General features: G+C 31.7%; 11 protein-coding genes across 27 annotated transcripts; 9 read left to right on the forward strand and 2 right to left on the reverse strand.

Annotated features, from left to right (window-relative positions):
- Positions 1–4,780: 4,780 nt before the first annotated feature.
- Positions 4,781–10,725, forward strand: LOC11442384 (casein kinase 1-like protein 3). Of its 3 annotated transcripts, XR_003013176.2 has the most exons (18): positions 4,781–5,034; positions 5,144–5,184; positions 5,849–5,918; positions 6,446–6,594; positions 6,762–6,857; positions 6,983–7,053; positions 7,243–7,304; positions 7,390–7,453; positions 7,567–7,651; positions 7,734–7,860; positions 8,335–8,417; positions 8,502–8,559; positions 8,646–8,761; positions 8,923–9,111; positions 9,216–9,325; positions 9,813–9,893; positions 10,156–10,244; positions 10,338–10,725. XR_003013176.2 is itself a non-coding variant. In XM_024786056.2 (15 exons), exons 1-14 carry the CDS (start codon positions 4,959–4,961, stop codon positions 9,097–9,099), a joined length of 1,275 nt encoding a protein of 424 aa, XP_024641824.1. In that variant the 5' UTR covers positions 4,781–4,958; the 3' UTR covers positions 9,100–9,111; positions 9,216–9,656. The 3 variants fall into 3 exon arrangements, 1 of the variants encoding a protein (XP_024641824.1); XR_003013178.2 differs by lacking the exon at positions 9,813–9,893 and having other exon boundaries at positions 10,338–10,711; XM_024786056.2 differs by lacking the exons at positions 9,813–9,893; positions 10,156–10,244; positions 10,338–10,725 and having other exon boundaries at positions 9,216–9,656.
- Positions 10,726–18,845: 8,120 nt separating this feature from the next.
- LOC112422870 (protein FAR1-RELATED SEQUENCE 1-like) lies at positions 18,846–19,466 on the forward strand. The gene has a single exon (XM_024786599.1). It carries the CDS (start codon positions 18,846–18,848, stop codon positions 19,464–19,466), a length of 621 nt encoding a protein of 206 aa, XP_024642367.1.
- Positions 19,467–29,495: 10,029 nt separating this feature from the next.
- On the reverse strand, positions 29,496–34,530 carry LOC11435581 (probable lactoylglutathione lyase, chloroplastic). The gene is made up of 9 exons (XM_003620525.4): positions 34,333–34,530; positions 33,152–33,350; positions 32,925–33,049; positions 32,732–32,796; positions 32,027–32,239; positions 31,890–31,937; positions 30,906–31,013; positions 30,343–30,483; positions 29,496–29,903 (listed from the first exon to the last, which is right to left on the reverse strand). Exons 1-9 carry the CDS (start codon positions 34,436–34,438, stop codon positions 29,862–29,864), a joined length of 1,047 nt encoding a protein of 348 aa, XP_003620573.2. The 5' UTR covers positions 34,439–34,530; the 3' UTR covers positions 29,496–29,861.
- Positions 34,531–36,768: 2,238 nt separating this feature from the next.
- Positions 36,769–40,480, forward strand: LOC11427493 (ninja-family protein mc410). Of its 14 annotated transcripts, none has more exons than XM_024785563.2 (4): positions 36,769–36,921; positions 37,163–37,276; positions 38,143–39,463; positions 39,765–40,249. In XM_024785563.2, exons 3-4 carry the CDS (start codon positions 38,485–38,487, stop codon positions 40,247–40,249), a joined length of 1,464 nt encoding a protein of 487 aa, XP_024641331.1. In that variant the 5' UTR covers positions 36,769–36,921; positions 37,163–37,276; positions 38,143–38,484. The 14 variants fall into 14 exon arrangements, with proteins under 14 accessions (XP_024641331.1, XP_024641332.1, XP_024641335.1 ...); XM_024785564.2 differs by having other exon boundaries at positions 38,227–39,463; XM_024785567.2 differs by having other exon boundaries at positions 38,380–39,463.
- A 3,381-nt stretch (positions 40,481–43,861) lies between these two features.
- LOC11439998 (E3 ubiquitin-protein ligase ATL42) lies at positions 43,862–45,579 on the forward strand. The gene has a single exon (XM_003620529.4). It carries the CDS (start codon positions 43,996–43,998, stop codon positions 45,124–45,126), a length of 1,131 nt encoding a protein of 376 aa, XP_003620577.2. The 5' UTR covers positions 43,862–43,995; the 3' UTR covers positions 45,127–45,579.
- Positions 45,580–60,285: 14,706 nt separating this feature from the next.
- Positions 60,286–69,268, reverse strand: LOC11439995 (protein phosphatase 2C and cyclic nucleotide-binding/kinase domain-containing protein). 2 transcript variants are annotated; one of them, XM_024785534.2, is made up of 15 exons: positions 67,682–69,268; positions 66,524–66,655; positions 66,180–66,410; positions 65,683–65,808; positions 65,442–65,504; positions 64,631–64,713; positions 63,881–64,112; positions 63,492–63,805; positions 63,147–63,222; positions 63,003–63,069; positions 62,406–62,686; positions 62,235–62,300; positions 61,837–61,958; positions 61,445–61,601; positions 60,286–61,098 (listed from the first exon to the last, which is right to left on the reverse strand). In XM_024785534.2, the coding sequence occupies exons 1-15, from the start codon at positions 68,705–68,707 to the stop codon at positions 60,853–60,855; spliced, it is 3,222 nt and encodes a 1,073-aa protein (XP_024641302.1). In that variant the 5' UTR covers positions 68,708–69,268; the 3' UTR covers positions 60,286–60,852. The 2 variants fall into 2 exon arrangements, with proteins under 2 accessions (XP_024641302.1, XP_003620565.2); XM_003620517.4 differs by having other exon boundaries at positions 60,303–61,098; positions 62,406–62,683.
- An 18,839-nt stretch (positions 69,269–88,107) lies between these two features.
- On the forward strand, positions 88,108–91,145 carry LOC25496940 (sugar transport protein 14). The gene is made up of 4 exons (XM_013597689.3): positions 88,108–88,480; positions 88,907–89,229; positions 89,329–89,958; positions 90,565–91,145. The coding sequence occupies exons 1-4, from the start codon at positions 88,339–88,341 to the stop codon at positions 91,000–91,002; spliced, it is 1,533 nt and encodes a 510-aa protein (XP_013453143.1). The 5' UTR covers positions 88,108–88,338; the 3' UTR covers positions 91,003–91,145.
- A 4,411-nt stretch (positions 91,146–95,556) lies between these two features.
- Positions 95,557–98,071, forward strand: LOC11439996 (sugar transport protein 14). The gene is made up of 4 exons (XM_003620519.4): positions 95,557–95,698; positions 96,124–96,446; positions 96,546–97,175; positions 97,634–98,071. The coding sequence occupies exons 1-4, from the start codon at positions 95,557–95,559 to the stop codon at positions 98,069–98,071; spliced, it is 1,533 nt and encodes a 510-aa protein (XP_003620567.1).
- An 8,921-nt stretch (positions 98,072–106,992) lies between these two features.
- On the forward strand, positions 106,993–108,210 carry LOC25496941 (F-box/kelch-repeat protein At3g23880). Its single transcript, XM_013597690.1, has 2 exons — positions 106,993–107,123; positions 107,373–108,210. Exons 1-2 carry the CDS (start codon positions 106,993–106,995, stop codon positions 108,208–108,210), a joined length of 969 nt encoding a protein of 322 aa, XP_013453144.1.
- Positions 108,211–120,692: 12,482 nt separating this feature from the next.
- Positions 120,693–121,538, forward strand: LOC25496942 (dehydration-responsive element-binding protein 3). The gene has a single exon (XM_013597691.3). It carries the CDS (start codon positions 120,800–120,802, stop codon positions 121,457–121,459), a length of 660 nt encoding a protein of 219 aa, XP_013453145.1. The 5' UTR covers positions 120,693–120,799; the 3' UTR covers positions 121,460–121,538.
- Positions 121,539–133,609: 12,071 nt separating this feature from the next.
- Positions 133,610–134,906, forward strand: LOC25496944 (ethylene-responsive transcription factor TINY). Its single transcript, XM_013597693.3, has one exon. The coding sequence runs from the start codon at positions 133,903–133,905 to the stop codon at positions 134,608–134,610; it is 708 nt and encodes a 235-aa protein (XP_013453147.1). The 5' UTR covers positions 133,610–133,902; the 3' UTR covers positions 134,611–134,906.
- The last annotated feature ends 9,273 nt before the right edge of the window (positions 134,907–144,179 follow it).

The raw sequence follows: 144,179 nt of genomic DNA on the forward strand, positions 1-144,179 counted from the left end.
GTTGGGGACATTGTACTCAACTCTCCTTTGTGTGTATGCTAAAATGACACACACTCTTCAATTTTGCAAATATATATTAGTGGTAAGTGTATGAAAGAAGATCAGTGTCTTCCAAAAAAACAAATAAAGATGTATGTGTCATCTAAGACATATCACACCAAAAGTGAGTCAAATTTTCCCCCAAAAAATATATCAGATTCTCTATTCTACGGGCTTTTGTGAAATAAGTTTCCAATTGATATAAAGAAATCTGGAAACATCTGAGTTTAGTTATATTTTAATTTAGTTGCTATGAAGCAGAACACTCCTCCTATTAGCCGTGTACCGCAACACAGACATATATAATTACATTGAATTAAGTTATTTTTTCAAATTATTAGCGGTGTGCGCGTCAGTGTCCGTGCCCGATTGCTTCATAGTTTAGTTGAGAACAGGCAAAAGAGTTTGACCACGACATAAAAAAAAGCAGACAGACGCATATGCAAGGATAGTGTATATAATATAAAAAAAAAAATGTCAATATATGTGAAGTGCATGAATCATAAAAACAACTACTAACCAGTCCTATGACCTCCTTGTTGTTCATCATCATTGATTGGAATTGAAAGTGTGATACGATAATGCTTCATGTAGTTGTTGAATCCCAAAATCAAATGATTATGCCTTTTAAGTACCTTATTCATCCTTTCTTTGAATTTTTTAACTGGAAGTCTGGTGATTCGATGATTATTATCCATCCAGGTCTTAAAAGCATGTATGTCTTTTATAAACTCTTCATACTTTTCTCTCTTACCATGAAACACAGTTTTTACTTCATGGAGAAACCCTATTTCAGATTTTAGAACTGGAAGTGTGATTCCATGTTCGTTTTCCATGGAGGTTGCTTAGCTGATCGATTTGATGAATTAAACAAGAAGAAGAAACCGATCCTAAATTGAAGAAACCGACTAATCCAAATTTCTGATGAGTTGAGTAAAACGATATCATAACCCTAATTTTCTTTTATAATAAATGTTAACCCTACTTTTTTTATTGAAAATTGCTCTTCTCCCAACATAAATTGCTCACTCTCAACCGAACTTCCCTAAATGCCCTACGTTATTTAACTCACGTAGGCGTCTAATATACGACTTAAGTCACGTTGGAATACAATCTACGTGACTCAAGTTACGTTCAGTACATCCAGCGTGCATGACGAAGCAAGGAATTTAAACTTAGGGGGATCGAGTATATGAAACTTTTTTTCAGCGAACAAGTAACATAGATTGATTAAAAATTAAATTTTTAAATGCAAAAGATATATAAGAAACCGTAAAGGCCTAAACTAATATTTTCTTATTTTTTAAAGAAACTTCTAACTATATTGAGTACGAGAGACATTAATAGGTAAGTATAGTTTTTTTTTTGACAAGATAATAGGTAAGTATAGTTATCATAAAAGTATCGACTTGATAATAGAAAGAAAGAAAAAAAACATTTAGTCGGAAAAGAAAACAAAAACACCTTCTATAAAAATAGAAAAATTATAGTGCATAAGTTTTTGAATTTCGTCCCTTAAAATTTTTCGTTTTTGGATTTGGTCCCTATAACCTTGCCACTAGATATCTGGAACTACACATAAGTCTCACTTGCCATGTCGCCACGTCTGCCGTTTGACGCATAAGCATTTTTGTAACAAATGACGACGACAGAGACCAAAAGCAAAACGTTTTATAACTTACAGGGTCTGTTTTAAAACAAGAAAAGATACAGGAACGAAAATAAAAAACACACGAACTTACAGGGACAATTCACATATTTAAACCAAAATAATATAATAAAACATCCCCAAGAAGCTCATGGAACATGACAAGATAGGCCAAAGAAACAATAAAGACAAAATTAGACAGAAATATAACCAATGCAAGCCAAAGGATTATATAACCACGAATATAAATCGGCATAAAAAAAGGCTTCGTGCGTCTTCAACCATCATCATGAATGAAATTTGATGTGATCAAGTAACAATTTCAGCGTAAGCTCACTATTACAAAAAATCCAAGCATTACACTCCTTACCAATTACCCAGATACATGCCATCCAGACTCCCTGAAGAAAAAAAAGGAGAATCCTTGATGAACCCATTCACACCACCAAATTGTTTTGCATGCTCACAAATTCAGCTAGTTTTACAATGGAAATATCCAACCATCGAAGAACAAGATGCCAAATACTGCCAATGAAGGAATGAATGATCAATTGTCTCAACTTTTCCGCATCCACCTAAACATAACAATAAATCTGAAACACCACCCAACAAGAATTAAATTATCCGTTGTTGGAATTATTTTCTTAAAAATTCTCCAAGTAAATTAAGACACTTTCATGAGGACCACCTTGTGTCCATATTAAATTTGAATGAATATCAATACTAGGTTCCTCAATTAGAAAGAGAATGTTATAAGCACCTTTGACCGAGTAACCATTGTCTGAGTTATGAGACTAAACTCATTTGTCAACAACATCGTCGTACAAATTAATGTTGGCTAACAAAGAAACACAATGAATCAATTGCGGCTCCTCCCATACAAAAAGTTGTCTTCGCCATCGCCACCCTTGCCTAACAACACCCCATCTTTGCCTCCTTATTTCCGTTATAATAACACTACTATCAATACATAATTTAACATGACAGCGAAATCTATACCACAAATGTAACGTCCGAGACTGAAGAGGGTTGATAGTGGTCGCCGTTGAACAAATAATGACATTGAGTGGTTTCTGACAGCTTCTAGACGAATCGAATTCATATCAGAATGAGTGGGACCCTAAGATCATGTTGGTAAGAGACTTCATGGTTAAAGGAAGACTTATTAGATTACTTGGTATTACCTATACTAACAAGATGCATATTCTTTTTTGTAGTTCATTACATAAGAATTCCACAGTTATGCGTGTTTGACTTTGAAATTTTTTGGGATGGGTGTCGTCCTAGAAGTTTCATGAAAAACATGTGAATGATGACTAAGCTCGTTGAAAAGACTCATGTTAATGTGTGTGGGGTTTATCGACAATACTTAAAGTCTTTTTTAATATTACACTAAAAAATAAAAAATAAAACTATTTTGTCACATGATGAATTGGTGGTCTATTTTAGGTGTTTAAGGGCTCAGTTGTAAGTCTTATAAAAAAAATCATTGGATACTCTCTAATTTAGAGATTAGTTTTTACAGATTATTTAAAATAGCTGGAGTTGGTTTTTGTTTACTAGAATAAAAAAACAAATACCACCTGCAATTCATACACACAAATTTCACAATTTGAGTTCTAACCTAAAATATCATGAATATTCATCTTCACAGTTTTGTTGTGTGTTGGTTAATATAGGACAAACGAATCCAAATAGTGTATCTTTCATTGAATGTTAGAGCATATCCCTTTAAATTCTAAAAAAATATGCGATTTTCTATAGGTGTATATTATTTTTATAAAATAAGACTTTTTGTATATAGAAAATATATTACCAATATATTGAAACTAATATCCACCATATTAAAATGTCGTCGGTTAAACTTTTAATCTTACTAATGTGACGGATTTCATGGCTAATTTACTATTAAATAATAAGAAAAAAAAACTAATTTCACGGATTTCACGGCTAATTTACTATTAAATAATAAGAAAAAAAAGAATGTATTCTGACGTAAATATAGAAAAATATTTTTTTCCTCTTCTCTCATACAACAAATATAACAAAACAATATATTCTCAATTACTATTTTTTTAATCTCATTAATTTACATATAAAATAAAAAAATATATTTATCAGTAAAATTCATCAATGTTGATATTTTGAAAATAATCAAAATTTTATTATGTCGATAAATAAAAATTTGTATTCACAGATATAAAGACATAAAATTCACAAATATAAGTTACTCAAAGTTAGATATTATCCGCATAGTGATTATCTTAGCGCTTCTCTGAGACATAATCTAAGTTATGCCAGTAGAAGTTTATGGAATGCTAAGGAAGTGATTAATACAAGGGAAACTATCTCTCTACGGAACCAACCTTTGTTACAAGACACTATTCGCCTTCAACCTCTCACGGACGTGCAAATCATGTGGGATTCTCTCACGATTGCCCACCTGTTTGTTTAAGCCAAACACGAAAAGCTCGAATGAGAATCTCATCTGGTATGTTTTGACGCAAACAAATCAAATTTTAAATACATCGTTCTTGCCTTCTGTTCGAGTGGACAAATTTTATATAATTAAGTGTTAAAAATGTTTTTGTTCCATATAAATATGTCTATTTTAGTTTCACTCAAAAATTTCTCAGATTTTAGTCTCTTAAAGTTTTTCATTTGAACTTTTGGTCACTCCTTAAAGTAAACTAATACATTTTTTTTTTGAAGGATAAAGTAAACTAATACATAGAATTCATATTTTTTGAAAATTTATTATATTATAAAAATCTCTACAAAAAAATTAATTTTTTTTAGCTAAACATAAATTAACGACGATTGAAAATTTTATATGAATTAAAAGTTGAAGGAATTTTTATTATGATTAAAACGAAAAGTTAATATATTTAGATAGATAAAAACATGTTTAACATGTAATTAACACAATGTTAAATGAGTACTCCCTCCCGCCACTATTATAAGTAAAAACATATTTTTTAAATTCATTAAATGAGTGATGTATGTGATCATTAATATAGATCAAATACATTATTTATCCAATAAATAAATAAAGGAGCATTGTTCGATTATAATAATGATCGGAGAGTATAAGCAAGAGGAAGTAGGATGTAAGAAGAGATTGATGATAAAAAGACAAAAGTATCCGTCCATCCGTCCGCGTGTTGAATTCATTTCATAGTTTTCCATTGCGGTGGCTACTCTCTTCTTCTTCTTCTTCTTCTTCTTTGTGTTGCTTCTTCACGCTAAGCGCGAGTGATATCTCAGATTCATGGATCGAATCATCGGTGATAAATTCAAGTTAGGACGCAAGATCGGAAGTGGATCCTTCGGTGAAATCTATCTCGGTCTCTTCCTTCCTTCAATCAAATTATCTTTTTTTTTTTTTTTTTTTTTTTTTATTATTATTGGTTTTGATTTTGATTTTGATTTTGATTCAATTTTATGATTTTGCAGCTACTCATATTGATACCTTCGAGATCGTTGCTGTCAAGATCGTATGTTTCATCCAATTCTTTATTTTCATTTTTATTTTGTAATTTAATTTGAATTTGTGTAAATTGAATTGAACTGGATAGTGTATGTTTGGTATCACTTTAGATTTGTCAGAATCACAGTGTACCGCAAGATACTATGATTCTGTCATGTCCGCTGTTATACCAAACTGTTAAGCTTTGTTATTGACATGTTTAGTATCACGGTAGATTTTCCAAAATCACAGTGTGAATCATGAGATACTGTGGTTCTGGCATATCCACGGTGATACCAAACATACTGTCAGTAAATTGGCTAAATTAAATTGAATTGTTTAGCTATGTTATTGGCATATTTTGTATCAATATGAGTAAAATTGATTTTGGCGTGTTTGTTGTTCTCGAGTAGAATTGATTTTTTCTACAAAAGCTAGGATGTGATTTTTACTCTGAAATTTATTGTTTTAACTCATTTTTCATTCAACTTACTTTTAACTATAATTAATCCATTCAAAATCAATTTTTTTTACTGCTGTGCATGTTTGGTCTCGGAATGATTTGTCAGAATCACGGTGAACTACAGTGATTTTTATGGTTTATTATGATTTTGACATATTCACTGTGATAGCAAACATACTTTTGGTTTTAGCTTAGTTTTTAATTTTTTTGATTTTGTGTTGTGTTGCAGGAGACTGGTAAAACGAAGCATCCACAATTGCTTTATGAAGCCAAGCTCTATAATATTCTTCAAGGAGGAAGTACGTTTCTTTCTTTTTCCTTTCATTATTTTCATTGTTGTGGGCACAACTTGAGATTAAACGTGGAGTTTATTCGATCGTTGAGAAATGAAATATGTCAATTTGGATCCTCCAACATCTCAATTGTCAGTAAAAATACAATTTTTAGGGATATTTTAATTTCTGTCAAGGACAATTTTGTCCGATATTTGACATTTTAGATGATTGAATCAGCATTTTTCATTTCTTAAGGATCAAACAGGTGTTCTTGTATTTACTCTGGTGTTGTCAAGTATCTGCTATAGCGGTGCTATAGCGCTGGAGCGTAGTAACAAATTGCTATTGTTCTGCAATACAATGTTTAGTACAAAATGTTTGTCAAATAACAATTTGAAAAGAAAAAATAGAACACTTTTTCCCAATCTACGATTAACAACATTGATTTACTCTAATAACAATAACACATTTAAGCAATAAGTTCATTTGCGTTCTTGCTATTGTTGCTGGGATTTAATTGAAAATGTTGGATTTTTGTTTAATTAATGCAGGTGGTATCCCAAGCATAAGATGGAGTGGTGTAGACGGGGAAGACAATGTGCTTGTTATGGATTTGTTGGGCCCTAGTCTTGAGGATCTTTTTGTTTACTGTGGAAGAAAATTCTCCCTCAAAACTGTCTTGATGTTGGCTGATCAAATGGTAATCCCCATCCTTTTTAGTTCCGGCTTTCGTAGCCTTATGATGTTTTTTAGTCAGTCCCAGAGTATATGTCATTTGTGCCACTGTCTTGTCATGTGGTTATGATGCCAAGCGGGAAGTGTGCATTTATAAAGGTATTAACATGTTTTTTTTTTATTTGGGTGCAGATGACCAGAATAGAGTATGTGCATTCTAAAGGGTTCCTCCATAGGGATATAAAACCGGATAACTTTCTCATGGGACTTGGTCGGAAGGCAAACCTGGTGAGTGAATATACAGTTTATAATTGTTTCCCTACATTTAGAATTGACCGATCCTGTCATTCCTTGAGCTAGTTGTTTCATCGAATTGATGTGCTGTATATGTGTGCTTGTTTTGTACATGTCAGGTATATGTAATTGATTTTGGGCTTGCAAAACGATATCGGGACTCCACAACCAATCGCCACATCCCATACAGGTTTTGAACTTTCTACCATTGTAATCCATAGTTAATTCATTCAATTTATTTCCCCCTCATTTTTTACCGGGTTTGATATTAATGTTGAAAATTTCTTCTGATTTGTGTGTAGACTTCTTTCCTTTACCTCTGCTCTTCTCATCCCTTAGAAATACCCAAAATTAATACTTAATGAATTTTACAACGCAGGGAGAACAAAAACTTAACAGGGACTGCGCGTTATGCAAGCTGCAATACTCATCTTGGGATTGGTAAGTCAGAAGAAATTATTTAAGCCCTTCACATCAAACAAATTGCAATTATTTTCTTTATGTTAATTGTCTATTTTATTTGTAGAACAAAGCCGCCGGGATGATTTGGAGTCTCTTGGATATGTGCTTTTGTACTTCCTCAGAGGAAGGTATGGCATTCTTATCTAGTTATTTGGCTTCTAGAAGCAATTTTTGCATTTACCTATTGAGAGCAACATAAGTATATGTTCTGATTTTTACGCCACTAAATATTTGTGTTTAGCCTTCCTTGGCAAAACCTAAAGGCTGCGACAAAGAAGCAGAAGTATGATAAAATATGTGAAAAGAAAGTATCAACTCCTATTGAGGTAAGCATCTGCCCATATAACTATTCCAAATGCTTTTTTCTTCGTTATCATCACAATCTTGTTTGTCTGTTGTTTTGTGTAGGTTTTATGCAAATCTCATCCTGTAGAGTTTGCTTCATACTTCCATTACTGCCATTCTTTGACCTTTGATCAGCGACCTGATTATGGATTCTTGAGGCGCCTATTTCGGGAGTTATTTGCTCGAGAAGGTGATTGAACATGTTCATCAAGTCATCTTTATATTCTTCACATTTACATGTTTAGTGTTGTGCAACACTCGCCATGTTCAAAGCCTAAATTACAAGCCAACGAATGTTGGTTCAGTTGGTATGGATTCAACTCATATTCTATTCCACAAAGATTTGGATTCGAATGCCTTGGCCGATTTGAGGACTCTGATAGTGGGTAATATGTAGGTGCCTCTATAAGCGCTTATTGAGCCTTGAGGCTTTTTCCATAACCCATATTGAGCCTGCGGGACTCAATCCACCTAAACTTCATTCGTAAAAAAAAAAACAAATCATAAAAAAATTGATGTTAAATGGGCAGTTTGTTTTTATCAACTTACGTGTTCCTCCATACACATAATTCATATTCTGTTGTGGTAAAGTTCGCTGAATTTGTCATTGTTTTCATATCTACGCTGAAATGTAACATCCCCACTCATTTCTGGTTTATGACAGGTTACAAATTTGATTATGTATTTGATTGGACAATTTTGAAGTACCAGCAGTCACAAAAGAGTAGAGCCCAGCCTCACATATCCGTAAGTATATTTGTGTGTGTGTGTGTGTAGATTGAGGTTGAGTCTTCCAATGCATCTGAAAATATTAATTTTGTCACATTGCAGCCGGTTCCTGTAGCGAGCAACAATCGGGCAATGCCCATGGATATTGATAACCAACAAGGTTGGTGCTTGAACCATATTTTTTCTTCTGCCTAATAAAATGTCTTGTTCATTAATACTAATTGACAATGATTGATGCTTATACAGGGAATGTCTCAGCGGAGCAAATTAGATCAGACAATGCCACTTCTTCTGGTGTTAAGTTCCAGTTTAAATCATCAGGCGGTAAAAATTTGGCTTCTGAGAATCCTCTTGGCAAGAATGTAAGTCGTCTTACATGGAGTAATAAGGTTTCATTCCTTGCTACTGAATCTGCGCAACACTGAGTCACAATTCTTTAGTTGCACACCTTTATGTTTCAAACTTGTGAAATAGACTGTTGTTTGATGACCAAATTTTAATCTGTTGTTTATTATTTTTGTAGATTTTTGGTGAAGCAACTATCCCTTCTACTTCACACTCTTTCGAAGCATCAAGAAGGAACTCCTTGAAGCCTTCCGCATCCACTGAAGCTGCGAACCATAGACATGGGCAAGGGAGCAGTAAAATTGGTCCTTCAAGTAGTCGGATGAATGTTCTGCACATAAGTTCTGCTAAATAAATGCTGAACATGGTAATTTTCTGGTTTATACGGCGTGTGTGCTGCATTGAGTACTATTGTCTATATATGGCCCACTCATATCATTGACCACTGCTTATATTGTGCTATGTTTCTAGGTGTGAATCTGATCAAGAAGATTCCCTGCATGCATACAAACATGGAGCTGCATATTATGGGGTATTGCTTGCAAGTGATCTGCCCGTGGAGACTACAAATGTGCTACAAGGTTGATAAATTTCTTAGCTCATCTTTTGAGGCCAGTTTATGTTGCTCATTTCCCCCCTAAGGTGACTGCAAATGATTGTTTGGTATAAAATACAGACTGCACAGGCTTGGCTTCTTCGTTGTAGATAATTTTCGAATGTGGCACACAACAATCTTGTGTATCTATGTTTTAATGTAAAATTAATGTGTGATGTGGCACCATTTGCCCCCTCTTGCCACTTGTGATTTGTGCCGTATAATAAGTGGTGACATAGTTTGGTTTAAATTGATTGATAATATTACAAATTGCAGGTTTGTTTTCAGTTGCTTTTATTAAGATGCATTTGAGTTCAGTTTTTCGTTTTGTTGCTTATTTAATTTTATCTCGTTGTTATATTTTGACTGCCTGCATAAGATACAGTGCACTTGTAATTATGTTGTCTGTATATCATGTTTTGAATCATCAATCCATGAAATGGTAAGCAGCTTGTCGGTGACCTTGTTTTCAGAATGTATGACCACAATGAATCAGATGCAAAAGTTTCGGCAAGATGACTCCCAAAATAATGGTTTCTTCACAATCATCAAAGGTAGTTTCGGTGGTATATTTTCAACGATTGTGTGGTTTAACGTTAGTCTGAGGTCACTATGTGCACCTCTTAATATTTAAACTTCAGGTTTAAATCTTGTTATCAAAGGAACATTTTCAATGTTCTACCAAATTCTAATTTTATGGAATTACGTATAATTAGAACAATAAAATAAATGTAAATTGTTGAATCAACTTCTGTTCATGTTTTGTTAATTTTTTTTTACGTTGAACATGATGCTCAAACATTTCTTGATTTGTAGGTTTCAAATTTGACAGTCAGCCAGATTAATTTGTATTGTCATTCTTGGGCTGAGTGAATTCAATCTGGTTTTATTTCAATGTGACCAAGGTGTGAACAAACTGCAATATATTTGATGTTTCCATGTAAAACTAATTGCAGTCGTGTGATACTATTTTCAGTTTGCATTTGTTTCTTTTGCAGGTCTCTCCTTTAATCTATATATGGAAAAGGATGAAATATGCAAGACAATTGGCATTTATCTGGATGCCATCTATATTTTTTCTTTTTGTAGGATTTCTTTTTTTAACCTATATGGATTAAAGAATGAAATATTTAGACTAAATGACATGTTGGTGGTGGTCAGAACCAAATCATACCCATTGTTAATCCTCTCATGTTACATGAGGGTACATTGAAATCTCCACCATCCATTGAAAGAATTTGGAAAAAAGTGAGTATTAACGGTGGAAATCATGGAAACATGAGGGAAAAATATTTGAGAGAATCCATTCCCCTCTTCTTACACATGATCCTCATACCTTGAGGATCGAAATAAGAATTGTTTTTTTATGATAGTGTTTGTTGGCTACTACTATCTTTTGAAGACATATATATGAAATTGAGATTTTAGTTTCCTGTCAATGCGGATAATACTAGATCACCGAGTCTTGTGCTAGTGCTTGCATCATGAAAAATAATGTCGTTCCTACCATGTTAAAGTGTATTTTTCTTTTTACCAAAAAAGATTTAAATTTTCTTAAATCTCACAAAATCACTTATTGAAAAAATTTCTGACCGAACATAGAAGATATTTTTTGGGTCTCCAAAACCTCAATGTTAATCTTTGCTAGAACTTGTGCTTGAACTCGAGCATTAGTAAAAATGTAAGTTGGGGTTGATAGCTTTAGAAAAGGTGAGTTTTCATGTCCACATAACAAAAATAAGGAGGGGAATTGAATTTGAACCTGATGTCTTATATCTCTTAACCCGTAATCTGCTTCAACAATATCATCAAACGACCTTATTTATAATTGAAGTTATATAGATAGATATACAGTCTTATATACAATTATATCTAGAGTTCTTTAACTTAATTTAAAGCTTTAAACAAAGTTTTTTATTTTATTTTTTTATCTTCTGACAAATTAGTCTTTTGTATTTAAAAGTGTTTACATTGTAAAACCAATTTTCATTCTTAATTTATGGTCAGTTGTAAATTTGTGTACACGTTCACTTCATAATTTAATGATCTACTATAAAGAATGTTTCACAACTCAGTACTATAATTAGACTCTTGTTGACAACAATAGAGTGGCAATTTTGGAGAAAATTTGAAAAGATCATATTCTCATTTCGATAGATTTAATATTGTAACAATCATTATGATATAATTTAGATGTTATCTCGATTAAATGTTGATGAAATTTATATTCTTAAATGGTCAAGAGCGAATTGGTAATAATAATATGCATAGATGAAAAATGGAAGTTGATACATATAGTTGATGCCATTTAATTTGGGAAAGGAGAGTTATTTCCCACCATGGGAAAGTTGATCATGTCCATTAGATTAAATGAGGAACATATTTCTATCATACTCTCTCAACCACTAGATTATTTTTTTTATACTATCTTTCACACTCTCTATTTCATGTCCCCACACACCCATACCACCACCACTAAATCACAAATTCAACAACCACTTTGACCACCACTGCACCACCACACACCACCATGGTTGCTGTCGGAAAGAACTCTCCTTTCCCAAATTAAATGGCACCATCATTTTAATCAAAACTCAAGGGTACCTGCAAATTTTCATATAAAGAATCTAAATTAACCTAACGATGCAATATTATATTTTTTTAGAGGGATGCAATATTATTTTGTTCATAGTTTATTTTAGAGGGATGCATAATTATCTTGTTGTTCGAATTCCAACCACCATTGCATAAACTATACCTGTTTGTGATCGTGTTTTTTTTTATCCAATTAATCCGTTTCTCTCTAGGTAAAATGATTGTATTATATAATTTTGAATTCTATTATTTTTCTTCTGTTTTTTTTTTTTTTTTATTTTATAAAAAAACAAATGGGTTCCTGGAAGCATAAAAAAGAAAAGAAAAGAAAAAATGTTAAAAAAGTAAGGTTTAAATGCATTTTTGGTCTTTCTATTTAAAAAGAAAATGATGTTTTGGTCTTTCTATTTTAAAAATCGTAAGCTAACAAGTTTTCGGCAGCAACCATGGTGGTGTGTGGTGGTGGAGTGGTGGTGTGTGGTGGTCAAAGTGGTTGTTGAATTTGTGATTTAGTGGTGGTGGTATGGGTGTGTGGGAACATGAAAGAGAGAGTGTGAAAGATAGTATAAAAAAATAATCTAGTGGTTGAGAGAGTATGATAGGAATATGTTCCTCATTTAATCTAATGGACATGATCAACTTTCCCATGGTGGGAAAGAACTCTCCTTTCCCAAATTAAATGGCACCATAGTTGATACATATAATTTGACACCAAAAAAGAAGAAAATAAAGGATCTGTCTAAAACTTAAAGTTGATACATAGTAAGGAAAGTTTGTTTAAGGACATAAATCGAATTCTGGAGTTGACGAATTAATACTCTTCATAACACTGATTTTCATAACAAATGGTAATAGCTATCTTCTCTCCCATCATGGCTCTTCTCCGAAGATGACGTTGACACTCGTCGTACTCTCTTGACAATTTGTGTTTCTGAATGAAGCTGAGACTCAGGAAACCTCTGTGAAGAGTGAAGACTGGAATGGTTAAACTTTCATCTTCATTATCTTTAATTGCTGCTTTATCATATTCATCATGTCATGTGGACTTTTTAGGGAATGTCAAATTGAACGTTTTAGTATATTTGAGGATTACCATTTGAAGGGTCCAACATAATTGCTGCACACTTTGTTTTAGGTACAAGTTGAGTTTGGAATTAAAATGGCTGTTATATATACACTTGTTTAAACAACAACAATCAGACTAACAACGTTACGAGACTGTAATCAATGTTTTAAATAATGCTTGAGGTTGCTTCGTCGTTTTTGACAGTGCCATGGAGAAAAACCTGATGTCGCGGTCCAACTTGTAATGTTTCCTTTATTTAGATCCTTGATTGTAATGTTGCCTCAATGGAAATGCAATTTGATGTGTTATTAAAGGTGAAACTTTTTAGCTAATGTTTTCTATCATTTGGAATACTGCGTAATTTTCTTGATATGCAATAATTTTTCAATGCTCATGTTATTTTTGGATTTCACTTTATGTGGCTCTCTACTTCATCTCACTTTGTTATGAATTCCTTTATTCAAGTTCCTAGTTTTGTGTCTTGCTGCTATAAGTAAGTTCTTGCCATTTTGTTGTGAATTCTTTACTCAAGTTACTAATATGTTCTACCCTAATACTAGTTTGGCATTTTCAAAAGGATGAAATTCATATTTTTTCCCCCTTCTAAAAGCAATATCAGATCATAGGATGAAATAAAGAATTAAGTAAACAAGTTGTTTATCATTGTCTTTTCTGTAAATAAGCTAGAACTTGCTGTTTAATTTTACAAAGGTCGGTTAGATCGATGCACCCACACCAAATATCCCAGCATACAAATCAATGCATTTCAACATTATTGACATATTAAAACTTTTACCCGTGCTACCGCCCAGGTCATAAACAATGGAGAAGTTAACATGTTGCAATATGACGCTCGTTTGTTTTGGAATTTCTTGAAAAAAAAACTATTTTTTAAACTAAAAAATCACTTTATTTTTATTTTTATAGTGTTTGTTTTTTATTTTTAAAAAATCCTTCTTACTAAAGATCAATATATATGATTCTTCGCTGTCGGTGTAATTTACCACGATTTAGGTTTTTTTTTTTTTAGAGAAACACGGTTTAGGGTTTGTTATATATAGCCGAGGTTGCATGAAAATTAGGGTAGCCAAGTTTGAATGGAAATTAGGGTAGCCGAGTTTGAATGAAAATTAGGGTATTCTGGTTGTAAACGTATTAAATAAGTGTACAACAACTTGTAAAAAAAAAAAAAGTCGACATAAACAATAAATATATACAAACGATGACACAACATGATAAGAATGAAAAGCTCATATGTGAGGAGAAATATTCGGGATTGCTGCATTTTAGAGAGAATTTAATAAGTTAAATTGGTGCGCTGTACTTTAGATGAAATTTGTTTGGTTAAATTGCTGATAATCTAATACAACATTTTAGAGAAAAAATATTAGGTTAAGTTACTGCAGACGTAATAAAATTAATAAATAAAGATTAACAACACATAATTATAATAAAAAAAAGAAAAAAAGTTTAGATAAGGTTTAGAAGAAGTATAATAGAATATTTAAAAAATATATATATAATAGACATCCTCCCAAATAAATAAAAAAATAAAAGGAAAAAGCTGATTCCAAAACAAAACTTAATTACGATATTTATATATTTTAATTGAAATTGTTGTTACAATTCTCTTTTTACAAATAGGACTTACAAAATTTGTCAATCTTTTTTCTATTCTTCATGTCATATACATTCTATCTGAATGGTCGTCTAAAAAGGTGTAAAAAAAGCCTCCTCTTGATGGTAACTAATTATGACTCAAAATATTAAAAATGTGATATGAAATGTCAATTAGGAATCCATATATCAAAGAAAAGTCCAAAATTTGCATTAATTTGGCAAACTGAATAGAACGAACAACGTAAATGAAATTGCGTTTGAAATAAATGCCTTGACGACAGAGCAAATCGACGGAATTTGGATTTTGAAGATCAAGTTCAACCTTAAAATCAAATATTTCAGGTAAATTATCGTACCATCGGTTTAAGTAAGACATGTTTGTGGCGGCGAACGTTGTTGCAATGATTTATTTTGAAGCCTAGTAGTACTGCCGCCCTATTTGACGGTGGCCATAAGCGGCACGTATATTAGTACTATATATATATATGTGTAAAATACATGGTTTTGAGATTACTTTTTCAATTCTGATCATACCCTTCAACAAATTTGCTTATAAAATGTTATATGGTTGGTGTCAGTAAAAAAAAAAGAATTTATTTATATTATCATATTGTTGGTGTCATTTAAAAGTATATGTATATTTCATTACTATATATGAAAATAATATATATGGGGCTGTTAATTTACACCCACCTAAAAACACTAAGGTATAAATTAGACAACTACACCCACTTATATTTTACTAAAACACCATTTTGTTTCTATGAATAAAGAAACAAAAAAGACAATGACAGGCTTAATATACAAAACATGTAATAGAGACAAACTTTCAAGGAAACAATATTTGGAATGATGAAAGTGGGTGTAAATTAGTGAGGTGGGTGTAAACAATTTGATAAAATTTATAAAATTTAGTGTATATAATGAAGTGGGGTAGGTTGCTAACTTACACCTTAGGTGGTGTAAATTAGCAGCCCATATATATATATATATATATATATATATATATATATATATGGGTTAATAGGTCTTTACCACCCTGTAATATAGGACACTTTTGGTTTTGCCCTCTGTAAAAAAAAAAATTTGATTCCGTCCTTGTAAAATGAAGATTATTCACAATTGCCACCTAAGCCCATTGACTCAGCAGAATCTCTTAGGTGGCACTTACGTGGCTTTTTATTTTTATTTTTCATTTTTTTTTGCTTGCCACGCGTACAAAATAGTTTACACATCATTTATATTTAAAAAAATTAAAAAATAAAATAAAATAAAAAAAACGAAAATACTTTTTCTAAAAAAAAAATTCTGGAAAATATTTAATTTTTAAAAATCTGGATATAAATGTTTTTAAATTCCAATTAAATAATCTGAAAAAAAATCTATTTTATTTAAATTTTTAAAATCTTAACTTCAGATTTTTATTGAAAATTTCAAATTTAGAAAAAATTCATATTTTTTAATAATATTTTGAAATATTTTTCCAGAATTTAAATCAAAATCAACATCTTAATTTCTGTTTTTTTTCAAAAAATTTAAATTTAGAAATGAATTCAGATTTTTTTCTGAATTTTTATGAAATATTTTTCGAAAATAAAAAAAATCAAATTGTTTTCGGAATTAGCAATATTAAAAAAAATATTATGGAAATTAATTTTCAAAATAAAAAAATTAGACAATATTATATTTTTCGAAGTTTTTATTTTAATTTATATTTGGATATTTTAGAATCTTTTACATAATTATTTTATAATTTTTTGAAATATATTAAATTTGAGATTTTTTAACAATTTTTTTCTAAACTAAAAGAATTATTTTTTTCCTAATTAATTCATTTTTTGTAATTTTTCATAATTATCTTGAAATATTGTTCCAGAATTTAAATCAAAATCAAAATCATAATCTTAGTTTTTTTTCAAAAAATTTAATATTCTGGAAAATATTATATATATTTTTCTGAAAAAAAAAATAAAAATCTGGAAAAAAAATTATTTGAAAAAGGTTGTGAAGACTTTTTATTCCATAATTTTTATATTAAAAAGAAATCTGAACTTTTTTAATTTCAAATATATTTTCTATTTTTTTACTTAGAAAATTAAGTTCCAGTTTTTTTTTATTTTTTGTGAAAAAAAATCTGAACTTTTTATTTTGAATTTTTTTTTTCGATTTTTTAAAATTTTCGGAAATTAATTTTCAGATTTTTTTAATTATAATTTAATTTTTTAGGTTTTTTTTATTCTTTTAATTAAATATGATGTGTTAAATGAATTATACATGTGGCCAATGAAAAATAAAAAGAAATATCCACATCAGCGCCACGTAAGAGATTCTGCTGAGTCAGGGGGCAATCCTGAAGAATCTTTATTTTACAAGGACGGAATTTTAAAAAAAAAATTTACAGGGGGCAAAACCAAAAGTACCCTATATTACAGGGGGGTAAAGCTCTGTTAACCCTATATATATATATAGAGGATGACTCAGATGAGAGGACCATTTATAATGAGAGATGAGAGGGTGAAATAATGGCCCTTGGATTAAATCAAATAGTTGTAATTTAATTCTCACTTTAAAACTCACGTGACCCACTTTTCTAAACTTAACAAACATAACACGCGCTTCTTTTTCCACACAGTCTACTGAAACGTTCCCACTTCCTCTTCTTCACTCTGTTACTAACAACCAATTTTTCTCTCTTCCCACTGAAATTCCTTTTTCTCCTTTCAATGGACAAAAACTCAAGCTTGAATTTGCAGGAAAACTCTTTGCTTGGAGCCAATCAGTTATTGGTAATTTCACAAATTCTATTATTCAAATTGTAATTTATATTATTCATGCATATACGAAAAAACTCTTTGCTTAGAAATACTTTGTTTGCTCGAAAGAAGGTTATTTACCGGATAAGAAAAAAGATGAAGTGCTTGATGCAGTTGCTGTCAAATCTAGAAGAAGGAGTCTTACAAGAGAAGGATGCAATGCAAATGCCGTTTTCAAATGGGTTGAAGGAGGTAAGTATGAGCTTGCTCGATTTAATGAAAGTCATACACATGCACTTGCTTCACCCTCGAAGAGGCCATTTCTAAGATCAGCAAGAAAGGTGAATCCAATGCACAAGAGCTTATTACATGCATATGGTAGAGCAAATATTGGGCCTTCAAAATCATTCCACTTAATGAAAGAACAATTTGGGGGTTATGAAAATGTTGGATGCACGCAAAAGGATCTTCAAAATTATAAAAGAGATTTACAGATTTTGCTCAAATATTCTGATGCAAATGTTTTTATTGATAACTTTAGAAGGAAGCAAGAACTTAATCCATCATTTTTTTTATGCATACGAGGTAGATGAAGAAGGCCGACTAAGGTATGTTTTTTGGGCAGATGATATTTGTAGGAAAAATTATTCATTATTCGGGGATGTGGTTTCATTCGATACTACATATCGAACAAATAAGTATTCTATGATTTTTGCACCTTTCACTGGTGTAAACCACCATAGACAATCTATTACTTTCGGAGCAGGATTTTTGGCAAATGAGAAAATTGATTCATTCACATGATTGTTTGAAAAGTTTTTGGAAGTGATGGGAGGACGTCAGCCAACTCTTATAATAACTGATCAAGATCCTGCAATGAAAGTGGCTGTAAAGCAGACTTTTCCTACTTGTTTTCATAGATTGTGCATGTGGCATATAATGAAAAAAGTTTCCGAAAAAATAGGTGCTTCCTTGAATGATGATGAAGAGTTCAACTAATCTTTCAAATCATGTGTTTGGGGATCAGAGACACCAGGTGAGTTTGAAGAAACATGGGACAATATCATTTTCGACTTTGAGTTAGAAGAGAATGAGTGGCTGTCATATATGTTTGAAATTCGAAGCATGTGGATTCCAGCATACTTTAAAGACGTTTTGTTGGCTGGGATAATGAGAACAACATCAAGATCAGAAAGTGAGAATTCGTTTTATGGAAATTTCTTGAATCCTAATGTCAACTTGGTTGAATTTTGGATGAGGTTTGATTCAGCAATCGAAGCACAATGACATAAGGAGTTACTTGCCGATAACAGTTCAATTCATTCCATACCAAAACTAATGTTGGATCGTGACATAGAGCGGCATGCAAGAGATGTGTATACTCGCGAGAACTTTTATATATTTCAGAAGGAATTATGGATGGCTTGTGTTGATTGTGGAATTGAAAATAAGAAAGAGGAAGATGGAATATAATGGAAATATTTCTGGTGCATGATAATAGTAAGGTCAATCGTAATCTTCGAGAAGTAGTGTACAATTTGTCTGATCACAATGCAAACTGCTCCTGCAAAATGTTCCAGGCTGAAGGAATACCTTGTAGACACATACTTTGTGTTGTAAAGGGAAAAAATTTGAATGAAAAACCAAGTAAGTACATATTGAATAGGTGGACTAAGTTTGCAAATAAAAAACTTGTGTTTGACATAGGTGATATTGTCTATGAAAAGGCTGGGCAAGGTGGACTCGTTTCAAATGTCTGGGATAAGTTATTTAGGTGTGTGGAGAAGGCTGGGCAAGATAAAGAAAAGCTGCTTATTGTGTTAAATGGGGCTGTTATAATGGAAAAAGAGTTGGATGAGTTTGAAGGGAGTTCTAAGCAAACCAAGACAAATGATTTGGAAACTTACATCAGAACAAATATTCCTGAGAAAGTAGAAATTCTTCCACCACAGTTTGCAAAGACTAAAGGCAGTGGTAAAAGAATCAAAAGTGGCAAAGAGAAGGTTGTCGAACAACAACAAAAAAGAACGAGACTTTGCAAGGCATGTGGTGAATATGCGCATCATGACAGCCGCAATTGTCCTAACAAATAATCTCCATAGTTTTGGTAAGAACTAGTTTATTTATTTTGATATTATTATGTTCATGTCTGTGAGTTAAAATCAAATCTTAGTTTATTTTCCTGGTTTTTAGGTTTTGAAGAATTCCATAGATGGAAGATTGAGAGATTTAGACAATATGAATGACATAGAAGAGACACTACAAAGATGAAGAGACTTTGACAAGATGAATGGCATAGAAGGAAGATGGAAACTATTTCTGTATTCATGTTTCTTTTTGAAGAACCTGTGTTTATGTTTCTATTATCTGGGTTTTTATTTGTTGAAGAACCTTAGTTTCTACTCCCTCCGTCCCTAATTATAAGACCTTTTTGAGAATTTTTTGTCTCTTTTTATAAGACCCCTTTGTTATTTTCAACTACATTAATTATTTCTTTACATATATGCCCCTATTTATTATACATCTTTTTCTTCAATCAACAATAAATAATATGTTGAAAACATAAACTAACCTTCTTTCTTAAAGGATAAAATTGTAAAAACAATAGTGATTACAAACAACTTTAATACAAATATCCACTATCTTAATTCCCGTGATTTTGACAAAAAGGTCTTATATATAGGGACGGAGGGAGTATTTTTTGAAAAACCTTTGTTTTGAGCGAAAGCCATTGGGTCTTTTTTATCTGGTGTATGAATGAATTAAGTTATTTGGCTACCAAATATCACTCCTATTATTATGCTTGATTTCAGTTACCAAATATCACTCCTATTATTATGCTTGATTTCCTTATTATAAGCAATAAAAGATGTGTTCCTTGATTTGGAATAAAAAAAAAAATCATATGTATCTTGTATGCAGCTTACAACAAAATACCTATTTTTTTGCCAAACTTAACTAGAAGACAATATATTTGCAAAGTAGTAACAAAGTAGGTATGCTGTCATGTACATAATAACTTCAAGTCATCATGGTAACAAACCAATGTATATATAACTTGCCAATATCAAATGATGTCACAATACAAAATCCAATCTCAATGACTACAAAATTTTGGACTCAGAATTTCACCTCATTTGATATAAAATAAGAATTTGATTACATTACATTACACTGTTGTGAATCTCATTATAAACTTAAAATAGAAATTACATAAATTGAAAAACAAAATTTAAATCAAGTACAATGGGCAGTGGAAGTAAAGCTATATTGTTGTACATAAATTTGTACTTGATCAGAATATAATACATCTAACACTACAAAGTTGGATGGTATCATTTCAAGTAGTATTGCCATGCAAAAGAAAGTCCTGCAACCATTAATACTTTAAGAATCAATTTTGGATTAATGAAGGATGATGATTATGACTGTTGTTGTGGTGGAGTGGACTTTCATACACGCTTCAAAATCATTCAACAATAACCAGAATCACATTCAAAATCCATAAAATCTCATAATAAAGATGAAGAAAACCCATGAGATCCTCTCATCAGATGAAATAATTACAGATCTCCGGTAACTATAATTGTTACAGAAACGCATGAGAAAAGATTCAGAAAGGGGGAGATGAAGTGAGTGGCTGAACGGCAGACATCGGAGAGTCATGGTGAAGGGAGGACGATGGAAGCAGAAGCGTTTAAGGAATGCTTGTTTCAGTAGACTGTGTGGAAAAAGAAGCGTGTGTTATGTTTGTTAAGTTTAGAAAAGTGGGTCACGTGAGTTTTAAAGTGAGAATTAAATTACAACCATTTGATTTAATCCAAGGGCCATTATTTCACCCTCTCATCTCTCATTATAAATGGTCCTCTCATCTGAGTCATCCTATATATATATATATATATATATATAGACAATAGACTGTATTAGACTGACTTTTTATCCTTCCAATTATACCATTAAGCAAATCTGAGTATAAGAAAGCTATTTTATTGATGTTATTAGAATTTATATTATATTTGTTATATTTTTTAAAAGATATTATATTTGTTACGTTGTTGGAATCATTGGAAAATATAAGTATAGTTTGTTACAATATGAAAGTGCAAAATATCTATTATCTATACTTATAATAATAAAAGCCAAATTAGTTTTAATCAAAATTTCATGAAAATATAGTTTGTAATTTATACGCATTAACGCAGTAAGAAGAGTGGATAAACGGCCACTCCGTGCCCGTCTAAACACTAGTAACTATAATTTTATTTAAATTAAAATTTATAATTAAAACTATTATTCGTAATTTATACGCATTAGCGCAATAAAAAGAAGATTGGTGCTAGTCACACAAAAAAAAAAAACAAGTTACACCCAAATTTATTTAAAATTTTACAATAATACCAAAATTGCCCTCTTCATGTAAATTTTTAAAAACTCATCTTTTATGATCATTCTGAACCCTTACCCCCTTTCATCCACAAATCACCATAGATGTGCAACCAATATCTGAATCAACATCTTTGTTATTGATCTATACTATATTCATAAAGGTTAGTGAATTTCATGAATTTCATTTTCGATGAGTTTCTATTTGTTTATTGTTTGTTTTGGTATGAGATATGCATGCCAATTTGATTTTAAGTGAGAGGTTAGTGTAAATTAAGTTTACGTGTATGTATATAAAAGGGGTTAGTGTAGTTTACGTATGTAGGTTAATGTAAATTCAAGTTTACGTATGTTCAATTTAGGTTAGTGTAAATTCAGGTTACTTACGTTCAATCTAGGTTAATGTAAATTAAGTTTACTTATGTTCAATCTATGTTAATGTAAATTCAGTTTACTTACGTTCAATCTAAGTTAATGTAAATTAAGTTTACTTATGTTCAATTTAGGTTAATGTAAATTAAGTTTACTTATGTTCAATTTACGTTAATGTAAATTTAGTTAATTTGAAATTTTTATTTTAGTTAAAGGGTATATTAGTCATTCTGGAGTGTAACTTTTTTTTTTTTTTTTTGGGTGTGACTAGCACCAGTCTAAAAAGAAAGGAAAAACATACACGGGGTGCTCGTCTGAACGTTAGTTATATATAAATGGAATAAGGGATTTTGGGTTGACTTTTTCACTATCTTAATTATACCTTTAAAATAGTTTTTCTATAATAATATTTATTGTTGACATGATTAAAAAGGATAACAATTTATATTATATTTGATATATTAACGGTGTGATTGAAATAAATAAACATGGTTTCTTCAGTTTGTTATAAATTGAAAATCACAAATATTTATATTTATATTTTTAATCAAAATTAAAATTTCATTAAAGAAAAATATCGTTCATTATTTACAAATGATTGCACAAATAAAAAGATCGGAAAAACGATTGTAAATACTCGCGCTTTCTTAATGGTTTCTTTCATTTTTACACGTATGTGCAAAAAGAAGATGCAAACCAAAAAATGGGAAATAGAAAAAATAGATCAAGTGAAATAAGAGACCCAAAAGAAATTTTGATTATCAACAATGTTTCCTGTCTAAGTTTAAAGAGGAAAATGCTAGAATTTATGATTTGTCAAAAATTATATGGATGTTATAATATTTTATGTGGTTATTTAGAAGAGAAAGTCAATTACTTGATAGATAATTTTTTTCTTTGACAAAATATTTGATAGATAATTGATATATGTATAAATGAATTTGGATTATAATTTAATTAATTTGTAATTTTAACAATATACAATGTCCATTTTCACCAGAAATGTATGGCAATAAAAGTCATATTCAATCCATGAAAAGAAGGAAATAGTTGATTCTCATGACACATATGAAATCAAAGTGGTTGTAAATATAATCTTTAACATATGTATGAAGAATAAATTAGAAAGTCATATAAAATACACACAATTATTTTATCTAGTATTGAAATTTTACTTTAAAAATTAACTTAATTAATGATGGATTAAATTGTTTTTGTTATTATTTCTTTATTTAAAATTCGTAACACTTAAATTTTCAAATTCAAGCAAAACTCTTAATTTTAGTTAAATTCAAAATGAAATTCTTAGTTAGCAGTACATGCAAACACATTTAAAAAGTAGAAATAAATAACATTTTGAAAAAGATTTAATTTAAAAAGAATACTCATATAAAAGGATTTAAGGTACAGGATGTACCAAAAAAGAGAGTTAAAGAATCAAACCGAGAAGAAAATTAAGTTTTTAAAGAAGTTGCATTAGAAATAAGAAAGAGAATGCAAAATAAAAAATAAGAAAGAAGAGGGAACTAGAAAAGGAAGGTAGAGATGAATGATTATACTTAAGAGAAATGATATTCGTGCGACCACTCTATGATAACTTTTGTATAACTTTTTCTCTAATATTCACATTATTTTCTTTTTCTCTCTCTATAGTTTTTGACCAATAAGAAGAGAGAGAAATAAGGTTGTAATCAAAGTTGTCTTCAAATGGATGTACATATATCACCACTCTATTAGTTGGTCCCAAAAAAATTGCTACATGATGATAGTTTTTTCTTTCTTTGTTTTTAATTTTTTCTTCTCCAGTTGTACAAAAAAAAAAAAACACTCTATTAGTTGGTTCTTATCTCTTATATAATATAATTTTTAATTAGATAGATAGATAATCAATCAAAATTGATAATCAATAAGATAAGATTTTTTTAGATAATCGGTCAAAATAGTCCATGTAAAAAAGTTTCACTTTCTAAAATCTTTATCAAATTTGTCATTGTATATGTGGAAGCTGATTTGAAACTCCTCGTCACAGGTTAACGTCATATGTCAGACGATTAACAATTAGATTTGAAAGAGTGATTAAATTGATTAAACATTTTAACATTGAACAACATTCAAAGAAAATAGAGAAATTACACCAAGAAAACTTAAAAATTCTAAAGTCTCATTCAATATGCTAAATTTGGCCGGATGTTACTTCCCAACTCAACTTTGGAATACTAGAGTCACTTGCAATACATAGAAATTACACCAATTATATATAGAAGAAAACTTAAAATTCGTAAGTCTCAATAAACTTGATTAATACCTGATCAAACTTTACTAATGTTTTAGCCGAACTTTGGATTACTAGAGTCCCCTTTATTTCGAAATTGGATTATGAGATAAGACCAAAAAAATAAACTAGATTAATAGTCACTAATAGACTTTAAAACCCTAAGAATTCTTACTACTTCAGTCAACACAATTGCTGGTTCAGTAGTGTCAACTCCAACCATTGCAGCCAAAAGTTCAATTTTCTTCTTTGTTTTCCCATCAAGAAGCAACTCATTCAAACTCACTTCATCATCTTCTTCTTCTTCATCCAATGCATTATTACCCGACTCGATGTATGAATCTTTACTTTGTGTGAAGGAAACTGAACTTTCACTTTCAGCTTCAGCCTTTGCATTGTTTAGCTCATTGCATTCCGTGGTAGAAAACATGTGGCATTGTTTGCTTAAAGAAGAGCAGGAAAAACTTGATGAAGTGCTTTGTTCTTGATGTACCTTTGAGTTTTCTTTGCTATCCATTGCTTTGATGCTTTGGAACATTTAGAAACAACAAACAAAAGTGTAGATATATAAGTAAAGGAAGGAAAACTAAAGAGTAAAAGTAATATAGTAAATAATCGTTTTGGTTGTCGAAATTGCAAAGGTCTTGCAATTTAGTATCTCAAATTTATGAAATATAAAATTAATCCCATAAATTAAATAACGTTAGTCAATTTAGTCCTCTCATGTATCATCAATATATCTCTTTAGTAAACATTTTATAAAAAAAAATCAAATAAAGACTTATATATATATCGACTTGAATAATTTTTTTATGCACCTAAACCAACATAGAACTTTTAAAATTGTGGTGCTAAATTTAAAAAACGACATTGCTAGTTATCTCGAAAGCTTTTGTCCCGATTTTATCTCGACAGTTGTAATTGTAACAGTAACAAGATTTTTATCATTTTCATCAATCGATGTATTCTAAAAAAAAATAAAAAAATCCAACGTCTATCTTTTATCCGCGGTGTCTTCGTGATGGATTTCCTCGGAAAAAATAGTGTTACTCTTTAAAAAAAAACTAAATTGACTAACATTGTTCAATTTAAAAAATTAAATTGCTGTTTCACAAATTTAAAAGACCAAATTGACCACCATTTACAATTTCATCTACTAAAATGCTGATTAACTCAACTAATTGGTGATTATGTTATGTACCAAAGTAAGAAACAAGGTAATTATGGCCATAATTCAACTGGGTCCTGATATTTGAAATTTTGGTTAGGTCTAACCCTTTTTAAGTAATTATGGCCCATCTTTGTAGAAACACACTGCTGTTTTTTCTATATTTGACTTCTGTAGATTTGGAAAATATATTAAATGTTTTCCTTTTGTTATTCTATATACTATATGAACATTAATGAGGTCCCATAAACTTCCCTACTCCACTCTCTTATTTACACTCACACACATTTAAATGCAGACACAATTTAGTACATACAAGAATGATGATGAACCTTAGATTCTACAACCGTGTATAGGTTCAAAGATAAAGGTCATTGTTAGGTGATTTTTTCCTTTATGTAATGATTGATTAATTTTTTTAGAATAAAAACAGTAACATACTTATTTCCAAGATGTCTACCACACTATTGGATATAAGTTTGGAATTTTGCACATATTGAGAGTTTTGATAATTATTATACGGCGTTAATTTTAAGGGTGCATATTTTTTTATGGTGGCCAGAGTTTGAGCTTCGAACCTTACATATATTATACATTGTCCTTATATACTAAGTTAAACTGACAATGACATTTTAACGTGCATCTAATCAAATCAAGTCGTTTATTAGATTAATTACTTTTTTTTTTAATTAAACCAATTGAGCTAACCAACCCATTTAGATTAGTTTCTAATTCATCATTACAAATATTAAAAAAAATTATGTAAAGTGGCTAATTCAAATCATATACATTATAAGTGTAAAAAGCTTTTATATCACCAATCAATCATAACCATCAAATTATTAAAAATATTCAACTTTTATTATAGCTATAGTTGTTAAGAGTCCCACATCGGATAGGAGATGGCTTGAAAATATGTTTATAAGTGGGGGCAATCCTCACCTCACAAGCCGGTTTTGTGGGGTTGTGTTAGGCCCAACCACCATTTCTAAGATGGTATCAGAACCTCTTCGAGATCCATTGGGTCACCTGCTATCAGGTTTCCACTATCGGGCCACCCACCGTTTATGTTCACGAACCAAGCCCAATAGTGCTGGTCGTGAGTTGGTGTGTTAAGAGTCCCACATCGGATAGGAGATGGTCTGACAATATATTTATAAGTGGGGATTATTCCTCACCTCACAAGCCGGTTTTATGGGGTTGTGTTACAATAACTCCCTTTGGAGGAGTAAAAACTAAAATTTTGTAGTCAAATTGAAACCAAAGGGGACTTTTTTTTTTTTTTTGACAAATAAACCAAAGGGGACATGAATACATGATAAGTCAGGACCAGGTGAACATATGCATATTAATTATAAAAGACAGAAAGGAATAATAATAATTACTTGCCATGAATGGGAATCAAACATATCTTTTTCTATTTTTTATTTTTTTTTAAATTTTTTTCCTTTTCTATTGTCTACCCTATAAATGATGTTTATATAGCAACTAGTAGCATGGTAAAAAATGATTTGGGATTAGATTGAATTGAATATAATTGCTTCCTGTGCCATTCACACGAGCCACTAGATCTCCTAATGAATGGAAATCCTACAAAAAATTAAGTCAACTCCTCATTGGCCACTAGTCATATTCATTACTACTTCACTGTGTTAATTTTGCAAGCACTACACAATAATATGGGCATATGCTAAAACAATATCTTATTAGATGTGTGGTAAGATTATAGGAGATGAAACTAGAAAGGAGGACATTAAATATATAGTTGAGATAGCACCTATAGTAAAAAAAAATGTGGAAATTCGACTCAAGTGGTTTGGAATTGAAGAGAGAAAATATGTAAGTTTTATAGTAAAGAAAGTAGATCAAATGAAAAATAGTCAAATCAATAGAGGCATATAAAGATCTAAAAAAAATACTATAAGAAAAACTAATAAATAAGATCTAAAGATTAAAGTTAGATTAAAATATAATATAACATTATAATACATCCAAAAGTTACTTTAGTTTTGAATGTACTGACGGAACACATCCAAGATTTAGCATCGAGATGTATGCTTTTTGCATATGATGTAGTCTTGCTTGGTGAGTTGAGGGAGGAATTGAACAGGAGGCTAGAGACTTGGAGTCAAACCTTAAAAGCGTATGGTTTCCGCCTGAGTAGAAGCAAGACAGAGTATATGGAATGTAACTTCATCAAAAGGAGAAGTAGGTCTACCTTGGAGGTGAAAGTTGAAGATCATATCATACCCTAGTTACACATCTTGGGTCCATAGTACAAAATAACGGAGAAATAGAAGCATATGTAACTCATCATATTCAAGCTGGATGGTTGAAATGGAGAAGAGTCTCAGATGTTTTGTGTGATAAGAAAGTACCACTTAAGTTTAAAGGACAACAGTCAGACCTGCAATGTTGTATGGTACAGAGTGTTGGACGGTTAAAAACCAACATGAGAATCAAGTAAGTGTAACGGAGATGATGATGTTGCATTGGATGAATGGTAAGATTAAATAGGATAAGATTAGAAATGACACCATTACAGAGATAGTAGGGGTAGCACCCATGGTTTATTAAAATTCACACCTGCAATCCTTAAAAACCGTATCATGAACCCCCTGATTATATAATGTTGCACCTCTGCATCCAATGAAACACTGCCAGCACTGAACTTGCATCTTTTCACTCTCATTGTATGTGCAGTGCTACTGCTAAAACTACACAATACGTGTAGTGCTATTGCTACAAGCCTATAACCACATTATGACCCTTCATTCACCTTTTCCAAGTCTATTTTATATACTTTCTTTTATCTTTTGTCATTTCCTTTAATTTAAAATTATTTCAGAAGCACTTTCTTTAGATGAGTGTTTTTTTGATTTGATGTAGAAGATATATAATTGATTTTTACATATAAATTTATAATTGATTTTAAAGATAGAGAATTGGTTTTTATGTTTGGATATTGTCGAATGAAATTGTTTCTGTCTTAAAAATTTATTCTACTTAAAATTAGAGTTTGTAGTTTTCGATTATAGAATTTATTTTTACATACAAATTTATAATTCAACTTACTTTAACAAAAATGTAGCCAAACGCAAATCACTTCTAATCAGAATTACTTATTTATAGCATAATAATTTAGAAAAATTTAGCTTATAATCAATTTGTGAAAGATGAATAGGTATGTATGTAAACTTTTGAGTGCAATATTTTTTTTTTAAAATTATATTATTATAATTATTAATTAAAGTTTAAAAGTCTTAATCCCCGAACCCCGGCCATAAAAAAAAAGTCTGAACCCCCTGCTCCAGGTTCCTGGCAACGCCACTGGTAGCACCTATGGTAGAAAAGTTAGTAGAAAAATAGGCTTAGATGGTTTGGACATGTAGAGAGAAGACCGTAAACGCTGTCGTAAGAAGAGAAGATCAAATGAAGGAGTCAAGTTAAAAGAGGTAGAGGGAGATCTAGAAAAACTATTAGAGAAACCTTTAGAAAGGATTTAAAGGTCAATGAGTTGGATCCAAATATGATTTATGATATAACACTATAGCGTAATTTGATCCATATAACCAACCCTAATTAGTGAAAAGTCTCGATGTAGTTGTTGTATAACATTATAATACAGTTTGATTAATAATAATAAGTTAGACTAAAATATAATATAACATTATAATACAGTTCGATCCATGTAGTTGTTCTCACTCAGTGGAATAATAAAGTTTATTTTGTTATATATCTCAATCAAAAACACAAAATGGTATTCAAATGTAATTTTTTTTTTTTTTTTGCATATGCATTAAGTCACATTTTATTATATAAATATTTGCTGCGATATTTTAAGAATTATTCATGTTATATCCTTAATAGGTACATGAACTAAGTTCCATAGAATATACATGAAGTCGATTTGTGTATGTTGAATGCTGATGTGAACTCAATTCAAATATATTCATGAATTGGGTGAAACGTACATGAATTGAGTTTATGGGAACATAAGCAAACTGAGTTTGCGCAACTGAGTTCACGCGTGCATTGACATCACTTCGACGCAGAAAAAAAAAAATACAATGAACCAAAAACTGAGACGAAGCTCAAAAGAAAATGAAAGGAAATGGTGCAAGGATGAGGGCAAAACTTATGTCCATTCAAATGTATAAACAAGGGTCAACTGGTGTAGCCATTATTATTCTATCATCTACAAAAAATTGGATGTGAGTATGAACATTCCCTGACGCAAACAGCTTCTACAAAGAATTTCTTCACAAGACAGTCGCGGTGAACCATATAAAATTACTCAAGCTCTTTATGGAAATCATGATTATCTACAAAAACCTGCACACATCAGATAAGTGGAGAGAACAAGTTAGTCACGATACGCGCTGAAATGTGAGATATTATGCATCATTTTAGTGCTTTAAAAATCAAACCGAACGGCTCAGCCACAAATTGGCCTTTGCAGCGGTTCAATTATTTTGGTGGTTTGATTATGGTTTGTCTCAATTTGAGCTGTTTATGGTGGTTGAACCTTGACTCAGAGGTCGGCGGTTGAACCTTGACCAAGACGTAGGGCTGGTTCGATATTTGATTTTTAAAACATGTCATCATATTAGAAATAAAATGGGTGGCCCAGAGCACGAGGCTCCCAGCAGGTTGTTTCCAGGATTTGAATCTGCGACCTCCAAGTTACAAGGCAGCAACCTCACCTTTGCGCCAATGCTCACTCTCAAACAACATATTGGAAGTAATCTTGAAAATGACTATCGAGGCGTACCGTTTTCCAACCATCGGGATCCACACATGATGTGATTTTTGTTCTGTAACCAGGTACTGGTCCAGCTTCACGAGTAATCTTTCCTCCAGCAAGTTTAATTGCTTCTGCAGTTTTGTACACATCATCTGTGCCTATTGCAATCTGTGAGAAGGAAGAACAAACAAGATAAACATGTTAATTGAGCAATTATTCTATAACAAAAAATCAAATCAAGTCAATCTGTTTTCACAAGTTATCCTGAAAAACTTATGGAAATAAGCTGAAAATAACCTATAGACATGTCATAAGTTGTTTTCATAAGCTCTACCAAAAAGTCTCAGAAGTGTTTTTACCGGTTGATAACCTCAAATAAGTCAATCTAAACAGACCCTAAATAAAAGAAATGATGTTAACTAAAAACACAAGTTAAGAAGCATTTCAACCAAATACTCATATGAAACTCAGCCAGCTCTTTAATACAGAAAACAAAATCATAATCTTAATATCATAACTTTAGACAGGATCAAAGAAACCACTTCAGCATATTCAAAGTAGACAAATAAAAAAGGAGAACTTTTGTCAACCTGAGCATATGCATCTCCTTTATCATATTTTGTGATTCCATAGTTGTAAGTCAATTCCAGAACAGTAGTTTTTTCTTCTGGACCATAACCCATTATTGCAACAGTACACTGCCAAAAAAGAAGGGAAGCAATTACAAGATTGCAGGTTATGTGATGGAGATCAAATGCCTAAATCAATTTTCAGCCAACAAAGAAAGCAAGGTTGAAACTAAGAATTGTAAAGATGGAAGTTCTCAATATATATAATTCAAAATCAAAAGAATCTATCAGCACAACACAGTTGAAGATCTGAACAAAAATGAGAATAAATTGAAAGAAGTGTGACTGGGCTACATGCTCATCAGAGGTTGACATAGATAGTTTAATCTTCATCATAAAACAACACTTTCGCTACCGATCCATACGAAACAGTTGAAACATAATGTTTTGGTAATTGAGAAGGTGAGGATCAATGCCTTATGAAATACAAGAACATTCAGCGGTAAGTAAGTTAAAACATAACCCATTTGGGGTTGGCCTGGTGGTTGGCTTGGGATCTTGGAGTTTGCTCCTCTCAAGGTCTCAGGTTCAGATTCCCTCTGGTGTCAATTTCGGTGGGCTAGTCCATACAAATCTTTGCTTTGGCTTTAAATGGGCCCTCCACAAGTGGGCGGTGGGATTGGTCCCCTCGGATTAGTCAGTTGATGGACCGGATACCGAGTTTTAAAAAAAAAAAGTAAGTTAAAACATGAGACAATTTTTTTTATAGGAAAATGTTGGTGGTTAATTTGTTAAAGGCGTTGGGGGAGAGGGGGTTTGATTACCCTAAGCTTAATTTATCCATTCAGATTAAATTTTATAAGAAAGTTTAGGCATCAAGAGTCCCTCCCATGATTAGATATAAACAATAAATCCTAATCATCTTAATTGCTGAATTCAAGGTATATGAGTTACAAAAAAGGCATCAGAGCCAGGATATATAACACAAAAATGATGCCCAGGTACCTTGGATTCTGGATCATCTTGTTTACGAAGCAACTCCATACCAACAACCTATACAACAAGCAATCGCATAAACAAATTAATGTTTTGTATAGGAAATGAGAAGACTATAATCCAACATAAAGTGCATTGGTTCTCACCTTCTCGTAAAATTTTATGGATCGATCAAGATCACCAACCCGAAGCATTACTTTGCACAGGGGTTCGGGAGAGGGAGCCCTTTCCAAAAGTTCAAATTTATAACCATCAGGGTCTTCAATAACTGCAACAGTTGAGTCGCCTCCCTTGACCGGACCAGGCTCTCTAGTTATTATGCCACCCTTAGCTCTCACAATGTCCACGACTCTTGAAATCTAGTAAATGGTTACAAGGACAAAGAAATTTCATTGATGCATTGGTCAAAAGATCAATAGAGGAAATTCAAAGAAATAACCAAGTCCAAAACTACAACTATGTTTGGGAGAAGGGTTTCTTATCTACTAGCATACACACTCGTGAGACTGTTTGAGGGAGCTTATGAAAACAATTTATGACATGTGCATAAGTTGTTTTTCGACTTATTTCCATAAGTTCTACATGATAGCTTGCGGAAACAGCTTATAACTTATATTGAAACAGTTTGATTTTACTTTATCTTTTGTTATAGAAATAGCTTATACATAAACAGAGACACTATTATGATAAGCACTTAATTAAGCTGTTTATCCAAACAGGGCGTAGTTCAAACGCAAAAATACACGTCAACGGGAAATAACATAATTTTAGAGGGGAGTTTTTTCTATACAATGATGAGAGTAGTAGGCATAGAAGATAGACAAGTAGTCATAAAAGCTTGAGAAACTAACATCATCCATAGCAATACCATAATGGCCAAATCCGGTTCCAATGTCATAGGTCTCAATCCCATAATCTGAAACATCATCAAGAGAAAAACAGTTTTAACATAAGAATTTCCATTGCTCGGGGATGTTAAAGTAACTACAAAGAATGCAAAGTTCTGTAATTATGAGGAAAGTCAACAAGTTAGTCGATTCTCACTGTATGTTAGTTCAATCGCAAAGTGTGCATCCTCAGGGCCGTATCCAAGAAAGGCATTAGTATATTTCTCCTCTGTCATGTCACGTTTTCTGAGCACCTTCATTCCAAGGCACTCTGTATAAAATCTGAAATCACCAACAAGTTTTTGTTTTTACCATGAGAATGTTCACAGTAACAAATAAATAAGTTTGCAACTAAATTACTAATTCGTATCAAATATAACATACTTTATGCTCTTGTCGAAGTCACCAACACGATATACGACATGAAGCATTCTTCTCTTGTCCCACTTCACCCAATCTAATGCATTTTCCTGTGTAACAGATTGAGACATGCTCCTTGATGCCATCACTCTCATACTTCCACTATCATGTCTCAACAACCTAGATGCTTTAAGACCAAAATTTTGGGGCAGTAGTCTAACACCTGAATTACAACCCAAAAGCAATCACAGTTCATTAACCTATAATACATACCTATGAATTACTAAATTTTATTTTTTTTATAAGCATTGAGATAGGTTAGGCATCAGGGAGAGACATAAACATCCCAACTAGGTTGGCATGAAACTGAAACTCCCATCCTCTACTGCCTGCTCAATATATATTATTAAAAAAAGGAAAAAATAAACGCATGAGAGGTGACTAGACCAAAACCCTCAAAAAGCGTAAAGAACAGTAATGAGCCACAAAACCAACATTGTTCCCCATAACGCCCAGAGATTAGGCAATAAAGCGTCCCTATGAAGATGCTACATTAGGTACACACTTTCAATATGCAACAGAAATAATATCAATCACTCCCAAAAACACATGCCATATGTCAAATTGTCAATATAATGCCAAATGCAATCAATTTTCCCAAATTATTACAGGTGTGAACGTGTTAGTGTTGTGTCTGTGTTGGTGTCAATGAAGCACCAACACAAACATGTGACATGTGTTGGACATCGGACTCTTCAATATGAAGTGTACGTCTTGGGTAGATAGACATGTGATACATTCAATTATTCAATTTTCTCAAACTATTACTGATATCAACGTGTCAGTGTTATGTCTAGTGTCCGGGTCTGTTTGAGTGTTTCATTATCATTAGCATCTACATATGCAGGACACCAGACATGTCTCTAATATGAAGTGTCAATCCCACCTAGATACACATCCTCAACATGCAACAACAACACTAATACAAAATCTTTGTCAAAAACACATTCCATTATGTCAAATTATCAATACAACAGCAAATGCAATCTAATCGCAAACTAACATAACTTCCCCATGCAAAAATAAATCAAAAAAACAAAAACCCATTTTTAAATTTTCCATAAAAATTAAAATTTACGAAAGAATGATTGAAAAAGACAAAAACTTTGAGGAGTATTTGCCAAAGGGTCAACGAATAAACTTACCATTACGAAGATGAAAAAGAGAGAATCTCTGAGAGAGGTTGCGTGAAGAGAAAGAGGGTAATTTGTTGAGTGAAGAGAGTGATGGACGAATTGAAGAAGAAGCCATGGAAAAGGACTGTACAGAGTGATGTGATGATGAATGTGGAAGATGAATTTTGAAGGAAAAATGTGGAAGATGATGAATATAGAAATATGAAACTGAATTTGCAATATTATAGGGTTTAATTCGTTTTTATTAGTGTGAAAAAAGGAATAAATGATTTAACTAATAGTAGTAAACAAATGATTCGTTTAATTAAGTGTTTTTTGGGAAATATGTTTTTTAAAAAAATTATTTTTAGAGGAGAGAGAAGATAAATGACAGAGGAAAGTTAATTTTGTAGCAAAAATTTCTTTTATTATTTTAACATATTTAATTATGAACTTATAATTTTTATTCGAGTTCATCACCTTTCAAATAATTTATAATTGATTTCTTTATGAATTTATAATTGATGCAAGGACCTCCTTAAAAAATAATTGATGCAAGGATCTAATAATAAATTATTTAAAATTTTAAAACCTAAATTATTTATTTTTTAAGTACAAAAGAGAGATGAAGTTTAAAGTAAAACTATGAAATTAAACAAACATTTTTAAACATGTAAATTCTGAAAACATTATCCAAGAAGTTCATTAGGAGGAGTCCACATAATAGTATAATTTAAAGAATTTAAAGAAAAGTTAAGGTTGGTCGGCCAATCAACACAGTAGTTTTCCTCTCTCCAAAGTGTGGTGATGTTGGCTATGTCGATCCAAAATAAAAGATTGTGAATGTGCCAAACCAAAGTGAGAATCCTCCCATTAAACATGTAGTCATTTATAATCATTTTAGTTAGAATTTTGAAGTCACTTTCCTATATGAGATGAGAAACGGTTCCTTCCACACAAGATCCAAGTGGTGATAGATATACATCTCAACATAAAGGACATCATAAGCTCCAATCTTCTTTATGTAACCTCCTATCCATCTCCAGTTAGAATTGTGAACAACACCACACCCTAAAGTATCACCAAGTCCTCTGGAGACCCCATCACTATTAGGCGTTGTACCGCCATCAAGAGACTTTTTCCTATCAATATAAATCGTCTCCTTAACATTAACATTTGGTTGAAGCGGCTGAAAAGTAAATATCTAAATCTCCATAAAAAAAATTGTATTTGTTAATATTATAATGTGAGTGAGGATCAAATTATTGATCTACTTATATTGTTTAACTTCTTAACACTTTCACTTTAACCACTAAGTCAATCTTATATCTGATCAATTCTTTAAGAAAAAGAACAATACATAACGTTCTCTCCTAAGTTTTCCTCTATTGGATTGAATTCTATTCGAGACACTAAATATAACCAACGAAGTCTTATTAGATCACAATCATTTGAATACATTATTTATACATGTAACAAAATACCTTTTTTTAAAAGAAAAATATATATCATATAATTATTTTAATATTTAATTTTATCACTTTTTGCATTTTCTCAAATGCATGACAAAAAACAAAAATGTTCAACTCTAATGGTGTGTTTGTTTGAAGAGAGTTACAAGAGAGAGAAGATGGGAAGAGAGAGATAGAAGAGAAGTGTCCAACTTCTCTTGTTTGGTGGAGCAGAGAGTTTAAAGAGAGAGATTAATTTTGTGGGCCCTTGCCACCTTTTCTTTTCTTCACAGTCATGAGAAGAAATGCAGAGAGACAAACATTTTTTCCCATTTTTCCATTATTACCCTTTTAATTTGATACATATTGTCCATGTGCTAGGTAGTTCTTCAATAGGGTACACAATGAGTTTTTTTATTTTTATTTTTTATTTTTTTATGGATACATGTACAATGACTATGACGAACTTAGTAAATAATTTGTTTATAGCAACTAGTTTTTGTAAACAACATTAAAAATTTATTTTCATTGAAATTTATAACATAAAATTGTGCATTGTTTTTTTTTTTTATGTAAGAGGATAGTTTTGTCATTTCAAAAATTAAACATACTTCTTTCTTTTCTTTCTCTCTTCTCTTTCTCTTATATCAAACAACACATCAAATCCACTATATTTATCATCTATTTCTCTCTTCACAACTTCTTTCTCACCTATTTCTCTTTTCACAACTTCTCTCTCAAACCAAACACACCCTAAATAATGTGTCTAAATTCATGCGACCAACTAAATATTTTTCGATATCGACCCAATTCCCTCTCGATTAGGATTTCGACCTGGTTGGTTAGACTATAACTTCTTTTACTATATTAAACTCCAATGGTTACTTTGTTTTTTCTTTTTTAATAAAATTTTAAATTTAAAAAGTAATTTTTTTTTATGACATGGTACGGTCATATTCATAGCAGCTTCACTAAACCATGAGAATCACATTGGCAAATAAACATTGACAATTTTATTTTTATAATTTTAAAATATTTTTTTACCAAAAAAATATATTATCCTTATAACCAAAATTTTCCCTATATTTTTGCTTCCACTATCAATTTCCACTGATCTCTGCATAATGAAAACCTCAATTAGGGTTTGATCAATCCTCTCCCAAATCAGGTATTTTCAATTTCCCCTTTTACCCTCTTTCTCTTCTGCACTCTCCAATAATTTGCATATAAACCCTAATTTCAGTTTTTCACAATTTTTTCTTAATATTTTCCCCAATTATCTATCTCTCAAATTAAGCTTTTATACTCCGATCGGATCCTGAACCATTTTTTCTTACCATTCAAGGAACGAATTGATACTATAAAGGTTTGATTTTGATGAACAGAAGTGGTTGATCATATAGCTATAGATTTGGTGTATTCTAGGGTTTTGAGCTGCTTCTGATTGGAGTTGGAAGCAACAAATAGTTGAAATCAGTTGAAAAAGAGTTGGTGAGATAGGGAGGATTTAGATCAGGATTGAGGTGAGGTTTTTATCTGATTCATATATACTCGCTTTTGATGCTTCTAAATTTGGATGTTTTTTTAGTTGAATTTGGTTACTTGTTTGTTGTTTTTATTTGAAAAGTAGATAGTTTTGTGTTTTGATTTTGTGGATTGTTAATGGAATCTGATCTGTCATTGAGTATAGAAATAGCAATGAGTTGTTTACTGTTAATTTTGTGTTTGAGTATATGAAAACTATGATTGTGATAAATGTTGAATTTTGATACGTGGTCAATGTAAAATGTTTTACTTCGTCAACGGATCACAACTATTCATGTGTGACTTCAAGAGTAAGGGTTTGTTTGTTACGGATTATAAAAAAAAGTGATTTTGATACTCAATAATTTAGAGATTAATATTTAGAGTTTTATAGAAAAAGCAGAAGCTGTATTGTATTTGTTTACTAGAATGAAAATCACAGTTTATTTTTTTTTTAAAAATAAATCAGTTATAAAAAAATGATTTTCTGATAAGCTACTAAAAACAGCTTCTCATTTGAGGAAGTTTTTAGATTTTTTTTCCTTCGGATTCTCATTTTTTTGAAATTCTGTAACAAACGAATGAAAATTTATAAAAGTGATTCAGTTGTCACAAACGATCTCTAAATAGAAATTCTGTAACAAACGAATGAAAATTTATAAAAGTGATTCAGTTGTCACAAACGATCTCTAAATACGATTTAAGTCAAACGTTTGTAATGTCTCAACTATTCCAGTTGATTACCAATGTAAATCATTTTTCATTGTATATAATAAATTAAAACCGTGTGTTAATATTTTAGTTATTTGAGTGTGTGACATGCAACTGACATGGCTTACCTTGTTTAAAATCAAACTGAATGCAGATATTTGAGGATGGTTAAATTGATGCGAGTATAGTATGGAAGATATGATGATTTAGCTATTTGATCTGTTTTGAATTTTGATAGGTTTGGAGATATTGCAATATGGAGGACGATAGCGGGCTTTAGCTCAGTTTGGCTATAGCTGCTAGTTTACAAAACTGTTAATATTTTAGTTATTTGAGTGTGTAACATGCAACTAATAATGGTTTGCCTTGTTTAAAATCAAACTTAATGCAGATATTTGAGGACGGTTAAAAGTTGATGCATGGGTTTAGTGAGGAAGATATGATGATTTAGCTATTTGATCTGTTTTGGATTTTATAGGTTTAGAGATATTGCAATATGGAGGACGATAGCGGGCTTGAGCTCAGTTTGGGTTTATCTTTTGGTGGTTCATCAGCCAAAGCAAAGAGTAAGAATGGAAGCTCCTCCGATACTAGGGGAGAAGAAAACGGTAGAGGTGGCAAGATGGTTGATGATTTTAAGAGCATGTTTAATACCGATCCTCAGAAGCCTGAATCAAGCGGTGGGAGCCGAAGGGCTGATTCCTCAAAGCCCGAGGAGAATTTCTTTAGTGACCTTTCAAAGGTCAATGACGATAATGCTTCTTTGAATTTAAATGGAAGAGGATTTCTGGTTGGAAACAACAATAATAAACCAATTGAAATTGAGGAAAATAAACGGTCAGAGGCAGTAAATAAGCGAAGGATGTCTTTTGATGACATACGGAATCTAAAGAGGCATGACAGCGACATTCATCATGGTGATTTACATGACAGGGCAAGAGCATCTCACATTTCTTTAACAGAAGATGGTTCAACTGCAGAAAATGAAGACGTGGCTGATTCTGAAGCTGAGAACTCTACCTCCAGGCCTCTCTCCAACCATAGTGATGGTTCTAAAGGATTCATTAGGGTCGGTGCTTCTTCTGATGCTTCGAAAGAGGTTCGTGGAGTCGCTGACTCAAGCGCCAATGGGCAGAAGAGATTTACCGGATCCACAGAAAAAGATTTCAAGCATGCAAACATGACTTATGGTGCTCCCTTTTCTGCTCAACAAGTGAATATGATGAGTGGACCTTACACTTCGGCAAAAGAGTCAAACTCTGTTGGGGCACCAAACCCTCAAATACCTGGAGTGATGCATATGATGCCAACTACAACCGGTGAACGTGCAGGAGCTCAATCTGTGAGTAATGGAAGCTTGCCGATGATGTTTGGACATCCATATGTTCAGCTTCCCATGTTGGATAAGGATAGCTCATGGGGACGTCCCCAACAGTTTCATCCTTCCTTTGCTGGGAGAGGTCCAGCTAACTCAGGTAATTGTGATTTGAATGGACATTATTTCTAATTAATCAAATATACCTGACTCAGAACTTCAAAGATCTAAGTCAAATTGATAAATTGTTGGTTAAAATGTTTTGTAAACTGAACCAAATATTCTAAAATTGGTTGGAAGACTTGCATATTGAATTGGGTTGGATCTGATTTATATATGAAAAGTTAACGATTGTTATAGACATTTGTTTTTCTTTTTCATGCGCAAGCTCTATTGTTGTAGCTTGATACTTACCGAGTTTTTATTGGAAATTACATTATGTCATTATTGTGTCGATGCAGCTGCGTTACACCTAAACAATATATCCGAGGCCATGCCATATGAAGGCAGGCCGCTAGAACGAACCAAAGGTGATGGAAAACAGCGTGTCACTGAAGAAGGCTCCTCTTCACAGCCTGAAGACGTGAAAGGAAGCAGCACAAACCTCAGGGGCAAAGATGCACCAGAACAGCCGAAAGGTGAAGGTTCCACCATTGATTTTTCAAATATTAAGCCAGGGCTTACCGCGGATGTGAAATTCGGAGGAAGTGGTTCCTACCCAAATCTGCCTTGGGTATCCACCACAAGCTCAAATGGAAGGACAATATCAGGTGTTACTTACAGGTACAACACTAACCAAATCAGAATCGTTTGTGCATGTCATGGTTCTCACATGACTCCTGAGGATTTTGTTCGTCATGCAAATGACGAACAAGCCAATTCAGATAGCAATTCGGTTTTGGGAAGCTTACCAAATGGTAATCTTGGTTCCTCTTCTCACAGTTAGATTACTATCATCTACCCTCCAGGTTGTACTCTATATATTGTAGTTCTCAACAAGAGAATCTGGAATTTCCATAATTTTTGTGGAGATGAATGAGTTTATTACCATTTTTTTTCTATTTGTCTATTTCACTTTATTTACTTGCAGCAGCTGCAATCAAAATTGTAGTTGTATTTAATAATGGCTGAGCTTTATAGCATCATCTATTATATTAAATAGTAATTAAGCATGTAATTTTGTCGTGTAAGTTTTTTTTTTTTTATGAATTATTATACTTTGATGGTATACAGTTATTTTACACATCATCCGATGATGCCTTGCCACGTCAATTTTTTGACCCATGAGTCGTCATATTCATTCATTGACACGACAAAACATAATTGGATGTATGTGTAAAATAATTGTACAATGAGAGAGTATACTAATTAAACTCTTTTTACTCAATTTAAATTTTAACTTTTCCCTTGACATTAGAGGATTTAGAAAAGAGAAAAAAATGGCTTGAAAATATTTGAAATGGATTGGTTTTTAGAGCCTTACTAGCTATACCTAGAAAATATAATACGATAGATTAAAAAGGGTTATGACAAACTTCTAGATTCAAAGAATGGTATCATCATCTATATAAGAGATTCTCACGCTGACAATGAGAGTTGAACCTACACCCTTGCAGAGATGAGTCAACTTACCAATTCCTTCAAAAAAAAAAAATACCAATTGAAGATAATTTTTTACTCTCACTTCGAAAGTATATTTTTGAGAAAAAAAATGTAGTTTTTTGATTTTATACCGCCAACACATGTAATTTTTTTGAACACAGGTCGGGAAAAGAAACTCCCAAAATAATTATTTTTACTTTTATTTTGCAAGGTTAAATATCTCACCAAGGATTAACACAAGTGATTGGTGTGCATGGTTTGTGAATGTTGTGAGTTTTAGAATACGAGAAATCTTAACGAGACACTCTTTAAAAATCTTAAATGATATGATTTTATAAGATTTTGTAGATTCAAATGAATTGAAAATGGAATCATTTGACCTTTTAAAAAAATGATTTTATTAATTTAAAATCCTTAAAATATTTAGATCTCTCTTTTCTCAAATGGAATTAAAAATCCTATCCAACAACCATTTTCCTTTGTTTTCTCCACGTACTAACGGAGCCTCATTTATTGCAAGAGATAATAATAATATAGAAAGAGATGAAGGCTTGTGCCAACTTTTATTCTTGTTTTATTTTTGGACTAATTATCAAAACAACTTTTTAATATGTCTACAAGCTTTTCTCTAAGTTATTTCTATAAGCTCTTCTTAATATAGCTTATCGACACAAGTTATATATAATCTCTTATGTAATAAGTGATTATTTAATGAAAATTTAAATTCAGAAGTAATCTCACTTGTCATGACTTAATCCCAATATATAAAGATATAGTATATCAAGCAATGTTATATCACACTATCACGTATCAATAGCATTATCCCTTTCTTCTATTTCAAGCAGTGTATAATAATCATCAATAACTTTGTTAATTTTTGGGTTACTTAGTTTAATTTTTATTTGACAAGATGCCAGAGAAAAGAACAATTGTTCAAGCATAACTATTTCGTGTGTTTCACGTATCATTAGCATTATCTCTTCTTATGTTGTCACTTGTCACCATAAAAACAATGGGATTTTTTTTAATTGTTTTGACCAAAGGTGTTACTCCATCCGTCTCAAAATAATGATCATTTTAATATTTTTTCTCTATATCAAAATAATTGTTATAACTGTTACTTTAAAATACCAATGCAACTTTTTATTTTTATTTTTTATTATTATACCCTTATTTAATAAATTTCATCCAACTTAACTACTCAATTAATTACAATTAATAAAAATATTTTAGTAAATATACTAATTTTATCATAAAATCAACACATTTATTCGTTTTTATAAAAATTACACTCAAAATTTAAACGATTATTATTTTGAAACGGAGTAAGTAGATCTTTGTTACTAAGTCTTAGAAACATTACAGCTTGAATTAGGTAACATTATTAATTAGGTAGTAACAGCAAGACATGCATGTCCTTTTTTGATTAGTGTTTTATAATATTCACAAAATCAACTTGGATTTGTTTTTTATCGACATGATTTTTCAACAGTTTCTTATGCTAGGTCAACGAAACTAATACGGTTAACTTAGTCTCTATTGTAAAGTTTTAAAACTCTAAAAAAATATAACAAAGTTGTAAGGAAGGAGAGTGAAAAATGCATCAATTTCAATGCAATTTGTCATTTTTTGGCTGATGATTAGAATTTAAACTCCTATTTGTGGAATGTGATGGGGTAACAACTTTTGTCATTTTCATTATTTTTCAAACGGATGTTGTATGAATCTGTTCGATTGGTCGGTTTAGTCTGTGTTTGATAACTATGTTCTATATTCAGAAAACACTGTTCCCAAAATTATTGAATTTGTCAATATACCGTAAAAGATCCGTATATATTATCATTTTTTTTTTGTTATTAAGGTAATAATATTTCTACATGGATTTAAATTTCATACACTAAAAAAATTTGTGTAGAACAAACCTAGATAATATGATCTATGGATTCACTCAGATTTAAAGTTCGGTAAATCAAAAACAAATTTAAAGTTGAAATCAACTGATTAAAATCTGAAAGTCTCATTTTTCCTATATGGATTTCCTTATCCATATCTACGTACACCCTTTTGTGTTAATTTTGTTTTTTTATCAAATGATAAGATTAGACTTTTCTCATAAAAAAATTCTATATTCTTTAAAGCTAAAACCTAAATCCTTCATGGAAGTGTCGATTACCTACACACTTCCCTTTGTGAGTTTATGTACTTTACTACCTTTGACATTAGATGCTTTGCAAACTATAATAAAAAGATGTGATATTTAAATTTCTTTGATATATAGAACAAAGTGATAAACATCATCTGAAACTTATTTAATTAATTAGAGATCTCGTAAGTTCGAACCGAATGAAAGTGTTCAACTTATCAATATGAATATAGTCAATTTAATTATATTTTACGTAAAAAAAATTCATTTTTATTCCATGCCTTATGAAGAGAAAGATAGCGTGTGGATTAAACTAGTGAATTTGACAATGTCATGTATTATATGTGACATGACGTAGACGCCTATTAAAGTCAAAAACCAGAGTTGAATACAACCGTTGGTCACTCCACCTTTGGATCACTACTCAATTTATCAATATTTTATTGACATATTTTAATAGAAGAATCAAATTGAGACACTAAACAAAGTCTAAGAAGAAACCAAGAAAAGTGACATAAGGGAAGGTTTCTATTTGAGGTAGAAACATATAATAATATTGCATGCACAACAACCGCCATTTTTCCATGTTATACCAATAATTTTCAATATTCTTATCAAATTGAGGTGATGTGGCAAAATAATAAAGAACCGAGTGAATGAGTTCAAATGGTTATTAAATTTTATCTAAAGATGAATCGTTCAGATAATCTAAGTTAAAATTCTCACTAAAACAATCATTGATCAGACTTTATATACCTTTCGATTGAACATTTGATCAGTAGGACTCGTTTCTTTAAAAACTGGAGGGTTAAGGTCAAGATATAAAAATTCCAAAACAAAATTAATTATAAAAATTGTTAAGCTTTGAAGTTTCAACTCATCAATTAGAATTTATGTACTTATGCTACACACAATAGAATGCTTGGAGAATTGAGAGAATTAGAACCATGATGAATCAATTTGGTATTACCCTTTTGATTCTCTCTACCTTATTCTTCCATATTAGAGCTCAATCACCAACACAAACTACAAATTCACAAGATGCTGTTTCAAATTTCCAACCAAGTCTTGTTGTTGTCATAGCAATCCTAGGTCTCATGTTTTCCTTAACATTCATTCTTCTTATTTTTGCCAAAGTATGTCACCGTAGACAATTACTTCCTATAAGTGATGATCCAAATAATCAATTAGCAACACTTATGAGATCAAGATCAAGATTTTCAGGAATTGACAAAACAGCTATTGAATCACTTCCTTTTTTCAAATTCTCTTCTCTCAAAGGTTCAAAACAAGGGTTGGAATGTTCAATATGTTTGTCGAAATTCGAAGACATAGAAATTTTAAGATTGTTACCAAAATGTAAACATGCTTTTCATATTGATTGTATTGATCATTGGCTTGAGAAACACTCAAGTTGTCCTATTTGCAGACATAAAGTCAACATTGAAGATCAAACAACCTTTGCTTATTCAAATAGTTTAAGGATGTTGGTAAGTGAAGAATCAAACATAGAGATCTTTGTTGAAAGAGAAGAAGATAATAATCAACATGGTTCATCAAGGTTTAGTATTGGAAGCAGCTTTAGGAAAATTGGAAAAGCTACTACTATATTTAAGGAAGAAGAAAAAGGTATTATTTCAAAGGAAGAAGAATTGCTTATAGAAAAAAGTGATTCTAACAATAAAGCTTATCATAAGCATAATCACAAGATTACTATATCTGATGTTGTGTTTAAGCATAGATGGAGCAATGTTAGTTCTTCTGATCTTATGTTTTTGAATTCAGAAATGATTAATGCTTCATCAAGTAACAGGTTCAATAACATGGAATCAAAATTTCAAGATTATGATGGTGAGAAAAGATCGGTGTCCGAAATCACTGGTGTTTCTAGATTTAAAGATTTTGACATGAAGAAAAGGGTGTTTGAAGATTCTTCTTTTGTCGAAAATAATCTTAAAGAGGAAAGAAGGAGGAAGCTTTGGTTTCCAATTGCAAGAAGAACAGCTGAATGGTTTGTGAATAGAGAAAAAAGATCTCAACAATCTCAGAATAAACAACAATCATTTGTTGATGTATAGTCCATTTTCACTTTCTTTAGGTACTTACTTTTAGGCTTATCCTCGAGGCTCACCAGGGTCAGAGAAAGTTCATGCTTACGGAGGTAATTACACATTTTTCTACAAACGAGGTTCTCACATTGACATCGGGATTAAAACTCATTTCATTGTAAGATTTGAGTTGAATTCTTATCGACTGAACCAACTTTCTAGGTATGAGGTAAGATTGCGTACATCTATCCTTCTCAGACTCCATGCGGTAGGAGCCTTGGACACTCGAGCGCAGTTTAAGTATACAGTTAAAAAAATTATGTACACATTTATTGTATTTGTTTCACTTTTAATTTGTTTCATTAATTCTTATGATCTCCATAGAAACTTTGTTAGTCATTCCATGATAGGAAAAGAAAAGAAAAGAACAGAAACATTTGTAAACTTAAATTGGATTAGTTAATTTTGTTTTTCAATTCATAATCGATTTTGTATTGATTTACAACAAGAAGACAGCTTAATTTTGCTGTGATCAAATAATCTTGGTCATATTTTATATGACTTCCATTATCTTTTGCTGCAAAATATAAAATTGTGCATTATTAACAACTGAACTTAGGCTTGACCAAAAAAAATATTATATTCTTTTTATTTCCTCTCTCTTAACTCTTTTCTTGAGTAAGATACAAAAATAATGAGGATTAGTGATAATAATTAAATAATGGATTTTGCTAATTTGTGCCTTAAAGACACAAGATAAGAAACTAAATGTAGAAATTTAACCTTAAAAATTGTGCATTCATAAAAAAGATGAATCTAGATGAACAAGCAAAGTCATAGATTTAGTTCAAATATTTTTCACAAGCCTCACAGTTATAATTAAGGAAAAACTTTCATCATCCTAACATTAGTTTGGATATACGGTTAATATACAATAATTTTGTACCATTTAGACGTGTACAAATCCATACATGTGATTCGAAATGGATCCAAGACGACGGCCGGCTAAAGTTTTGGTTGAATGTGGCGGAAGATGGCGTTACTAATGTGTGTCTGACATACATAAAATCTCTAACGTTCAAGTAAGTGAGGGTTTCAGGAGAGATATACAAAATATGTTAATTTAGTCTCTAAATACAGAAAATAAACTCGTCAATTTAGATCATAACAACTTAATATTGCAGACTAAATTGACGACTTTTTATATATTTTAGGGACTATATTTTAAATTAATATAGTTGATGACTAAATTGGAGAGAGTGAAAATTTAGGGACTAAATTTGATGGTTTAACATAGTAATTACTTTGTTTTTCTTATAGTTGGTTTACTACATCCTACTAATTCTAACCAGAGTGCAAATATTTTATTATTTATTTTGTCAAAAAAAGTATTTTATATATTAAAATAAAAATACTTATGTTAACATCAATCACCTACTTGTTATTTAAAAAAAAAAAAAAAAATCGATCACCTACTTGTTCCCTTCAAAATAAAAAATCAATCACCTACTTGTTATGATAATTTAATAAGAAAACTTGTAATCTAATAAAAGGTTGAAAGATAAACTTCAAATAAAATTATACTATTTTTAATCAATTATTGTATGAAGGAATCTCTTTATTTTTGTGAAATAGAAGAATCTCTTTTCAATGCTAGTTTTTGGCCTAAATATATGTTGGATCCCAAAAGTTAAACAACATCAAGAAACTAAAAATACTCATACTTGATAAGTTTGTTGATATTGTTGTATATATGCTTAACCAATATTAGAAACTCTTCCAAAGTCTAACTCTATTCATCGAATTTGCTTCCATATGGATGAAAATTAAAAACCATAGACGTAAATTACCAATTTGTTTCATGTCAATATCAATCAATAAAAAAGAAATATGTTGCATGTTGACAATATACACTTTTGAACACAATCTCTAAAGTTGTCCAATTTCTTATAATGTCAATTAAGTGTTTCGTAAACTAGTCACTTTCATTCTATACAAATTTTGATAGTATTTAAAGACTTTTTTTTTTTTGTTTTTTGGTGGAAGTATTTAAAGACTTTTAATAAAAATGAATCAATCACAAAAATAGTATATATATTTGATGTGTTCAAAACAATGGTAGCACACCTGAAAAATAGAATCAAGTTTATATTTTAAGTCATTTGGTTGATTAAGTATTTATGAAGTTTTCCAAACCAAGAGGCAGTCAATTAATTATTCTGTTCGAAGTATGCAATAATTCATGGAAATTCAAATACGCAAGAATTAATTAAGCCCAATGTCATTGTCTTGACGGCTGAATAAATTATTTCATTCCCAATTGTAATAGGCTATGCTATTTTTGTTTGATATAAATTAGTGTATAGTTTTCCACCTAAATGAATTGGTGTATATCCATGGCGTATTAATACGGTGACTAATTCTTCGAGTTTTGTAAAACTTAAGTGGGACAACAAGTTCATCTTAAGAACTTTAATGCGGCCGCATGCTTAGATTTAAATTTAGATCTAGAAATTTTTGGTCAAACTTAAAGAGAGGTGTGTTATCTCATCCAAATACTCTCATATTCTTCTTTATTATTTTTTTTTTGAGAAAAAAAATAATGTTTTTGTACGTTAAGTTTTAATTAATTTCGGCCTTCTTTTAAAACAAAAATTAGACCAAATACATCATTTTTTTAATCAAATATTGTTTATATTTAACATCAAAGGGAGTATACTGATAGTGTTAAAAGTTTTACGTAAATATTCATCATAGTTAACTAGAAAATTAGAACGGGGACTGGTGTGGTGAATGAAGGGTGGTTAGTTGATAATATAAACCGTGTGGTGGGTAACAGTTTGTCAACCTTATTTTGGAGAGAACCATATCTGAAAATATCTTAGAGAAATAAGGCCGTTCCTAACGTTTAAGGGGCCTTAGGCATAGTTTGAAAAAATGGGCCCTTACATAATAAATCATAAATTTTTTTAGTTTCTTGTTATGATTTTACTAACGCTATATTTTTCTTTTCTTCGCTTTTCACTATAAGATAAAAGCTTTTTTAGGCAACATCTTCAAATAAATCAAATACTTCATAGAAACCAAAACTAAACAAAATACTATAGGATTAGAGAACAATAGCTTCTCCGAAGTAGACTGAAATTTTAGCACCTAAATAGTAGACACTGAATTTTTGACATCTAATGATAGTAAAATCAAAAAAATAAAAGTATATCAACACGTAATTAATTAAATTTTAGACATTTGGATACAAAATTCTCCAATGCTAAACACACAACAACAATAATACTTGATAAACAAAATTAGTGTTAAATGTTTTAGAGTAATCTAAGATACAATAACTCATTTGTTATACTACAAATAAATCATTCATCTTTTTATAGGCTATAAGTACCAAGTTTATATTACTATATTGATATAATTAATTTATTTTGGATACTTTCAAGGAAAGATTAAGATTAATTTCTCTAGTAGGCCCATTTTCAACTAAAATATAATTTGTTTTGTTATGAAAATTCTCCCAATTTTCTGGATAATAAATATCACATATATTTTTAATATTAGTAAGACACATTATTATGAACAAAGGGCCCCAAAAAATATAAAAAAATTCTTGGCACTAATTGGGAGGGTGTATATAGAAAGCTTTGTTTCTTATGGGGTATATATAGCAAATTGCATCAAAAAGGCCAAAACAATAACAGACTGCAGCCCAGCTTTTCATGTCAAATTTCGGGCCTGCCAATATTTTACTATATAAACCCCTATAAAACCAATTCTTACTATATACACCCCCACCAATAAAAAAAATTTAGGGCCCCCTACCGGCATGGGCCCTAGGCCGTTGCACTCGTGGCCTATGCCTAGGGCCGGCCCTGGAAATGATAAACTGACAACCAAAAAGTTGTTCTCCACCGTATATTAATACGGTTTTGTACAAACTAAAATTTTTAATATTTTCTTACCATCATGGATTCCGTACAAGCTTAGAATTGCTTCAAGAGCATATACGACGTAAGCAAAAGTTGTTGATTTTTTATTGTCAAAAATATCATTGCACTATCTTTTAATGCTGGTTTTTGGCCTACATATATGTTGGATCCCAAAAGATCAAGTAACTTCAAGAAACTAAAATACTCATATACTTGATAAAGTGTGTTGATATTATTGTATATATGCTTAACCAATATTAGAAACTCTTCCAAAGTCTAGCTCTCTATTCATCGAATTTGGCTCCATATGGTTTAAATCTAAAAATAGACGTAAATTAACAATTTTGTTTCATGTCAATATCAATCAATGAAAAAAAATATGCTGACAATGTACACTTTTGAACACATTATCTAAAATTAGTTCAATTTCTTAATTATATGTTTAAATATGTATTTCATCCTTGTAATTAGGGATCGTTTAAAAATTGGTCCCTGTAATCGCTAATCCTGGCAATTTACCCTTGCATTGTTTAATCATTTAAAATTTCGTCCCTCTCCCCACTTAATCACTGCTACGTCACTAATTTGATGACGTGGCAATCATTGTCATACATGAAATTTCAATTTTACCCCTGGGTTTCCAATTCTGTCTTCAATATTTTGTCCTCTTCTTAAGGGCAAAATTGAAATTTCATGTGTGGCAATGATTGCCACGTCATCAAATTAGTGACGTGGCAGTGATTAAGTTGGTCAAAGGACGAAATTTTAAATGATTAATGATTGCAAGGCTACTTTGCAAGGATTAGCGAATACAGGGACCAATTTTTAAACGACCCCTAATTGCAAGGATGAAATACATATTTAAGCCTTTTCTATAATTTGTTTGGTAGTAATTGAGGACTGTTTTAAAAAATGAATCAACCAAAAATAGTATATTTTAAGTCATTAGCTTGATTAAGTACTTATGAAGTTTTCCAAACAAGAGGCAGTCAATAATTCATGCAGCAAGATATGCAATTCAAATCTTGTAAAAATAAAAAAAGATATGCAATTCAAATACGCAAGAAATAGTTAAGCCCAATGTCACTGTCTTGACGGCAGAATAAATTACTCCATTGCTAATTGTGATTGGCTCCACTCTATTTTTTTTTTTTTAAATATGTTTTTGTCCTGTAAATTGAAAACTTTTAAATTTAGTCCTTACTTGATTTTAATAGGTTTTATAGTCCTTACAAAAAAAATTACTTCTAATTTTAGTCCTTGTTACAACAGTTTATTTAATTATCCTTAAAATTTTTGAACGATTTGATTGAGACAAGTTTAGAACACTATGAAAGGTTTATTAACTAAAATTTAGAATTTTTAACCTAAAATGAATTAAATATGAATTTTTTAAAACGGCAAAAGTTAAAGATAAAATTAACAAAATTTGGACGTAGAAATCAAATTTTGTGACAATTTTTTGCAGATGAACTTTTAGTAATGTTTTTAACACGTCTGCAAAAAATTGTTCAAAAACTCAAGAGTATAAGCATACATTAAACAAATTTGAATGGAGGAGAGACTAATACCGGGTGCATAATTTTTTTTTTAGGAACTAACATAACTATTAAAATTAAGTAATGACTAAACTTAAAAGATCCCAATTTTATAGAGACTAAAAACATATTTAACTCTTTTCTTTCTATGTTATCTTTTTTTCATACGAGAAGAAGCATAATACATTTTATTTAAGATAATAGTTTGGATACATTTTAGAATATTGTTTTTTTTTGGATTAATATTGTTAAAATTAAGGAAATTAGTAAAAGATCACGCTACCTTAACAAGACTATGGACAACCTCGTTGACTTGTCTCATAATAAACTTAACACGTGAGTTCACATGAACGTAACATGAGAGTTCACAAAATCTGTAACTAAACTCAAACGTGAACATTATTCGATTAATTTAATTTTCTACCGTTTGGGTTTTATGGAAAGAAAGAAATGTAAAAATCTTCAAGAATAAAAACGATAATATCAACCGCTTGCCAGACAACATAAATACACAATCTTATGGCTGATTTTTTTTTTGTTACAATCTTATGGCTGATTGAAAGCGAAACACATCAACTTTGCTTTTAACTACCACATGTGGTGGCTAAACCCTTTTAATTTTTTGTAATGCTTCTCTTGATCTATTTTTGATGTACCTTACTTGTTTATGATGTAACAATACTTTTCTATTTGTTTCTCTCTAGCACTCCTTGTGCAGAGTAAGTAAAGAATGTTGGTTAATATAATTCCATTTACCTTCCATTTTAGTTTTTTTTTTTAAAATGCGTATGCACTCATTGATAATGACAACAAATTACGAGACACTATTTTTGTTTTCATAGATACTAAAATATGTTAATTTAGTATTTAACATCTTAATAATCATGACTAAATTGACGACTTTTATATGAGATACACAAAGGTATATTGACCGAGGCTTTTAGACTTTTATAGATCAACTCATAAGCTTCATTGACCGAGTATATGCCACAAGGTATTGTCTCATTTTAAACATCGTCCACATCATCATGCTAAGAAAAAGTATCCAACCCTACACTCCTCAACCAACTTTTCATCCCAAACAGACAAACTCATTCTCCACCACCAGCCCCTTCCTCCAAACCACTTGAAGTCACCATATCCTTTACACAAACATTTTTCATCAACTGAAAAATTAATCTCCTCCCCCAACCAAGGCTTGCAAGAGTTAATAGGAAAACATATATTTAAGAGTTAAGACGGCTTTCAAGAGATTTTTTATTTTATATTTGATAGTTTTCTTACAATTTCATCAATGCAGGTTAATAAAGGACCAAATTTACAAAATGGTGAAAATGGAAGAACCGAAATTGCAATTTTGTCAAACATTTTCTAAAATGAATAAGTGTGATTGAATCGTAGTGTTCATTTTTTTAAATATGAAATATATATGAAAACATATATTTAACCCTCCATTATCCAATCCACAAACCAAGTTCTATCGACCCACTCAATTTTACAACTGGTTTAACATGTTCATACACGCAAGTTCAATCTGATGATTTAACTGAACGGCTGAGAGGTCTGGAACCCTGATCTGCGGCATATATTAGTAATATCATACCAATTGAGTTAACTCAGACTAATTAAGGGGGTGTTTGTTTTCTGGATTCAAAAATTATTCCCTGGAATATCATTCCCAGAGAAAATCATAATGAGAATTTTATTCCTAGGAATTTGTCAAAAAAGTGTATGGTTTCCTACTTCATTCCTTGGAATTTTTTCAAGTAAGTGAATCGTTACATGGATAGACCATTACTCAAAAAATGAAAACTATTACATTAACTTGTTAGAACGTGGGGAACACATGGTAAAATGGAGGTAAACATGAGTTTTTTTCAGGACGTGGGTTCTCCTTTCCTGGGAATATAATTTTTCCATCCTTTTTTCATGGGAATAAAAATGATTAGAATGTGAGTTAAGCATATTCCTGAATATTAATTATTCGTAGGCATATTATTTTGTTCCTTTCTACCAAACATAGGAATTATTTTTTCCCAAGCTCTATTCTCTGAAATGTATTTTTGTTCCTTTCTACCAAACGTCCCCTAAGTTTTTTTTTTTTTTTTGAGGAAAAAACTTTAAGTTTTATTTTATTATTTTATTAAATTAAAATTAAAATATATAAAAAGGTAATCAACCGTATACCGCAGCCACCACTTGTGTTGTATTGTCCACTAAACCCTAATTAGCGCAGCATATGCCCACCACCCCACAAACCTGTTTCCATCTGCCTATGCTTTGCTCCCACCAATCTAAATAAACCTCCTTCATTATTTAGTCTGTTAATTTCATACACAATTATTTACGTGAATTTCATATTATCATTTGGTTGATGTAGCAAATTCTGATGGTGTTTGTTATTGAATTTCTCAGAAAATCTTGTGTTGTCTCGACATATCTACATTACCGATCTAATCACCACCATTTGTTTGTTCATTGGTATTACAATTCAGCTTTAAACTACAAGTAAGTATTCTATGTATTCATTATTTTCCTATGCCATAAAATGTTGTTAATTATTTATTTAGACAATTATTTTTTTAGGGCATTTAGACGATTGTTTTAATTTTATCATGTTTTTAAATTTTTCTTATTAGTGGAAGAAATATTGTTATTTTTTGATCAAGAGGAAACAAATGAAGGAATTGATATATATGATGATAGTTTAGAAGTAGATATTGCTTATGACGATCGAAAACTTAAGATTAGAATGATATTTAGATCTACCAATTGAAACTATCGAGTATTACATCAACTATGCTATCGATTTCCTGGTTACTAAAATTAGTACAAAAAATGGAGATGATGGAAAAAAGAAATATTTCATTTAGGGTTTAGCCGTGGAAGAAAGAATAACAGTTCAAAAAGTATTTTCAAGTTAAATCCTATCACAAAATTTAACATAATGCTATATTGAGTGCATGTATTTGTTTAGATGAAAGTATTATAATTCAAGAGTTGTTCTTGAACATAATCATGAACTTAGTCCAACCAAGGTGCAATATTTTAGATCCAATAAAAATTTGGAACCACATAAAGGTTGGAACTTAATGATTAAGTTGGGATTAATGTTAGTAGAAATTTTGATTTTAATTGTGGCAGCAAATATGTATGAGAATCTTAAATTTAAAGCAAAAGATTGTAGAAATCATATAAATAAAGTAAGAAAACCACAACTTGGAATGGGAGATGCTGAAACAGTTTAAATCTATTTTGTTAGAAATAAAATAGTCAATTTTATTATGTAATGGCATCGGTGATAAAAGTTGTTTACAAAATGTATTTAAAAATTTCATTTCTGACATTGATAAGTTCACATTGACACAAGTAAAATACCTATATGCCCCCAGCGGCAGTTGACAACCGTTTACCAAGCCGACAGAAGTTAACTGCCGCTGAGTTCAACAATGGTTAACTGACTCATTTTCCAGAAACTCATTTTCCAGTGTCTCTCCTAACCAAATCCTTTGATACCTAAACAAATTCATCTAAAAATTTTCATCCAATAACCAATTGATACTTAAACAAATTCATCCAATATTCAACAGGAACAAGATAAAATTAAATCGCAAGAATTGTTCAAAAAAAAACGCAAGAAATAATATAAAAGGTATGTTGGAAAATGTCATAATTATACATCACAATCATCATAGTCAAAAAGTACATAAAAACAAAGCCTAATCATAATCAACTACCCTGCCTCTGGTAAGGGCAAGGCGACTAGTACCGACTATTCGCATAACCTCCTGGAAAATCTCCTTTTTAGTCCCGTCGGCCTTTCTGGCAACAATATCATCAGCTATATGCACCACATCTCGGATGATCTTCAATGTGTCAGACATATCTCTGGCATGATACTCCTCTATAATCTGCTCCACGTTCGCCGGCCTGGGAGGAGATCCTTCAGCAGGTGAGAGAATACGAGGGTAAGAGACTTTGGCATTACAAGCCATGTAGTCAGGGTCATGATGCCATGGTTTCTCACACCCATGTACTCAATCAAGGTAGAACCGAGCCTGAGCGTCTTGCAATACAGTGGTCATCAACTGCATATGCATCTGAGCGACATATGACAGATGTCTAGGAACGTCCGGTACAAAGGAAAACTGCCTCTTTACCCGCTAAGTTAAATGACGGTACACCTTATCCTTCCCGCACATCAGCCATCCCGAGTAAGTGCACAGAAACTGAAAGTGGGCACTTCTCTGTGATCACCATAAGTACAAAACCTGACGTCATCCACCTCTAAGCGATCCAGCCGTAAGCAGTAACGGTGCACATATTTATGCCCTCTGCTAGTAAGCCATCTCCCAGCACATGGTCTCTCCGGCTTCCACCTCGGGTTAGGCTTCCTTGGGTACAAACCTGGCAAATGCTCAAAAATCATCCCTGTAACAAAATAAATAGTACACAAAAATATTGGATAAAGAGGCAGATGCTGACCACATCCCTGAGCGGGTAAAGAGATGCCTACGCAGTTGCTGACCACTATGTTGCTAGATGCTCAGACGTGGTTCTACCATGATTAGGTACAGGGGTGTGAGAAACCATGACATCATGACCCTAGCTACATGGCTTGCTATGCCAAAGTCTCTCACCCTCGTATTCTCCCACCTGATGAAGGATCTTCTCTCAGACCGACGAACGTGGAGCAAATTATAAAGGAGGAGCATGCAGAGAGATGTCTGACACACTGACGATCATCCGGGATGTGGTGCATATAACTGATGATATTGTGGCCAGGAAAGACGAGATGACTAAGGAGGAGATTGTCCAGGAGGTGATACGAATAGCCAGTACTGGCCGCCCTGCCCTTACATATCAGATTGCTAGGCGGCGCAGGGGGCAGCGGCAGGGTAGACAGTAGGGTTGATTATGATTAGGCTTTTTTTATGTACTTTTGGACTATGATTATGGTGATGTATAATTATGACATGTTCCGTACATTTTCGTATTTCTATGACATTTTCCGACATACCTTTTATATTATTTCTTACGTTTTAATTTTATCTTGTTCCTGTTAAATATTGGATGAATTTGTTTAGGTATCAATTGGTTATTAGATGAAATTTTTTAGATGAATTTGTTTTGGTATCAAAGGATTTGGTTAGGAGAGACACTGGAGAATGAGTCAGACACGCAGCGGCAGTTAACAACCGCGGATGTAGCGGCAATTAACCATCTTTGAACTCAGCGGTAGTTAACTTCTGCCGACTTGGTAAACGGTTGTTAACTACCGCTGGGGGCATATAGGTATTTTACTTGTGTCAATGTGAACTTATCAATGTCATAAAAGCAATTTTCAATGTATTTTTTGGGCAAATCCAAGATCGTGGGCTGTTTACGAATATTTTGGTGAAATCGTTACTTTTGATACCACATAACTAAGAAATAAGTATGACATTCCTTTTTGTCATTTTGTTTGAGTAAATCACCTTATGTATTGTTATGTTGTGCTTTATATTTAAATATGGATGGTGAAACTTTTACTTGATTGTTCATTACTTTGTCTTGATGATTAATTATGACATTTGGAGCACATTCATGCATACACTCTAATCATGTTTTGAACAATCAAGTAAAATAATTATCCTCATTTGACAATAAAGCACAACCCAACTACACAAATTGACCATGATTATTTACTCCAACAAAAAGACAAAAGGAATGTCATATATAGTTTGTAAACAACTTTTATTATCTATGTCTATTACATAATAAAATTGACTATTTTACTCTCTAAACGAAAAAGTTTTGAATTATTTCAGCATCTCATATTCTAAATTGTGGCCTCCTTACTTTGTCTACATAGTTTCTTCAATCTTTTTCTCCAAATGTAAGATTCTCTTGCCTATTTACTGCAACAACTAAAGATAAAAAATTTCTGCTTACATTAATTCCAACTTAATAATTGAGTTCAACATATGTTTTATATACACGGTTCTAAATTTTTATTGTATCTAAAATACCGCACCTTGGTTGGACAACTTTATAATTATGCTCAAGAATAAATCTTGAAATTGTAATGGTTCCATCTTAAACAAATTCACACATTCAATCTAGTCTTATATTGATTTTTTTTTTGATAGGATTTTACTTTGATATTTTTTTTAATTGCTTACATACATTCATGACTATATGTACGAGTAAAGTATATATTTTTCTATCATTTCCATTTTTTGTACAAATTTTAATTTTAGTAACCCAAAACCCATACATCCAACATAGTTCTTGTAATATACTCGACAATTTCGTTTTTGGAGTTAAATGTCATTCAAATTTTCAGCCTAAGGTTCCATCGTTATAAGCAACATTTGCTTCTAAACTATATTTTTCACTTTCTTCATTAGTTTCCTCTTTATAGGGAGATACAAATAAAGGTTAGAACTCAATAATTAAGTTGGGATTAATGTTAGGAGAAATTTTGATATTTAGTTGCGGCAGCAAATAGAGAATCTTAAATTTAGAGAGAAAGACTGTAGAAATTATATAGATAAAATAAGAAAACCACGACTTAGGATTTGAGATGTGGAAACAATTCAAAACTATTTTGTTAGAAACAAAAGAGCTAGTTTTATTATGTAATAGGCATGGATGATAGAAGTCGTTTACAAAATGTATTTTAGACAGATCCAAGATGGTGGGTTGTGTACTAATATTTTGGTGAAGTCGTTACTTTAGACACCACATAATTAAAAAATAAGTATGAAATTCCCGTTTGCCATTTTGTTTGAGTAAATCACCATGATATATCTGTATTGTTAGGTTGTGTTTTATATTCAAATGTGGATAGTGAAACTTTTACTTGGTTGTTCACAACATGGTTATAATTTATACATAAATGTGCTCTAAATGACACAACTACCAATCAAGATAAAGTAATGGAAAAAACAAACAAGGTTGAGTTTTTCATTATTTTGTCTTGATAAGTAATTATGACATTTAGAGCACGTTCATGCATACACTCTAACCATGTTTTGAACAACCAAGTAAAAGCTTAATTATCTTCATTTGACAATAAAGCACAATCTAACACAAATTGACCATGATGATTTACTCCAACAAAAACGACAAAAGGAATGTCATATATAGTAGTTAAGTATGTGGTGTCGAAAGTAATGACTTGACAAAAATATTTGTAAGCACCCTACATACATCTTGCATCTGTTCAAAATACAGTTTGTAAACGACTTTTATTATCTATGTCTATTACATAATAAAATTGATTATTTTACTCTCTAACGTAATAGTTTTGAAATGTTTCAGCATCTCATATTCCAAATCATGGCCTCCTTACTTTGTCTATATAGTTTCTACAATCTTTTTCTTCAAATGTAAGATTCTCATACCTATTTGTTGCAACAACTAAAGATCGAAAATTTCTGCTTACATTAATCCCAACTTAATCCTTGAATTCCAACTATGTTTTATATATGTGGTTCTAAATTTTTATTGTATGTAAAATACCGCTCATTGGTTGGACAAGTTTATGATTATGCTCAAGAAGAAAACGTGAAATTATTGTTCCATCTAAACAAATACACACACATTCAATCTAGTCTTATCTTGAGTTTTTGTGATAGGATTTACTTCGAAATATTTTTTTGAGTTGCTCAGATGCACGAGTAAAATATTCTTTTTTCTTACTATCTCCATTTTTCATACAAATTTCAGTAACCCAAAACACATACATTCAACATAGTTCTTGTGATATTCGATAATTTCATTTTTAGAGTTAAATATCATTCCAACCTTAGGATCCATCGTCATTATAAGCAATATTTGCTTCTAAACTATCAACATATTTATCAGTTATCACCTTCATTAGTTTCCTCTTTATCAGAAGAATATATATATTGAACCAATCGGACAAATACAAATATATATTGAACGGATCGGACAAAAGTATTTATAAGTACCCTACGTTTTGCTTATAATAGTGACCGGATGGTTTAATTAGCTAAAATTTTATGGCATGGACAAATAATAAATGCATAGAAGAATGCTTGTAATTTTAAGTTGAATTATATAGTTCCAATGAGCAAATCAGTGTTGATGATTAGAGCTGTGAAGACAACAAAATATTTGCTATGGGGTTCAATGACTAATTCTCAAGCAACTAAAGTGACAAATTCTTGAGTAATGTGAAATCCAAATGAAGCCTTACAAAGATTTTGTATTGCTGGCGATTTGTTAAGGGTCTCACTTTCGATATGTGTACTTTTTTTTTTCTTAAAAAGACGTCGAATCTCAAACTGAAAACCACAAGATTGAAGAGTGAATCTTGCAACCGAGGACCACAATGTGTTCTTTTTGCTAGTTTCCTATCGGCGATTTCGTTGATTTCTAAATAATTTAGAGGACCTCTTCAACAATTACATTTGTTGGGGTCAAGGATGGTATTATTTTCCTATTATTTTTGCAGCAGCCAATGTTTAGGCTTTTCATCCACTCATTCTATATTTAGAATGTAGCTTACATTCACACCATGCATAGAACAAAATAAGAAGAGATGATGGAAATGTGGATTCCATCTGAAATGTAGAATGAGTGGAATGATGTATCCACCAAATATTACCCTGAAGAAAAAAGACTAATTTTCAAATAATGTGAAATCCAAATTGTGAAGAAGCTCATCCTAGGAGTGTTAAGATTGATATCAAATCTATATGAATTGAATTTCATTTAATTGTAAAATTATTATTGAATAGTGTGTTGTTAATCCATTTTTTCTTACAAAGTCGGTCCCCTTTATTATGAGAAATGATATTTATACAACTACTTTGTGATAACTTTCTCTCTCATCCTCACATTATCATTTTATTCTCTCTCTTCATTGTTTTTAACTAATGAAAAGAGAAAAAAAAGTTGTCATCAAAAGGTATACTAGTTGAACAAACATTTTGCAACAACCGAAATAGATAAGAGAATATGGATAATGATATGGAAATCACTACGTGAAAAAATTATCAAAAAGCCAAAATGAAGGACCTACCGAATACAAATTAATATGGTGCAGGTGTCCCATTTTATATCACTTATAATTTCAACAACCATTTTAGGATAACATAACAACTTACGATATTCTTTAAAAAAAAAAAAAACAACTTACGATACAAATCTTTCAAAAAAAAATAAAATTACGATACAACTAAATATATACAAAACAATGTCAATGTGGAAATAATAATCAATGCAAACAAAATTATTAAAAAAATCACATTTATCCTGTTCCATAAATTATCCAAAAATGATTGTTCAAATAAAATTTCTCGATAATAATTTCCTTTGTCAATGTAGTTTGGTTGCATTTCTGTCACGGGTAGGTTACTTAATGTCGTATCATATTGAAATATTTTGGTTGATTGTATTGGGAAAAACGATAAAAATGCATGTGAGCTGCCCAATTATATGATGTGATGACATGATCTTATCCTTCTTCATACTAGAGATCACTTTGTATTGTCAACTTGAAATATTGTATTATATTTTCATGTTAAATTTATTATCAGACAAGCAAATGAGACCGGTCGTGTTTTTTGCAAAAGTGACCACATCCTTAGCTAATTTTCATATTTTTACTGACATTTCTACGTGTATTTGGGATACTATTATTATGAATGAAATGTTGTAAGCTTTTTTCTGCAAAAATATAAAATAGTTACATAAGGACAAAACAAATAATACATTATTTTTTTACTTAAAAATCAATCTTACATTATGTGTAAATATGGACATTAGTCCATAATATATAAAATTCTAAATAGCTTAACATTCAACTGAACATAAAAACAAATTCAATCATGAACACATATAATATTTACAGAAAAGAGGAATTATAAAAAAAAAAAATAGAAAATGAAAAATTTAAAGAGATAATAAAGAACATTTTAAACCTATCCTACCCATTCAGCAACTAAAATATTGAACTAGGGAGGATATTATGGATCTATTTCTCTCTTTGCATTTTATGGTCAATTGCATTCTTAGATTGCAATTTGTCCAAGAAAATAGCTTCTTTTTCCACTTCCACGGTCGCTTCGGAAGTATACTTCCAGAAAGAAAAAGAAAAACATTGTTCTTTTTGCTCTCTGGAAGTATTCTTCCGGACAAAAACACAAATTTATTCATGTCCGGATGTATACTTCCGAACACACGTGTGATCTTTTAGAAAGCATGGAGGGAAAGAAGCTCATAACAAGAAAAGGTAAATATTTATGTAGTGTTTAATACTAATTTTTCTACCAATCTTCAAGCCATTCAGGCACATTAAGTTCTTCTACCTCTTCTAATGGAGACTCAACAGAAGCGGAAGAATCCTCATAACGAACTTCCAAGTATTGTGTTATACGAGAAACAATTTCTGGAGGAACAGGAAAAGCGTGGTGTCTAAGTGCTTCCCAGTCGATACCGTTAAACCATGAGTGACTCTTGACAGAATCAGAACCTTGGCTACCAAGTCTAGTATTTTCTTCCACGTCAAGTAACTGAAAAAATCAAATAGAGGTAAGTATACATAGGTATTCTCATCTCATGCATGCACCATATATATTTTTTAAACATGCAAACCACTAATGATGATGTTCAAGAGAAAGCAATGTTGTCAACTGCGAATCACAGAAAATATTGGTTTCTGCAAATTCCGTTACGCTGCAGCACTATAACGTCGCAATAGTCGCTATTTAACAACACTTTGTACTAAATAGGGTATTGTAGAACAATACCGATTAATTTAAATTAAGCTACGCTGTAGCGTGCGTTACTATAGCCACTAGTTGACAACATTGAGAGAAAGATGCTTATTTCTTGCTATAAATATCACGTATTCAATACCTTGGAGATGAGATCAACAGCGTCAGGGCTAAAAGTTTCAGGAAGATTTAGTTTCCGTTTTGCAATTTTGGCAACTGTATCGAGTTCATTTTCTCTCCATGATCCAAATGGCATCTCGCCGCATAACATAAAATATACCAAAACTCCCAATGCCCACCTGCATTACCATCAATGAAGCATATCAGCACATTGTCAAGGAGCATAGGATAATAGTTAATTTAATGCTTGTAAGGTGATATTGTACCATATTTACATTCAGCAAATGAAATAATATTCCTTTAAGTTGTTTTTACGTGTTGAGGAAATAAAGATGAGTGCTACTGACGCGAGGAACTGCGTGGTTCACAATTAACAGAGAAACCATGGTTATATAAAATTTTTAAAAAGTATACCAGTCGGCAGGGAAACTGTGGCCTTTTCCGAGAACAATCTCTGGAGCTAGTGAATCTGCCCTCCCACAAATTGTGAATGTTCTCTCATCAGAGAGCTTCTTTCCAAATCTGAAGTCCACCAGCTACAAACAGCAACATGCATTTAAAAATAATTAACATGATAAAATAAGAATAATTAATAAGTTTGATATGCTAAAATATAACCTAATCATCTTCATTATTCGTGATACAAGCTATTCTATTTGTATTATTTATATTATGCATATTTTATGGATTTTAACTTGTTCATCATTCGTCAAACGTTTTCCGCAACACCATCTGTCATAATTCTACACATGTTTGCCATTGATAATGATGAACACGAATATGATGAATAAAAAAAACAAAAAATTTCAAACCTGTATATGTCCTCTTTGATCCAACATCAAAACATCATGCGAGACACCTCTATACAGAACACCATTCTGCAATTCAAATATGAAATATGCCGAGGAGAAAAAGTTAGAGAATCTTAGCCACTAGAAAAATAAAAATCAAGGCAAAAATATAAATTATTTTAGATACAAGACCTTGTGCAAGTCTTCTAAGGCAATCACAACAGAAGCAGCACAATATCGGGCCGCTGATTCGCTAAAAGGACTTGATAGTATGGAAGACAAAGGGCAAGCAAGACGTGTATTTAGCAGTATTCCAGCATATATGCGGTCGGCAAAGGTGCATAAAACTTGTGGTACACAAGCTGAAGAGCTCATACTCTTAATCAAATCTTTCTCTTTCAAGACTTGTGATTCCTTTCCTAGCCTTTTCACTTTCGGCTTGGAAAATTTCTTCAAAGTAAGCACATTTTCTGCTAGAAAAATCATTTCATGCCGCAAATTGGTTAGAAAAAACAAAATCAAACATACATTATTTTTTCTATCAATTGTTGTAGGAAAAGGAAACCAAGACACCAAAAGAAACAAGTTGGAAAACTTCCAATAATCCTCCAAAGATTAGGTTAATACCAATCACTCCTAAAGACTTGATTAAGTCAAATTTGGAGACTGATAGGATCAAATGGATTTATAAAAAAAATGAAGGACTAAATTTGTTTAAATCCATTATTTCTGGGAATAAGCATTCATTAATCACATTCTAAGCGAGAAATCGGTAAAGTATATATCTACCTGAGTCTTTTAAATTTGCAAGTCCAATCTCAGAGCAGTCAGTGGAATATATCGTCTTTCTCCACTCCTAACCAAGAAAAAAGGTCTATAAGCTAATTCGTGGATCTCAATCACAATGAATAGAAAGCAAGAAAATACTCTTACCAAATCTGAGAGCTGGACTTTATCAAACGATGAGAATTCAAAACTTTTAGTGAATTCCTCGGAATTATCCCTCAACCTATTGTCAAATTAATGAAGTGAACAACAAAGCTTTATTTCAAGTGCAGCACATAAGAAAATAAGCAGAAACTTATGCAGAAACCGACACTTCTGATTGAGCATGCCCGGTACTGACAGCAACACGACACCGACACATGTGGTTACATTCGATCATTCCACTTTTTAAATGATTATCAGTGTCAATGTGTCAGTGTCACTGTTGTGTCCGTGCTTCATAGGCAGAAACCACTAAGCCATTGTTTGATACATGCACATATTAAGACGTACTTGTGATCTTCCTGAGAAATCTTTTGCAAGGAGCCAATAACTGATTCAAGTTTGTCCTTTGTTAGTAAAGCACATACAACATCATCCTCAGCAACAGCAGTTAAGGAACCAATTTGTTGATCAAGAAGGGACCATTCACCGAAATAGCTTCCCTCAGGCTTCTCTATTGACAGTTCTGTTCCGCTCTGTACATCATCGTCCTCATTTTCGATGTCGGCCTTGAGGCTGTAGGTATTTGGACTTGTCAATAAATCAGCATCGAAAGTTAATTTTACACGTCCCTTTTGGATGATGTACAATGCAAGGACTTCATTCTGCAAAAACATGCCAAAGAACTTAGAAAAGAATGGAGAACAAAAGCACAAAAGTACTGAAGCTAGATAGCTTACTTTATTGATTATTGTCTGTCCACTTGAGAAGGTAACTTCAGAAAGGGAGTCAGAGATCTGACTCAGTTGTAAAATTGACAATCTGGAGAGGAGATCTACGGACCGAAGTAACTTCAATGATGATAAGTTAGAGAATTCTGACACTAAAATCCCGCGAAAATCTTCTCGCTTTAAAGTCCAAAGAGTTCCGTTTGTTACAGCACGCACAGAGGCTTGGAGTGGTTTGTTGTACCTTTAATGCCACATTTCAGGCAGAGTAAAGTTACAAATTTGCTAAGAAAAAACTACAGCACCGACATATGGAAACATAAGAAAAGACAAATACGACGCTAAATATTTCTTACAAAAATGAAAAGCAAAAAAGCAACACAATTTTTGCTTAAATTTTATTCTCGAATGTTGCAATTATAATTGAATATTATATGTGTGTCTGGAAAACTGTCCTCAAAGTCAACACCTAAACTCAGTGTTGTCAATCGCAAACGTGGAAAATAGCGGTTTGTTCAAATTCTGCTACTCAACAGTGCTATAGCGCAACTATAGCTGCTGTTTGACAACATTCTGTACTAAATAGCGTATAGTGTAACAATGGCGATTTGTTCAAATTCTGTTACGCTATAGTGCTATAGCGCCGCTATCTAACAACACCATCTAAACTAGAGGTAACCAGAATGGCTTCAGATATTTTTCAAGTAAAAAATTACTACAATTAAGTAGAAGGACCGTCAAAGAACTGGTAGAGTGACTTACATCAGAGCAAGTTCTCCAAAGCATGATAGTTTTTCAGCTGTGTAGCGCTGCAAAACCCTAGGTACCTCCCCATCTTTTTCTTCCTGTCATTGTGATAAATGTGGAACTACAATTGTAACACATCGCATAGAAACAGACAGAATTCTAGAATGGAGTTAGGTACAAACAGCATTCATTCTAAGGCCCTAGACTTCAAAAACATGGTTTCATCTAAACTATAACAAGGGGAAGCAAATCCAATTATAAGAACAGGTTCGGAGTTTAAAAGTATGACAAAAATCGAAGTACTTGTATCCATTCCATCAAGTTTTCAAATCAAATAGTTACATGCAGAATTTTTTTTATAACATCACATGGCCTTTAAGAACATGCTGTCTATGTAGAACCGACACATGTGGTCACGATTCACATTCAAATACTTCACTTTCTCAAATTATTACTGGTCTCCATGTCAGCGCCAATGCTTCATAGCATGCAGTTAAATTTAATAAATAAAGGGAAAAAACTCTGTCATCATTTTATTACTTGATGACAAGGATGTAAGAAACTTGACCCAAGTTTTTTATTTGTAAAATGAGGGTGGTTTTCAAAAGAGGTCACATTTGGGGGCTAAAAATAGCACATATGAAAAAATTTTGACTTGGAAACTGAGAAATATTCAGAAGCTTTGGAAGCCTGTAGGTGCAACGGACGGACTTTGACTTTGTCTCTGGATAGGATAACTTTCAAAATTTTCCTAAAATGATAGCGGTTGAACCATCACAAAGATGAATGAAATCAATACTGCAATCAAGTGACAAATTTTATAAACCTGAGTTGCCAAGACTTCAAATTCTCCGCTGCCAACGACATAAAAACAGTCACTTTCACCACCCTGCAAAGTATAACTTTTGTCACACACTCTTCGAAGCCCATAAAAACAAATAAAACCAAAATAAATTGAAATTTTAATAAGATCCATTGAAGTGTAGTAATCTTAATATTCTGCTAGAAGAATCTACAAAATCTAAATGGCTCTCTACGAATTTTCAAGCTTCAACTAGAAAACTAACCTGTTTGACTATAATATCCCCAGGTTCGACGTTAACTCTTTGCATGCAATCCAATAAAACATGACACTGAGATTCGGTAAGTTTTCGAAAGAGAAAATGGTCATTCAACGCCTGTTCTATGTGTGCCTGTTGCATATGAAGATGAAGAAGCACCATCAAGGTTTGCAGTTCATGAACTTGGCAAATGGAGAAAATTAATCTGAGTTATATAAGGACAAAACTTAGGTGCATTTCCTTAGGTGTTTTTCATGCTGTTCTTCACTTAAGATATTCATGACTAACCATAATTTCCCCAAATCCAAAATTTTCACAAAGTTTGCTATAACCACAAAAAGTATATTTTAAGTGAAGAACAGCAAAAGCATATATCTAAGGAAATTCATCTAAGTTTTGTTCTTTATATTAAGACACCGATGTTGTTGTTAATATCAATAAACAAAATGAAAAACAAAGGAGCTAATTAATATAGGAAAGGCAAAAAATGAATTGAGATTTACTTCTTCCTCCCATGTCTTTCTGTGGGCTGAAGATGGAGGAACCCAACCTTGTCCATTCTCGAGGGAATTTTCAATTGCTCGGAGGCGTGCCCTTGACAATTCTTGCCTTACACGATGATTCCTAGCATTCCATCCAAATGTGGAAGGAGATTCTGAACCTGTCACCTCTACAACTTGAGGGACAGGGGTTCGTAAAACTTCGCGATAACTTTCCGAGTGAGCAACATTGGGCTGATTAAAAAACTAGATTAGTTACCAACAACACATAAGGCGAAACAAATACTACTTTTTTTTCAGGAAACAATATATGTTAGTAGGAATAGGAGAAAGGAATAACATCATACTTCTTTTAGTCCATTTATATGCACAATGATGACTGTAATATCATCTGTACGAGTCTCATACTGTAGCCATAGTCGATAAGATTCTGCCACTATCGCAGCACAAGCATCACGTGGATCTTTGAATTTTGCAACCTGGAAGCAGGACAGCAAATTAAGAGACAAAACATTTGAAGGAGAAAGATTTACTAGATAAATATATCCTCAAACAGCACTGAACTACCAAAAGCATCACACAATCTAATCATGAAGATCTCAGCATTAAGTTTTTAACCATTTTTTTACACATTTCAATTATTAGTCTTAGTTACAACAATAATTTTAGACACAAAATTGTAAACAATTAGGGTACATTAACCCATGATTGGTTGGTCGCAAACTTGCAAGAATATTAAGTTCAACAATTTTGAGACAAACCAATAAAACTCCAATGCTTATTGGGAAAATTTCACTTCTATTACTTTCAACTACTAAATGGTAATATTGGACACATTTGGATAGTGTATTTGCAATTCTGCAAATGCCAATCATGATTGAAACAGAGAAACAGTTTCCTAATAAATGACTAAATTGCTCCTTCTCATTCAGTAAAAAATAGTAATAATAACCCTTTTTAGTTAATTATCATCAGAAGGTAGTTAATTATAATCAGAAGGTAATTATTCCTAAAAATGTTCATGGCTAAACAGTTTCACTAATTCAGAGTTTTGAGAGTAGGAGGGGAGTGTGGTGTTTCAACACTGCTCCTTATGATGGAGTCTGATGTATTTGGCTGTAGCAACAATTCCAGAATTGTTTACACTAGATTTCTTTCTTCACAGCGTAGAACAATTGGAACAAATCCATGTTCCTGATTACTTAAATCAGTGTTGTCGAATAGCGACAACAGCGTAGAACAATTGGAACAAATCCATATTAATCTGCGATACAATAGAGGTTATAGCAGTACCATATTTTGAACAAAAACCACTATCTTTCACTATTGACAACAATACCGACTGAAATATGATAATTTAATTACCATTCCAACAGCTTTCTTTCTTAAAGAGTAAAAAGTAAACTTCAATCATATAAAGAGTAAAAAGCAAGACATATTTTCTCATGCATCATAATTTAAAGCAAGAGAGAGAAAGAAAAGTGAAAAGAAACAGTTTTGTTTACCATATCAACCACAGTTTGGCTAGAAAGAAACTCAAAAACACCATCACTAGCAATAACAAAAAATGGATTGTTAGGTGTGAGTTCAAAACTAACAATCTCAGGATTCGCAACAACACCAATAGTCTCGGCAATAGAATCACCAATACTCCTTGTAAAAGCAGTACCAGGGTACATCCCATTTGGGACCCACAACCTAGGAGGATCGCCATCATCACCTTCTTCATCACTACCCCAACACGGAACTTCAGGATTCTTTAACCCTTCAATTTGATCCAAAGTTAGAACCCTAGCACCACAAAGTTTCACTCTTTCTAACTCATCAACTCTATAAGGTGTCTGATCAATAGACAAATCAACTGCAACAATATCACCATCTTTCCCTTTCTTCTCCGCTATCACCGCCCTCGAATCACCACAATTCGCTACATAAACCGTCTTCCCTCTAACCAAAATTGTTATGGCTGTTGTTCCACTCATACTATCATCTAAAACATCAGCATGTAACTGTGAATTCGTAGCTAAAAAAGACGCATGACAAGCCTCAACAGGATCAACATTAAACTTAGAATTCCTTAACAAATTCTCACAAAGCCTACGCTTCACAAACTGTGAACACTCCGCCCCAAATTCACCATGACCATCAAAAACACCGAAAAAATGATCATTCACATCCGTTCCAAATGGCGTGTGAATACAAAAACTATCTTGATTCGCTTTATCAAGAGCATCAGGATAATAACCGCGCTGAGAAAGATACGAATACCGTAATTCATACTTCTCCGAATCAACCTTCGCAATCCTCGAACCATCCGGTGGAAGAAACTGCGACGAAACCCTAGCTAGTCTTCTTATTCCAGCTTCAGGATCTCTAGTTAAGCTTAACTGATTCAATTGGTCTCGAATTTCACCACCATCAGAGGATGGTGAAAAAGCTTGTTGAAGCTCATGTCTTGAAATTGGGTCACCATTGATGCTTGAACCTTTACATGTTTCACCTATGCATACTCTTGAATAAATGCATCCCATTGATAAAAATTCAAACTTTAACAATACCCAGATGATAAAAACCAAACTTTAACAATACCCAGATTATAGAATTTGATTTTCTTCAACCTTAGCAACTTTCACCTATGCATAAATAAATGCAACCCATTGAAACAAAATTTGATTTTGAACAATACCCAGATGATAAAAACTTCAAAAAACCAATACCCAGATCATAGAATTTGATTTGCTTCAACCTTTACAAATTTCACCTATGCATCATAATCTTGAATAAAAGCAACTAATTGAGAAAAAATTGATTTTGAACAAGACCCAGATGAAAGAAAGTTGAAAAGAACAATACCCAGATGACAGAATTTGATTTGCATTTACGTTGTTGATGTTGGACAAATTTTGAGACACTTAGTTAACATAGGAGTGTGTGTGTTTTTTTGTGTTTGAAATTTGAGTTTGATGTTTTTTTTTGTGGTAATACTAATAAGTGTGTGTGGATTGAACTCAATTATTAGGAGAAAGATTTTGGGATGAGGATGAGGCACAAATTTGTTTGAAATAAATGAGGTTTTTTACTCTCTGTTTTTTTTTTTTTTGAAAGAGAAATTATTGCAATAATAATATGATGATGAGGTTGAAGATGATATTGATGACGATGTGTTAAAATTTGAGAGAATATTCATATTTTTTTATTCAAAATTGGAGAATATTTGTAAATTTGATTTGAGGAAAAAATTTAAGTGGTTATGGTAAATTATTTTTAGAATTTAAGAAAATAATTATAGTGAAATTATTTGTATGTAAATTGTTTTATAAGTTATTTGAAGAGGTTATTTAAGGTAGTTAGTTAGAGTTTTTTTAAGCGACTCCAAATCTATAAAAGTTTGCATGGTTTTTTTAGTAGACAAATGTCAATGGTTTTTTTAGTAGACAAATGTAAGATGTTTATTGTAACAGTTCGATTTTCGCTAGATTTATTTTTAATTGTTTTAATATGTGTTTATATGTGCTTGTGTGTGATTATTTATCATTAGGTGCATTTTAATGGATTTTCATGTTAGAAGGACAATTTAGTCATTTTGAACTCAGGGGTATTTTGGTCATTTTGGGTGTAAGAGTAAATTAGTAATTTTTGGTGAGGATTATTTTTAGTGTTTTAGTGAGAACCATTATTTTGCTAAGTTACTAGTGTAGTAATTAGTTGTTAGTATTTTACTGTTAAGTGATCGTTATTAGTATTTTACCATTAAGAGTGTAGAAACGTTTTAGAATTGTGTTGAGTGGGTTAAGTCCACTAAGGCATTAGGGTTGGGTCCATTAGAGGAATAGCCTATATAAGCATTGTCTTAAGAGAAAATATCATTCATTTTTCATTACATAAGATATTTTGAGAGAGGTAGAGAGAGAAAGTGCAAGAGAAGATGAAAAAGGGTTAGAGGAGAAGAAGCTTAAAGATTCAAGAAGTGGTAGAGATCCTAGGAGCTAAAGTGAAGCTTGGGCTAGGAATTTGTGCGAACTAAGGTAAGGGGGTTAGAATTCAATCATAATCATTTAGTGTAATTTTTCATTTGTTGTATGATTAAGTGCTTAATTGAGTAAGTGATTAATTGTTCATAGTTGTTAAAATTCGTGCTCTAACTATGGTGATATATTTGAATGCATGAAATTGGTGAAATTGAATTGTTGTTGGTGAAATTGCATGTTCAAAGTATGTGAAAGTGATATGTTGTGAATTATGCTCTAAAGGTTGAATTGTGCTATGTTATTGTTGAATTGTGATGAGAATCATGTTTAATTGATGTTGTTATTGCTAAGTGATATTGTTGTTGATGATTCATGGCTTGAGTGTTCATAAATCATGATTTGATGATGAGAAATGAGTTGTTGTTGTTGGTTTTGTAGGTTGATTTGGTGAATTATGTTCAAATGACAATTGTTTTCATGTTTGATGTGTTCTTGTGAACCCTTTTAGTTGTATTGACCTGTAAACAAACTCTGGAAACACATTTGGGCATTGGGAGATCAAGATTGGGGATTTTGGATGAAAAGGGGTTGAAATCCCGTAATATTTTTTTGTAGAATTATGACTGTTCGCTTAAGCGAACGCGTTAGCAAACCAGCATAGTAAGTTTTGGAACCCGGTCGCTTAACCGAACCGGTAAGCGACCAGTAAGCGTACATTACCGGTAGCTACTAGAACTTGTTCGCTTAAGCGAACCAGGTGGTCGCTGAAGCGAACCTGCCTAGTTTCAGCAACTTTGATTTTTTTTGTTCCGGGTCTTAGAGGGCCAATCCAAGTTTTGTAAAATGCTTCTTTCAACTTGTTTAACCACTGTTTGAACCCCTAAACCTACTGGAACATGTTTAGCTCATTCAAATTGGGATTTTCCATTTTTGGGTTGAAACTTGAACTTTTTGGAATTTTCGGACTTTTGTCGAAATGAACTTTTGTTAACTAAATAGGATTACAAGTTGGGTCTACAGATCCTATAGACTTAGGCAAGGCTTGTAATGTTGGTTAAAATGTCTTAATCATATCAACTTGAATTTCGAGTGGGAATGTGGAAAATGTGAATTTGGGTTTTCTAATATGAACTTAAGCTATTCTTTGAACTAATGTCCAATAGTTTGTAAATGGCTTAAGCTCATGACTACATGATTGATTAGTATTGATTTATGAGTTTTCAAACTTGAATAAGTTGTCTTATTTTAGAAATTATCAATGTTGGCCGTTTTGCCACTTGGTACGGATTCTTGTCGAAAACAATTCTTAAGGGCCAATTACTTACATTCCTTTGTGTGTTTAAGCTGTATATGTTTGACTAAAGATATGTGAGCAAATGGTAAGTGTTAGATGTGATGTTTATCACAAGATGTTGTATTTTTCATTTTACTTGAATGACGATGAATTGCGCAAAGTTGATGAACTATAGAATATAGATGAAGTTGATTAATATGAATACATGTTGATGAATTGTGATATTTTGGTGATGACTCTTAATTGGGGAGGTGTACTCTTACATATGATGTGCAGTTGGCATAATGGGGTAACGGCCTAGACGTTGTTGTGCTTGGTACCACATGCATGTATGTGTCGGAATTAGGCGCATTGCATAATTAACATGAGTTGAATTGTTGCATGCGAATGATAATTGTTGAAGATTGTGATGAGATTGTGAATGATGTGAATTGATGATAAGTGTGCTTGGTTAATACTTGATCGTAATATTTTGGAATGTTATGTAAATGTACATATTGAATTAACTGTTTATGTTAAGTGCTTGGAATTGATTTTAATTCATATATGCTCAGATCTATTTTATTGATTATGATTGATGTAAAGCTTACGCCCAGTGGTTTTGACCGCCTACCTGTCTGTATGGATGGGTAGACGTTGTGCAAGATTAGTTGATTTGGTGAGTTGCTCGGTGGTTGCTTGGATAGCGGGAGCTATCTCCACTATCGTGTCTTTAGAGTCTAGGATAGACTCTTATCTAGGTGTCTGTTTATGATTACTCTAGATTATCTGTTTTGGATTTATTCATGTTTGGAGATTTACCCAATTGTCGGGACTTGGAGAACTTTATGTTGATGTATTTTTGATATCATAGCATGCATGCTTTTGAATTATATGGTTTATATCCGCTGCAACCGTTGAGAATGTTATACATGCATATCGTTTTGGATTTTGTTGATGACATAACATCTATTTCTTGAATATATGTATTATTCACATGTTTTATCACTTTAATAGAAATATGACGTTACATTTATAAACTCTTAGAAGAGGGAGAAATGTTAATCCCAGCCTCTATTTGGTAAAAATATTGAGAAAAAAAGGATTTCTCATTCATAAAAAAAATAGCATTCATATTTAAAACATATGTATTTTAATTTATAATATAATAAATAATTAAGGGTAAAAAATGAAATTTAGTTAGAATAATAAGGGTAAAACTGGAATTAAAAGTGAGAAGCTATAAGCTATAAGCTCAAACGCTACTTGGAATAGCTTCTGAAAAATAGATTATAAGCTCGTGAAATAAGCTATAAGCTTATGGTGAAAAAGTGTTACCAAACAGAGTTTTTTTTGTCAAACGAGCTTATAAGCTATAAGCTCTTTTTTGGATGTTACCAAACAGACCCTCAATGAATCAAATTTGGAATTTTTTTTTGTTGTCAAACACTACATGATAGAAATTTACTTTTTGTGTATGAATAAGATGTTTAGAGTTCGAACAACGACCATTTTATATATTATATAATATCTTTATCAATCAACTAAGTTAAATTTACGATGATTTAAAATATTCTTCCTAAATCTTCTTCGATCTTTTTTAGTCCACCAACCAAACTATATATACATTATCTACTTTGATAGACTTTTGGATTTGTACTCATTCAATGTTCCTTTACCTTCCCCCAAGCTAAGTTACCTTTTTCTTTTTGACACAAAACAAACGACATTTATTCATTCAAATTGTTAGAGTACATTAATGCAATATAAATTCGCTAAAAACAAAAATGATGAATATGTGAACAAACTCATGACATCCATGTTAATAGCATGAAACGACAAAGTACATAAGCCTACAAACATGACTATATTAAAATCTTCGGAACAACCATGCATCCAAATCTGAAACGTTGATGACACCAAAGTCATTGGTTGGATCTGCACTGGAACGAAGCTGATCTAACAATCTGAATCTAACAAACACCTGAACAAGGGAAAAGACAAACAACATCGCACAAAGACGACAAACAAAACAGCGTCACACTAAGACGACAAAATCACAAAAGGAAAACCTAATTCGATGTGAAAATCACTTATTTAAATAGAAGGGAAGGAGAAAAACGATTTAGAGGGGTGATTTAGTGGATGAAGGAGAAAAAAATTAGGATTTCAGCCGACGGCTCACAAAAGAGAGAGGGGAAGCTAAGTTACCTTATTAGGACAATATTTTTGGTATTTAATATTACATCCGTTTTTACATGTGGTAAGCGCGTTGACTAAATTTGAAAATAAAAAAATTGATTATACTAATTGTTTTTCAAACTTACCTTTTTTTTTTTTTTTTTAATATACAAAATGACACTCAATACGTAAAAGAGTAGAAATTTAAATCTGATCACAAAGTTTGACCAAACAAATTCAGTATTTTTAGCAATTAAGCTTAAACTTATGAATAAAAAAAATGCTTTTAATATATGTGATTCACTTATCTTTTGTATTACGTTATTTATTGTACATTTGTTTGAAAAAAGTACTTGAGTTACAAAAAATGAAACAAATTTTATAAAAGAAGGATAAAAATTAATAATATATATGTGAATTTTTTAATAAACCATCAAAAAAATTTAAACTATCACTCTTTTCTCCAATTTAGTTATTAAAGTATATAAATGTAATATGCAGTCTTTAAATCATATGAAAATTTTCAATTTAATCTCTAAAGTGTACACAATTTGTTAATTTAATCCTTAATATCATAATGTTAGAGACCAAATTAAGGAATTTGTTTACTTTATAAATTATTTCTTTTATTTTTTACCAAAAAATTATTTGTTATATTTATATGGCTTATAGGTTAATTGAAGAAAAAGTGAGAGTGATGATACTTGGGAGGATTAGTGGGTAGGTGTTGTTTGATGAATTGAACAGGAGTCTAAAAAGAAAGAGGAATGATAAAGCTATTTTTATAACTATTTTATGATAATTTTGTGACAAGTATTTTTCTTATACATATATTATGTTTTTACTTTTTTTCTTTTTATTGTTTTGGTTTTCCTGTTAATATTTACTTTTCTTTGAAAATGTTCTGGACCGATTAGAAGACCAACCGTATGTTGATACGTGGTCGAACTTAAACTGTCATAAGGCTCCGCGCCTGAAAAAGAACTCCAGCTTGAATGTACCGTACACCACATGAGCGCGCCCCCATACGAGGATCGGCCTACATGTGTCCTCCTCTGTTCCTAATCACACGCTGTATAAAGTAAATATAAAATAGTAGTTTTAAAATTATCACAAATTTTTTTTTTTTTTATGGTGGTCGGAGTTTGAACTATGAACCTTGCATATATTATGCATTGTCCTACCAATTGAGCAAAGTTCACGAGGATTATCAGAAAATAATTATATATGTGTCGTTTCTCCAAAAAGGAAAGTGAGAATTGAATAATGAGACTATCAACATTGGAAAAGGGATGAAAAGTAGTGAGAATGAGAAATAGAAGGTGGTTGTTTGTGGTGGAGGTTGAGTCATTTGGAAGAAGAGAAAGAAAGAGTTGAATGAATGTGTTGTGTTGTGTTGCTGTAGTGTAGAGACGTATCAATGCATGTGTGGTAAGGTCAGAGTCAGATACATTGCTTTTTTGTTGTCTTTGTTTGATTTGAAATGTGGTGTGGAAAGTGGACGCGTCAAACATTTTTATACACCCCCGACATAAAATAATTTTTCTAAAGTTCAAAATAATTAAATGAAATCCATGTTTATAGAGAGCTTTACATTTACTTTTCAAAGAAACAAAAGGGAACTACAAGGTTTAGTTTATTATCACTATCTTTTGTATCAAGGTATTGGTGTCTTGGAATTAGGACTACGGTTTAGTTTATTACAACTATCTTTTGTATCAAGGTATAGTTGTCTTAGAATTAGGATACAATGCACATTCTTTCAAATCGATAGAGTATATCATTCAACATCGTAAATGTAAAGGAGGAATCTGTGAACAAACTCACAACATCCGAGTTAATAGTATATAGCAATATAATGTCTACAAAAATATATAATAAAATTAAATGGTCGGAATACCCATGCTTCCGGATCTGCAACATTGACACCCAAATTTTTGATTGAATAGTCGATCTTTCAATATGAATAATGAACACCGCAACAAGACAGAAAATCAAACAACGCCGCACAAGACGACGAACAACACACCACCATAATCAGATGACGAAATCACGAAGAAAAACTTAAATCTATGTGAAAAATTACTTATTTAGATTGAAATATAGAGAAAAAGATGAAAGATGAGTGATTTCAGGTCAAAAACTGACTCAAAACCACCCCTCAACGAAGAAACTAGAAGAGAAAATTTAAAGAGAAAAAACTTCGAGTAGGCTTATTGGAGATAATGAAATAACAAAATAGATATAGCCATATAGGGGTAAAAAAACATTTTATAGACCATATTTTAATCTTAAAAATTGGTATACGTAGAATAACTTTTAAATTTTTGAGTGTCAAGATTGATCTATGTAGGAATTTGAACTCTAATGAATTGGTATATACATAAATTTAGACTCTTGAACACTTTAAAGACCCTCAAAATTTGGAATGTATTGCTCGGGCCGTTAAATATTTCTATTTGACATTTTTGGAGAATTTGGACCTCAAAATATTGATGCTCTATGTTTTTTTTAAGGAATATTGATGCTCTATGTTGTAACCCAACTTGCACATGAGGATAACCGACACTAATTTAGTGATTAAAAGATATAGTTTGTACTTGTGGGTTTGAGTCATGTTAATGTATTTTGAAGACAGATAAATGTAATTTTTTTTTGTAAGTCTACATGAATTCTAAGGTCTTTCTTCTTTTGAGATGATGCATCAAACTCATAGCCGTTTTTTTTTTATTATCATGTGTTGCAACTGTGAAGACTAATCACAATTCACTCTTGTCTTGTAAGATTCAAATAAACGGATTTTTTTTAATAAAATATTTAGCGTTGTTGAATGTCCATACTCAGGTCCAAACTTGAAATGTGTGATATATACAAAGGTTGAGATTCGTACCCTGAATCCTCACTTATTCATTTTAAAGTTGAAACTTTAACCACAATGCTACTTGACAATTTTTTTTATATACTTGTAAAAAGAGTACCATAACAATTTATATGTAAATATAAATAAATCCTACTATCTCATAAGTATAGTTAAGAATTTTACGATGGTAAAATGTTGCGGAAATGTGTAATATATGCAGGTTTGAACCTCCAATTCTCACCCTTTTTGCATTTAGTACGTGTAAACTTCGTCAATTATTTTTTTTAAAAAAAAAAGGTTAAATTGCATTTTTGGTCCCTTAACTATTTAAGTAGTATTGCTTTGGTCCCTTAATTAAAATTCGATTTATTTTGGTCCTTTAACTTCTATCTGTTACACATTTTGGTCATTTCCGTTAGTTTTAATTCAAAAAGGTTAGGTTTTCTTCATCTTCTTCTCCTCTTTTTCATCTTCATATCATCTCCGTCAAGCTTCAACAACAAAAATCCTAGAAAAATTTCAAAAGAAAATGAAGAAAACCTAACGTTTTTGAATTAAAACTAACGGAAAGGACCAAAATGTGTAACGAAGAGAAGTTAAGGGACCAAAATAAATCGAATTTTAATTAAGGGATCAAAGTGATACTACCTAAATAGTTAATGCACCAAAAATATAATTTAGCCTAAAAAAAAAAACAAAGATCTTACTTATAATTAAAATTTATTTGATTGGAAACTAATTTTCTTTACCATAACTTGTCTCTTCTTTAGTGAAAAAAATTGTCTCCTTCGTGATATTTGAGTCACCGCCTCAACAATTGTATACTAATTTAACGACAACAAATTATTATATCTCAATCATTAGATTAATTCAGCAATCAAGTTGCATTTGATGAATAAAATAATAGACTTTATACTATCTGCGTCTCACAATCTCACACTACCACATCCTTACTTTCTATAAGAACTACATTAATTCTGTATCATTCTTCCGGGTCCATGGATCTATTGATTCATGCATAAGCTTACATGGTTGAAAGTGTCACGAAGAAAAAGGGCCATACGGTCCCTTACCATATGCTCAAATGCCATGAAACCCGCTAATATATTAATGAAAAGGAGAAAAATACAAAAATGAGTGTTGAATTGTGTTGTCTTTTTCTTTAATTGTTACAAAACAGGACACAAAGATAAATTGAGAAAAGAGCAACATAGGCAATTATCCTAGTTCACCCTGCAAGTCGAGGCTAGTCAAACCCTCTTCCATTTTTCAAGAGATTTTTCACAATAATCACACAAGATTACCATTACTTAGACACACAAGTCTAAGATTTCCATGTCTCACCTTGATGACTTCTACAATCAGAGTTTACAGATAAATTTGATTGATGTTTACACTTTGATACTTAGAGAGTGGTAAACTAACTTAAAGCTCAATAGACTTCTAACCATGAAAAATTTTAAGATTGAAAGTTTGTAAGAATTTTTTTAAGTGTTTATGCGCTATAAAATTTATCAGAGTTTTGGTACAATTAAGTTTCATGAAGTCTCTTATGTTTTTCAAATACTCAAAGTCCTTAAATAGTATAAGAGGATAGAGTTGTTGTTTGAAGAAGTGTCAACACATAAATCTTCCTTGAGAAGCTTTGATCAGGTTTGAAAGTTTTGTCTCTAATGGATAATTCAATTGAATAGTAATAGAGGTTTTCTATGATTCTTTTGGAATGATATGTTGTATTCTCTATGCATTTGAAAAACTTTGTTTGTTTCTGCACATGGTCAGAAGAAGACAAACAATACTGCATAACTTGGAATGCGACGTCTCTTCAAAAAAAGAAAAAACTAGTCAGGGTCCATCAGAGTGTTGACCAATGACATGTCCATTAGAGCTAGTTCATCAAAGTTTGTTTCCATCAGAGTCTGCGTCCATCAGAGCATTCAAGGCTTAATGCATCTTCTGATCAGAGCTTTAAATTTTGTTTACCTTTCTTGGGTTCATTGCTTCACCATCAGAGCTTCTTTTTGAGTATCAAATGCATTCAATTGTGTTTAGAGCTTGGTATTTCAGAACCAACAAGTTGACTTCAGAATCAAAATTTAATTCAATGGTCCTGCAGACTTGAACACATTGTTATCTTCAAAACCTTAAGAGACATTGTTTTAAAACTCCCTTTAGTTCAACAATTAATTTAACTGTTTAGGAGGAACACTGCCATCATCATATGTTACAATAGGATGTAAATTTGAATAAACATAATGAACAACAATAAAGAAGAAGGTGCTGAGTGTACACATCGGAAGAGCATATAAGCACAATGATTAACCTTTGTCCGTGCAAAATAAATCAAACTCTTCCAATCTTTACTATGAAGTAAAATGTAGATTTCATTGAGAAAAATGATCAAAGAAGTATACGTGGTATGATCTTTCCTAGAAAAATGGTCTCAAAGACAACGTCCTTAAGATCTAAGTCACAGGAAAGACAATTACTATTGCATTGTCAAAGGTTCAAAATTGAGTGAAAGACATAATGAGACTGAATGATGAGGTTTTACCCATGTTACCTTCTCTCAACACCAGAAACTATTTCGAGGAATGAGGGGAAGGACACAATATGAAATGGAGTTGTGTACAAAATGACCTTGTAAATTGATCATGACGAGGATAGGAAGTTGATGCCCAATTTAGGGCGCCAAAATCCCACTACCAAGGGGTTACACATTGTACGCCACGATGTTTGGCTAATAGGCAACTATTTTAACATAGATATTCTCTTCATATATTGCAATTAACACATCCAACAATAAAACAAACTTATTCTCACAATTTATCCCATTTTCACAATTTATCACTTTAGCTTTTGCTTTCATTTATACATTGTTTTAGTGTGGCACAAAAACTAAAAAACAACCATATCTAACGTTTGACTAGAGTTTTTATGGAACCCACAAGTGGAGGAAAAAGTTCCTCCCTCAACGTTAATTGTTTAAAACAAGGGAATCCAAGTTGAGAAACACTACTAAAAAAATAAAAATTAGTGAGGGAAAACATGAAATCCCTATCTAATTTTGTCACTAAATTTTGCGACCAAAGAATTTGTGAGGGATTTTATTTTTTCCGTCCCTAATTTTGCTTTTCCTAGTAGTGAAAACTCAGCCTACCTCGACTAATTTCATCTTCCATCAACAACTCATAAATCAAAGGCTAAATTTCACTAGAGGTCCTTTAAGTTATTTAATTGTAACAAATTGGTCCTTTAAGTTTATTTTTGTTCCACTTATGTCCTTTAAGTTAATTAATTGTAACAAGTTTGTCTTTTAAGTTTTTTCATACCATTTAGGTCCTTTAAGTTATTTAATTGTAACTTTTAAGTTTCGAATAACTTAAATTTTTAAGGTCTGAAATCCCCAAATTATTATGTTTAAATAACTTAAATGACCTAATTATGTAATAAAAAAAACTTGAAGGACTAATCTGTTACAATTAAATAACTCAAATGACATATGATGTAATTTAGCCCAAATTAAACTCTCAAATTATACACATATTGAGTTCAACTCATTTATTGAAATGGATCAATTGTCCGACTCATTTTATTTTAGGCTAAATTGCATTTTTGGTCCCTTAACTATTTAAGAGATCAAAATAATCAAATTTTAATTAAGGGGCCAAAGCGATACTACCTAAATAGTTAAGGGACTAAAAATTCAATTTAGCCTTTATTTTAACTTGTCTAATCAACTCTCAAACTATTTGTGATGTTGGCTCATTATCGATCCTAATTAATTAAATATATGAACGAGAATCACTCTTAATAAAGTTTAATTTACAACTTGAATAAATTCGTAAATAAAAGCAACTTGTTTTTTTTTTTTTAAAAAGGCTAAAATGAAATTTATATTACCAAATCAAAGTGTTCTCCCTAGTACAAGGTGTACCATGAAAGAAACAGAGTCACAAACATATGTAGAGAGAAAAACAAAAAAAATCGAAACAAGAAAAACAAAGAAAACAACTTTAACCAATGCCAACATAGTGAACGAACTAAGTCACCAAGGATGGTAATTGAAGGAGAGATTTGCAATTTTCGCCTTCAACCACACAAAAGAAAGTGACTTAATGTTATTAACTATCTGATGTGTCGAACAAACTTTGCCATTGAATATCCTGTTGTTTCTTTCTTTTCATATTTTCCACATCGTAGCATACCATATTAAGTGCATAATGGAATGCCGCACCTTAGAACAGATACCACCAACATAACCAAATTGATTGAGATGATCTGCGGGTACAATAGGGAGGACCGAGCAGACACCCAACCAACAGTGAATGAAGTGTGTCAGAATTCCCCAAAACAATCACAATGTAAAAATAAATGGGGGGAAGTTTCCACCGAACCACAACCACCAACGCACAAACGAGCATCAGAAGCTATAACTCCACGACGAAACAAGTTGTCCTTAGTTGACAACCTGTCACGGAACAAACGCCAAGTGAAGAGAACCACCTTCAGAGGAACATCCTTATGCCAAAGAAACTTCGAAGAAACCGGAGTGACTGGATGATGCTGATGAACAAAACCCACTTGGGTTGGTCTGGTGGTATTGGCTTGGGACCTGGGAGTGTGCTCCTCCTCGAGGTCTCAGGTTCGATTCTCTCGGATGCCAATTTAGGTGAGCTAATTTAGCTTCTTAAAAAAAAAAAGGACTTTATAAGCACTCTGAACAGTTAAATCCTTACTCGATTCCAAGTTCCAAAGCCACCCGTCCTCTCTGTCAACCTGTAAAGTCACATTTTGAAATAATAAACATAATTCCCTCACCATCTTACGCCAAAGAGTCGGGAAGCCCATCTTACGCATCACCTCATCCAGATATCCCACAATCTACAGAGTCATAGGCTTTCTCAAAACCCACTTTAAAAAGATGCAACTCTTTCCGCTGTTTACGAGCTTCATCTACAATCTCATTCGCCACCAAAATACCATCAAGAATCTGGCGACCTTTAATGAAAGCAGACTGAGAATCAGAAATAAATGCAACTTGTAATATTGTAAGTTTAAAGATTCATTTAATAAAAATTGAAATAATATTTATCAATAAAATTGTATTTAAGAAATAATTCATATTATTCATACTAATTTATGAATTTTGAGCTCTTCTTTGAATCAAAACCAATTGTCTTTTTTGAATTTTAACACAAAAGATGTAAGAAAATTAACATGGAATTTTTTTTTTGTTTTTTTGAGAAACATGGAATTTAAATGTTATATATATTTAATGCATTTTTGTTTTTGTCTAAAAATTAATGAGTGTGACTAGGATGTGCAGTGCAAAATGACAAACAAATAGAATACAAATGCTAAATGACATAGACATATATCCAAAGAATTTGAGGACTGAATGCGATCTATGCTCCAGCCATAAATAGGTTGGTAATTTGGTATATATATATGTTGAATTTTATCTTCATCTATATTCTTTCTTATTGGGGTTTAAGTTCAAAATTTCTTTGTCGATATTTTTTTTAGAGGTAATTTATCTATATGTTAAATGTATATTTCATTATGTATCATCATTGATATTGATAGTTTTCCTGGTCTTATATGGGTAAGTTTTCCCTTATCTAGATTTCAATCTATAAAAGTATGTGAATGTATAATGATTCGTCACAATAATCCTTTAATATATTAAAATTTTAAAATAGTCATGATTGTGTACTCTTGTTAGTTAAAATTAGGGGTGTTTATGATGCGGTTTGATTCGGTTTTGAGCATAAAAGTCATCCAAACCGAGGGATAAAAAAACATGATGTTTAGTTTGGTTCGGTTGATTTTTAAAAAGTCATCCAAACCAAACCAAACCAAACCAATGCGGTTTGGATTGATTCGATTTGTGCGGTTTATCGCGGGATAAAAAATATTACATTAACTCTAAAATTGCCAACTTGTTACAAAATAAACATAGGACATGTTATTTTGTTGTTTATATGATAAATTATTAGGTAAAACTTATATCAAAATAATTAAAATTAAGAAGAAACATATGAATGAAACAAATTATTGGGAAGAAAAGGAAACAAATTCATCACTAGAAATGAATTAAAAGAGATCGAAAGGAATTAGAATCGAACCTGATGGTGCAACAATGGAAAAATCGAATCAAAAGAGATTATTCTTGGGCTATGTAATTGGGCTAGTACATGTTTAAGTAATATTCATTATTCTTGCGGTTTGGTTTGGTTCGGTTCGGTTGCTGAGATGCAAACCGCAAACCGAACCAAACCGCGCGGTTCAGTGCAAAAGTAATCTGAACCAATTAGCGGTTTCGGTTTGGATTGATTTGGTTTGCGGTTTTTCTATTGAGTTGGTTTGGTTTTGAACACCCCTAGTTAAAAGAGTTTATGATGCAAAAGTAATCTCTCAATACTCACAATAACTCTTTTTATATAGAGACTGAAATGATAATATGTAAATACTTATAAGGACTAATATAACAATAAATAAGTATACTGAAGGGACTAATATGATAATATTAAAGAAACATTTCAACATCAGAAATTATTTTGACTAACGAAATGCACAATCAGATAATATTTTAAAATTTTGATACATTGATGTTACTATTATACCTACTATCAAAGTGACTACTATCCTTATAATATTTTAAAATTTTGATATGATGTGACTATTATGACTACTATCAAAGTGACTATTATTCTTATATTAAGTAAATGAAGGTATATTTGAGTGAACTAAATATTCTCCACATATAATTGTAGAAATTAATCATTTTAATTTGACAGGTCTTTAGTCCCTTTTGAACAAGAAAAAAAAAAAGAAATACAACAGGTGACAAAGTTGTTTCTCAAAAGTTTTTAATGCCAATTCATTCTCAAAGTTTAAATTCAATTTTAAACATCTAATTTTTTCTTTGGTTACATTTTTGTACATCTAATTGAATTCGAAGAAATATGAATCATCTTATTTAAACTCTCTAAAGTAAATAACATATGATATAGAAAATAAAAATTAAATATATCTTAAGTATTTATTTTTCGAGTGAACAAATAGTTTCACACTAAAAAGTATAAAATATATAGAAATGATACACGAATAATCATTTTGTAACAACTTTCTTTTTCATACTCAAATTGTATTTTTATATTCTCTCTCTACTATTTTGATTTTTATGTCAATATTCATATTCTTTGTATATTTTAACAAACATTTGCAAACCATTTGGAAACCAAAAGAAAACATTTGGAAATAAAATTCACATTTATGTCAATATTCATATTCTTTGTATATTTTAACAAACATTTGCAAACCATTTGGAAACCAAAAGAAAACATTTGGAAATAAAATTCACATTTATGCCCCTAAAAAAACAGACTCAAACATACAACTTGCTAAAGGCATCCATTTCAATCCACCAGCAACTGGCATGTTATTCTGAACTACCTACTCTTCTTCCCCATTCCCATTCTTATTGCCTTTTCTTTCATCCATTCATTTACCAACATGTCACATCAACTCTAGACAAACATCATCGTCAAAAACCCTTACACATTAATTAGGCACCGTCACTCATTAATTAAGTCATAACCTTGGCTTTTTCTGGTTTTCTCTATGCCATGTTAGCTTGTTTTATCATGAACACTAGTCTAAGGGATAATTTACGCCCTATATGTAACCAAAAAAAGAGTGTATATATATATATATATATATATATATATATATATATATATATATATATATATATATACTTTTTATTATTTTTATATACATAAATAATTCATCGAAGCAATCAGTCTCTGTTGTTACAACCTAATAGTTTTAAGGGTTAAGGGTACTTTACCCCCTAGTAATATAGGTCATTTTTGGTTTTCCCCCTGTAAAATATTTTTTTTGTGTAATTTTTTTTTTGGAATACCCCCTAATAGGCCATAAAAAAACGACTTTATTTATTTATTTTTTTTGCAGAATTTTTCATTTTTTTATGATCTATTAGGGGGGTATTCCAAAAAAAGTAATATTTTACAGGGGGTAAATAAAAAAAAATATTTTACAGGGGAGAAAATAAAAAATGACCTATATTACAGGGGATAAAACACCATTAACCCTAGTTTTGATTGTGACGATATATTATATAGTATTTTGAATTTAAAGCTAGACCATACATTCTCTCTCCTTGTGTGTATGTGTTAGCCACTTGACCTATAGAAACAAAATATAAAAGTACATTATTTTGTCCAGATAGATATAAAGGTAATTACTTTTTTCACTTTATAGATTTTTTTATGCGTCTTATTTTTTTTCTTTTTAAAATAATTTATTCAGATTATATAATCCGAAACATATTGATAGAAGTTTTCAGATTATATAATTCGAAAATATGCTTTGTTCATATTTAGTACATTGTTTTCACTACGTAATTAAATATGACAAACAACATAAAATAAATGTAAATAGACAAAAATGTAAAGAGATAAAAAGATGATACAAATTCTTATTTTATTAAAATATAAATATTTTCGTTCATAGTATATTTACAATAAAATTGAAGCTTATTATAAAAAATTTTCAAACATCTAATGCTAATTTATTAAACCTAAAACTAAACCTGCAACACAAGAAGATTCAGGGGGAAGTTGAAGAAGATGGAGGGGAAAGGAAGGCTGGGGGTACACTTTGCTTCCTTTCTAAGGCAAATGAGACTTTGATGGTCAACCTGACACCTAGACAAAGAATTCTTAACCCCTGGCAGATGGTGCTTCTTTGCAGCGTGACACCATCCCCATTAACCGTTCATACAATCCCTAAAATTCTAGAATAGCCTTTTTATATGAAAGGTCAACGATGGAAACACATTGTAGAAGAAAGGAGGACGAAAGACTGTGAAATTATGGAATGAGAAATTGTGAAGGATTGAAGAGTATTTATTGAGAATTTTTTTGAAGAATGACTTACATAGTGTAACAAATCATAAATATGGTCAAAAGATGTGTTCAAAGAATCTGACCAGCCATTAAAATTGGTAAAACCCAAAGAAAAACGTGATCCATGAGTAACTATTGCTGAGCAAATAATCGTCCAACATACTAGGGTTGTTCATATTATACAATTCGAAATAGTTCCAGATACTTTTAAATAATAAAATTCGAACCACTTCAATAACGTGTTAGACTCGTACTTTATGGGGTGACAGAAATTTCGGATTATACAATCCATACATGTTTAGTACATGATTTTTTTATGTGGTCCTAATTGCACCGACGGTTTATGTGGCCCACGACGCACATAAACATCTATAAATTAGTGTGCCTATTAAGCAGTAAACCACAACAACAAAATCGTGGACATTTCTGTCATTGATCCGAACACCAAGCTAGTTGCAATTTACTACCACGGGGGAAACCTCCTCATTTGTTTAAGATTCACACTGATGTCACACTATCCGGGTTAAAGGAACAGTTGAATCAAATCAACCGTCAACTCAACCATAGAGACACAAGGAGAGTGGACAGTGTTGATTATTGACGTTCATTGACCAACTCAACTGGAATTGTGCGGTTAAGCTGGATGAAGCTCACGAACAACAGCGATGCGAAAACCATGTTATCGATTTGGTTAGTACAGTACTAAAAGACCGATCAAATTGGATGCTTCATTGGTCAAATCTATTGAAGAAATTGTTGAATTATGTCTCTGATGTATTTGAAATTTTTATATTTAATTCAAGTCACTGAAATTAAACTCCAAGTGTTAAAACTCTTTTTTTTTAGGATGCAAGTCATGCTCAGATTATGTAATCCGAACCAATTCAACACAATTTTTTTCTGTGGTCCAAATTGCATCGACAATTTCTGCGGTACACGACACACATAAACTTATATTAATTAGTGTGCTCCGTTTTCATTTGTTGCAAAACACAACCAAAGACTATGAAAAATCATCCAAAAGATATGAACACCAAGTGGTTGCTGTGAGCTAGATCTTGTTACTTCGACAATAGAAATTTGTCAGTTGACAAGGCAACAAGATATAAATCAAAACAATCATCTTGAAACACATTGTCTTTCATCATTATGTTGCAGATTTGATTACGAAGAGTTTGTTGTGAACTTGATCCAGTTGACCAGCAGATATACGCATGTCGGTTTCCAGACCAGTTAGATCAAGTACAAAAACACCTCTTTGAGCACCTTCTTTTTCATCATCACTTATGTTATTATGTTGTTTATGCTGTTGAATTATGTTTTGTACCTGTTTTTGTCCAATGCCATTCATTGAAAACCCTTCAAAAACTTAATTTAAACATAATTTGGGACTATTTGGATTATAAAATCCGAAAGGTTTTAGAAAGTTTCAGATTATATAATCCGAAACCTCCCAGACTGTGTGGATTGTGGCGTAACACCCAAGGTTTGAACGGTTTGTGGTGTATTTAATGCATTTTTGGTTTATTTATGCATTGTAAACATATCCTTTGACTGTAGTTACAGTCTAGGATATGTTTATAGCTATAAATAGCCTTGCATGGTTCAACATATTCATTCATTCTTCATTTCTCATACTTTCTTACATTTTCCTTCTCGTTTTTTAGTTAGGAGTGTTTATGATATCATGATCACTTCTGACCGCACATACAATCTTAACTACATAAATTATAATTTCCGTCTCTCAATGTTTTTTTCCGTCTTCAATTCCGTCTCTATTAGAGACAAACATGATTTTGTCTCTAAATTCTGTCGGTATTTCAACTTTTTCTAGCCGTGCTTGAAATTGCTTTGCAATTTATGCAGATAATATACGACGGTCAGAAGAAATTTTTGATATCAATTACAACACAATTTATTTATATTGTTAAAACTCCTATCAATCTGTTTCAGATTATAGAATCTGAACAAAGGGGTATTTTCAAGAAAAAAATAGGACGCTCAAGAATAGAATAGATGAAAAAAATAATAGTCTAATTATTAGTAGTACATTTTTTTTTTCAAAAAATAAACTACATTTGTTTTGTGCGAACGTTGCTATTTGCATCCTCCAGTTTTTTTTAACACACCCGTATTCCATTTTCTTCAATACTATGGTCAATATTAAATAATATTCAAATTAGGAGATAACTGTGTGTTCAGTTAATGGTCAATGGATCGTAACACTTTATTATATTCATTATTCATCTATCGAGTATAATAACCACATATTTAAACTATGTTAACTATCTAATTTTTTTTTGAAATTTGATGTCGAAATTGTACAACTCTACTTCAAGTACCAAATTATATAAGTAAGACTCATAAACAAGAAAAAAAATAATACAAAAGAGAATTTTATCAAATAGGAGATGTGGATTAATGTTGACTTGTGAAGAAATAAAAACACAGAGAAGAAGCTGCATGGAAACAAAACTATAGATTTTGCATTATAGGACAAAGACCCGGCAACACTAAAAGGGAGGGATTAAGAAAACCATTGGAATGCGCTTTAAGTGGAATTAATTCAACTTATTTAAGGCAAAGAAATAGTCAAAAAATAATTTATAATATTATTTTTTCCCAAATATTCACACACCTAATTTAACTTATTGTTAGTTAACTATTGCTACACTCAGGCCTTCTTTCTTGTGCTTGAGTGGCTTGCAAAATAGAATTACTAATAGCCTTCCAATGCCATTTTCTAAATCAAGCAAATTTTGGGAAATAAATAAAAGAAACATCAAGTAGCAATTAGTATTAACTTTTTCTCATATGGTTATTGAATCCTCATTAGAGTTGGCACTTATGACTGTTCCCTAAATATATCCACTTTGATTTTGTTTAGTGTTTCTCACTTGAATTGATTGTTTAAGAAAAAATATCAAAAAGTTAGGGGAAAATGGCAGGTGGAGCATTTGCAGATGGTAGCACCCTCAAGAGGGCTCATCTTTATGAGCATAAGATAACTGGTTATCTCATATTTTCTTGCATTATTGGAGCACTTGGTGGGGCTCTATTTGGATATGATCTTGGTGTTTCAGGTGAGTTCAACTTAATTGTTCATCTCCTTATTATAAAAAACCAATACAAATTTTGATTTTGCCATTTATAGGTATAGGGAATCATTTTCAAAGAGAAATTGAAGAGTTTATATAACCTTAATTGATGATTATGCACATATTAGACCTGTGTACGTATTTTATCCCAAGTTAAATATAACTCAACTTTTTTTTCCCCTTTCAAGTGAACCCATTAGGGAAATTTTAGGAAGTAATTTGAAAATCAATTTTTATTTTTTATTGTATTAACCATTCATTTTTCAAAGGAACACACTCTTGATAATTTAATGTTCAGTCGGGAATAAATAAAGTTTGACAAAAGATTGTTTTAGTTGAAATTAAAATTTGAGTTCTCTTGAACTATTATTCGTGAACTAAGGGTATGAAAGTATTGCTTGATGTTCACAGGTGGTGTTACTTCCATGGATGATTTCCTCGTAGAATTCTTCCCACATGTGTATGCGAGGAAGCATGAAAAACTTCAAGAAACAGATTATTGTAAATATGATGATCAAATATTGACACTATTTACTTCATCTCTCTACTTTGCGGCTCTTGTGTCCACATTTGGCGCTTCAAGTCTAACAAAAAACAAAGGAAGGAGAGCAAGTATCTTAGTTGGTTCTGTAAGCTTCTTTTGTGGAGCTATTATCAACGCAGCTGCCAAGAATATAGCAATGTTGATCATTGGACGTATTCTTCTTGGAATTGGTATTGGATTTGGAAACCAAGTAAGTTTAATTTTAGAGTTTAATAACTACAGACTACTGGATTTTTCTTCCCACTAATTTTACTTGCATAGCATGATTTTTCTAATTATTACGGTGCAGGCTGTTCCTCTATATCTTTCAGAAATGGCACCAGCAAAAATTAGAGGAGCAGTGAACCAACTCTTCCAATTAACAACATGTTTAGGAATTTTGATTGCTAACCTTGTGAATTATGGTACTGAGAAAATTCACCCTTGGGGATGGAGATTATCCCTAGGTTTAGCAACAGTTCCAGCAATATTCATGTTCATTGGAGGCATTTTTTGTCCAGAAACACCAAACAGTCTCGTTGAACAAGGCCGAATGGATGAAGGAAGAGTAGTGTTGGAAAAGATTAGAGGAACCAGAAATGTTGATGCTGAATTTGATGATCTTATTGAGGCTAGCAGAGAAGCAAAATCTATTAAGAATCCATTTCAGAATCTCCTTTTGAGAAAGAATAGACCTCAATTCATCATTGGTGCAATTTGTATTCCAGCATTTCAACAACTTACTGGAAACAACTCTATTCTATTCTATGCTCCTGTTATTTTCCAAACAATTGGATTTGGCTCTGGTGCATCTCTATATTCATCTGTTATTACAAGTGTTGCTCTTGTTCTTGCTACACTCATCTCAATGGCTTTGGTTGACAAGTTTGGTAGGAGAGCTTTCTTTTTGGAAGCTGGTACTGAAATGATAATATGCATGGTAATTACATCTTTCATATATATTATTAAGAGTCATGCTAATTAAGTTGCTATCTTCTGCGTCCCTTTATGCACAAGTTAAAGATCTAAAAAAAGAATTAAAACATAAATTTTGTATTGTATAAATAAGTTTTTAAGCTTTGTGGATATAGAATGCATAATTTCCAAACTTAGGTTTCTACATATCTGGATTCGTAGGCACAAGTTAGCATTTCCCTATTATTAACCTACTTTAAATAAACTTTTCTAAAAATACTAGTTGCTTGGATTGACATGTTTTAGCTTATCTACTCACATAAACACTTGAAGAATGTTTGGAAGAGTTTATAAAAGCAACTAATGTTATATTCATAAGTTATTTTCCAGCTTATTTCCATAAGCTCATTAAGGATAGCTTATGAAAAAAACTTATTTCTTTATGAAAACAGTTTGACTTTATTGTTATAGAAATAATTTATAAATAAGCATTTATGCGATAAACACTTCTGCTATAAGTGTTTGCTGTTTATGCAAGGAGAGCCTGAAATGAAAAATAAAACATGACTGATATACACCACTCTTTTTGTTGCTAATTTGAGAATATTTTTTGGTTGTTTTGAATTTGCAGGTTGCCACAGCTATAGTTTTGGCTACTTGTTTTGGAGATGGAAAACAACTTTCATTTGGAGTTGCAATCTTTCTAGTTTTAGTGATTTTCTTATTTGTTTTGGCATATGGAAGATCTTGGGGTCCCTTAGGGTGGTTGGTTCCTAGTGAACTCTTTCCATTAGAGATAAGGTCATCTGCACAAAGTGTTGTGGTGTGTGTCAACATGATCTTCACCGCCATTGTCGCACAGTTCTTCCTTGTGTCACTTTGCCACCTTAAATACGGAATCTTCTTGCTTTTTGGTGGATTGATTGTCCTTATGAGCTGCTTTGTCTACTTCCTATTGCCAGAAACCAAGCAAGTTCCAATTGAAGAGATTTATCTTCTGTTTGAGAATCATTGGTTTTGGAAGAATATTGTCAAAGACGAAAACAAGGGGTCTGAAACACAAGCATAAGTCGAAGTCTCGAATGTTGTTCATTCTGAATTTGTTTTTTCAAAGACAAATAAATGTTAGCGGTTAATAAAGTTAGGGGATGGGAAATTTTGTACGTAGGAAGGATCAAATCATGTACCTCCATAGTCAATACTAGGCCACCTTCAGAGACTTTTTGCTTATGATTTTATGAAGAGTTTTACAATTTTCTTCATGTGTTGATACATTTTAATTTCATTCTTAAGGACTTCAATCTTACGGTTCTTTTAGAACAACAACAATTACTTGAAAATCCATTTAACTAATTCCCAATGATGCTTACCCGATTTGGACATAAACTTGCGAACTTGACTTACAACTTATGCCAAATCTAGTCTAGTGCAGACCATAACATACATCAAACAACCAATAACACTGACATAAGGAACCTTTGACATATACTTAACTTCTGCATCTATCTTTGGACACTAATCCAATGAGAGCTTCAAGTGATTCGCTAGTGGAGTACTCATGGCCTTCAAATTGCCCTTGTCAAATCTATCTAACTCCTTTTCAACATAGTTTTTCTAAGAGGGCCATAACTTTCTAGCACTCATATCCCTATGAATTTTCATACTAAGAATATTCTTAGCAACACCCAAGTCCTTCATGTCAAACTTCTTTCCTTCCCAGCAAGATTTAAAGGAGTTTTAATAAGCATTTAAAAACAATTTATAGGAGTTTTAGATGATTTGCTCATGGTTTTGAGGGATATTATGTAATGTTTTGAATTAAATTTTTGTTATTATATATCTTCCACAACCAGACAATTCCATAGGTGTGCACATATAAATATGCATTCATAACTTGATGTTTTAAGGCAAAGGAAAGCTATTGGAGCATCAAATAGGATTCTCACACCTCCTCAATTTTTTTTTAGAGTATGTTTTGTTTTACGTTGGTTATGCATTTTGATATACCATGAGTAATTAAACACCTTTTGATATATTATGGTTCTAAGATAAAACTCTATTTATTTGTTGAAATTCATTAAAAATATTTATTTATTTAGTGTTATATTTAATTTCCATACGTTTCGCACTTGGTTCTATGACGGACTAGGAAGTGACACTTGTGCAAGTGTAAGTCCCTGCCTTGGGTGTGAGCGTAAGTCCCCACTTTGGTTGTCCTAGTGGTGTTGGCTTGAGACCTTGGAGTGTGATCCTCCTTAAAGTCTCATGTTCGATTCTCCTTGGTGCCAATTTGGGTGGATTAGTTAAGCTTATTAAAAAAAAAGTCCACATTCGAGAAGCAATCTGACATTCTGACGCCTCCTGCATCCGTGCAAGGATAAGTCCCTTAAATAGAGATTGGGGAGCATTATGATATTATGGAGTCAATTGCATGTGGTAGTGTAAGTCCATACTCTAGGAATCATACTCATGTTTGATGCATCCTACAACTGTGCACCTACATTTCCCTTGATTGATGGGGAGCAACATGAGTGGAGGGTTGAGACTCTTCATTCTACAAGGTTAACCTCCATTTAATAGTAATTAGGTCACAATTGATAGTAACTTGCATTAATCGAACAAAGAAAGTAAATGAGATTCGAAGAATCCTAATCGCTGCTAAAATATTGAATCAACCCAATTTGTTCACTTTTTGTACAATCAAACAAATTTTGCAAACTCTACCCAACACTACGACATTTGTTGTCTCTAGAAACACTTTTTAGGCAACATGTAAAAATCGATTCCTATTTGGCAACGTTTTATGGCTGTTGCCAGAAATTGTGCTATGTAAAAATCATTTTGTTTTTTGAATGGTATGTGTTTATGTTTTATCAAAACATGCATCAGTTTATTAGAATAATATCAGAGTTTTTATGAGATCAACAATCGTGGTATGCTTTCTTTGTTGTGTGTATTTTGGATCTATGAACTAAAGTGTGAAGGAACATGGTAATGATGACATGGATAGAAATTGACTGCAAATTTTTCTACATAACCTGTAGTATTTCAGTTGGGTATAGGACCTTACGAGTTTGTAAAATCAGTGTATGTGCAGCTGCAAGGGATTGAAGATTGGCAATATGGGAGGATTTAAGCGATATACTTGTGTTATCTTTATGCTCTTTGTGGATTTTTAATGTGGTGTTGGTGTTTGACAATTTTGTATAAAGTTGCATAGAAATTCAAATGCACTTTTACTGTGTTAGTTTGAGCTACGTTGTTCGTTAATTATAACCTTTCAGAAACTTACCTTTTGAGTTAACTGGTGTGTTGTTGTTGATATGTGATGGTTGAATTTTGTATCTTGTTCCTCATCATAATCTTTTATTTATATGTGTTGTTTAAGCAACTTTGAGATAACTCATCATGAAATTATTTGTGTTTAACAAGCACCTTGTAAAGCTTAAATTGACAAGAATGAAATTTTTTTAAAAAAAAAGTTAAAAGTCATCAAGCAACGACTGAAATGCTGCGAACTGTGTTTATATTTTTATTTTTTATAGGATTAATAGGTGTTTACCCCCCCTGTAATATAGGTTATTTCTGGTTTTCCCCCTGTAAAATATTTTTTTTGATTTACCCCATGTAAAATATTTTTGTTTTGATTTACCCCCCTAATAGGCCAAATAGAAATGAAAATTTCTTTAAAAAAAAATAAAATTGGTTTTTGTTTGGCCTATTAGGGGGGTAAATCAAAACAAAAATATTTTACAGGGGGTAAATAAAAAAAATACTTTACAGGGGGAAAACCAGAAATGATCTATATTACAGGGGATAAAGATCTTAGGCAACATTTACTAACTGTTCCCAAATATGACAACAATAAGAAACTGTCACCCTTAAGTTCTCTGGAAAAGCATCCCCCCTCTTCCATGCCTTTAAGCCACGCTTAAGTGTGCCTTAAAGAGTGAGATAAACGTTGACAAAGACAATAGGCAACACTCACATAGAAGACGGGTGAAAACGATTCCCTATTCTTTTCAGCAACACTTTTCTGAGTTTTGTCAACTTCTAAATTTTTGTTGGTGAGGCTAAAAGTTGTAGTGCAATTTACTATTTTTTATAATAAGTTTAGTAAATTGTCAATTTGAAAAACAATAATTTCTTTGAAGACCATATCTTACAACTCTATTACTTGAACTATTTGGTACACTTGTTAAATTTGTCATCATAGTACCACTCATTAATTAAGTCATAATCTTGACATTTACTTGTTTCATTCATTCCATGTTGGTATGTTTTATCATCAACACTAATCCTTGATATAATTTTCTCCATAATATATTTTTTTTATTATTACATGCACAAAGCTTAAAAAACAATTATGAGATTAGTTGCATAGAGTTAAATAATCATATCTATAAAATTGACCCGATATATAACAAATTGACTACCTTTGCAATATGCATCCCCCATTTTTTTCTAATACATCTATTTTCCTTTGTCATCCATGTTGTGGTCAATGTTCAAACTTGAAATAATTATTAATTGTGTTCACTTAATGGTGAGTGAGTAAATTGTTCTCAATTTAATGATCCTTCTTTTTTATGTTCCTTCTTTTTCCACTATTGATATGTACCTAAATGAAGCTACTATGTACTCTATTGTCTACATTTCAGTGATAACGTGTAATTAAAAAAAAAGATAACTATTTCCTTCCTACAAACTTATTAAAGAAAACAGTTCATACTAAAAGCTATAAAAACTCATTTTCTAACAAGCAATTTTTGGTATGTATCACACGCCACAAACTACTATTATCATATTTTTTTATGAATTTAATAATTTTTTAAAAATATATTTTTGCCCGCGCAACGGGCGGGTCTAAATTTAGTTAACTATAAAATATAATAACTACATATTTAAACTTTGTTAACATAAATATTTTTGTCAAAATTTGATTTCGAAATAATGCAATCCAAATACCAAAATATATAAGACTCACATGAAAGAAAATTAACTCCAAGAGACTTTTATGAAATAGGAGATGCGGATTAATGTTGACTTGTGAAGAAATAAAAAAAAAACAGAGAAAATAAATAGAAAAGAAGATGCATGGAGACAAAATTATGGATTTTTCATAAAGATATCTAGAAAAAATAGGACAAAGACCCGGCAACACAAAAAAGATTCAGAAAACCAATGGATTCAACTTTTTTTTTTGGTGGTGACCAATGGATTCAACTTATTTAAGGCAAAGAATTAGTCAAAATAAATTTATAATTTTTTTTTCCCAAATATTCACACACCTAATTTAGTTTATTCTTAGTTAACTGTTGCTACACTCAGGCCTTCTTTCTTGTGCTTGAGTGGCTTGCAAAATAGAATTATTAATAGCCTTCCAATGCCATTTGCTAAATCAAGCAAATTTTGGGGAATAAATAAAAGAAAACCAAGTAGCACATAGTATTAACTTTGTCTCTTATAGTTTTTAAATCCTCATTAGAGGTGGCACTCATGACTGTTCTCTAAATATCCACTTTGATTTTGTTTAACAACATAGTTTGAAAATATTTCAACAAGATAGTGTTTCTCAATTGAATTGATTGTTTAGGAAAACATTTCAAAAAGTTAGGGAAAAATGGCAGGTGGAGCATTTGCAGATGGTAGCACCCTCAAGAGGGCTCATCTTTATGAGCATAAGATAACTGGTTATCTCATATTTTCTTGCATTATTGGAGCACTTGGTGGGGCTCTATTTGGATATGATCTTGGTGTTTCAGGTGAGTTCAACTTAATTGTTAATCTCCTTATTATAAAAAACCAATACAAATTTTGATTTTGCCATTTATAGGAATAGGGAATCATTTTCAAAGAGAAATTGAACAGTTTATATAACCTTAATTGATGATTATGCACATATTAGACCTGTGTACGTATTTTATCCCAAGTTAAATATAACTCAACTTTTTTTTCCCCTTTCAAATGAACCCCTTAGGGAAATTTTAGGAAGTAATTTGAAAATCAATTTTTTATTTTTTATTGTATTAACCACACTTTTCAAAGGAACACACTCTTGATAATTTAATGTTCAGTCGGGAATAAATAAAGTTTGACAAAAGATTGTTTTAGTTGAAATTAAAATTTGAGTTCTCTTGAACTATTATTCGTAAACTAAGGGTATGAAAGTATTGCTTGATGTTCACAGGTGGTGTTACTTCCATGGATGATTTCCTCGTAGAATTCTTCCCACATGTGTATGCGAGGAAGCATGAAAAACTTCAAGAAACAGATTATTGTAAATATGATGATCAAATATTGACACTATTTACTTCATCTCTCTACTTTGCGGCTCTTGTGTCCACATTTGGCGCTTCAAGTCTAACAAAAAACAAAGGAAGGAGAGCAAGTATCTTAGTTGGTTCTGTAAGCTTCTTTTGTGGAGCTATTATCAATGCAGCTGCCAAGAATATAGCAATGTTGATCATTGGACGTATTCTTCTTGGAATTGGTATTGGATTTGGAAACCAAGTAAGTTCAATTTTAGAGTTTAATAACTACAGACTACTGGATTTTTCTTCCCACTAATTTTACTTGCATAGCATGATTTTTCTAATTATTACGGTGCAGGCTGTTCCTCTATATCTTTCAGAAATGGCACCAGCAAAAATTAGAGGAGCAGTGAACCAACTCTTCCAGTTAACAACATGTTTAGGAATTTTGATTGCTAACCTTGTGAATTATGGTACTGAGAAAATTCACCCTTGGGGATGGAGATTATCCCTAGGTTTAGCAACAGTTCCAGCAATATTCATGTTCATTGGAGGCATTTTTTGTCCAGAAACACCAAACAGTCTCGTTGAACAAGGCCGAATGGATGAAGGAAGAGTAGTGTTGGAAAAGATTAGAGGAACCAGAAATGTTGATGCTGAATTTGATGATCTTATTGAGGCTAGCAGAGAAGCAAAATCTATTAAGAATCCATTTCAGAATCTCCTTTTGAGAAAGAATAGACCTCAATTCATCATTGGTGCAATTTGTATTCCAGCATTTCAACAACTTACTGGAAACAACTCTATTCTATTCTATGCTCCTGTTATTTTCCAAACAATTGGATTTGGCTCTGGGGCATCTCTATATTCATCTGTTATTACAAGTGTTGCTCTTGTTCTTGCTACACTCATCTCAATGGCTTTGGTTGACAAGTTCGGTAGGAGAGCTTTCTTTTTGGAAGCTGGTACTGAAATGATAATATGCATGGTAATTACATCCTTCATATATATTACTAAGAGTCATGCTAAGTTGCTATTTTCTGCGTGCCTTTAGGGCACAAGTTAAGGATTTTAGAAAAGAATTAAAACATAAATTTTGTAGCGAAAAAAAATAAGTTTTTATGCTTTTGAGACATTGAATGCACAATTTCCAAAATTATGTTTCTACATTAGGTTTCTTAACTTGTTCCTTAAGGCACAAGTTAAAATTTCTCTAATTTTAACCTACTTTAGATGAACTATTCTAAGAATACTAGTTGTTTGTACGGACATGTTTTAGCTTATCTTTTTTTCCATAAACTCTTGAAGACTGTTTGGAAGAGCTTATATAAATAATTTATGACACTTTCATAAGTTATTTTCAGTTTGACTCTATTTTATCTTTTGTTACACACCACTCTTTTGTTGCTAATTTGAGGATTTTTTTGGTGGTTGTGAAATTTGCAGGTTGCCACAGCTATAGTTTTGGCTACTTGTTTTGGAGATGGAAAACAACTTTCATTTGGAGTTGCAATCTTTCTAGTTTTAGTGATTTTCTTATTTGTTTTGGCATATGGAAGATCTTGGGGTCCCTTAGGGTGGTTGGTTCCTAGTGAACTATTTCCATTAGAGATAAGGTCATCTGCACAAAGTGTTGTGGTGTGCGTCAACATGATCTTCACCGCCATTGTCGCACAGTTCTTCCTTGTGTCACTTTGCCACCTTAAATACGGAATCTTCTTGCTTTTTGGTGGATTGATTGTCCTTATGAGCTGCTTTGTCTACTTCCTATTGCCAGAAACCAAGCAAGTTCCAATTGAAGAGATTTATCTTCTGTTTGAGAATCATTGGTTTTGGAAGAATATTGTAAAAGATGAAAACAAGGGGTCCGAGACACAAGCATAAGCTAAAATCTCGAACGTTGTTCCTTCTGAATTTGTTTTTTTATAGGAAAATAAATGTTAGTGGTTAATAAAAATAGGGGATGGGAAATTTTGTAAGCAACAAGTATCAAATCTTGTACCTCCATATTCGGAGACAGCTTTTTCCTTATGATTTTATGAAGAGTTTTGCAGTTTTCTTCATGTGTTGATACTGTTTTCATTGCTTTTGAGTTTAATCTTACGATTCCAAGATCAATCTATACTGGTTTAGTCTATCTTGCTAAGCAAGAAACAATTATGAAAATAAGTATGACATTCAAACAATATTTTAAATTTATTTCAATACGAATCTCAAAAGAGCTTGATTAACCACTAAATTTAGAATAATAACACTAACATAATCTTTATAATTCATGATGATAACATGCAACTCAAGTCTCAAAATTCACTGCCACCCCTAAAAAAAAAAAAAAACTCAAAAAGCAATAGAACGAAAACCATCCAGTGTTTCTAACTAACCTTAAGCATGCTTGCATTGGTGTATGATGGGATATGTATTAATTTCAAACTGCACTTCTTCATGCCTGAACAGATTGCTAATATTTGAGAGCAGGGTTAAATTTCATGAAATTAACGGTTGTATTCAAATTATCGATGACCTGAGAAATGAATCACTCTCTATTGTAAACCATCCAACTGTTGTACCATGTGACGTGCTATTTATGCAACCTTATTCTACACCTTTATGCATGCAAGTCCTTGTCCTCAGTTCACAATGGTAAATGTGGCCATCGCCATGAAACCTTTATATTCAGTAAATTTTCATAATTTTGGTGGCCTGAGATAAATGTTTTGCAAGACTTATCATTTAAAGTTCGTCATGTTGATCAATTTTTGTTTCACTTGGCTTTTTGGAGATTTCTTTTTTGACAAATCGACATTTTAGAGGTTGTTTGTCATAGTTTATTTTTGAATTGATTTTTTTTTAATTTTGGTTTCCTCAGACTACAAGTCCGAAAGACTAATCCCACAGTGTGACTCAATTAATGCTAGAGCAAAGTCATGTATTAAAGACTTATTGTTGGCACATGAAAATTTCGAACTTGACACGAAGCATGTTCGTATGTTCCAAGCCAATAAAGTTTTTTTTTTTTTCTTAACTATTGCATATATAATTAAAAAAAAAAAATCTAACCTTTTTTTTGTCATAAAAAGAAAACCTTTTTTTTTTTTGTTTTAGAAAACAATTTAAAGGAGAATCCGGTGATTGAAAAGATTTTTTATTTTTTTAAAGAGAGCGAGAAAATAAATATCAAAATATAGACATATTATTTGAACAAATACCCTAATATAAATCTTAATATTACAATCTTATTCTTGTGGTGCCCTACTTCTACCTAAGACTTCACAGCCCTAATTCTATACGGAAGTGAGAACTGTTCATGTCTGCACCTCACTCCATTGCAAGCTTCGAAGGTTAGTTGTTTTCTGATTTTCGATTCTTAAATAGTAAATCAAGATTTTGCATCCATTAGCTTGTGTCCGTCGTTACCATCTTTTTATTATCGGAAAAAATGCACAATTGGTTTGCCTATCCATTAACTTATTTTAGGTTTTTTTCTTCTTCTTCAGGTTTTCAAGCTCCAATGGATATACATCCAATTAACAATCGGTGTCCTCTCAACAACCCATCTTCACTGCTGATGTTCATGCCGAACGAACTCATAGCTGAAATCCTTTCTTTTCTTAGCGTGAAGACCATCACACAATTCAAGTGCGTAAGCAAATCATGGAACTCGCTCATCTCCGATCCAACTTTTGTCAAAATGCACTTTAAGAAGTCGTCACAAAACCCTCGCCTCATACTACCAATTCTGGAAGATCCTATGAAGGATGACCATTGTCAGGTTGTATCCTCACCGGTGCATCGTATACTCGAGAATCTATCAATCACTGTTGCCGGTGACACTTACAACAGTTTAAAGGATGACCATTGTCAGGTTGTATCCTTACCGGTGCATCGTATACTCGATAATCTTTCAATAGCTGTTGCCGCTGACACTTACCACAGTTTGAAGGATAACCATTTTCAGGTTGTTGGTTCCTGCAACGGATTGCTCTGCTTGCTTTTCAATTCCCTCTCAGCTACACATTCTAACTATTGGTTTTGTTTATGGAACCCTGCAACAGGGACAATATCTGAAAATTTAGGGTTTTTTCGTGACTCTAAGCCTATATCATCTGGCCCTTTTTTCACATTCACTTTTGGTTGTGATTATTTATCTGGAATTTACAAGGTGGTGGCGTTTCGTCAAGAAGGAAAAGAAGTGAAAAAGAATGAAGGTTTATGGAGAAATGAGGTGCGAGTTTTCAGTTTGGGTGATAGTTGTTGGAGAAATATTCAAAGTTTTCCAATGGTTCCTCATATTTGTAATGAAGGCGTGCATTTTAGAGGAACTGTCAACTGGTTGGATCTTTGTGACGACGTCGGCTCAATTTCTGTTGGAGATATATTAAAAGTTTATATTCCTCATGTTAAGCTTTTTGTGATTGTTTCCCTTGATCTTTCGCCGGAGACATACACACAATTTTTGCTTCCTAAGGGTTTTAATGAGGTGCCATGTGTGGTGCCATCTGTTCAGGTACTGATGGACTGTTTTTGTTTTTCGCACGATTTCAAGAGGACTGAATTTGTCATATGGAAGATGAATGAGTTTGGAGTTCACGAGTCTTGGAGTCAGTTATTTAGAATTGAATATGTTAATCTTCAAATGCATGACCCTCCGATCTATGATAACTTGGATTTACTTGGATTCACGAGATGTGATACTCCACTGTTCCCTTTGTACCTTTCCAAAAATGGTGACAAATTGATATTGACATCTGATGAAGATGCCAGAGTAGTAACTATCTATGATCATAGGGATAAGAGAGTAAAGAGAACTAGAATTTCCAACGAAATAAGTTTGTTCAATGCCATTCATTACGCTGAAAGTTTGGTTTCGACTCCTTGGAAGTAAGCTCTCTTTCGTGTATAATTGTTTGAATCTGTGGTATTTTATGTATTCTGTTTGAATCTATATAAATATTTTGTATGATGCCTTGGATTGATTATATTTGAAAATGATAATCTATTGGTCAATGTTAACAAATTGGCAATCGACTGGATTGAATATTTTTCTCTCGATTTTTTTTTTTAACTCGGTATCCAATCCAAAGACCGACCGATTTGGGAGAGCAATCCCCTCGTCCACTAGGGGGGGCCATTTAAATTCGGCTGTGTATGAACTAACATTGATTTGGTAACGGAAAACCCTTAATAAAACAAAGTGGAAGCTGGAATATGTGAAACTGATTGTTGAGAAAGTGGTAGACTTGTACAAATTTCCCGCACCTATATATCTCTAGATAGATGAAAACAAGAAAGACCATAAATATACAAACAATGAATTGGTCTAAGTGATATGGGATTGAAGATCCTTAAGTAGGGGGTCAGGGATTTGATCCTCCTTACTCTTGGATATGGAGAACATTAAGTTGGAAGGGGATAACTCACCTAGTATGCACCATGGGTTCTCCCACGGAGATTAGTTACCGATAAACGGGAGTGGAAACTTTGTACCTATAATTATTTAATTCTTCAAACTTTTTAAATTTCGTTTCTTCAAAACTGTGTTACATAATTGTACCAAAAAAACCGTGTTACATATAAGTTGAATAAACTGAGTGATCCTAATACAATGTTTAGAGATCAACTATCTCATTGTCTTTAACCTATATACTTGTGCCAATTAAATATTATTCTTGGTCTAATTTTATTGACCCCAGTTCAAGTACATCCCTGCTAATTTTGAAAGTGAAAATAAATTTATTTGTATACCTTATGATAATGATATTGCAATATAGTCTATTTTTAATGACAAAGATCCTATTAAAGAATGAGGTACAGGTTTTGATCACGGCTTCATGGTTGAAGAAGCTAATATTCTTCTCAATTTACAGATGGATATGGCTGCACTTTTAACTATTATAATAATGTATTCGTTTTTCTCTTCTGTGTTTTTGTTTTATATTATTATTTTGATGTTATGGAAATATATTTTGATTTAGGTGTGAAGATGTAAAGGAAGAGGAGAAGGAAGATGAACAGGAAGAGGAAGGGTATTTGTTTTCAGAGGATTAACTAAGTGACACTGATCTTAGGATTGATGGAATATTTTGTTATCAGATGATGATGATCGGCCTAGTGACATTGATCTTGGGGACGATTTTTACTATATTACGATTATGTACTATGATCGAAGCATAGGAAGCGAGCAAATAGTAATCTTCATTTTTTCATCTTTTGATCTGTTTTGAGGGGCTGAAAACATGAACTTTGTATTTTGTACAGCCAAACACAGTTTTTTTTTTTTTTTTTAATTTTGGTTCATGACTAGGATATTTAGTTTTCAAGGTACACCGACATTTGTTCAATTTGTAATAAGTATAGCACTGAATCTGCTTGTTTTACTTTTTTTTCTTTCTTTCATTCTTATAATCTCAAGCTAAAACAAAAAGTTGCAGCAAGTTTTGTATTTCTGTGCTATGTATGTAACTGTGATTGATTTGTTACGGTGACTGCTCTTGGCACTTTCTATATCTTCCAAACAGTATATATTTTTCACCCCAATTTTTTCCCAAGTTTCTAAGATATTAAACGTATTTGCGAACATTTCACTTGAGAAAAATTACTGAGCTTGGACAGTGCTATGTTCTTTTCCATTAGCTTATCCTACTTAACTGTGTATATTTTCTGCATTTGTGAACAAAATCTTATTAAGTTAATGAAGTTTGGGTATGAAACATTGGAAAAGATGTGCATTCTGGATTTTGATATTTTCTTTGTTTTAAAGATTATGTCAAGTCATACAGACTTAAATATAGTATTTGAATGTTATGATAGGCAAAAGGTGCATTTCTTCTACAGAATAAAAGATTTTATTCCTTATTTATATTGAACTCTTTAGTGATAACAGCTTGACATAACTCTCTTCTTTACAATAGAAAAATTCAGTTCATCAGTTCTTGTTTGAAATTATTGTGTATTTTTCTAATCTAATTTTTGCTCCTAATTATTGATTAAATGATTATCGTTGTTCCTTGGTTTTACTGTGTATTTCAGTTATGGTCGGTTTGCATATGCACTAGAGATTGTGGAGTTCACAGACAGCTAAAAGTTGAGGCCATATTTTCCGAATATGTGCCGGTTATCATATCTGTGTTTCTCTATCTCTGTTTTTTTTTTTTTTTTTTTTTTTTTTTTTTTTTTTTTTTTTTTTTTTGTGATTTTGAAATGTGAAGTGTTTTCGGTATTTGTTCGAAACAGGGATGTCCCTAGGCTTAGAAACATGCTTGTCTCAATTCAAGATGGGAAGTATATGGCACTGTTTGCATTTGATATAATTCTTTACTTAAAATGGAACGATGGACTTGCTCAGATTAGACTAAAGTAATTATATCATTGATGTAATCAAGTTCATGTTCTTGGAAGGAAACTTTGTAATACTTAACATGATGTTTTGAAATTAACATAAAACAGATATCTATATCAAAATAAATTGTTTTACAAATTTTGTATGAGTACAATCTAAGTATATTTACTTGTCCTTGTCATTGATTTCAATTATGCAATAATGGCCGTCACACTGTTTAGATTATACTAATGAGCTTACACGATCATGCCTAGACATTGAAGCAATATGGGACTCACATGCCCTTTGAGAAACAAGAAGCGAATTAGACGATATTTCACTCCGATTGCACTTGCATATCCATGGTAAGTTGCTTAGCCATGTCCCGCCAATGTTTAAAGATGACGGTGCTAAGATACAAGATGCTCATGAGAATTAAGGGCGACCGATTGAAAGGGGCTTATATAAATTTCAATTGGCTTCAAGAAGTCTTCCACCATAATGTGTCCAAAGTCTTGCAGATTGATAGCAAGGGATGGAGGTTGTTAGAGATCAACGTTTAAGACTGAGTGTATCAAAGCTTATTTGGTCTACCTAGTTGGCTGCACTATCTTCACTGATAATAGTTAGTAATATGTTTGTGTTAAAGATCACTTATTTCTTTGATGCTCGTTTTTTGCGGTTTTATGGGAGCAGGTGTGGCACTGGATAGGTTGTGTGGGGGTTGACTTCAACATTATTTCTAATCACTTTGTGCAGTTCACTTGTATATCAGGTTTTGGCAAAACTAGGAGGTTTTTTCTTCAGTTAATCTGGCTTTTGTCATCTTGGGTGATTTGGAATGAGCGTAACAATCGTTTGTTTAAAAATGTGATAACCGAGGTTCCTAGATTACTTGATAAAATTAAGTTGTTATCATTAGCGTGACTGAAATCTAAAAATACCACTTTTCTTTTTGGAACTCAAATGTGGTGGTCAAGTCATATGGTTTGTCTGGGCATTGACTAATCACCAGAGGTTGTTTCCTCTTGACTTTGTTACTTTGTTCTCTTTGTATATTGGTAGTGGTCTTTTAGGCACACCGTATACTAAGAGATTACTATCGCCTTTGATAATATAATTACATTTTGACTTGTTCAAAAAAATAAAAATTCAAATTTTATTTCACGTGAATAAAATTTGACAATAAATTTAACGTCTTATAAAAATTGAAAGTCTTCTCAGTGGGGAAGTACAAACACTTCAACATGGAAATAGTATACACGTAGAGGCAGCCTTAATGAACAAAACTTCATATATCCATACTATATATCTATAATATATATATACACTATGTATAAAGAAAACTATCCTTTTTTTACTTTTGGGTTTGATTTTTCTTTTAAAAATACCTTCAATTTTCAATAGAAATAACGTATGTAACAAATCGATAAGAATAAATTTAAATATTAAAATAAAAGCCTCTTCAAAAAAAATTAAAATTAAAATAAAAGTGTAACAAACACAAATGTCCATTTTTTTCCTTTATCATTTAAAAAGTGTAACAAACTAGATGTGTGCATCTATACTTACTTTTCATTATTCCAATTATACCCTTAAATAACAATTTTTTCTATAATAAAGATTGTTGTTGGTGTCGTTAAAAAAAAAAAGAATTTAGATTATAATATTTTTTTTTGTTATATTGTTTGTTTCATTGAAATAGATAAACATGGTTAGTTTGATTTGTTATTAACGATTGTTGTTGGTGTCGTTAAAAAAAATAAGAATTTAGATTATAATATTTTTTTTTGTTATATTGTTTGTTTCATTGAAATAGATAAACATGATTAGTTTGATTTGTTATAATTTGAAAGCAAAAAATATTTATATTTTTACTTTTAATCAAAATTAAAATTTAATAAAAAACATCGTTCATAATTTTCAAACGTTAGCGCAAAAAAAAGAGCGAAAAGACGGGTACTTGAGTGCCCGTCTTTTCGCTAGTCATCATGATAATAAGATGCATATAGTGTTGAAAATCCTGCATAGTTGCAAGAATTAAATAAATGCATTTTTTTTTATCCCCGTGAGCTTAGCTCAGTTGGTAGGGATATTGCATATTATATGCAGGAGCCGGGGTTCGAACCCTGGACACTCCACTTCTCCACAATTAAATTGTGTGAGCTCTAGCCACTAGGCTACTTGACAAAAAAAAAATGCATTTTTTTTGGTACAAAAAATAAATGCATTTTAATATGGATTTATGGCAAATTATATGGTACATCCATATATTTGAGTATACCGGTACACCTACTCTTTAAATTAATAGTTAAATAAGTTTTTTTTTGAAGAAAAATATTATTTTTTATCATTTATAATTATAATATTTAAATCTTATTCATAAAAAATGTCAACAAAATAAAATTATTATTTTTTGAATTTTTATCACTCATAATCGAGAACATTCAATATTTTTTATGATAATATGTAAAAAAAATTGGGAATTTATACGGTACACTCACAAAATGAGGTGTACCGGTACTCCTGCTTCTTAATTTTATAAATGAACGATCATTTTTTATGTAGTAAATAGCTATTTGTCAATATTTATATTTTATAGAACAACATTTCATAAGAAAAAATATCGTTTAATTTTTTATAAGAATCATAATAACTTTTTTTACATATTATCGTTGATACTTTTGATGAATAAGATTTAGTTATTATAATTATAAATGATAAAAAATAATATTTTTCTTCAAAAAAACAACTCATTTAACTATGAATTTAAAGAGTGAGTGTGCCGATACACTCAAATATAGTGGGTGTACCATAGAATTTGCCAAAAAAATTACTATAATTCTTATAAACAATTAAATGATGTTTTTTCTTATGAAATAATGTTCTACAAAATATAAATATTGAAAAATAGCTATTTATTACATAAAAAATGATCGTTAATTTATAAAATTATGAAGCAAGAGTACCGGTACACCTCACTTTGTGAGTGTACCGTAGAAGTTCCCTGGATTTATAACATAAGACCAAAAGACATAAAGTTCCCTGGATTTTGTAGAAGTTCCCTACAAAATATAAATATTGAAAAATAGCTATTTATTACATAAAAAATGATCGTTAATTTATAAAATTATGAAGCAAGAGTACCGGTACACCTCACTTTGTGAGTGTACCGTAGAAGTTCCCTGGATTTATAACATAAGACCAAAAGATAAAAACAACATATTTATAGTTTAAGACCTCAATTGTAACAACATAACCCTTTTTTTTTGAGAGAAGTAACAACATAGTGGTACAAATGGGTGTACAAATGTCTACCAATCTTTATTCTTTTGTTTATTTTCCCCTTGATATTTAGCAACATAATCTCCATTTCTAGTAACAACATAACCCTAGAAATTCCCATAGCGATTTTTCTTGTCCAATATTTGTTCTCGCTCGCTTTGTGTTAGGGTTTCACGTTTTCAACTTCAACGTCTTCACTGCTCCAATGGAGGATATCCCTCCGATTAAGAAGCAACATCTTCAATCCAACACGCCATTGCCGCCGGTGTTCATTCCCAACGAACTCATCTCCCTAATCCTATGTTTCCTCAGCGTGAAAACCATCATGCAATTCAGGTGCGTAAGCAAATCATAGAACACTCTCATCTCTGATCCAACTTTCATCAAATTTCACCTCAAGAAATCATCACAAAATCATCACTTAATAACACAGCTTACTGACCGTGATACTAGTGTCTTGTCCTTGCATCTTGTACGTGAGACTCCGTCAATTGCTGTTGCCTTTAACCACTTCCGCTGTCCCATAATAAGTGAATTTCCTCTGGTTGTTGGTTCTTACAACGGATTGATATTTTTACTTTCTAGGCCACGCTTAGTGACACACATTAAGTACTGGTTCTATGTTTGGAACCCTGCAACAAGGACAATATCTGATAAATTTGGGTTTCTTCGTGACTATAGGGATAGCACTTTTGTATTCAGTGTTGGTTGTGATTATTTAACCGGAACTTACAAGGTAGTGGCACTTCATATAGGTAAAAATAAAGAAAAAGAGATCGAGAACAAAAGTTTATGGAGAAGCAAGGTTAAAGTTTTCAATTCGGGTGATAATTGTTGGAGAAATATTCGAAGTTTCCCTTTCGTTCCTATTTTGGGAAATGATGGTGTTCATTTTAGTGGAACTATTAACTGGTTAGCTATTCACAGTGACTACGCACCAATTGAGGTTGGAGGAACATTTAAAACTCTTATTGGTCCTGTTGAGAAATGTGTGATTGTTTCGCTTGATCTTTTGACAGAGACATACACACAATTTTTGCTTCCTACGGGTTTTAAGGAGCTGCCTTATGATAAGCCATCAGTTCGAGTTCTGATGGACTGCCTTTGTTTTTCGCACGATTTTAAGGGAACTGAATTTGTTATATGGATGATGAAGGAGTTTGGAGTTCAAGAGTCTTGGACTCAGTTATTTAGAATTGAATACGTTAATCTTCAAATACATACTATGAATGGAGATACATTGCTGCCATTGTACTTTTCGAAGAATGGAGATACATTGATATTTACAACTGAAATAACCAACAAAGTATTTATCTATAATCGGAGAGATAAGACAGTAGAGATAACAATATTTGACAACAGAATACGTTGGACATCGGCCATTGAATACGTTGAAAGCTTAGTTCCAACTCCTTGGAAGTAAGTTCTCTTCAACTGTTTACAATTGTTTGAATCTATAATATTCATGTTTGTTGGTTTATTATATACCCAATAAAAAATGTATGTTGGTTTAAAATCATTTTCATGTTACAATAACATGTGTGAATATTTCATATGACAGTTTATTTATATTATATTGGGGAATGAATGATTATTCATTGTTAACGGTTTGACAATCTATTTGATTGAATAATGAATTTGTTTTTATGTTATATTAATTATACTCTAGAAAATGATTCTCACAAAGGAGTATTTATTCCCACTTGCATATTACAGAAAATCCTAAGCACAAATAAAACTAGCCGGGATTAATTTAGTAACAAAAAAACCCTTAATAAATCAATGTGGAAGGTGGGATACAGGTTCATGAGCAAAGTGGCAGTGTTAAACATAATTTCATTAACAAATGGATGTGAGCAAGAATAATCATAAATACTTAAATTCTTCAAATTAACCATAAATTTATTAATTTAATTTTCTTCAAAACTAAGTAATCCTATTACGATGTTTAGAGCTTGTCTTTCAACATAAAGACTTGTGCCAATTGGATATTCTTCTTGGTATAATCTAATTTTTAATAAAACGACCCTAGTAAAGCTTATGGTGCAAGCTTTGATTCATGGCATCAAGGTTAAGGCAAATTTCTTTCTTTGTTTATCCAAATTGTTGTTGAATTGTTTTACTAAAAAATGCCAATATATTTGTTTGAAAGACGATGATAGATTTACGGTGGACGTATTAGTGTGTATTGTTTTATTATTGGGCCTCTATTCTGTTTTGGGTTTTTTTTTCTATATTTTTTATCAGACTTGTATATATAGGTGACACACACCTATTTCCAAAATAATGCAAATCATAATTTCTTTTAGATGAATTACATTCAGTTCTTGTTATATGGTATCAGTAGAAAACCAAAGTTGATTCCGCTCCACCTTTCAAAACCCTAAAATTCATCTTCTTCATATTCAATTCCATTACCTTTTCAAACCCTAAAATTCTCTTTCTTCTTGTTCGTATTCACCATGGCTGAAGAAGATTCTTCAGATTCTGATGTACAAAGCATCGTCAACGATCGACATTCAAAAGACTCGTCGCAAGATCCGCGTAGTCCATACTTTCTCCATCCTAGTGAGAATCCTGGCGCTGTTCTCGTTTCGCCGCCTCTGAACGACAACAATTATCACAATTGGTCTCGTGCGATGCGTCGAGCTCTCTTATCGAAGAACAAAATCAAGTTCATCAATGGTACACTTCTTCAACCTCCAGTTCTTGATCCCAATTATGATCTCTGGGATCGTTGTAACAACATGGTAATTTCTTGGATCACCAGAACTCTTTCCCCTCACATTTATCAAAGTACAATTTGTATTGATTCTGTGTATGAATTATGGAAAGACCTTGAAGATCGATTTACCAAAGGCAATTATTTTAGGGTTTCTGATCTGCTTCGTGATCTTCATTCGATGAAACAAGGTGATCGCACACTTTCTACCTATTTTACTGATATGAAAATCATTTGGGACGAATTGGAGGATTTGCGACCTACTCCATCTTGTGTTTGTGCCATTCCTTGTTCGTGCATACTTTCCACCTCTGTTCGTACATATAAAAATAATGAGTATATACTCTGTTTCTTTAAAGGGCTTAATGACAATTACACCAACGTTCGAACCCAAATTCTTTTAATGGATCCTTTGCCTTCAATTTCTAAGACATATTCATTGGTTATTCAACAAGACTCTACTCCCACTGAACAACCTTCTGAATCCAATGTTTTCAGTGTCAATTCTTCCACTACCAATTCTGCTCAACACAAAGGAAATCATGGCCTAGGTCGAGGACGTGGGAAAGGTCCTAAAATCTCAATGTTATGCTCCAACCGCAATAAAACTAACCGCACTGTTGAGAACTGCTATTTCAAGCATGGCTTTCCTCCCGGATATCGATCAAGAAATCAACTTGATGCTATGAAATCCTCTTTTAACAACGGTGGTCAAGAACCTAAACCAACACCACACCCTAACACTAAAAGTGTTGAATCTAATACAGCTGACAACAACTTGCCCTTGTCACGGACTAAGTACCAGTACCTGATAAATCTTCTCAAATCTTCCAAGCTTGAGTCTTCAACAGGAAAATCCATAACCAACAACACATCTTCTCACATGGTTTCAAGTATTGCCAAGACAGGTAAGTCTCTATATCATCCATCTATTTGGATTCTACACTCAGGAGCCTCGGATCATGTGTGCCCTTTCATACAATCTTTTACAACTATCTTTAAAATCAAACCTATCTTAGTGAGCTTCCCTAATGGAAATTCGTTATTTGCTTATTACGCTGGTAGTATACACTTTTCTGAAAATCTTTACTTAGATAATGTATTGTTTCTACCAGAGTTCCATTTAAGTATAATTTCGATTTCACAACTGACTAAGAACCTAAACTGTCTATTAATATTTTCTTCTAATTCTTGTATGCTTCAGGACACATCTACCCAGAGGACGATTGGGGATGTTGAGCTCATTAACAACCTCCACATACTCAATCAAACTCCTAAGGGTCATTCCTTTCCTAATAGTGTTTCTTTTTCTGTCACAACTGATGATTCCCAGTCTGTAACTGAAAATCTTAACAACACTAGTTTTCCATCTTCTGTTAATCATTCTATTAGTAGCTTTCATAATAATTTTGATGTGTGGCATTATAGGCTAGGCCACCCATCAAATTATGTTCTGCAGCAACTATGTACTTACTTTCCATATATCAATTTCAATAAAAATCTGATTTGTGATCACTGTCACTTGGCTAAGAAAACCAAATTACCTTTTCCAAATAGTGAACATACTTCTTCCAATTGCTTTGATCTTTTGCATATGGATATATGGGGCCATTAGTTCCATATCTTTACAAGGATTTCAATACTTCTTGACCATTGTTGATGACTTTTCAAGATATACTTGGACTTTTCTTATGAAACATAAATCTGATACAAGGTCATGTATTCAAAATTTCATTTCTTTTATCTCAACTCAATTTTCTGCAAATGTCAAAGTGATTAGAAGCGATAATGGTTTAGAATTTCAAATGTCTATTTATTATTCTTCTTTAGGAATTCTTCATCAAACCTCTTGTGTGGAAACCCCACAACAAAATTCCATTGTTGAAAGAAAACATAGGCATTTATTGAATGTTACAAGATCTCTTCTTTTTCATTTCAAATTACCTAAATATTTTTGGTCATATGCTTTAAGTCATGCTACATTCCTCATCAACAGATTACCTACTCCTGTCATTCATAACAGAACTCCCTTTGAGTTACTTTTTCAACAGCCTTCTACCTTCCTTGACCTTAAGGTGTTTGGTTGTCTGTCATTTGCTAGCACTTTGGCTCAGCAAAGAGACAAACTTGACCCAAGAGCAAGGAAGTGCATATTTTTGGGGTATAAAATTGGGACCAAAGGTTATATCTTATTTGATCTCACTACTAGAAGCACCTTTATTTCTAGAAATGCTATTTTTCATGAAGAAATTTTTCCATATACAAATTTACATGATGTTAATGATGGAAATCGCATACATTCTGATGATGATGATGATGATCCTTTGATATTTGATGATTCATTTATGTCTATTCCTAATAGCCAACAACAGACTCAACAAATTCAAAGTGATTCATCACAACCTGAAATTATTGTAGATTCCCCTTTAAATAACATGGAACAAACCATTTTGAGAAAGTCAAATAGAATTATAAAACCTCCAGATTATTTGAAGGATTTTCAATGCAACATTGTTTTAACAAATTCTAATCTTTTATATCCTATATCAAATTACTTGTCATATGAAAAAATATCATCCTTTCATTATGCTTTCATTTCTTCTATCACTACACATCATGAACCATCTAGCTTTGATGAAGCTGTCCAACATGAATGCTGGAAGCAAGCAATGAATGATGAGCTTAATGCTCTTTATCTGAACAACACTTGGATGATCACAGATCTTTCTCAAGGTAAGAAACCCATAGGATGTAAATGGGTGTATAAAATTAAGTATCAAGCAAATGGTGATATTGAAAGGTATAAAGCTCGATTAGTAGCTAAAGGGTATACTCAAGTTGAAGGTATTGATTTCTTTGAAACTTATTCTCCTGTTGCAAAACTTACAACTGTTAGACTTTTAATTGCTATTTCTTCTTCTCAAAACTGGCATTTACATCAATTAGATGTACACAATGCATTTTTGCATGGTGATTTGGAAGAAGAAGTTTACACGAGTTTACCTCCTGTTCTTACTTCTTCCAAATCCAACCAAGTTTGTAAATTAATCAAATCACTTTATGGATTGAAACAATCCAGTAAACAATGGTTTTCCAAATTGCCACATGCCTTGCTCTTAAAAGGATACAAGCAATCCGTTTCAGATCCCTCTCTTTTCATTAAAAATAACACTGCCTCTTTTACAGCTTTGCTTGTTTATGTAGATGATCTTATTTTAGCTGGAAATGATATCGAGGAAATTACTAGTATCAAAGAATTTCTTCATAAAAAATTCAAGATTAAAGACTTGGGTTACTTAAAGTATTTCCTCGGATTGGAGATTTCAAGATCTCAATCTGGTATTCATGTCTGTCAGCAAAAATATGCATTGGATGTTCTAGCTGACACAGGTCTCCTTGCCTCAAAACCAGCAGCCACACCAATGCAGAGGGGCACCAAATTGTCACAAAAATTAGGCACTCCACTTGCAGATCCTATATCCTATAGAAGATTGATTGGTAAATTGATTTACCTTACCAATACAAGACCAGATATCTCTTATTCGGTACAGCAGCTCAGTCAATTCATGAACACACCAACCACTCTTCACCATGATTCTGCCATAAGAATCCTTAGATACATTAAAAGTTCTCCTGCCTTGGGACTTTTTTTTCCTTCCAATTCTCACCTACAGCTGAAAGGGTTTTGTGATTCAGATTGGGCAACATGCCCGGATAGCAGAAAATCTATTAGTGGATTTTGCATCTTTTTGGGAGAATCATTGATTTCATGGAAGTCCAAGAAGCAAGCAACTGTTTCTAAATCATCATTAGAGGCAGAGTATCGCGCCATGGCATCTACAGTTTGTGAATTGCAATGGCTTACTTATCTTCTCAAAGATTTCAATGTCCCTTATGATAGTCCCTCACTTCTTTACTGTGACAGCCAGTCAGCACGCCATATAGCTGCAAATTCATCTTTTCATGAAAGGACAAAACACATCGAATTAGATTGCCACATAGGACGAGAAAAATTACAGCAAAAACTATTTCATTTGCTTCCTGTTTCATCTTCGCAGCAGTTGGCAGATTGCCTTACTAAACCACTGGACCCTCTTCCTTTCAATTCATTCATAACCAAGTTGGGATTGAAAAACATCTACTCTCCAGCTTGAGAGGGCCTATTAGTGTGTATTGTTTTATTATTGGGCCTCTATTCTGTTTTGGGTTTTTTCTGTATTTTTTTATCAGACTTTGTATATATAGGTGACACACACATATTTCCAAAATAATGCAAATCATAATTTCTTTTAGATGAATTACATTCAGTTCTTGTTATAGGACGGAAATATATGCTGAAAAATATATGTAAATCCAATTGATTCAAAAACACTCCTTAATGGTAAATCCCTTCCCATTCCTTTGGATTAGGTCTTATGAAAATATTTCAATGGCTTCAAGGCACATCCTTGGGGTAATTTACTCAACCAACTTTTGGCTTATTTATATACTACTAGACCATTTGATATATAAAGGTCAAACTTCTCAAAGAATCACTTATAATCATTAGAAATCTTAAAACATTTACTTATCAAAAGAATTTAAAACGACAATATTACATCACTTGTATTGCACCATGAAGACAAGAAAGCTAGTAGTACCATTTATAGAGATAACTTGCATAACAAGTTATCCAGGTAGTTGTTCATATGCTATCATCTTCTCTCCTTGCTCCAACAAGCAAATTTAATCTATTCAGCATCACCTCCTACCCAGGGGCGGATCTTCTCAAGGGCAGGCAGGTGCCATGGCATCCCCTAAACTTACTATATTTATAGTATTATGCCCATACTTTCAATAAATTCTCAGTGGTTGCAGTGGTAAGGGGGTGCCTCTTTATGATGAAGGTCGCATGACCCTTTGTAGGTGTCTTTTTTGTATATTCTGATGTATTTTTAATCTTTTTATCCAAAAAAAAACGTCCAACATGGGACTCAAACCTGCAACAGCCAGGTGTTTTTGCAGCAATACATACCACCATAGCACTTGAGTTCTATTGCTATTTGTTGAATCATTTTAATATATATATTCCATAACTGTTTGGCACCCCCAAAAAAATAAATCAAGATCCGCCACTGCTCCTACTGACCATGTCTCTAATCATATAAGCACCGTCTCTTCTTTAGGTCATTCACCTATATATTGATGCTTCTCAGACAGGTATACATAGTTTTATTTCTTGTTTTATTCATTCTTCATCTGATTATTCTCTAAAAGATTGATATATAAGCTATGATCACAATTGTAATTCTTTTAATTGTTTTACTTCATTTTACAAGATTAAACCTATAAATGCTAACCTTCCAAATGGTTTTTCTATTTTAGTCCATCATGCTAGTAATGTTCATTTTTTCCCATATTTATTTCGATCACCAATTTTTATATTCCTCAAATTTCAAACTCGATCTAAAATATGTAAATCATTATCTTGCTTTGTCCAGTTTTCCACTAAGAGTTCTGTTATCCAGGATTTGTAATCCAGGAGGACGATTGGTTTGGGTGAATTTAGAATGGCTTATACAGATGATATTAATTGTGGACTCGAGTACGACATTATCAGATGATATTAATTGTTTTAATATCATACAATATTTTTGTAATTGATAATTTTTTTAATTGAAATATGGGTAATAAGTATGGACAACGTTGTCAAAATCGGGATTTTACTTCCGGTCGAAAGGGGTTAGCAATAATCGTAAATCGTAAAATCAAAATCAAAATCGAAGATTTTACTTAAGGACTTTTGTAGAATCGATATAAGGATTATCCCCCATCATATCAACACTCTAATCATCGTCAATATCATCATTTCCCACATTATAGAACCTGGTCATGGCTACAAATTGGGTCATTTTACGAGCCGGACCAAAAGTTGACCCGTATCAAAAAATTAAAAAAATCCTTCAAAATGTTGCGATTTTGAACGGATTTCAAGATTTTGTGCGATTTTGATAGGATATTGCTTGTTTTTGGGTTTCTGCTATGGATTTGAGTCGTTGAAGCTAATTAAAGTCTAAAAATCCTGGATTTTGGGACTTAAGTCGCGATTTTGACAACTGTGAGTATGAGTACTTGGATACCTAGGGGATATGGACACAAGTACAAATGTTGATACCCACGCAGTTATGGGCTCGAATATGGCACTTTTCGAAAATTGCAGTTCCCTACCCTTGCCATCCCTAGTTTCCCATGAACCAAAAAGAAATAAAAAAATATCCCAACAAGATTTTGTCGATCACAAATGTTCTCTTTACTGCCAATGAAACAAAATTTTATAAGATCGGCAAACGATAGATTAATTAGAAACGAGAGGAAAATGGAGAGGGATTGACACCACACTGGAGGTTCTAGAGAGAAGATGAATGGTAAGCTTTAGGGAACGATCGTCACAAGAAAACTTTGTTTCATTTAAGGGGAATAGTCCAATCCAAACTCAAAAAAGGGATATAGTCTCACAAATATATACAACAAATAACTTTTATTCGAGGTGTCGCGTGTTTATAGAAAAGAATGATTTGTCATTGTCAGGCATACCTACTTACCTCACGATCGAACTTTAGATTATTGGAGCACCCTTCCTCTAAAAACCAGAGGGATTACACACAAAAAAAGAGACTTGAGTTGGACAATGCATAGGTAATGAACACTCACAAGTAAACAAAATAGCAATAAAAATAAAATTAAATAAATTTATTATGTTAAGAGGAAAACTATACAATTAATTTACAATAAAAAGGTTTTATAACTCATACCCCTGCGCATGAGAATTTAAGGCTAAGAAACCATCTATAATTCTTTCCTAAAAAAAAAAAAACCATCTACATTTTTTTTTTTTACGAAATAAACATCTATGAATCTTTTTTAAGAAATCAAACTTTAGTGGCCTACGATTAAAGGAGTCAAATCAATAGTTTTTTTATGAAATTTTATTAAAACTAAAAATATAAATGTTTGTTGCTTTCTAGTTATAATAAATCAAATTAAATATGATTATTTATTTCAATAACACCAACAACAATATTTATTATTGAAAAAGTTGTCTAAGGATATAATTGGGATAATAAATGATAAATAAATAAATGATGATGATGATGATGATGGGTAGTGTTTTTTTTTTCCATTGTTTAATTTAAGTAATAAAATGATAGTTTTTATTTATTGAAGGAAATACTAAAATGATAGTTATTTCTCATTTTAATTAATTAATAGATGAATTAATAGAAAAAGAGTGTGGATGGAAACATGGGTAGTGAGTTTTTTCTTTTCAGTTATATTTAATTAATTAACATGGGTTGTGCAGGGAAAATTTGGAGGGGAACTTTTGGAGGGAAATTTGTAGGATTATAGTTATAAATGATACTGATGATGATTTAATTTTTTAATAACGTTTCAATGTCGTATCGTATCGGAAGTTTTGAAAAATTTCTCGTATCAATATCGTATTGTATCCGGTATCCTAACTTCATAGGTTGTAATGTTTATCTACTTTACAATTTTTGTCTTTCAAAGCAATAAAACCTGTTAAGTCTTCATCAATCATAATTTATTTGATTCCAGTATATATCAGCGGTATGCCTCTTCAAATTATTAATACTGTTCTATGAACATTTTGTAAAATCAAAGTAGTTTTCCTTTTTTTTTTTCTCCATTCAATATGTTCAGTAGATTCTCACTGTATAGGTATATATAATATCACATATTCGCAAATTAATACCACTGGACCAACCAAGGTGGGTTCACATATTGAAGAAGTAACATCCTTTTATGATAAAACAAAATAGAACAAAAGAAACAACATTACCTCAACAAATAACAAATAAAATAACATCCCCACTTGTAAGGGAGGACCCCCAAAATTAGCATGTGAATAAAAATATAGTAAGAAAACGAAAGCCAATATATAAGAGATGTTTCCAATCATGGAATCGTTTGGGTCCTTGTATGTACTGTAACAATCGGTGTTTGCAACTTGTAAGCTCAATGTCAACTATCTTCTATTTAACTAGTTTGGGTCCTATGCATATCTCACAGTAGGGCAACGAGAAAAGAAAAGAGATTTGCACATTTGTGTTTAAGAAACTCAAGTAATTTTTTCTGGGATAAAAAAATAGGAATCAGTTATTTTGTATACATGAATTGTACGTCGATATTTGGGTGGAATAACAAAAAAGGCAACCCTTATGTTTCACAGTGTTCTGTCGTTAATCCCTCTAAAAAGAGGTGTAGCTGGGAGGACCAACTAGAGATGTAGGGTTGAAAATTTCATCATAGCCATTTTATGTTAGGCTTCTCAGATTGATGAGTTGACCTGTCAATATTTTTTAATATATTAATTAAAACTTCACAAAAATGACAAAAAATGTAAAAAACGATATTTACGGAAACCAGCATATGTAACATTTCCAGATGATACGCCGCAGCTCACGGGGACCGTTATTCCCACACTTTTCACACATTCCATCTCATTTCTCTGACTGATTTGAGCGTTGAAGTGCTAACGTGCATGCATGCATCTTTCATCCCACATCGAAGACTCGTCACCACCATACTGAAGAACTTTCCACCTCTGTTGGCCTCCATCAGTTTCTCACCGGACAGATCAAAACCCAACCTAATTTGGAACGGATCTGGTCAGTTTGGACATTCTTTTAACATTCATTAAACTATTTCTTTTCAACTCTCTTTGTATCACATCATCAACATATGATATCACATGTATCAGGATTCAGATCATCTCTCACGGTCGATAAACTCTATAGGATGTCCATGAAATATTTTTCTTTATATAAACACATGGAATTTTATTTTTTTTTAGCTTTATTTGAGATTTGTATCTCTGATAATTTTTTCCCAACACTACTAATCTTTGATAATTTTTTCTTTATATGTAGGGCATTTTTCAGACGGCCAGTAACTGGCTTAAAGATTTGAAAGCATTATAGCTTTAAGGTGATAAGTTTCAATCCCCTCTCAAGGTTCCTTTAAAAAGGAACAAATTAATTATCTTTTTTAGAGGACAAATTTAATTAAAACGATGATTAAAAAAGAACACATTCATGCTATTGCTAGTCACACATTATGAAAATGTAGGAATTGTACTTCAATATGACAACATTTCATTTGTTGTGTTGGCAGGAGACAAGTACCTAATGAAGTCTCACTCTCAAGTGATGATAACATTTATCTACGATGAAAACATTTCATTTAAGGTATAGTCATTTATAGTGTAAGTTTGCATATATGAAGTGTTAATCAAACAAAGAGAACATTTCATAGGACTATTTACTTTTTAGTAAGGTGAAGTGCTATATGATGATTAAAATAATGTCTAATTGATGTATAAGTGATTAATTATACAGTCAGTTCTAGAAGACTTTTTTTAAGTTGGTTCTGCAGATGATTCTGATTATCCAAACTTAGCATGTGTGACCTTTTAAATCAGGAAAAATCTTATCAACTTAAAAAGTAATTTTTAAAATCGATTGTCTTGTAACGGACTAAAAAGTGGAGTTAAAACTTAAAACACGTTTTTAGTCCTTCTAAGACACTTTTTAAGTAAATTTTTTTACTTTAAAACTGATTTTCAAAGTAGATTTTTTTAATTGAATTTCATAGAACCAATTAAAAAGTACAACCTTCGTCCTTAAATTTAAGTTAGTCAAACTCGTTTTTTAATCAAATTTATGAGAACCAATTCAAAAGTACTACCTTTCAAAACCCTCAAGAACAGTTATAACATGACCAATTAATGAAACATCTTTACATTAAAAAATTCCTTCCGATTGATTTTATAGAAAAAGTGATAATCTAGACATTAATCTAAACATTAATACTTAAATAAATAGCCATATGCATATAATCCTAATGGAGGGCAAACTAGCTTATGTACATGGATCCTTCCTCATGTTTACTGCAAAAGGTATCTGTTGGCTTCTTCTGGAGTGTCATTTTTGTTTAAACACTTTTCTGGCAGGTTAACCTTTTTGGATTTTGTCACATTTCCTTCCCATGATTCATCTCATTCTTTGGTTGTTTGGGTTTTGAAATACTCCTAGGCTTCTTTTTTTCCGACTTATTTATTTTTTTCTGTTCGTATACTCTGTTTCGTTTAATACATATCTAATTTTTTGCTCCAACTTTAATTGAATATTCGTCTAGCGAACAATACAATTAATCCCTCAGATTAGTAAATATTTTTAATCAGATGCCGAGTTTCTAAAAAAAATATACATTATAAGAAAAGGAAAAAAAAAGGTCAATGAATAATTAATTATTATTATTATTATTAAATAAAAATAGAGTGAGATAAATCTTTTAGGGCAATAGAGTGAGATGGTTACAGTAATCGCAATAACTATTCAGCATAAGTAGGAGTAGCTGCAATCTCGTTAAGTGAAAAAGTGAAGATTATTTCTTTTCATGGCTGAAGTCGAAATTTGTGATATTTAATTTTGATTACCAATTTTGGAAGTTTCACCACATTTATGTCTGACAACTGTTTCTTAATTTCCTCGTTTTGTTGTTGTTGTTATAACGTATTTGTGGATCTCGCTTTAAGTTCTCTCTCTCACATCTTATGTGGAGGAACTTATTGTTTGTTGGTAATATAATTTATTTTGGCCTTTAAAAAAATATATATGATAATGGTACATATCAAATAGTTTAATATTTTTGTAAAATTTGATAGACATGATCTATATAAAATAAACATAGTTTAACAACGAGTTTTGTAGAATATGTATTTGTTAAAAACTTATATTTTTTTAAGAGAAATGTATTTATTAAAAACTTATTAAGCTGTGTAATTTTAATTTAATCCTCCTTCTACATATACACACACCATATATGCCCATATTTGATATGATATGTCTCACTTTTTTTTTTGTTGGGAAAATGATGTCTCACTAGCTTGATCGGCACCAAAAAAAAAATATCACTCCACACTAAGCCACCACGTCCTCCAAAGTACTCTACGATGTGGTTATGAAAGAAGATGGGTCTTTCTTGAGGGGTCCTTGACAATTACAAGATTCATTCCCACGTTTTTCTTTCCTTTTTTTTTTTTCCACATGCATAACCATTCTCTCCATAAAATTATTTCTACTCCCATCCTTTTCCACTCATCTCATCTCACATTACTACTACTCCCCTCCCTCACATAACACTAACTACACCCACCATACATATTAAACTACCAAATCTCAAGAGTTACATAAATATTCTTTTTATTAAATACAAAAATAAAAACACAATGGTTGATGGTAATGCCTCACTACTACAATCATTTGCTAGTTCAAGTGAAGAAAAAAAGAGAGGAAAAAAGCAAGATAATGGCAACAAAAACAACAACAAAAAGAGTGATAACCCTAATCACCCACTTTATAGAGGAGTTAGAATGCGAACATGGGGAAAATGGGTATCCGAAATCCGTGAACCACGAAAGAAAAGTCGAATCTGGCTTGGAACATATGCTACGGCTGAAATGGCGGCGCGTGCACACGACGTGGCTGCACTTACCTTAAAAGGCTCATCGGCAATCCTTAACTTCCCTGAACTTTCAGCTTCACTTCCTCAACCAACTTCTAACTCGCCAAGAGATATTCAAGCCGCGGCCGCCAAAGCCGCTTCCATGGTTGCTCCACCTCCTTCTCCGATGCCAACATCTTCTTCTTCTTCAACTCCATATGATCTTGGTGAGATTGTTGAACTACCACAACTTGAAACATATTTTGAGTCACCCGTGCCGAACAACGAGTTTGTGTTTTTGGACCCGGTTGATTATTCTCAGTCATGGTATCATAGCATCTATGGTGATGAAGAAGAGAATGGTTATGGTAGTGGATGCAACTTGAACATGATATCAATGCATGACCCAGAAAATACGTTTCTTAATGTTACTTACCCTTTTTAGTTTGGAAAATGTTGTGTTTTGGTGTATACACCTTGAGAGAGAATAAAATAAAATAGAATGAGGTGATATATGTGATAAATTGAGGATGTGGAATGAAAAGAGATAGAGATCAAATGAGGTGTATATGAATATTTAAGATTAAAGTTCCTTATGAATTTTTATTAAACAAGTTAATTTTGATGTATCTCATCGACATATCAAATGATTTTAGATTAGCAGTAAATTAAATTTTATAAACTTGATCAATTTGATAATAGTTTTCAATTCAACGATGAATTTTTAAATATGGACATGCTTTAAAGAATTATCAAAGGTTGTTACCACTTTCAGAACAAAAGATTTGAATTTGTGTTTATCTTAACGTAAAAAGTATGCTTAGGGTTCAAACTCTCATGAGAGAGGATATTACGATTCAATATCCTGCGCATGAAACTCTTGGGCTTTGTTTGGGAATTTGGATGAAAAGGGAAGGAAAGGTTTGAGGGGTGCAAAATATGAGAAAAATTGGAGAAATTTTTCAATTTTTTTAAAAGAGTAGTTTTTTAGAGAATGATAAATTAATGCATATGATTACTATATTTTTAATTTTAAAAATATTATAATAACATAGATTAAATTTGAAGAATTCATATTAACCCTCCAAAACCCCCAAAACCCTCATCCAATACAATTTTTTAGCTCCCCAAATGAGGAGGGTTTTGTATTATGAAGAAAAGTTAACCCCCCAAAATCCTCCCCTCCCATTTTCCTCTATTTTTTTCACTTGCTCATTCCTTTCTTCTCAAACCTTCCACTCCATTCCCCTCCAAACTCGCAAACAAAGCCTAGAGTTAACTTAACACCGAAGTACTACTTAATTATATGATTTACTGGATTTTATAATTCTCAATAGAGCGAATATAGAAGTAAAATTATTGTTGTTAAGTTTTTTTTCAATGTATTCCTTTATTGAACATGCCTTTTTCAATTCACCATTTCTATCTTCCGTACTAGAGGTTCGGTTTGGAATAAAAACTGAACCGAACCAAGATAAACTATTTTCCAAATTTAAAATAACTGAACCGAACCGAACTGTTTGCATTTCGAACTTAACTGAACTGTTCCAAACCGAACTGAATTGCTATTATTGGTACAGTTGAAAAATATATATCGAATTAAACCAAACTGTTTCTAATCAAACTTAACTGTTTTGAACCGAACTGAATTGTTGTAGTTCAATTTAAGAATTGTTAATAATAGTTCAGTTTTTCTTTTTTTATTTGGTTGAGTTCAGTTTAGCAGTTCGGTTTGGTGTTTAGTCCCACCCCTATCTGTACGAACTATCTCATATGAAATGAAATTTTGGAAATCATTGTTTTCTACAATTTTTTCGGTGGTTACCCATATAAAAAAAGGTGTCAGGTAATCAACACAGTTTATATTTTTGTATTGACACAGTTTAAATTAAATAATTTGAAATGTCTCAATTTATATACCATAATTCGTCTCTGAAATGATCTTATGGAGGTTTGACACATTCGGATTATATTTTTCGATTGTATTTTCCATTTCATCGTTCTTGGAGTTGGATCTCTTCTTTCATAAAATGGAAACCCAAGTATGGTTGACTCTTGTATAATGTACACGAGAAAGAGGGTTTTGTTTTGTATAGACATGCCTGCAAACCAAATATATGAATCCAATGCCATGTGCAATTCAAGCGAAGATAAGTGCATAGTACCCCTTATTATTTGATCAAAGAGTTCTAATGCAGTTCATGCAAAATGGTACAATTAATCTAGTAGAATATATGACTGAGAACAACAGAAACCTTGCTAAAGACAACAAGGATTTAGGTAAAGCTCAATAATAGTACGCAAATTTCTTGCTAAGATCAATAAGGAATATGTGTTTTCGTGAAAATCTTAGAAGAAGACAAAGAATCAAATAGCAAAATATATTTGATTTAAATGTTATTTTTGTTCCCAAATATCTTGTGTGTCCAAAAATTTTGAATTTACTATATTTTTGTATCAAACCTCCGGTTTTCAGAGATAAGAACCCTATTAATCTAAAGTTTGCTTGGTAGGTAAGTAATTCTCACCAAAAATTGTTTTTACTATGAATTGAACCAGGGTTCTCCAAAACAATTTATTCAACCATAACTAAACAAAGTGGAGAACTGAAACATATAATCCTTGGACAGCAAACTAAATTTTTTAACTAACTGCTAATTTTCTAGTACATATACATATAATTCATGGACAAAATGTAAGGAACATAAAGACAAGAAAAAAAATATAAAATTAACTGCAGAGGAGGTGTATATAACAGGGGGGGTGTACATGACACAGACTATTTAATTTGCTACTGTTTAAGATACATAACAACAGATTCTTAGATAGCAAAGGGAGTTATGTTACGTCTTTATTCTAACTACTGTATACTAATACTAATGTGTGTGGTTGTAAATTTTGTGTACTCTTGTACTCAGATTTTGCAATCAATTGTATGAAAACAAAAAGCATAATTTAATCATGGGTGTACCAATCATTACCAAAAATTATATGACACATCAAAATGTCCTATATATATAACCGTGTTATTTAGATATAAAAAAAAAAAAAAAAAATTAATGGCAAAATGAAATATATTAACAACAAAAGAGCGATACAAATGTTTTACAACAAGACCAGCAAGAGCATTAGGAGTACCCGAAGATACGAATAAGCCTGGATGTCGGACCCGGATAGAAGGAAATTATAGTATAAAAGTTGCAAAGTGTTTAAATATTCTGGGGTAATGTCGGATTTTTTGGTGTCAAAAACACATTTTTCATCTATGTATGTGAAAAACATGTACGAAGCAAAATTATTTTTTAATGTTCATGATTTGTGAAGTATAATCAGCAAACATGTGCTCTTAATTTTTCTTACTGTGAGTATTATCATATATGGGGGTATAAGTGGTTTAATTGAAACCAATAAACTTTTAGATATGAGTGTGTTGGTACGATTTTTTGAAACAACGGTTTACATTCATTCAAGATCCAGAACATGGAAAGCAAGATAAATGTTTCTAAAACAAGCTTTATTTTTTGACAGAAAATTACAAGAAAGGTGAGTTTATACTCTAGATTTCACTTCAATATGAAGAAGAAGAAAAAATAGAGGGAAACAACTTGGTTTTCCTTTCTGTTTAAAATGTGAAACACGTTACCTTAGACCATCCAATTCAAGATTGTCAAAATCGGGATTTTGCTTCATATCGAAAGGGAATAACAAAATTGAAAATCGTAAAATTGCAATCGAAATCGAATGATTTACTCAACTACTTTTGTAGAATTGATATAGGATAGCAAAATCAAAAATCATAAAATCGCAATCAAAATCGATGGATTCTACCAAAAGAAAAATAATGTTAAACATATGTTATAAATTGCATATAGTCATTATTGACTCAAAGTTTCAAGTCTACAAAATACTTATACATAAATGACTCAAAGCTTAAATGTCAAATATTCTATAGTAATCATAATAATGCTAAACAACCTTGGTCCTTGACAAATACTTAAAGCAAATCCTAGATGCCCGACAAAATATTTGATCATAAGTGAGTAAGTGACTCTTACAAAATGAAGAAGACGAAGACATTTGAAAAACTGAGCTTGACGAAGCTAGACGATGATGATTGAAGATATAATTGAGGAAACGGTGATGATTGAAGGCAAACGGAAAGAATGAAACCGGTTATGTTTGCTTCATTTTGAATGGGATCGTATAGTGAAGCGAAACTCTGGTGGTGAAAGAATGAAGAAAAAAAATGTTGGTTTGAGTTAATTTATTATAGAAAAGAGTCAATGTACAAACCACGTCAATTGACTAACCATATCAAATTGTCTCTTATAAAAACATTCCTATAATCCTTCAAAACCCTGTAAAAACATGCGATTTTGCATAGGGTTTCACGATTTTGTGATTTCAATGCAATTTTAATAGAGTTTTTCTTGTGTTTGGATTTTGCAATGGATTTGGCTCATTGAAGGTGAGTAAAGTCGCAAAAACCCAAAATTTTACGATTTAAATCGTGATTTTGACAACAATGAATGAATCTATGTTTATTCGGTAGAATTTCAGGTTTTGTGAATTAAGAAAATCAATTAAAGTTAAATCTAATTAAAAAAATGAATAATCAAACATATGATCTAAAAATCGACTAATCGGATGAGTCTGATCTCACCATCTATTTAGAGGGGTTCCATTTAAAATCGGAGGAATTAGTCCACCAGAGTTAAAAGAGAGGGGAATCAAATAATTTGTACTGATTTAGATTTTTACACTTCAAATAAACTCATGTATACGACAAAATTAGAGAATGAACAGAGACGACAAACTTGTTATCCCTTTTCTATGGTGTTTTCCACATACAAAATTATAGTGTATATATGATATGACATGATATTTATTTTTTGTTACTGTTATCTATTTTTTTAGCAAGTTACTGTTATCTTATTTGTATGTACATGTGGAGGAAAATAATTTGCTTCATTTAAGATTTGTATGATCTGAGACTTGTACTATTTTTATTTGATTGATGATAGTAGGGGTGTCGATTTAAGGCATGGGAATGTGAATGATTGGATATGAAATTAATGGAAATTGTGAAACAGCTCTGGTGACTTGATGGGTCTTAATTTCTTCATCATCATGTCACTACAAGAAAAGCTGCATTTTACGACTTTTAAAAGGAAAATGATTGGTAGACCACTCATAATTTCATACCACCCATACACCCCCATATATTTGAGAGGAGAGAGATGGATGAAAAGGAAGAGAGACAAAGTATTTGTGGGGTCTAGGCCACATGTCACATGTTTGTGTGAAGGTTTAAGTGTGTATGCCACCAATGGATGTGCATGTATCACTACTCTTTTAAAATGGCTGATTGCGACTGTTAGAAGGATCGCAAATATACAATTGCGACTGTTCTCCAACAGTCGCGGATGTTGGGGACGCAAGTGTCATTTGCGACTCTTCATAGAACAGCCGCACCAACTGCCGCAAAAGGCACTGCGACAGTTGCCAACAGTCGCAAATGAAGAGCTTTCAGATGGTTTTGAAGGGACTTGCGACAGTTAGAACTGTCGCAGATGTCTAATTTAAAATTTTGAACTTAATATTCTGCGACTGTTTGAACAGTCGCAAATGTTTAATTTTTTATTTTATTTTTTGAAAAAAGTCGCAAATATTTATTTATTTTTGAAATTGATATGGCCTGATTTAAATTTTTTTTTTCTCTGCACTTTGAAGACAATCTCAAATAAATATATTAGTGACTTAAAATGCAAAAATATACATAAATAAATCTCATAAACCAAAAAGGTTCACCAGATATACATAAACCAAATTTGACATTATCAGGGAACTAATTTTCTATTGCATTCTAAGAAATCGATAAGCAAAGTCAATCTGAAGCAACAATCACAGCAGAATATTGACATTATAATAGACTTACATGACTTATGCTATTCTTAATCCAAGTTGGGTCATGATTAAATACAACCAGGAAGTATGATCCAACAAATAACATTGTTCCATCTACTGCTAGAACTTTTATAATATAAAAGAAAAGCAAAATTACACAATTAGTCCCTTAACTTTATTTTAGGTAACATTTTCGTTCTTTATCTTTTTTTTGTCACGATTTAGTCCTTTATGTTATAAAATGACAATATCTTATCATTTTTTATGAGATTTTTTTCAAAGAAATTTGATTTTCTAGGCTTGTATGATGAAGATTTATGTTTGCCTATGAGTTTGATGATTTTTTTTTTGGAGTTTTTGATTATTTTTTTCATAAAAAAGGATAACTATGTTGTTATTTTATAACATAAAGGACTAAATCGTGACAAAAAAAAGATAAAGGACGAAAGTGTTACCTAAAATAAAGTTAAGGGACTAATTGTGTAATTTTGCCTAAAAGAAATAACACATTTCCCTCTACTATCTTAAAATCCATAACTACAAGCTCAAATTCTTATCGCTTTCTTACCAAATAACACATTCCCCTCTATGTCTTAACAACCATGTATGTTTTATTCAAATTATCATTATTATCTACTAGATTAAGAGCATTACATTTTCAATAGCATGAAAAATCACTCAAAAAACAAAAATAATCACTGAAATCAACAAAAAACCTAAGAATTCTTTAAGAAAAAGAAAAAAATTATCCAGAAGATTAGGTGGTGAACGATTGAGAGTGAGAAGGATATAGAGAACAAAGATTGAGTGATCACCTTTTGAGCACCGTTCGAGTTCCGATTGAGTGAGTGAGTGAGAAGATTCTGAGATTGAGTGAGTTGAGTTCCGATTGGACCGATTCAGAGCTAGGTTAGGTTTTGGATCTGAATCGAGAGCGAGTATGTGAGCTAGGTTGCGAATGTCCGAGTGTGAGAAGGCATAATGATTGAGAGGAAGCATCACTGATACGAATCTTTGCGATTTGGGAACGATTTCGACATTAGAACCAGTGAAAGAGGAACTGGAGTGAGTTGGTGAACGAGAGGGGAAGGTAAACGATGAACTGGTGGGAGTTGGTGAACGAGGAACTGGAGTGAAGTTTTTGAAGTTTGAGAGTGAGATGGAGATTTGGGGGTTTTGGGGGAAAGTGAGCGTAAATGAAATTACAAAGCGCCTTTTAAGTCATTAACAAAGAAAACTTGCGACAGTTGACCCAAACAGTTGCAACAACCGTTGCAAATGTTCATTTTGAGGCAGTTACAAGGTAGGGGTCGCAGATGAAGTGTCACAATTTGCTGATTTTCTTGTAGTGTGTGGACTACCTTATGCCAACACCAATTTATCTGTAATTCCATCGGTTGTGGGATATTATTGAATTTTTGCTATATTACTCTACATGTGGATGAAAGTGATGATGTCCTTCCATGAGATTAGTAGTAAGAATATCATATGAAGTACATATTGAACTTCAAGTTTTCTCTGATATGCAATGACTGAGTTTGCCTAAAATGTTAGGGGGTGCAAGTATAGATTTTGATTTGTCCAGTGAGGATGGATGAGTGGCAACCGTGGCGGAAAATGCTCCAGTGTGACGGTGAAGGCTTCTGATACGGCGGCGAAGAATCCTTGCGGTGGAACGAAAGGTACCTGCAGGCACATTAACACTCTAACGCTCAACTCAGTAATGAAACTAAGAAAAAGTGTGTAGAAAGTGTTGTGAAAATGGAATCATACCTTGAGGATGAAGCAAGTTCACTCTTATATAGGCGCGCTTTGAGCATAATTGTCACCGGATTATGCGGCGTATGATTAGGGGCGGTTAGAGGACACATGTAGGATGACCCTCGCGCGGGAGGCGCACTCATGTGTGGCACGGAGCACTTGAGTTGGCGTGTTCCCTCAGGCGCGGAGCCTTAAGGTGGTGTAAGTTATGTCACGTGTCAATGTGTTATTGGTCTTCTGACCGATCCATTATAGATTTAAATATTATAATTGAAATCTATAAGTCAAATATAATTTTATTAAAAATTCAATGGTAAATCAATACAAGACGAAAAAAAAATATATATAAAAGGAGATGTGAACCTAAAATTTGAATAATGTCATTTTTTTAACGTAATTAGTATATTAAAAAAAAAGTAAACTATCAAATTTGTTATTGATTTCATAGGACGCTTACAAAAGGTCTTTTAAGATTGTAAATATTTTAAAAGGAACTTGTAAGACATTACTCATATCAGCTTGAATCAAACATTTACATTTGAATTGATAAGTTGGTCATTATGTTTCAAAACTTAATATCAAATAGGTATTTATATTTAATTATTTGCTATTTAATCTTTAACATATACTCAAAAAATTATAGGTTTTATAACAAGACATACAAATCCTCAACCGAGGACTTACATAATGCCTAAAAGTAGAGAGAAAATTGCAAAAATTTGGCTTGAGTTCGGAACATTGGTGCCAACCATGGAACCTAAGTCATTTAGTCCCTAAATCTCAATTGGAGACATTTGTTCTAGTACATAAAAAATCTGACATTGCTTGAGAATTAATATTTAAGATAGTTTATAAACAAACCTACACTCTTAACTCACTGAAAATACCTACAGTGGACAAAACCGTGAGTCGCAAACAGAAAAGATTTCAAATCAACAACACTTTGAATATGTGGTTTGAGGATGCTTGCCAATGTTCCGATCAGAACTCAAATTTATCAAACAAGTTTGACATCACATTGATGAGGGATTTGAATGAAGAGTACTCCTTAGATGATTGCCGTTAGTGTCCAAACTTCGATATATCATTTTTTGTTTGTCCAAAAGAAACTTACTATGCAGTATTACAAGAAGTCGATATGACAAGTGTTAGCTTCATTTTCTTCATTCAGAAAAAGTGTAATAGTTTTAAGATAAAAGAAGAAGTGTGGAGAGTCATGTCTATCATCCATTAAGGAACATCACATGTGAGGGAAAAGGTAAATTTCTTTGACCTCCTAATTCGAAATGTTTCATATATGCATGTTAAAGAAACAATTAAGCAAAAACGTAGAAGATTTATATTTAATAATTTATCTCTCATAACCTTTTTCTTTCAAAAAAATAAAAATCTCTCATAACTAATTTTCTCTCTCTCATTCTATCTCTTTTCTCCTTCTAAACCGTAGTCGTTGCTATTTTTCTTCTTCTTAATCTATCGAAGAGAGATGCTTTGCAGTCAATATATACTTGAAAGTACTCCCTCCATATTGTTTTCTTAATATTTATTTCCACGTATTTTCGATCTTTTTTCGTTTGTTTTTTTATTTCATCGTTTTAGCATGACTCTGTTTGTTTTGATTTTTCGTTTCTTAACAGTATATATTTTTATTACTTATGCTAGTGTGGTGTTTGTATGATTCAGGTTGAAAGACCAACTTTGATCAAATTAAATCCAAAACCAATAAAAAAAATCAAATGGAAAAGGAAGATCGAGATTACTTCCTATAGATACACTATAAGTTCCAAAATCCATTGATATAGGCCGCTACGAAACTTCATAAGTGTCTAACTTCATAAGTGTCTAAAGATGCCATGATTGATACCCGTAATTTTTTTTAGTATATGTTAGAGATTAAATTGATAGAAAATTATTAAATATAGAGACATGCTTGATATTAATTTGTTAAATATAATCACCAACTTTCAACGACTCACTCCAAATTGACGATAAAATAGAACAATTAAAAAAGATATGGTTAACAGTTTCAAACATATTGTAGCCAACAGATGAATTCAACCTCACATCTCTAAGGCTTAGATTATCCTTAGTGGGTAATCTATTAAGGATATTAGTCTCCAAACCAGTGCCGGCAATCTCAATTAGGTATGAGAATAAGTCCGGTTGGCTTACGGGGGTCTACGACCTAGCCTAGGATCGGTCAGGTTAGGCCATATACTTTTTTCTTAAATAGAGAAGGTCTTAGGTTTTTTAAAAGCCTATTTAGTTTAAAAGGCTAGGTCAAGCTATTTAAAAAGCCTATTAGGCCTATTAAGCCGACCTACTTTGATATATATGAATAATATTATATACTATTATATTATATATTCTACTTTGAATTAAATTATAAATTTGTTAACCTTTACAGTAATTCAGGATTATTAGTATACAATAATTTTTCGCATATTTAAAAGTATTATTATAAACATAAGAATTGAAATATGATATAATATATAGTAAAGTTCACTAAAACTTCTTGTTAAATATTAGGGTTAAATATGTTTTTGGTCCCTATAAATATACCAACTTTTCGATTTAGTCCCTTTAAAATTTTCCTTCAACTTTTAGTCCCAATAAAATTTTCAGTCACTACTTTTGGTACCTATTTTTAATTTAATTTTTGTATTTTTTTTTAATGAAAATATGCAGAAATGTGTAGAATATTGTAAAATAAATTCCCTAAAAAAATTAGAATTCTTTAACAAAACATAAATTAAATATGAATTTTTAACCATAAAAAATATAAAAATTCATATTAAATTCACGTTTCGTTAAGAAATTCTAATTTTTTTTGGGAGAGATATTTATAATATTATGAATTTTTCTGAAATTTTTATTCAAATATATGAATTCTACATATGAGTTTACTTTAAAGAGGGACCAAAAGTTGAAGGAAAATTTTAGAGAGACTAAAACGAAAAGTTGGTATATTTATAGGGATCAAAAACATATTTAACCCTAAATATTAAAAGAGTGTTTAATATTATTGATTTATTAGTTCACTAGTGTATTTAACCTTAAATCACATTACTTCATATAAAATAGACTTTTAAATATGCTAGCAGTTCATATCAGGCTGTCAGAAGGCCAAATTCGGGTCTAAAAAATCTGCATATGGCAGGCCTTAGAATTTTTTATAAACCAGACTTAAGCCTTGCAAAGTCTAACACTGCATAGCCTATTTCCAACCGTAATCTCAATGGTGTCAACGGGTTCAACACGTCTTTAGCGCACAAACCAACCTACCCCACTCCTACCAGATAAGCTAACACAAGACTTCAAATCTCTCCACCAGAAAGAAGTATTCTTATTTATCATCTCCAATCTATGACAATATTTTTGCTTTAGAACCAATTTCCATAATTAATCAGTCTATATCTTCACTGTCCACCACCATTTTCTCCAATTCCAAATTCATAAACCCCCCTTTTTTCTTTGGTCTACACACTTTATTCCACTTAATCCAATGTATTTTCCTCGCTTCCTTGCTTCCTCACTCCCAAATAAACTTTTTAATCAGAGACTCTAGTTGAGAAATATGTGACGACGCGCCTTGAAGAAATAGATTCTTCCTCAAATTCCTATAGTGATTTGTTTGTATAACTTTTATACAATTTTCTCTCTCACATTTACATTGTGTTTTTATTCGATCTCTTTATTTCTCTCTATTGGTTTTTAGTGATATGAAAAGAGAGCAAAAAAGTTGTTTCAAAAGTTGAAAAAAAAAAAAAAAAGTTCCTTCAAAAGTTATCACACTGTACAAATTAAATATCATTACTCTTATGACTGCACTGCAATAGTCATATTTATACGTTTGATCATATCAAACTTTTAGTTTGAATTAGGATAAATTTAAAAAATAAATATGAAAATATAAAATCTACACCATCTAATTAAGATCAGATAACCTAGATATATTTACTGCATGCCGTTTGTAGCTCTGAATTCAGATCTTACAAAGAGAGAGGTTAGGACAAGAATAGTGAGTATTATCACTGTCCAATAATGTACACAGACATAGGGGTCATATATATAGGTGAGAAAAAGGAAAAGAAAGGTTAATGAACAGTTAATATTCAACCCGATCACTGAGCTTCTGACTGAATAATCACTGAACTGTAAAAGATAATTAATAATACTAAGATGATATTATGATGATAATGATATAAATATTCCATGTAGAATAAAGAGAAAAGGATTGCTTAGGCAATATATATTATTTTTTATTATTATTATTATTATTATTATTATTATTATTATTATTATTATATTTTTTATTATGTATATTAATGAATAATACTTGATGTCTGCCACCATGCAAAGTCTCCAGAGCCGTCTCTGCATCTGCCAGCCTGTCTGTTTGTGACACCATTTAGAGGCATTTTCATCACCTTCCTCCCTATTTCACCACCACCTCTATGATCCATCCCACATCAATATAAATAAATAAAGTATTTGACCCACCAATAATTATAATTTCTTTTGTAAAAAAAAAAGAAAAATACTATAATTATAATTTCTTAAATAGTAATTTAACTTACTCTTGTAATTTAACAATGTGCATTTTTTAAGGATGGAAAATTATAAGATCAGACTAGCCGATTATGTTAAAATTTCTTATCACTTAGATCAATTCATTATTACTAGCAGATTTTGTATCATACTTGAATTAGAATAAACCCAAATTTCTGACATGTTTTATTTATAAGCATCTAACATACTTTTTTGTTTGGTAGGAAGCTTCTAACAAATTAGACATCAAATTATTAAAAGTGATTGCACATGCATTAATACATGTGGAAGCATGAATATATTACAAATACTTGGTCTATGCCCATATATATTTGACAAATATTTGATATTGATATGATATCTCACTCCACACTAAACCACCACCAAGTTCCAAACTCCATGATGTGGTTTAGAAAGAAGAGCCATTCGTGTGGGTCTTTCTTGAGGGGTCCTTAAAATTACAATATTCAACCCCACGTTTATCTTTTCTTCCATTCCATAACCCTACTCTTCTCTCCCTCTCTACTTAAAACCCCTCCTTTCTTCCCTTTTCCATCATCTCATCTCACACACATCAATACAACTTTCCCTCCCTCACAAAACACTAATACACCCCTTTTCTCACTATCATTACAAACTACACCCCCTCTATTCCTTAAAAACAACACAATGGTTGATGATTTACCCTCTTCACCTTCATCACCAACACAACAACCATTGATTTCTTCAAGTGATGAAGAAAAAAGAGGAAAAAAGAGAGAAAGAGAAACCAACAACAACAATGTTAACAACACTAACACTAAGCATCCAGTTTATAGAGGTGTAAGAATGCGAACATGGGGAAAATGGGTTTCTGAAATCCGAGAACCACGAAAGAAAAACCGAATCTGGCTAGGAACATTCGCAACCGCTGAAATGGCAGCCCGTGCACACGATGCAGCTGCACTTACTATAAAAGGTTCATCTGCAATCCTTAACTTCCCCGAACTTTCAGCTACACTTCCAAGACCAGCTTCCAACTCTCCAAGAGATGTTCAAGCTGCCGCAGTTAAAGCCGCGTCTATGGTTCCTCCTCCTCCTCCTCCTTCTCCGGCACCATCTTCATCATCATCCTCCTCCTCTTCTTCGTCGTTGTCTTCTTCATCAACACCGGAAGATCTTGGTGAGATTGTTGAGTTACCAAGACTAGGAACATGTTTTGAGTCACTTGACCCTGAGTTTGTGTTTTTTGACCCAGTTGATTATTGGTATCATAGCAATAATAATAGCATTTATGATAATGAAGAAGAGAATGGTTATGGTTATGGTGATGGTGGATATTTGAACATGATATCAATGCATGACCCAGAAAACACGCTACTTTCACTGTGGTCTTGAACTACTATTCTTAATTAGTCACCTACCCTTTTTTGTGTGTGATTTTTATTTTATTTTTTTGGTTTTTTTTTTTTTTTTTTTTTTTTTTTTTTTTATATTTGAATTATTGCATATAGTACTACTTTTAGTACTTAACCTTTAATAGGGGTCCTTTTGGCAATTTTTCTTTCAAGGGGGCTAAATATATGTAACTTTTGTTTATATTTTTTTTAAGGGTTTTTTTTTGTTTATATTTATGTGGTTGAGAAAGTTTAATTTGATTGGATGTTTTATGTAATCAGATGTATTTTATCGAATTTATAATGGAGTTGTGTTTTTTGAACATCCATTTATATGACAACTTTTAAGATTGTCAAAATTTTACAAAGAAAATGAGGTATTGACACAAAAATCAAAGCAATAAACAAAATTATCTTTAAAGTTATCAAAAAAATGATTGTTCAAACATGATTTCTCTTTGTAATGTAGATTGTCTTTTAGAACTATCAATAATCGTACACATTCATGTAGTTTAACAACTTGATAATTTCACATATAAGTGGACGTTGAGTTGAAATCGAGCTACCCAATTTTCAAAGATGATTTTGTGTTTCTTTAAGTAAAATATTGAGTTTAAAATCTAGATCATTTAATCTTGACCCAATCACTATCAATATGTGTATTATGTGCAAATGCATGATATTATTGAATGTAGACTAGTGATCTTAATTCATCCACTTGTTTGTGTGATTGTAAAAAATTAAAGTATATAAATTTTCTTGTTTCTCAAGAATCTAGCTACTTAGTGTGTGTTTGGGAAGGCTTTTGGAAGCTAGAAATCACTTTCCAATGCACTATTCACACTTTCCAATGCATAAAAAATATGAAAAGGTAGAAGCTCCAATTTGGAGCTTTAGCCAAAACGTGGTTTAAGCTCCCCCCACCACTATACCAAACAGGCACTTAGTTTGTATTATAATTTTTTTTCACTCATTCTTTCTCTAGATTTTTTATTTTTATTTTTATCTTTTTTATGCTTAGTTTCACATGGTCATGTGAGCTAGCTAGTGGGGTTAAGTTTTATCCTTTTGGTTATAATTTTATAATTTGAAACAGTAAAAACTAGTGTCTTGGAAAATGGAGTCTTGATGTGTGACATGCAAATGAAGTGGAGTAATATTAATATATTTATTTGAAGGATGGAGTAATATTGAATATATAGAAAGTGCTTTTGATCATGCATATACATTATATAGTTATGTTTTGCTTTATAAAGACAAGAATAAAGGTTAAAGAAAGACTTTTTATTTCATCTTTTATTTTTGTAGCTAATTTGTCCTTTTCTTGCACAGTTTTTGTTTTTTCTCGTTTTTGTTAATAGGAAAATCCACCTTGAGATGGTAACAAAATAACAATGATTATATTGAAATTGAATGATTGACAAATCCTTTTATTTATATAAAATTTCCTTATTTTTTCATATACATCAAGCAAGTGATAAGTTTTTCTTATATTGTACTAATTTCTTACAGCAAGCAAGTTAGTTATATATAAGTTGTTATGGTGTCAAATTTTTTCCACATCGTAATAGAAAATTTGAGCAATAGAACATATGATGTTTCTTTAAAAAAATATATATATATGATGTAATTTTTGAATTTTCGTTAAATATTAAACTAGAGACTTTGAATATCTAGTTTGAATTTAAGCAATGGAACACACAATCAAGGGTTTTAACGGTTTAAAGGTGAGCTCTTACTATTTTCAGTAACAAATGAAATTATTATATCAATATAAAAAAGGACAATAAATATAATTATTTTTTTGAAGGAATAAATATAATTATTAAAACATAATTAAAATAGTGATGTCCACCTTTGGTTCGGGTCCACATTAAATGTCTTGTACGAGTACGATAAAATACATATGACAATTCTTATGATCTTGAACTTTACAAAATGAAATATTTAAAATTCTATTTGCAATATGATTTATACCAGACATGGTTTATGTAAACAGTTTATTTTGGTACAAAACAGTTTTTTAGTACTTGATTTATACTAAAAATAGTTTATTTGAAGAGTTTTGGTTATGAGCTGGCTAGCATTTTTTATAAAGGAAAATGCTAACAAGTGTCTTAAAAAATTTTGTCTAAAGAAGAATTGTTAAGAAATTTTATCTAGTACTTGATTTATATTTAAACAGTTTTTTAGGGCACTTGTTAAGAAGACTAAAGAAGAATTTTTGTCTTAAAATTTGTACATTGAAATCATTAAAACTTTAAAATATAACTTTTTCAACTTTAAATTTATCAATTATTCTTATTTTTGTATTCTTAACAAATGCTCTAGGCACTTGTTAACAAGAATTTTTTTTAATGATTTTGCAATTAGTAGTGGAAGAAGTATAACAAGTAAATAATTACTAGAGCTTTATTTTTTCAGTTGGAACCAAACAATCGAAATTCCATAGCTGCAAAGTGGTGGCAATGACATTGTAGCATTGGAAAGATGTGTGAACAGGTTTCACCTGTTGATACGTACGTGAAACTTAAAAATATTACCATTATTTAAATTTTGATTGCAATGTCTCTGGCTATGGGGTTCATCTCTTATTGAGGCCTAAGGAGTAAGGACTTTAGTGACCTCACCTTTAGGTCAGTCCTGCCAATTATTGTAGATGTCCTATTCTTTCTCCATGGTGGTATAAGGAATTATTCTGTCATCTACAAATATGCTTTAATCCATAATCAGCATTAGAGCATGCATAATATATATTGTAACCCAGGCATGTAACTCATTCAATTGTTGTGTGCAAGTGTGAGCTATATGTCTCACATCAGATAGAAAAGTGGAGGTTGAACACTTTATAATTGAGAAGACCTATTTCCTTAAAGTTTTGGGTAAGTGTGTGGTATCTCTCTCGCTTATGCTCTAGCCTCAATGTGGGTTGTCACCCTGGCTCCCCTCAATGACACAACAGTGGTATTAGAGCCCTGCTACGACGAAGGGTAGGACCGAGGCAGCCGATCCGTTGCGGAGAAACCAGCAACGACGATACAAGCAAGTAAGAGCTTCCGCTCGAAGAAGGGCACGGTGAATTGATGGACTCACACTTGAGGGGGAGTGATGTGTGCAAATGTAAGTTATATGTCCCACATCGAATAGAAAAGTGGAGGTTGAACACTTTATAATTGACATGACTCATTGTCTTAAGGTTTCAGGTAAGATTTTGGTGTCTTTTTCGTTTATGCGGTTGCTCTACCCTCAATGTGGGCGGGTCTCCTTGGCTCCTTCGGTGTCCCAACATCAACATGTCAATGCTTTTATTTTATTTTATTTTAATTTAATTTTTCTATTAGTAGATTAATCCATTAACTCACTACCAAGAAAATTTATATTTCACTACCAAAAAAAGATTAATAATTGTGATTTGTGTACTCATCAAATTTTGGAGGTACGAAATTACATAAGGCATATGTCTACTTAATTTTTAGATTTGATCAAATCATAGACCTATTGATTATTAATAATACTCTTTTAACGTAAGTCACCAATCTAAATGTTTGTTTGGAATACAACGACAATAGTTTAATTTACAAAGATTTTTTTTTTAATATAATTTAATTTCCAAAGATGTGAGGTTGTTTGATTAAAAATATTGAATCAATATGTAGAAGCGTATTTGAAAATTGAAAGGCATGATACATGTGACAATGTTAGTAACGTGATTCTATTCACTTCCACATAGATTGTACAATTGCAGTGCTTAAAGGGTACGATGGTAGATTGGTTCCATGAATTTGAAAAAAGAAATTGGGCAATGGGGGAGGGACTCCTATTGGTAGGATGTTTGGTGTGGAGATTTGCCTCTTAAACAAGTACTCGTTTCGGCTCTAAATATAAGAGAAAATTCTTTTTCAGATTAATTGAAAAGCGTTTTGATTCTAAATATAAGAGAATTTTTTTTCTTTAGATTAATTGAATAACTTATGTATTTAGTTTATATATTATATACCGGATACATAAGTTATTCAATGATATGAAAAGAATCTTATCTTATATTTGAGAAATTAAAAGACATGATACTTGTAAGTACATCTGTTTATTAAAAGCAAATTGTACAATCGTGGAAAACTCATCCTAAGACTTTCGATGTCATGGATGAATCGATAAACTTGTTCTCTTTTAATTATTCAAATATTTTTCTTCGTATATCTTTAGTTGCAAAAGGTTCATTCATAACTAATTAAGGTTTTTTAAAAAATATTTTCAATAGAATTAATCAAAATGAGTTGAAAATAAAATTATGTATATACTATTAACTATTAAATAAAAATAATAATTTTGGTGTCCCTAAAAAATGCGTCCTAGACGGCTGACTCTCCTGCCCAAACTTAAGGCCGCCTATGTTGAGGGGTTGGCTATTGCTTTGTGTGGGGATTTGCCACTATCAATATTTTTCGTGTATCTACTACTCCCTTCGTCCTTATATATAATCCCTTTTGCTTTTTTTCCATTTTTAAAAAAAAATTGTTAATGCAATTAATGTGTCTATTTAGTGTGTTAATATTATCAAATTATCCTTTGTTTGTATGTGTGTTAAATTTGACTTTTCATATTTCATGATAAGTTAGCAGTATTAATTAGGGGTATGTTTAGGAAAAAAAATAAATGCATCTAGTAATTTGAAAAAGTGTTTATATTTAGGGACAATTTTTTAGTGAAATGGGTGGTTATATATAGAGACAGATGGAGTATGAATATGGTTCAAGTTTCTAATAGATTGTACGATTATGTAACTTACATGTATTTTGATGATATGTCTTCATTGGATGTTCTTTAGGAGGTATGAGTACTACTTATATTTAACATTAAAGTTTTACTAACCAGCCACCATCGGAACGTTGGTTAAGAAATTCATAAATAAAAATTATGTCATTAAAATATAAAGTGTTACTTCTGATCAAGTAATGATATATTACACAATTTTTTTATAAAAATTGATTTGTTTTGAATGTTTAACCATTCTCCATGGAATACTCTTCGGCATTCCCTTTAACATTATTGTATAGATCTACTACCACTTTAACTTATTTCTTCTCATTCAATAAAAAAAATTGTTGTAAAAAAAACAGAGAGTAAAAAGGTAACTTGATTGTTCTTTATCAAGTTTTTTGTTTTTGGTGTGCACTTTATTAATCTTATTAGCCTCTCACCTTGAAGCAACTAATAATGGCTACGTAAAGAAAAAGTAATGCTACAGTCTAGTACCTTTTTACCCTTGTCTACTTCTGCTTAACACCAAAATGTGGCATTGTGGGGTTATATTAGTAACAGTGTTGTTGTCATTAATTTCTTAGCTGTTTATGTTATTAGATTTTACAATACTCACCAAAGGCTCACTATCATTTAGTTTGAATTTTGTGATAGTTTTGCCTAATCAAAAATATTTTAATCAGAGTGTAGTATTAGTAGATACATCAATCTCTCCTTGTGAGTTTATCTCAGTTGATAAGGACAATGTATAATATATGTAAAATCTGCGATTCGAACTCTGGACACCACAAAAAAAAAATTCATCAATCCGATACATTGCAATCTATTACTTATTACGTAATCTAAAGACAAAAAGTAGAGCACATTAACCATCCCCAATTTTCTCTTAACAATAGTTTGCATACCTATTTTAAATTTCTTAGTAACCTTACAACCACAAAGAGTCCACAGAAAAATTTAGGTTTGTTAGCAAACACTATATCAATAGACCACATGCACATTATATATGTGTCTGTAGACCCCCAATGGACACATACATACATAGAGATCTCCATGAAAGTACAAATTGAGGTGATAGACAAATTGTCTAAAAAGAATAATATATATCATATATGTATATTAATATTTTGTTTTGATAACGAAAGAATCTATTAACCATTTGTTTTTGGATTGTATTTTTTTTTGCAGAATTTGGTCTTCGCTCTTGCATTGGTTAGGAATTTGTAGCGTTCCTCCATCAGACATTGGTCTGGATGTTATGCAGTTCAGTTGGACTCGGTTGTTCAGAAGGAGTTTCACCAATTTTCCAAGTAATCTGGTTGTCTTGTATTTAGGTTATTTAGAAGGAGTGTAACCTTAGAATTTTTTTTCTTCGAAAAAGAGTCGTCTCTACATCATCTGACTTGACAAGATTAATTTTCTTTCTTGATGTTGGTTGAAGGCTCATAAGCCTAATGTTTTTTATGATTTTCATGCTTTGTGGAGTAACCCGTTTGTTTGCTTAGGCGTCTCCACATTCTAATGTCATTTCTTGGTGTTTTTGTTGATTTTAACACTATGATTATTGTATTGAACTTTGTTTTGAATTCTTTTTAGTTACATCTTTTGCTTAATTGAGTCTCGTTGTTTTTAATTCATCTTTTGGCTTCTTAAAAAAATAAAAAACATCTTGCTAATTATTCTACACATACCATGACCATACCACTTTCTTGCCTTCCTTTTTCATTAGCACACCGCACACCTTTGTTTACTATTTGATCCCCTATTTGAAAAAATTGCTAAATATTTTTAGAGTTTAGCACAACAAATATTGTTCCCAAAAGGTGTTTTTTGTGGTGTATATAATTTGAATTCATAAGGTTATTTCCTAACCTCTAACACAAAATTGTTGGTAGGAAACTCAATGGTAGCTGGACTCAATAACAAATAGTGACTTTTGTTTCAATAATTCAGCACTACCCTTAACCTATTTTTATAGTATTTTTTCATCAACTCAAATTTGATTTCCCAATTAATTCATGGAATCCATTTCTAAATATCTATCACCTATATGAAAGTCAAAAATTTGTGACCCCATCACATATAGCTGTAAGATGTGAATCAAAATTAATGGACCCATTGCTTTGAATACCATCAATATTGTCTTCTAGTGTTTTCAAGTACGGACCAGTATTGGATGTATTATTTGTACGTGGTTGAAGATTGGAAGTACAATTCAATTTTACAATAATATATATTAATGAGTAAAAATTTAATGTAGGTTAATATACATTTTTAAATTATTCAAAGTGTTAGTGATATTATAATTTATTATAAAAATTTAATATAATGATAATAGCAATATACGAAATTCAGATTGTATTTTTTCAATTATTTTAAATATTTTTTGACAACAACAACCAAGCTTTTTTTTAAGGAAACAACCAAAGCTTATTTTCATTGATTGGAATGGCTACATCAACCAAATTACGTGATAATATGTTAATATAAATTATATTTAAATTATTTTACGTGAATTTAACTCAGTTAATAAAGACGTTATATAATATATGTAGAGGTTGAAGTTCAAATTCCTAACACCGCACTTACTCACATTTAAAAGATGGATTTTTATTTTTTACGGTTGATGCTTGATAGTGTTGAAACTACGATTTCTCAACAAAAAGAAAGGTGTTTGGTAAAAAAAAAAAAAAAAAGTGTTAACTACAAATCATGAAATTAATCAACATCTTAGTAGTTGACCTATGTGAAAAGGTCTATTTGACTCACTTTCCATCTATATTCTGTTTAAGTCATGTACTAACTTCTTGGAAATGGATTCTGATGACGTGATTAGTATTATGAAACTGTCTAATCTTGTCTTAATTATAAAAAAAGCACAAAACACTATCAATTATCACGAATCATTCATTAGCTTATGTATTGAGTATCTTTTTAAAAGCAAAGAAACTATATTAAAAAAGTGTATGATGGATACTTCAACTGAATACAACCGTTCTACAATCCAACTACAAGAAAAAGAAGGTAGTGGAAAGTAACTAATCATAGATTCATAGCTAATTAGCCTAAGGTACATCAATTGGGAGTTTTACGGTACACCCTTAAACTAAGATGTACCGGTACACCTATTTTATAAATCAATATGTTAATGATTATTTTTATGTAATAAAGAGATAATTGTTGACTTTTATATTTTAGAAAATATTATTTCATAAGAAAAAACATCATTTCATTCTTTTTAAGAATCATACAATTTTTTAAAAATTTTATCGAAAAAATAATCAATATTCACTATATTATGAGTAATAAAAATAAAAATAAATTGAATTTTGATTTGCGGACACTTTTGAGAAATAAAATATAATTATTATAATTATAATTAATAGAAAATATATTTTTTTTCTAAAAAATAATTCATTAAACTATTAATTTAATATGTAGGTGTATCGGTGCATTCAATTTTGTTGAGTGTACCGTAGAAATTACCACATCAATAAGATACTATTTTAATTTACTATGTATATAAACTTTTTTTTTTCCATCTAGTCATTAAGTTTATTCATTTTTCACTTGATCCAATAACGGAGACTTATTGATTCAATAGAAAAAAATCAACTTATACATGATACAACATTTATTTCATTTATACGTCATAAACCAGTCGTTACTAGAAATGCATGTTTGGTTACAAAGACATGAGGGAATGAATCTTATTGGATGTAAGGGGAAGGGAGGGAGAGGGAATGAAAGAGATTTTAAAATCTTGTGTTTTGTTTGATGACGCGGGGGAAGAGTTTTTAATGTAAGAAAAATATAAATTTTATTATCTTCGATTTTATTTATAAGAAACAATTGAAGATGAAATTAAAAGCATATTCCAAAAAAATGACCTTAAAATTGTAAGATGTTTTAAGGGTAACATTTGGAATTTTTTTGGTCTCTTTTTATTTATCATTTTAAGTACCCATTTTTTTGGTTAATACTGTGGTCTAGTGTTTCTTAATCTACATCATAACTAATAAGGGTATTTTTGTCAATAATTTTTTTTTATAAAGTCAAGAATTAACTTTACATTACACTTAAAACGAGACAAAGAGATTATAACAAGTCAATGCAAATCATATGATATTTAGATCTAAGACTAATGTTTTCTTTTCAAGATTTAGATGCAAGACTAATGTTTTCTTTAAATATTCATGTGATTATGTTGAACCAAGTTTCCTAGATGATGATGAATAATCCACACCAAAAAATAAACAAAGAGGATGGTGAATCATTTAGATTCCATGGTCACATGCTTCTGCATTCCGTTGTAAGCGCACCAAATGACCAAAATCAGTATGATTTGCTTTAATTAACAATTATAAAATAACTATATAAATCATTTAGATTCATGAGATATCACAGTCTGACCTACTAATTGTTAATTAGCAGTTGGCTCATAATTTCAGCAAGCAAAGAATCTATAAATTATTAATTTGTCTCAAAATCAAGGGAGAAAAAAAAACTGGACCGTCAATACATAATTAAGGGCACAGCGCCCTCCAGAAAGACCGAAAGAACCCTAGGCGAGTCCTTCTAAAGGCGCTGTCTCAAAGAGCTTATAGAAGTACCTGGGACGCTCTAAACATGACTTAGGCCCCATGTTACTTTGAGCCTAAGTCACGGAAAATCAAGCCCAAGAAATGCTATAAACAATCTCCTTAAAAGCATTCTCAAGGCATGAACTAAAAAGTTCTAAACCCTAGTTTTAGATATATTATACTCACTGCAGGTACAAAAATCTCATTTTATTCATTCCCGTCAATTTTT

This window comes from Medicago truncatula, chromosome 6 (genome assembly GCF_003473485.1).
Source record: "Medicago truncatula cultivar Jemalong A17 chromosome 6, MtrunA17r5.0-ANR, whole genome shotgun sequence".
Taxonomy (NCBI): Eukaryota; Viridiplantae; Streptophyta; class Magnoliopsida; order Fabales; family Fabaceae; genus Medicago; species Medicago truncatula.

Excerpts from the sequence above, each read along its gene's own strand:
- LOC11442384 (XM_024786056.2), top strand. The coding sequence starts at position 4,959 with ATGGATCGAATCATCGGTGATAAATTCAAGTTAGGACGCAAGATCGGA. Across the intron at positions 5,185-5,848 it reads AGATCGTTGCTGTCAAGATC|GAGACTGGTAAAACGAAGCA; the intron begins GTATGTTTCATC and ends GTTGTGTTGCAG. Across the intron at positions 7,861-8,334 it reads GGAGTTATTTGCTCGAGAAG|GTTACAAATTTGATTATGTA; the intron begins GTGATTGAACAT and ends GGTTTATGACAG.
- LOC112422870 (XM_024786599.1), top strand. The coding sequence starts at position 18,846 with ATGGAAATATTTCTGGTGCATGATAATAGTAAGGTCAATCGTAATCTT.
- LOC11435581 (XM_003620525.4), bottom strand. The coding sequence starts at position 34,438 with ATGGCTTCTTCTTCAATTCGTCCATCACTCTCTTCACTCAACAAATTA. Across the intron at positions 33,351-34,332 it reads TCTTTTTCATCTTCGTAATG|GTGTTAGACTACTGCCCCAA; the intron begins GTAAGTTTATTC and ends GTTGTAATTCAG. Across the intron at positions 31,014-31,889 it reads AAGATGATCCAGAATCCAAG|TGTACTGTTGCAATAATGGG; the intron begins GTACCTGGGCAT and ends CTTTTTTGGCAG.
- LOC11427493 (XM_024785563.2), top strand. The coding sequence starts at position 38,485 with ATGGAGGACGATAGCGGGCTTGAGCTCAGTTTGGGTTTATCTTTTGGT. Across the intron at positions 39,464-39,764 it reads GAGAGGTCCAGCTAACTCAG|CTGCGTTACACCTAAACAAT; the intron begins GTAATTGTGATT and ends GTGTCGATGCAG.
- LOC11439998 (XM_003620529.4), top strand. The coding sequence starts at position 43,996 with ATGATGAATCAATTTGGTATTACCCTTTTGATTCTCTCTACCTTATTC.
- LOC11439995 (XM_024785534.2), bottom strand. The coding sequence starts at position 68,707 with ATGGGATGCATTTATTCAAGAGTATGCATAGGTGAAACATGTAAAGGT. Across the intron at positions 66,656-67,681 it reads GCCAAACTGTGGTTGATATG|GTTGCAAAATTCAAAGATCC; the intron begins GTAAACAAAACT and ends TCCTGCTTCCAG. Across the intron at positions 61,959-62,234 it reads ATCAAAGAGGACATATACAG|CTGGTGGACTTCAGATTTGG; the intron begins GTTTGAAATTTT and ends TGCTGTTTGTAG.
- LOC25496940 (XM_013597689.3), top strand. The coding sequence starts at position 88,339 with ATGGCAGGTGGAGCATTTGCAGATGGTAGCACCCTCAAGAGGGCTCAT. Across the intron at positions 88,481-88,906 it reads ATATGATCTTGGTGTTTCAG|GTGGTGTTACTTCCATGGAT; the intron begins GTGAGTTCAACT and ends TGATGTTCACAG. Across the intron at positions 89,230-89,328 it reads GTATTGGATTTGGAAACCAA|GCTGTTCCTCTATATCTTTC; the intron begins GTAAGTTTAATT and ends ATTACGGTGCAG.
- LOC11439996 (XM_003620519.4), top strand. The coding sequence starts at position 95,557 with ATGGCAGGTGGAGCATTTGCAGATGGTAGCACCCTCAAGAGGGCTCAT. Across the intron at positions 96,447-96,545 it reads GTATTGGATTTGGAAACCAA|GCTGTTCCTCTATATCTTTC; the intron begins GTAAGTTCAATT and ends ATTACGGTGCAG. Across the intron at positions 97,176-97,633 it reads CTGAAATGATAATATGCATG|GTTGCCACAGCTATAGTTTT; the intron begins GTAATTACATCC and ends TGAAATTTGCAG.
- LOC25496941 (XM_013597690.1), top strand. The coding sequence starts at position 106,993 with ATGGAGGATATCCCTCCGATTAAGAAGCAACATCTTCAATCCAACACG. Across the intron at positions 107,124-107,372 it reads AAAACCATCATGCAATTCAG|GCCACGCTTAGTGACACACA; the intron begins GTGCGTAAGCAA and ends TTTACTTTCTAG.
- LOC25496942 (XM_013597691.3), top strand. The coding sequence starts at position 120,800 with ATGGTTGATGGTAATGCCTCACTACTACAATCATTTGCTAGTTCAAGT.
- LOC25496944 (XM_013597693.3), top strand. The coding sequence starts at position 133,903 with ATGGTTGATGATTTACCCTCTTCACCTTCATCACCAACACAACAACCA.